Source organism: Scyliorhinus canicula, chromosome 10 (genome assembly GCF_902713615.1).
Source record: "Scyliorhinus canicula chromosome 10, sScyCan1.1, whole genome shotgun sequence".
Taxonomy (NCBI): domain Eukaryota; kingdom Metazoa; phylum Chordata; class Chondrichthyes; order Carcharhiniformes; family Scyliorhinidae; genus Scyliorhinus; species Scyliorhinus canicula.
The window spans coordinates 27,264,796-27,408,974 of NC_052155.1; the positions used below are offsets into that span (position 1 = coordinate 27,264,796).

Sequence of the window (144,179 nt, forward strand, 5' to 3'; positions counted from 1 at the left end):
CCACAGCAATGTGGTTGGCTTCTAACTGCCCCTCTGAATTGCCCCTAACAAGCTGTCACTCCGTTCAAGAGCAATTAGAGATGGGCCGCAAATGCTGGCCTTGCCAACGATGTCCACATCCCATGAAAGAATAAAGAGAAAAAAAATCTGATCCTCTCAAGAAGGCAACTCGCCACCATCTTCTAATGGACAACTAAGGATGGGCAATAAATGCTGGCCTAACCAGCGATGTCCACATCCGGTAAAATGAATTTAAAAAAAAGATGCTGCCAGACTTGTTTGTCCAGCACTTTCACCTTTTATTTTAAACTGAAATGATCTATTGATAAGTTCAGCGTCTAACCCTTTTATTATTTTATATGTCTAATACTTGAGCGAGAAACAGGGAGATTCCGGAAAATGGAGGTTTGAATGTGCTAATGTCATCATCCCATCTACCCAAGGTTAACTCCGGTGGCCATTTTATATCTACATGAATTTGCAAAATCTTAGGCCCATGTTTGAAGTTAATAAATTAGAGAATGCTTCACAAAATATTTTCAACATTTTCCAGGCGAGTCATACACACATCACCTGAAGTTGAGTTGTAAGAATGGAAAGGTGGAGCATACAGCTCTATAAACACTGAAAACCACATTTCTGTTATTGCAAGGAGAACAAAGATTTTCCATTGCACTTGGTTGACGGCCAAGGGTTTCTGTCCCATTTATAAACCAATGAACCAAACATCACAACTTTGTTTCTCTTTTCTTCATCTGCCAGCACCATATTGTTTTACAACTAATGGAACATAACCCAAACAAAGAAAACCTGGTCTGCCACTCTTTCGCGTGAAGGAAACCTTGACTCAATTTCACCTTAACTCTACAAACTAATGTATGATGAACATCAAGGCACAAAATATAACACAAAGCAAAGTCACGACAAAATCTTGAGGCATGAAAGGCCCCCATCTTTGTGTTGAGTAGCATGATCCGTTCATTGTTCACTGTCCGGTGAAGGGCCATTCATCACCATGTTTGAAACTACAGTCTTTTCTGTGGACACTTTGGAGCTCTTCTGTACGCTGATTACATCGCCACTGTTTTGTTCATGCTCAGCCTTGATAAAGATGTTCCTCACAGTGGACTGGAAGTTGTTAGTGACAAAGCAGTAGACAATAGGGTCCAAGCAGCTGTTGAGGCTACTCAGGGTGACTGTGACGTGGTACACGATGAGGCTGATGTGATGGGGCAGAGTAGGGTTTGCGTAGACCACAACCTGACGGACGTGAAAGGGGGTGAAGCAGATCATGAAGATAATCAGTACAGTGACCAGAAGCTGGACAGCTCTCATGCGCCTCTCCCTGCTCTGCTGCATAAGGTTGGGCTTGGCCAGGGCACACATGATCCGAATTGTGAAGACTGTGATGATCACTAAAGGCAGAAAGTATTCAAACACTGTCAGAGCAAAGAGCTTGGACAGGCAGCAAGAGGCGTACTTTATTGCTGTGGTGAGAATAGAGTAGGTGACAATAATGGCAAAGAGCCAAATGAACACGCAAATCCCTTTGGCGTAATGGGGGTTCCTCCACTTGCGTGAAGCTTCCACTTGGACGATAGCCAGGTACCTGTCCACACAGATGCAGGTTAGGAACAGAATGCTGCAGTACATGTTCACAAAATAGCTGAAAATGTGCACAAAGGAGCACGTCAGGCATTCACCACCACTGTAATACATTATTATCCTGGTTGGCAAGGAGAAGCCCACCATCAAATCGGTGATCACGAGGTTTATGGTATAGATGACAGGTGTTGTTTTAGTCTTGGTACGAAAACAGAAGACATACAATGCGACACCATTGAGTGCAATACCAACTACACATATGATAACATTAATGATCATTAAGGCGAGCCACAGACTGTAGTAATCATTGTAGAGAGCTTCATCGAGATGCGCTAGTTTGTGTAAGTAGGGTTCCTTGTGGTTGTGAGTTCCGTTGCTAAGGTTAGTCGTGGTCACATTCGCAAGATTGGGTTCAACCGTTGTGTTCTGCATGGCTGCTCTTTGGGATGACCTGCAACAAGACAAGAACCATTTGAGTAAGTATGGAATGTACTGCTGAGAGCAGGATGGCAGTGCCAGCTACCAGTTACCAGCACAAAATGAAGGTCATTTTGACCATCGCCACCCGGGCAGATTGCCCACCCACTGTAGAACAGCCCAGTTTTTATTCCAGTGAGTGAACTGGATTGGTTCTCCAATGGGAAGATGATCTGATCCACCCACGTTACCATCCAGGTGGCAAAGTTCAAAATTGTTCCCATTGTCTTCTCAATGCATTACCATTTGTAGGTATTAACTATCTAGTATCAAACCATACCGTAAACCTAACAACATTTGCATCTACGGATGGGAAAAAAAACCCCTACAAGAACCCTTTGATGGCATGGTGCTCTATTTATCCATCCTCTGTTAACTGAATGCTTGCCAACTGGTATCAGATTACCTGCTCATGGCTCATTGGAAATACCCTTGAAACTGACCAAATGTATTTAACATATTGCAGCAGGCAGAGAATGCTTTAATTCCATAAATCAGTGGCGGATTCAAATCAGAATCCCAGAGGTGATGGGCAAGTGTACTTGCTTCCCTGTAACAACATAAGAGTAGGATCAACTTTCACATATTCTTAACTCTTGCCATCACCCTGATTTCCACTGTTGTTATTTGTTCATAGCAAATGGCTGTTGCAGGCAAGGCCGGCATTTACTGCTCATCCCTAATTTCCTATTGAGAAGGTGAGCTGTCTTCTTGAACTTCTGCAGTCAGTGTTGCGCAGATATGCCCGTGGTGCTGCTAGGGAGGCTATTCCAGGATTTTGAACCAGCACTGGTGAAGCAACAGTGATATATTTCCATGCCAGGGTGGTGTGTGACTTCGAGGGGCAATTTGAAGGTGGTGTTCTCATAAATCTGCTGCCCTTGTTCTCCTAGGTTGCAAAGGTCATAAATCGGAGCAGTGCCTTTGATGAGTTACTGCAGAGCATCCTGCAGATGGTACACACTGTAGCCATGGTCTGGTCAATGACAACCCCTGGGACGATGAGACGACTTGGTGATGGTAACTCCTTTGAATGGGGAATGGTTAGGTTCTCCCTTGTTGGAGATGGTCATTTCCCTGCACTTGTGTGGTGCGAATGTCACTTCCAGCTTTCCAGTCCAAGTCTGAACCATGTCCCAAGCTTGAATGATGTCCAGATTTTGCTACATGTGGGTGTGGGCTGCTTCATTATCTCGAAAGTTCTGGATAGAACTGAACTCTGTGCAATCATCAGTGAACAGGGGCCTCACGGTAGCATGGTGGTTAGCATCAATGCTTCACAGCTCCAGGGTCCCAGGTTCGATTCCCGGCTGGGTCACTGTCTGTGTGGAGTCTGCACGTCCTCCCTGTGTGTGCGTGGGTTTCCTCCGGGTGCTCCGGTTTCCTCCCACAGTCCAAAGATGTGCGGGTTAGGTGGATTGGCCATGCTAAATTGCCCGTAGTGTAAGGTTAATGGGGGGATTGTTGGGTTACGGGTATGTGGGTTTAAGTAGGGTGATCATTGCTCGGCACAACATCGAGGGCCGAAGGGCCTGTTCTGTGCTGTACTGTTCTATGTTCTAACATCTCCACTTCTGGCCTTATCATGCATCGAAGGCCATTGATGAAGCAGTTGAAGATGGTTGTGCCTAGACACTGTGCTGAGGAACCCCTGCAGTTATATCCAGGGACTGAGATGATTGGTCTCCTATAACCACAACCATATTCCTTTATGCTGGGATGAGTCCTCCTAGACTCCCATTTACATCAAATTTTCTAGGGCTGCTTATCAAATGCTCCCTTGATATCAAACTCAGCTACTTTCACCTCATCTCTAGAATTCAGCTCTTTAGCCAATGTTGGGGGTTTGTAATGAGCTATGGAGTTGAATGGGCCTGGCAAAATCCAAACTGAGCAAGTTATTGGTGACTAAGTATTGCTCGACATTTTGTTGATGATTGGAGTAGGCGGTAATTGTCTGGATTGGATTTGTCCCATTTTTTATGGACAGGAGATACCTGGGCCATTTTTACCTTGTTGGCTTGATGTCAGTGTTGTCTTACCAAGGGATGTGGCCATTTATGAGGACAAGTCTTAAGCACTAGAGCTGGAAAGTTATTGAGTTCAATAGCCTTTGTTGTCTCAGGTGTCCTCAGCCATTTCTTGATTTTGTGTGAAATGAGTTGAATTGGTTGAAGACTGGCTTCTGTGCAGGTGGCAAGATGGATCAGCCACTTGACACACCTGGTTCAAGATAGTTGCAAAAGCTTCAGCTTTTACACTGACACACTGGGCAGCCCCCTCATTGAGGGTGGGAATGTTCGTTGAGCTTTCTCCTCCCATTTGTCGTTCAATCGCCCACCATCATTCTCGAGTGGATGTGTCAGGACTGCAGAGCTTTCATCGCATCTGTTGTAAAACTGCACGGATGGAATTCCCTCGAGGGCCCCGAACATCCCCCTACCAACCTTGCAGATCTCCCCTACCCTTCCGCCCTAAGGATCTCTGATGCTTACCTGAAGTGCAGTCCCGGGACTTAGGCTCAAGCACAGCTTAACTCCATAACATTCTTATTATTGTTTTGCGGAGCAGATTAATAGAGCTGAGTGGCATGCTGGGCCATTTCGGCGGGCAGTTAAAAGCCAAACACATTGCTATGAGTCTCAAGTCACGCCGGATCATGTATGAATAGAAGATTTCCCCTAAATTACATTAGTGGATCTGATTTTTAATGACATCCAATAATTTTGTGTCCAACAGGTCTGTTTCAAATCACTAGCTTTCGGAGCACTGCTCCTTCATCAGGTGACTCGTCTGAGGAAGGAGCAATGCTCTGAAAGCTAGTGATTCGAAACAAACCTGTTGGATTTTAACCTGGTGTTGTAAGACTTCTTACTGCGCCCCCCCCCCCCCAGTCTCCACATCAATAATTTTATGACCACCATTATTGAAACAGGCATTTTATTCCATGTTTATTTAATTAATTGAATTTCAATTCTCTGGCTGCCGTCACGGGATTTCAACTCTATCCCCTGCCCATTAATGTGGGCTTCCTGCTCCAGAATTCCTTCCTCTGTTCCATTAAGTCCCGCTACTTTGTGACATCTTTCTCCAACTTCAAGAACCTCCGTAAATTACCCCTCTGACTGTGTCTTTTAATTGTTCATCTCTCTTAATTTCTTTCCTACTCCTTTCACAGGTCTGGTTCATGGCGACGTACCGTCTTCATACTTTTGTTATGATAAAGGTTTCTGATGAATGCATGTTTCTGTTTGTGTGACCCACTCTTGCAGTCACCTCAGTCTAAAGTCACGATGTTTGCATTTCCTATTGATTGAAGCTTGTGACAATTTTTTTAAAAGTCCGAGCTTTGCAGAAGTTCGTCCACGTGAATGGTGTCAGAGAACTGGAGAAATGCAAGAGAAATGTAAGAGAAATGTAAGAAATGTAAGAAATGTAAGTGACCTTAAAGGAAGCGGTTGCAGAGACAGTAGATGCATTGATTATAATCTTGCAAAATTCCTTAGATTCTGGAAGGATCCCAGTGGAATGGAAACTAGCTCATGTGACACCTTCATTCAAGAAAGAAGAGAGACTAAAGCAGGAAACTGCAGGTCAGTTAGCCTCATTTCTGTCACTGGGAAATGTAGATTTTGATTTATTGTCACATATACTGAGGTACAGTGGAAAGAATTGTTCTGCATACAGTTGCTCCATACAAGAAAAGCATAGGATATATGATAAATACCAGTACATAATACTAATAACAATACTATGATAAATACGATAAATTTCTAGATTAATCATTACGAAGGTTATAGCAGGACACTTAGAAAATCATTATTTGATCAGGCAGAGTCAACATGGGTTTGTGAAAGGGAAATTGCATTTAATTAATTTATTAGACTTTCTTGAAGAAGTAACATGCAAGGTGGGGAACATGAATATGTGATGTACTTGGATTTCTAAACAGCATTTGATAAGGTGCCACATCAAAGGTTACTACAAGAGATAAGATTACATTGGCCTAAATTTTCAGGATGGCAAAATCTCGGCGCCCACTATCCTGAGGGTTGGCACGGAACCCACCCCCGCAGTCCTCGACATGCCTTCTGCCATTCCACGCTTAATTGAGCGTTTCTTGGCAGCAGGCGGGACTTCCAACCTCCCTTGGAAGGAGGTCTTGCCTGAAAGAACTGTCACAAATCAGATTGGCCGACAGCTCTCCAGCTCCTCTAGACACAGCGCTGCAGTGGCAGGAAGAGGTACTGCAGCTCTGTGCCTGGGCCTAAGTCCCAGCACCTCAATTCAGGTAAGCATAAGGGGCCCGATTCTCCGCTCCCCACGCCAGGTGGGAGAATCGCGGGAGGGCCGGGTGACTCACGACACGCTCCCCCCCCCCCCCCCCCCCCCTGCGATTCTCCCACCCCCTGCTCGGAAGAATCACCGGTTGCCATTTTGCATGGCGACCGGCGATTCTCCGGCCCGGATGGGCCGAGCGGCCTGCTGTTCCTGACTGGTTCACGACGGCGGCAACCACACCTGGTCACTGCCATCGTGAACATGGGCGCCAAATGCTCGTTTGAAGCTTGTGGGGGACAGAGAGGGGAGTGAGCACCACGGGCGTGCTCGGGAGGGGACTGGCCCGCGATCGGTGCCCACCGATCGTCGGGCCGGCGTCTCAAAGTGACGCACTCTTTCCCCTCTGCCACCCTGCAAGATCAAGCCGCCACATCTTGCGGGGCAGCGGAGGGGAAGACGGCAACCGCGCCTGCGCGGGTTGGAGCCATCAGCCGTCGTGACCTCAGCCGCGCATGCGCGGGTTGGAGCCGGCCAACCTGCGCGTGCGCGGCTGATGTCACTTAGGCGCCGCCGTTGCGTCATTCTCGGCGCGCTGCCTTGACGCAAATGTCAAGGCCCGTGGCCGAGAGTTACGGAGCGCCGCTCCTAGCCCCCCAGGTGGGGGTGAATAAGGTGCGAGGAGTGGCCTCCAAGGCCGTCGTGAAACTTGGCCGAGTTCACGACGGCCTTCCCGCTTTATCGCAGGAGCGGAGAACTCCGCCCAAGGACTCCTGTGGACGGGAAGGTAGGGGAATACCTAGGTGGTTTGTAGGGGGATGATCGAGGTCCCGGAGGGAATCCTATCCATGAAATTTCATGCCGCCTGCCTCAAAACCTGACTGGGGGAAGTGAAGAATTCTGGTCATGGTGTAGAGGATAACATATTAACATGGATAAAGGATTGGTTAGCTAACAGGAATCAGCGATGCAGGAATAAATGGGTATTTTTTGGGTTGGCAAACTGTAACTAGTGGAGTGCCACAGGGATCAGAACTGGGGTATCAACTATTTACCATCTATATCAATGATTTGGATGTAGAGTGCGAATGTCAAATATGCCAATGACACCAAGGTATGGAGGAAAGCAAGATGTCAAGATGAGATAGTGAATGTTTTTCTATTCATTTACAGATTGTGAGCGTCACTGTGAAGGTGGTGGTGCGCTGCCTTCTTAAACCACTGTAGTCCCTGTGGTGTAGGGAGAGAGGGAGTTCCAGGATTTTGACTCAGTGACAGTGAAGGAACAGCAATATAATTCCAAGTCAGGATAGTGAATGGCTTGGAGGGGAACTTCCAGCTGATGGAGTTCCCATGTGTCTGTTTTCTTCACAAAGGAACGTAGCCAGGTCAATCAAGTGGACAAAAAATTGGCAGATGGAGTATAGAATCATAGAATAGAATCCCTTCAGTACAGAAGAAGACCATTCGGCCCATCGAGTCTGCACCGAGCCTTTGAAAGACCACCCTATCTAGGCCCAATCACCTGCCCTGTAACCTCATCTTAAGGGGCAATTTAGCATGTCCAAACCACCTAACCAGCACATCTTTGGACTGTGTAAGGAAACCGGGGCACCCGGAGGAAACCCACGCAGGCACGGGGAGAAGGTACATACTCCACACAGACAGTCACCCAAGGTGGGAATCGAACTTGAGGCCCTGGCGCCGTGAGGCATCAGTGCTAACCACTGCACCACCGTGCTGCCCCTAAGTGCCGCCACTATAATGTGGGAAAACGTGAACATGCCCGCTTTGGCAGGGAAAATAGAAAAGCAGCATATTTAAATGACAAGCATCCGGGTGTCCTGGGACCATGAGTCACGCAATGTTAGAATGCAGGTACAGCAAATGATCAGGAAGGCAAATGGAATATAGAAACATAGAAAATGGGAGCAGGAGGCGGCCATTTGGAAATTTGAGCCTGCTCCGTCATTCATTATGATCACAGCTGATCATTCAACTCAGTAACCTGCTTCCGCCTTGCCCCCACGTCCTTTAATCCCTTTAGCTCCAAGTGCTATATCTAGTTGCTTCTTGAAAACGTACAATGTTTTCGCCTCAACTGCTGTCTACGGTAGTGAATCCCACAGGCCCAGCACTTTCTGGGCGAAGATATTTCTCCTCATCTCAGTCTTAAATAAATAGTTTACTCTGAATGCTCTGACTGTGATCACTGGTTCTGGACTTCCCCACTTTCCTGGATTGACCCTGTCTAGTCCTATTAGAATTTTATAGGTTTCTATGAGATCACACCTCATCCTTCAGAACTCCACCAAATATAATCCTAACCTAGTCAATCTCTCTTCATATGTCAGCCCTGCCATCCCAGGAATCAGTCTGATAAACCTTTGCTGCACTCCCTCCATAGCAAGAACATCCATCCTCAGATAGGAGACTAAAACTACACACAATATTCTAGGTGTGGCCTCACCAAGGCTCTGTCTATTTTCAGCAAGACATCCCTGCTTCTGTTCTTGAATCCTGTCGCTATGAAGGCCATCAAACTATTTGCCTTCTTTACCGCCTGCTGCACCTGGAAGCTTACCTTCAGTGACAGGTGTACAAGGACACCCTGGTCTCGTTGCACAATCCCCTCTCCTAATGTATGGCCATTCAGATCATAATTTGTCTTCCAAAATGTTGATGTCATTTGCCAGGGGAATGGAATATAAAGGTAGAAAAGTCTTACTGCAGCGGTAAAGGGCCTTGGTGAGAATACATCTGGAGTACTCTGTACAGTTTTGATCTCCTTATTTGGAAAGAATGGTATAATCGCATTAGAAGCAGCTCAGAGAAGGTGTAAATAAATACTGTGAAATTGACAGTAGAGATCAGAGAACCTGAGCTGACAATCAAGCAGTGCTTGGTTGCAATCAGTGGACTTGGCTGGGAGCCCGTCATCCATTATGTTTGTTGAAACAGCTGCCCCCCAGAGAAAACATTTCTGATTTAGGTCTCTGATTCCTGTTGTCAATTTCACAATGTTTATTCACACAATGTTAAATTGTTTCAAGTGTTTGTGGATATGGTATTGCTACTTTAACGGGTCTGGATGATTGACACTTTTATTGCCTTCTAAGTGAAATTACTTTTTTTCAATATAGTAGAAGTTTATGGATGAATTAAAAAAAAAAGCTTTTGCTAGGAACCAGCCTGCAGCCTCAGGGAACTGGGAATGGGGGCCAAAGTCCTGAAATTGGGATTCACATGCCAATGTCTCCTAACTTGGTGAAAATCGAGGCAGCAGTGTCAGATGCAAATCTCTGGCTGATTTGTGGCATTAAACTGTTTGTTTTGTGCAGATTACAGGTTGCCCTAAATTACCTCACATTCATTTGAAATGCATTTTCCCTTAATTATCCTTTCTGTCTATTTTTATCTCTTTCTTAATCCAATCGTTCTTTCCCTCCCTTTGTCTATTTTGCCTTCCGCACTTGATTTGACTCTAATCCAATTTCCTTCTCTGTCCTGTTTCTTTCACAATCCTTAAATCTCATTGTTCAAGGAGATGGACTGCTTGTTCCATCATTTCACTAAGGCATTGCTTCTCAAACTGGGGTTCACAGAGTTTGTTCAGGCCATCCAGGAAACATTGTGACAGTGTAGGGATGGTCCTTCTGGGTAGGCAATGTGGTTGACTTCCCAGTGTGCCATGGTCAGGGAGGGGGAGTGGGTTGCCATGGGTGGTGGCTGGAGGCGGGCTTGATGCAAACTTGGACACAATAGCAGTGTGCAGTTGCCACATATGCAACATGGAATGGGGCAGCTGCCCGGCCTAGCAGGAGGGCATGAAGGGAAGAGCTCTGATCGTGGGGCAATGATCATCTGGTAGATAACACAATTCCCAAGGTGATGATAGGGTATGGCAGGTGAATTCAGACTTGCGCAAAGAGTGCAGGTTTAAAAAAAAAATTTAAATAATAAAATCGTAAACTCAAAGAATGGGTACCAAATTATAGGTTCGCCCAGAGCAACATCTTTCCTCAGGCTGGCTCTGTTAATGGGTCATAGAATCATACAGTAGAGAAGAGGCCCTTCTATGTCTATATCTATAGTCCAAGCCTATCCAACCTTTCTTCATAGCTGAAATGCTCCAGCCCAGATAACATCCTGGTGAATCTCCTCTGCACCCTCTCCAGTGCAATCACATCCTTCCTATAGTGCGGTGACCAGAACTGAACATGGTACTCCAGCTGTGGTCTCTCCAAGGTTTTGAGCAGCTCCAATATAACCTCCTTGCTCTTATAATCTATGCCATCACTGATAAAGATAAGTATTCCGTATGCTTTCTTAACTACCCTATTAACTTGCACTGCCCTCCTCAGGGATCTGTGAGCAAGCCCCCCCAAGATCCCTCTGTTCCTCTGAGCTTCCTAGGTTCTGCCATCTATTGAGTACTCCCTTGTCTTGTTGCTCCTTCCAAAGTGCATCACTTCACTTTTCAGGGTTAAATTTCATCTGTCACTGATCTGTCCATCTGACCTGTATCTATATCGTCCTGCGGCCTAATATCTTCTTCCTCACTATTAACCACCCTGCTAATCTTCGTGTCAGCCGCACAATTACTTAGCAACTCCCCCACATTTCCACAGTTTTATATGCATCACGAACATTAAGGGACCTAGCACTGATCCCTGTGGGACGCCACTGGACACTGGCCTCAGTCACACAACATCCTTTGACCACCATCCTCTGTCTCCTGCCACTAAGCCAGTCTTGGATCCAATTTGTCAAGTTACCCTGGTTCCCATGTGCTTTAACTTTCTTTATCAGTCGCCCATGTGGGATCTTGTGAAAGGCTTTGCTGAAATCCACATACATTACATTAACTGCACTACCCTCATCTACACACCTGATCACCTTATCGAAAAATTCAATCAAATTTCATAGAATCATAGAATCTCTACAGTGCAAAAGGAGGCCATTCAGCCCATCAAGTCTGCACCGACCTTCTGAAAGAGCACTCCAATCTATCTCGTAACCTAACCTATACAGGCCTGGACATTAAGGGGCAATTGATCATGTCCAATCCACCTAACCAGCACATCTCTGGACTGTGTGAGGAAACCGGAGCACCCGGAGGAAACCCACGCTGACCCGGGGAGAACGTGCAAACGCCACACAGACAGTCCCCGAAGCCGGAATTGAACCCGGGCTCCTGGCGCTGTGAGGCAACAGTGCTAACCACTGTGCCACCATGGCTTCCCTCTGACAAAACCATGCTGAATGTCCCTGATCGTCCTTTATCTCTCCAAGTGGAGATTGATTCTCTCCTTCAGAACTTTCTCCAATATTTTCCCAACCACTGATGCCAGACTCACTGCTCTATAATTGCCTGGTTTATCTCTACCACCCTTCTTGAAAAGTGAACCACATTAGTTGTCCTCCAATCCTCTGGCACCTCTCCTGTGGCCAGATATGAATTAAAAATTTGGGTCAGAGTTCCTATAATTTCCTCCCTTTCCTCCCAGAACACCAAGGGATACAATATGTCCAGACGTGGGTATGAGTCCACTTTTAAGCCTGCCAAAACCTCCAATATCTCCTCACTCCCAGTGCCAAGAACCTCACAGTCCCTCTCCCCGAATTCTCTACCTACATCCTCCACCTCCTGAGTGAATACAGATGTGAAGTACCTGTTTAACACCCTATTCATGTCCTCCAGCTCCACACACAGATTCCCCCTTGGTCCTTAATTGGCCCTGCTCTCTCCCTGGCATCCTTTTACCTTTAATATATTTGTAGAATATCTTCGGATTTTCCCACTCTTATCCACCAGCACTTTTTCATGTCGCCGCTTTGCTCTCCGAATTACTTTAAGTACCCCTGTGCTTTCTATACTCCACTGAGACCTCTGCTGATTTGTTCCCTTTGTAGCTGCCAAAAACCTTCCTTTTCTTTCTCATCCAGTCCTGAAGATTCCGAGACACCCAAGGTTCGCTGAGTTTGTTGCTCCTACATTTCACCCTAAAGGGAAAATGTTGGGCCTGTACTCTCCACATTTCCTTTTGGAAAGCCCCCCATTGCTCTGCTGGACATTTTCCTACAAGAAGGTGTTCCTAGTCTACTTTGGCCAGATTCTGCCTTATTTTAATAAAATCTGCCTCTCCCCAATCGAAAACAGTTTTTTGCAGACCATCTTTTTCCTTTTCCATAACAAACTTAAATCATGCTGTGTTGTGGTCGCTATCACTAAAATGCTCCCCCACTGCCACCTCGAACATCTGCCTGGCTTCGTTCCCCAGAATTAGATCCAGCACTGCTCTATCCCTTGTTGGACCTTCCACATATTGACATAAAAAGCTCTCCTGAATACATTTTTTAAAAAACCATTCCCTCTAAACCCTTTACACTCTGACTATCCCGATTAATGTTGGGGAAGTTGAAATCCCCTAATATAATTACCCAATTATTATTTTTACTCACCTCAGTGATTTGTCTCCATAGCTGTTCCTCAATTGCCCGCTGACTATTTGGGGTCTATAATACACTCCCAGCAATCTGACTTCCCCCTTGTTATTCCTTAGTTCTACCCACAAAGCCTCATTATCCTTACTGCAGCAACTGACTCCTTAATTAATAATGCAACATCACATCCTATTTTATCTCTTCCCCTTCTTGCCCGAAGATCCTATACCCTGGAATGTTAAGTTACCAGTTATGCCCCTCCCTCAAACACGTCTCTGAGATGGCAAAATTGTTGCAATTCCTAGTGTCAATCCACACCCTTAACTCATCAGTCTTACCTGTAATACTCCTGGCATTAAAGTAGAAGCCATCCGGCCTCGCCTTAATGCTTTGGCACTCAATATGGCTGAACTCCCTCTGCCTTGGTTCATTTACTATAGTATGCTGCGTCTCTATTGACTAATGCTCTGCGTCCCTCCCCCCTTCCAAACTAATTTAAACTCCTCCCAACAGCACAAGCAAAGCCACCCGCAAGGATGTTGGTCCCTTTCTGGTTCAGGTGCAGACTGTCCTGTTTGTACATGTCCCACCTTCCCCTGAAATGGTCCCAGTCATCCAGAAATCTAAACCCCTCCCTCCTTCACCAACTGCCTCCCTCTTGCACCAACTCTGTATAACTGTGATGGGACCATCAATTCACAAGACATGTGGTTGGAAGTGAACAGTGGTTTTAATAGTCTTACAACAGAGCCTGCCTGCGACGAGATGAACTGGCAGGCAGGCTCACGACTGCAAAGCTTTATACTTCCGGTTAGTGGGAGGAGCCATGGGCGGAACCATGGGTGGAGCCCAGTACAAACTCCTCATCACCCCTATGGGCAGAGCCGCGCATCTGCTCGTATACCGAGCTTACAAGAACACAACACATACAATATAACACAGTGTGAATTACTAGATTGTGATTCACCACAAACTGTGAATACAAATTCTTGTTTACAGTGCCTGAAAACCCTGCAGTAGCGAACTACAAAAGCTCACAGTATCAGGTGGAACGAACTGCAATACAAGTATATCCCTTTTTAATGCTTTTTTTTGACATTCTATATGCTTCTCAAGGACACGCTTAAAAAACTAAAATGCAGTCACACTAAGCACATTAATAAAATGATGGAAGTAAATACCTGCTTTATTAAAAGCATTATGGAGCACTTTCATATTCTGAATATTATATATCATATAATTTAAATGGCGGAGTCCATGATTATTAATCCATTTAAAAAGGGATCCATAAACCAAAACACTTGGACAACTACAGCACTAAAGAGCCAGAATCCTTGTTGACGATCTGCGCTCTATTATCAGACCGCAGAAAATTACACTGCAAATTATATTCAAACAGAAAGGCACAAATACAAATCGAGCAAATGGACTTCAGGTGGCGGCTATGAAGGAGTAAGTCGCACATTTGGTGGTTCCCGCTCTGGTCGGACCTTTGGCCCTATTCCCCCGATCTTTTAACACACTTGAATTGTAGAACGGATGTCAGTGGCAATTCTCTACTGAATTCCCACTTCAGTGCATGGAGAAAAGGACTAGAAGTGTTTGTAAGGGCAGAAATAAGAAGACAGAGAAGACTTGGTTTGTAGTTGCAGCAGGGGACAGCATGGCCGGAGGGGCGAACCCAGCAGTCTATGGAACAGCTGATACAAGTCATCCAGGAGGGCTTTGCTGCACAGAAACGGGACTGCTGGGACCCGATAGAAGCATCGATGGAGCGGCTGGAGCTCAGGTTGGATGCCCAGGATTGGGCGATCCAGAAGGTGGAGAAGACGCTGGCTGAGCAGGAGCAGCATCAGACTGCGGTGGAGTTGGAGGTGTGGATGCTGAGGGAGAAGCAAAAGAAGCTCCTGGAGAAGGTGGAGGACCTAGAGAATAGGTCCCGCCAGCAGAATCTAAGAATTGCCAGGCTCCCGGAAGGGTCCGAAGGAACGGCGCTGGGTCATACGTCGCAGGCATGTTTGAGTAGCTGCTGGGGGATGGGGCATTGGAGCTCACAGAGCCCTCGCGAGGAAGCCGCGAATGGGAGACCCCCCGAGGGCTATGGTGGTGAGATTCCACAGGTTCTTGGATGAGGAGCGTATTCTGCAGTGGGCCAAGCAGACACGGAGCTGTAAGTGGGACAATAGCATCCTGCGGGTTTACCGAGGCGGCCAGGAGGAGAGCAGGCTTCAATCAGATCATGGCGTTCCTTTTCAAGAAAAAGGTGAGGTTTGGACTGTTATACCCAGCCCGTCTCTGGGTCACGCACGAGGATCAGCACTTTTACTTTGAGTCGCCTGAGGACGCGTTGGACTTTGCAAGAAAGAAAGGGCTGACGATGGACTGAGAACATTTGAACTTGGCTGCAACGTTCATGTTTCTGTTTTCTCTGTTTTGTTTCTCTGTTTTTGTAAAAAGTTTCTTGTTTAGCTTGGAACCAGCAGTAGAGCTGAGTGAGTTTAGGTTTCATTTGCACTGTTGGGGGATGGAGGTGTGCTAGTTTTGATCTTGATGTTTTTCAGTTGGGCAATTATGTGGGAATTGTTTGGGTGAGGGTGGGGAGGGAACAATAGGTGGGAGACTATCTGGCGCTGAGGATGGGGGCCACCAAGCTAGCTGGGTGAGCTAGCTCTCGGAAGCGCAGTGTGGGGTGTGCATATGTTTGGTTTAGGAAAGGGATTGCGTTGCAGGGTGTTGTTGCTAGTGGGGGGAGGGGGGTAAATGTTCTGCTGACGAGGGAGGGACTTGGGCTGAGGGACAGAGATGTCGGGGGCGGGGGCTGCCTGGGGATGGACGGGTGGAGGCGCGGATCACGGGCTGGTGGCGGGCCTAAAAAAGGGGATGACTGATCGGCAGAGGGGGGGGGGGGGGCAATGAGCCCCCCAACTAGACTGATCACCTGGAATGTTCGAGGGTGAAATGGGCCGGTCAAAAGGGCACGTGTGTTCGTGCATCTCAGGGGATTGAAGGCGGACGTGGTGATGTTGCAGGAGATGCACCTTAAGGTAACGGACCAGGTTAGACTGAGGAAAGACTGGGTCAGCCAGGTGTTTCACTCGGGATGAGATTCAAAGACTACAGGCATTGTGATCCTGATCAACAAGCAGGTGGTGTTTGAGGCGGGTAGAATAGTCTCGGACGTGGGAGGTCGGTATATTATGGTCAGTGGGAAACTGGAGGGGGTGCAGGTGGTATTAGTAAATGTGTATGTGCCAAATTGGGATGATGGAGATTTGGGCAGCCGGGGGCGAAGGAATTCTCCTTCTACTCACATGTGCATAAAGTGTACTCTTGGATTGATTTCTTTACTTTGAGCAGGGTCTTTCTGGCTGGAGTAGTGGACACGGGGTATTCGGCGATTATAATCTCAGACCATGCACCACACTGGGTTGACCTGCAGGTTAGTAAAGACGTTAACCAGCGCCCGCATTGGAGGTTGGATGTGGGACTTTTGGCTGATGAAGGAGTGTGCGAGTGGCTGAGGAAATGCATTCAGAGCTACTTGAAGGTTAATGACACGGGGGAAACTTCGGCAGCGGTGGTTTGGGAAGCACTAAAGGTGGTGGTAAGGGGGGAGCTGATCTTGATCCAGGCTCAAAGGGAGAAGGTTGGCAGGGCAGAGACGGACAGACTGGTAAAGGAGATATTACAGATAGATAGGAGGTATGCGGAGACACCAGAGGCAGGGCTATTAAGGGAACGGCGGAGGCTGCAGGTGGACTTTAGCTTGCTGACCACAGGTAGGGCGGTGGAGCAGCTGAGAAAGGCGAGGGGAGCGATTTATGAACATGGGGAGAAGGCCAGCAGAATGCTTGCACAGCAGCTTAGGAAGAGGGAGGCAGCTAGGGAGATAGGGAAAGTAAAGGACGGTGAGGGGAACCTGGTTGGTGATTAGGTGGGGGTGAATAAGGCGTTTAGAGATTTTTACAGCAGGCTGTACAGGTCGGAACCCCCTACGGGGCCGGAGGGGATGAGGCGCTTCTTGGAGGGGCTGAATTTCCCAACGGTGGACGTAGAGCGGGTAGAAGGGCTGGGGGCCCCAATTGGGCGGGAAGAGATAGTGGAGGGCTTGAAAGCCATGCAGGCGGGTAAGGCACCGGGTCCGGACGGGTAACCAGTGGAGTTTTATAAAAAGTTCTCGGGGATACTGGGGCCAGTGTTGTTGAGGATGTTCAATGAGGCAAGGGAAAGAGGGGTGCTGCCCCCGACGATGTCACAGGCAATGGTTTCGCTGATTCTGAAACGGGACAAGAACTCGGAGCTGTGTGGGTCCTACAGGCCAATCTCCCTGCTGAATGTGGATGCCAAGTTACTGGCCAAAATCTTGTCATCCAGGATTGAGGACTGTGTTCCGGACGTTATTTGGGAGGACCAGACGGGGTTTGTTAAGGGTAGGCAGTTGGTGGCCAATGTAAGACGGCTGTTAAATGTGATCATGATGCCCCCAGAAGGTAGGGAGGTTGAGGTCATGATCGCAATGGACACAGAAAAGGCTTTTGATCGGGTAGAATGGGATTATCTGTGGGAGGTACTGGAATGGTACGGATTTGGGCGGGGCTTTATTGACTGGGTTATGTTATGGTATGCGGCTCCTGTGGCAAGTGTGCGGATGAACAGGACAACTTCGGACTATTTTAGACTGCACCGGGGACGAGACAGGGATGCCCCCTCTCCCCACTGTTGTTTGCGCTGGCTATAGAGCCATTGGCAATTGCTCTTAGAGCTTCAAGGGGCTGGATGTGATTGGTTTGGGGGGGTGGGGGGGGGGGGGGGGGGGTGGGGGGGGGGGGGGGGTGGAGCACAGGGTTTCGCTCTATGCGGATGATCTGCTTATGTACTTTTCTGACCCAATAGAGGGGATGGAGGAAATCATGAAGACTTTAGGGGAATTTGGCCGGTTTTCAGGATAAAAGCTAAACATGGATAAGAGTGAGATGTTTGTGGTTCAGGCGAGGGGACAGGAAGGGTGACTGGGGGTGGTGCCGTTTAGGTCAGTAGGGAGTAGTTTTAGGTACTTGGGCACCCAAGTGCCCCAGGAAAGGAACCGGCTGCATAAATTGAATCTGGCCCGGCTCGTGGGCCAAATGAAGGACGATTTTCGGAGATGGGACGCGCTCCTGTTGTCGTTGGCCGGGAGGGTACTAACGGTGAAAATGACGGTCCTCCTGAAGTTCCTATTTGTATTTAAATGTCTCCTCATTTTTATTTAAGCGGGCTAACAGGGTGATCACGGGCTCCGTCTGGGCAGGCAAGACCCAGCGGGTAAGGAAGGTAATGCTCGGGCGGAGCCAGGCGAGGGCGGGCTGGCGCTGCCAAATTTTAGCAACTATTACTGGACGGCTAACATAGCCAGGAAGTGGGTGGTGGAGGAGGGGTTGGCCTGGGTGCGTATGGAGGCGACTTCTTGTAACGGCACCAGTCTGGGGGCGTTGGTAACTGCGTCTTTGCCGCTCCCGCCGGCGCGGCCCTGAGAGTTTGGGGCCAGTGGCGGCATGTGGGAGCAGTGGTAGCATCGGTCTGGGCCCCAATTTGTGATAATCACAGGTTTGCCCCGGGGAGTATGGATGGGGGGTTCCGGGTATGGCGGAGAGCCGGGATTGAGAAGATGGGGGATGTGTTTACAGAGTGGAGCTTTCCCAAGTATGAGGGTGTTGGAGGAAAAGTTTGGGCTGGCGAGGAGGAGACAAATTCAGATATCTGCAGGTGCGGGACTTCCTTTGTAAACAGGTGGTAAACTTCCCGCTCCTACCGCTGAGGGGGATTCAGGACAGGATAATTTCCAGAGGGTGCATAGGGGAGGGGAGCATTTTGGACATCTTGAAGGAGCTTACGGGGTCGGAGGAGAAGCAGACCGAGGAGCTGAAGCATAAGTGGGAGGAGGAGCTGGGAAGTGAGATGGAGGATGGTTTATGGGCAGACGCGTTGAGTCGAGTCAATGCGTCCGCAACAGGTGCCAGGCTCAGCCTGATACAATTTGAGGTTGTGCACCGGGCTCACATGACAGTGGCCCGGATGAGCAGATTCTTGGGGTGGAAGACAGGTGTGCAAAATGCGCGGGAGGACCAGCGAACCATGTACACATGTTTTGGACATATCCAAAGCTTCGGGGATTTTGGCAGGGGTTTGCGGACGTCACGTGCAAGGTTTTAAAAACAAGAGTGGCGCTGGGTCCAGAGGTGGCGATTTTTGGGGTGTCAGAAGATCCGGGAATCCAGGAGAAAGAGGCGGAGGTTCTGGCCTTTGCTTCCCTGGTAGCCCGGAGACGGATACTATTGGCATGGAAGGACACAAATCCCCGGAAGTCGGAGACCTGGCTATCGGACATGGCTAACTTTCTCTGGATGGAGAAAATTAAGTTCGCCTTGAAAGGTTCACTGTTAGGGTTCAGCCGGAGGTGGCAACCGTTCGTCGACTTCCTTGCGAAAAATTAATCGTCAGCAGACGGGAGGGGGGAGGGGGAGTAGTTTAGGTTAGAGTAGGGGGTCAATAAGGGTGGGACCTGTACGAAAGGTAAACGTTTTTGCACTATGTTTATGGTTTCATGTATCTTGTCTATTGTGTTGTTTCTAAATCAAAAATACCTCAATAAAATGTTTATTTAAAAAAAATAGAGCAAATGGTGCATGCCATGAGATGTAGCACTCCTGCAAAACTTAGGCACATTGTGTTCTCATCCCTTGCATTATCCGCACATAGTGGCTCTGTGGTTGGCCACTCCCTATGTGGAGGGATGCGCACAGGGGTTGCTGGCTGGCAAATCAGTGGCCAGCAGTGCCAGACAATCTGCCCTTGCAAGTCGACAGATGGAACATCAAGCTCTGCAGGCGACAATGATTTCTCCACCAGCACACCCTGTCTGCACTGCTCCATATCCTGGATTCCTTGACCGCAGAATTGGCCCTAATGTAATGCTCCAGGCCACGTAGCTCGTAGTTACGGTCAATGTGCTCTCCTGAGCAAGGAGCAGCAAACAATTCATACTTTTCATCATACTGGGCTGAGGCCCGTGCTCTTCAGTCTCTAATGCCTTGTGTTAAACAAGGTGCCAAGTCCACATGTCCTGGATCACTTTTACATTCAGACACTTTTGTCCATTAGTCAAATTTTGCTCGCCATACCCAAAGTTTATTTTGCTTTATTTGGATTAAAGAGTTTTGGATGTTTAAGTGTTCATCTGCAAGCCCACATACCAGACTTTCCTAAAAAGGATATTTTAATTTCTCTGCTTAATTTATAGTACTGGTAATTTAAACAGCACAATTTTCTTGATCTGTCTGAATCCATTGCCTCTGTTTACAAAGAGACTGTCTGCAATTAAATTCCCCAGGATAATTGCACAATGTGGCAGGTAAGCAGTTCCCAAACTGCAGTGAAATTGAAGAGTTAAGGTCCTGCAATGTAGAGCCCCCCTGATCAAGTAGGTAAACGTATCAATTCTTTGTGATAACAAGTCCTATACACGAGAACCATGACTATGTTAAGATAGCAGCCAAGGACGAAGCCGGAGGCTACAATTGAATCTCTGCCGTGAGGGCAAACGCCTAAAGAATCCTCCTCAGTATCATCCATGAAGAACTGTCACTGCGCGATGTACGAAGGGGATGGGGGGGGGGGGGGGGGGGGAGGGCGGCAGAGGGGAATGGCTGGTGCCTTGTGCATCAATACTCAAGAAGAAGTCAGCACTTTCCAGAGCAGATGGAGTAGAAATTCATTGGCATTTGGTTTCAGGACACAATGCTTCCCAAGCCAGAAGGCGCTGAAGCCAACCAGAAATTATGCTTCATTTAAATAATCTTGAAAAGCTGCATGCTGAGATGGAACGAGGTGAATTTTGGGCTTCCTGCCTCGATGTGCAGTGGATCTAGGCCAAATCCCGTGATGGGTTGGAAATGGGAATGGTGACTGCTGTGGAATTAAGGGGAGCATCTTTGCTTCTCTAGACTCCACAGACTCCACTAGGTTCATGGTAGCACAGTGGTTAGCACGGCTGTTTCACAGCTCCAGGGTCCCAGGTTTGATTCCCACTTGGGTCACTGTCTGTGTGGAGTCTGCACTTTCTCCCCGTGTCTGAGCGGGTTTCCTCCGGATGCTCCGCTTTCCTCCCACAAGTGGCGAAAGACGTACTTGTTAGGTAATTTGGGCATTCCGAAATCTCCCTCAGTGTACCTGAACAGGCACCGTAGTGTGGTGACGAGGGTCTTTTGACAGTAACTTTGTTGCAGTGTTAATTTAAGCCTATTTGTGCCAATAAAGATTAATATTTAGAAAGGGATTTTGGTGGCGGCTGCTGCTTGGGCCACAGCAAACCGTTGAAGAATCTTGAAGTGGGTAGGCCTCCAATTTCACAGGGATGATGGAAAACAGTTGTAAGTTCCCTCACTTACACACATAGAGGACTGAACACTTGTTTTAGACAGCGTATCAGGCGATGAATTGACCTCTTGTCAGTCAATGGTCAAGGTGGTTCTAATGGCTGGTCTCACAGCATGCAGACCCTTTTACAGCAAACAGACTACATCAGAGCACACCACAACAAATATTCTACCCAATAGGAAGTACATTAGTAAGGATTATATCATAGATTAAAAAAGAGAAATTTATTGAGGAAGATTTAATTCTGAAAGTTATACATTTTTTGGCCAATATCTTAAATCTCTTTGGAGATCCCTTTGATGTGCATCAGTTGTGCTTCAGTTGGTTGCATTTGTTCCTCAGAGTCACAAAGTTCCAAGTTAAAGACCTCTGCTAGGGCTTGAGCACAAACATTTATCCTGTCACTCTGTGCAGTACTGAGGGAGTGCTGCACAGTTGGAGGTGATGCTTTTGGATGAAACAGTAAACCCAGGCACCGTCTGCCTGCTCAGGTGCGTGTAGAAGGAAAAGAGTTATTGCTGACCAATGGTTATCTTTCAATCAATTGGCACTATCGCACACTGGTTAGCACTGCTGCCTCACAGCGCCAGGGATCCGGGTTCAATTCTGGCCTCGGGTGACTGTGTGGAGTTTGCACTTTCTTCCGTATCTGCGTGGGTTTCCTCCGGGTGCTCCGGTTTCCTCCCACAGTCCAAAGATGTGTGGGTTAGGTGGATTGGTCATGCTAAATTGCCCTTAGTGTCCAAAAGGTTAGGTGGGGTCACTGGGTTACGGGGATAGGATGGAGGAGTGAGCTTAAGCAGGGTGCTCTTACCAAGAGCTGGTGCAGACTCGATGGGCCAAATGGCCTCCTTCCGCACTGTAAATTCTATAAAAAAATTGATTAATTTGTCACTGCTTTTGGGAGATTACTGAGTCCAAAATAGCTGCTGGGTCTTTGGCATTGCTTCAGTGACTTCACTTCAAGGTATTTCATTGGCACTTTGAGGTGTCCAGTGCTCATGAAAAGTGCTGTCTATGCACAAATCTTTATTTTTATTTTGAAGTAGAATTTTTTGTGCAGGTTTGATACTTGAAGATACTGCGAAGCTCAGATGGAATTAACTTGATTTGTAGCACCATTTGCAAAACCAGACGTTAAAAAATGCTATTTGATTTCCCAACAAAATAATTTTCAAATAAACACTTGAGATCATAACTCACTTTTGCCTGCCTTGAGCTTGCAGACATGTTACGTAAAGTGTGATGTTGCAGCGTGGCTCAGTTGGCACTTTTGAGTAAGAACGTTGTCAGTACAAGCCGACATATAATTTAGACTGATGTTTCAGTGCAACACTGAGCAAATGCCATGTTGTCAAAGATGCTTATCTTCAGATGAGCCGCGCTCAGGAGTGACTCCTTTCTTGGAGGTGAGTGTATATGGAAATGTTCGGTTTGGAGCCCTTAATGTTTTACTCAACAGTGATGCTAAATATTACTTCCTTAATGCCCATAGATTATTGAAGGCAGCAGGACAGGTAGATAAGGTAGTCAAGGCGGCACATGGGATAGTTGCCTTTTTAGCATAGAATATAAGAGCAAGAAGGTTATGATGGAGTGTGTTAGGCCACAGCTGGAGTATGGTGTGCAGTTCTGGTCGCCACTCTATAGGAAGGGTGTGATTGCACTAGAAATTATGCAGAGGAGATTCACCAGGATGTTGCCTGGGCTGGAGCATTTCAGCTGTGGAGAGAGGCTGGATAGGCTGGGGTTGTCCTCTGAGAGCAGATAAGGCTTGAGGGGGGACCTGATTGAGGAGTACAAAATTATGAGGGACATAGATAGGTTTGATAGGAAGGTACCTTAGTAGAGGAATCAACAGCCAGGGGCATGGATTTAAGGTAAAGGGCAAGAGATTTAGAAGGAAACCTTTTTTCACCCAGAGGGTGGTGGGAATCTGGAACTCACTGCCTGAAATGGTGGTAGAGGTGGGAACCCTCACAACATTTAAGAAGTATTTTCATGAGCACTTGAAATGCCATAGCATACAAGGCTTTGGACCAAGTGCTGGAAAATCGGATTAGAATAAATAGGAGCTTGGGCGGCACGTAGCGCAGTGGTTAGCATTGGGACTACGTCGCTGAGGCCCCGGATTCGAATCCCGCCTGGGTCACTGTCCGTGTGCAGTTTGCACATTCTCTTCGTGTCTACGTGGGTTTCACCCCCACACCTGGGTGTCCTCGGGCTGGCATGGACAAGATGGGCCAAATGGCCTCCTGCTGTGCTGTAACTTTTCTATGATTCTATGATTGTATGGCCGGCACAGACACAATGGGCTGAAGAGCCTCATTTTGTGCTGTAAAACTCTATGACTCCATTAATCTGGTGTAAAACCAGCACACATCAGATTGTGAAAAGGTAGGTATGCAATGGTTAATATAAATTTTGATGGCAAATTGGATTATGGTAACTCTAATCCCAGAACGGTTTAATGGTTCAGCTACAGTAATATCATGCCTATAAACTCTTGCAGCCAATTTCTCCCTTGTCCTTTTCCACTAGTGCTGCCTCCAATGGGGAATTCAGGAATAAATTCTTCAGAATCAGATGGGAATATGGAAGTTGCTACCGCAAGGAGTAGCTGAGGCAAATACTATAGGTGCAGTTAAAGGAAGGTAGATAAGCAGATGAAGGAGAACGTTTAGATGAAGATGGGTGTGAGGAGGCTGGTGGAGCATAAACACTGACATGGATGTCTCTGGCTAAATGGCTTGTTTCTCTGTTGCATGTCATTCGGTACTGGGCTGTTTACTCGGCCACAGTCGGAATATACAACTTGTGCATTGCTTTAACTCAACGGGTAGAGTTTTTGGGCGCGATTCTCCGCACTCACGACGGGGAGGAGAATAGCGGGCGGCGCAAATTTTTACGGCGACGCTGGTCCGACGCCCTCCCGCTGGGCGAGCAGCAATTCTCCCCTGGCCGATGGGCCGATTTCCAAGGCCTTTACGGCCGTTTTCACGAATTTAAACACACCTGCTATACAAGTTTGTGAAAACGGCGCCAAAGTGCCGTTCTGCACAACCATGCCACCGATTGGCACGGCCGCACCACGGCCGTGCCAAGGGTGGCATGGGCCCGCGATCAGTGGGCACCGATTGCGGGCAGCGGGTACTTACCCCGCGCACTCGTTGTTACTCCGCCGCCCCACTGGATCAGTCCGCGGGGCGGCTGAGGGGCATTACCGACCGCGCATGCGGGGGTCTAATGCATATGCGCGGATGACGTCATCCGCGCATGCACGGGTTGGAGTCGTCCAATCCGCGCATGCGCGGCTGACGTCATCAATGCGTCAGCCGTCGCTAACTTTGGCGCGCGGGCTTAACGAAATTTGTTAAGCCCGCGATGCCGTAGTTCACGGGGCCGCGATGCTAGCCCCGACCGGGGAGCAGAATCGGGTCCCGGGCGGGGGCTCAGAGGCTGCCGTGAAACACGGCCGTTTTCGTGGTAGCCTTCATGACCCGCCGCCTTTGGGGAGAATCGCGCCCTTTATTTATCTTGTGCTGTGCACTCACAGATGTGCATCTGACTGATAATGTCACCAATGTTCAAGTGACTCACCTCTCACAGGGACACTGTCCCAACATAACATATATCATATATGTATTTGGTAAGACTATGTTGAAACTCAATGGGCATGATTTAACGGAAATTAATTAGAGTCCCCTGTCGACCCCATTAGCTGGCTGCTTCCCGGCGCTGGCCTTGCCGAGAACAGCCCCGCTATTAAACAGGACTCTGCTTCATTTCTGCGCGTCAGTGAGGAACGTCCCGTCGAGCTGGCACAGGCTGACTTCCTGCAATAATGGGCTCTGCTCGCCAGTGCTGGAAGTGATCAATGGCACCCCGATCTCTAGAGCCCCCACCGTACACTCTGGATCCTGCCAATGCTCCTAGCTCATAACGGCAGGGCACCACCAGGCCAGGTCCCCGGCATGGGCAAGATGCCACTGAGCACCTCGGCACTGCCAGCCTCACGCCCTGGCAGTGTTTCTGCCAGTCTGGCAGTGCCAGCTGTGGTCCCTGGCATTGCCAGGGTGGCAACTGGGTGGTGCTGCCACTGTGCCTTGATGCCACTGCCAGGTGTGAGGCTGGCAGTACCAAAGTGCCCGGGTGGTTTTGGGGATGCCAGGATACCCTGCCCAGAGCTCGACCACCCAGGGCCCATGATCGCTTGGGAGACACCCCCAAGTGCCAGTGCGCCTGGTCCACCTTTGTGGAAACCAATGCGCTTAACGGCGCCCGCTTGGGGTCTCCGAGGTGAATCCGTTCGATCCCGGGCGCCGGGTAGATATGGGTCAGAGACTAACTACTCACTTGAATATGCAAATCTGGATCCCGACCTCAATGAGCAGGATCCAGATCGCGGCTCCTAACATGATCTTGTTAGATCTCGGGAAGCATGATGAGGCCATATCGACCAGCTTGCCGCGTCCTGATTCGGGCGCAATGAGGCCGATAGGTCGGGCACATTATAACTAAACAACCACACTGGTTAGTGCAGTGCTGGTGTTAAAACCAGGTGGTTGGGTTGATTGAACTAAGAAAATAATCCAACTGATTGATCCAATGGATGCTGAGGGGCAAAAACAAAAATCAGCAGCCTTTTCGTGAACTTTATCTGTCTGTAATCATACTGAGAGATCCAGTATTGTGCTGGCATAGCAGCCATTACGTTGAATAAAACACTTGAGCAGCTTTGTGCTTTAATTAGCTTTTTTTACCATTTCCCCAGTAAAACACAGTGGAAAGCCCTTTACTAATAAATCACAGGTTTTGTGGGAAAGTAAGAGGAGTGTTACAACTTTAGTTGAATGGATGCTCCAGATTAGCTGGGACTGATATGCTGACCTCTCAATGTTGTTTATAAATGCACGGTGAGATTGTCTTGTACACCAATATACTCCAGGCCGTCTCTTGAGGCTGCTTACATTGCAGGGAGCTGTGACAATATAAATGTAAAGAGGAACAAACCATCTTTTGCTTAGACTTGGCTAATCTCTTTGATTGATGAGGTTAAAGTTTCCCATCTTTTCCATGTTTCCTCCTGCAATGTGTCCAATTCCCAACTGAGCAGACACTTGATCAGCCACAATTAGTGCTGTCCTTGAACTGGCTGTGACAGAGTGTTCAAAGGTTGTCTCACAATGAATTATGAATGTTTCCCTCTCTCTGTGTGGAACTAATTGATCAATTCACAGAAATAAACAAAGCAAGATTATTCCATGTTATTCTCTTGGACAAATGATATAAACCATCTGGAGAGAAATATCACTTACATCTATTGATATTTAAATATTACAGTTTTCCTCTCTCCGTAGATCTGTTACGTCCTCTTAATATATTCATTGTTCAAACAATTATTAAATGCCCATTATTTTAAATCTCACATGCCGCAAACTACTGAAAGTCACCATAGTCCCTGCAGACCATAGGCTGCTCTCCCCTTTTGAAAGCTGACTCGAGATTTAACTCGAGGGTCACCACACCTAAGGCGATGGGCAAGGTTGAGAAGGTGAGGCCTTCATGAATAACTTCAGCCGGTTCGGGAATTAAACTACACTGTTGGCGTCATTTGCATCACAAACCAGCCATTCAGCCAACTGAGCTAACATACGCTTGATACAATCACACACTTGAGTGATTGGAATGCACTTAGTGCTTGGGATGCAATTACCTTTCTTTGATGTGGTCAATGTTTACAAACATTGGAGCTCCACCATTTAAGGCACTGAACCGTGAGGGGAGAGGAATGAATCAAAGCTACAGATGGTTTGTAGAAGCTGTCAATCACAGACCACTACTAGAAAGCTGTGAAATGCTTGCAGCTAATGGATCTGTGGAATCAGACACAGGCCAGATCTGTTCTCCTTGAGGAATAGACACATGGAACTTCAAGGTAAGTGCTACAGTTGTAATTCCTCTTCCTGTCCTTGTCTGGACCATTCTCTAGCTTTCGCACAGGGGCCTCTATCCTGCGGGGGGGGGGGGGGGGGTTCTGTGTGTGGGGGGGAGATCCCCAATTACAAAGGTCCTTGAGGGGCCTCCCTATTATAGAGGTCCCTCTTGGGGGGGGGGGGGGGCTATTACAGATGGCATGTGGAGTGCCCCCCCTATTATGTAGGTCCATGTGGGGGTTCATCTAATTACAGGGGTCCCAACGGGGAGTCTCCATATTACATATTACAAGGGGCCCCCTGAGGGTTTCCCATTGCAGGGGGTCCTCTGGGGATCCCCCTACTACAAGGGTCCCTGGAAGGGGGGGGATAGGAGGGGATCTGGTCAAGGAGGCATGGGCAGATAGTGCATTGTTGGGGGTGGGGTGGCCCTCAGAAGGCTCAGATGGTCTCTACCAGTGTGGCCTTGGTGTAGTGAAAGTCACCGTGGCCAGGGGGCACAAGTGATCTGTGCCCATGTAATTCCCAGCCTCAGGGACAGGAGAATCATGGAAAGCTGGAGCATAGGGATGCACAGACCACTAAATAGATGGAGACGGATTATTAAGACCCATTTTCATTTATTTATAGTCCCCCACCGACTTGCATCATGGACCTCATTCATGCCATAGGCTCGGGTTCAGAGCATCGCGTTTAGGCAGCAGTGCTAACCACTGTGCCTCCGTGCTGCCCCTGAATCACAATTCAGTTAGTTCTAACAGAATTATGAAAGACAAAGATGAAACTGGAGTTAAAGTTCTAAATTGAGGCAAAGCCAATTTTACTCAGTTTATGAGTGATTTAGCGAAAGTGGACTGGGAAGATCTACATGAAGGTAAATCAGTGTCAGAGCAGTGGGAGGCATTCAAAGGAGAGATTCCAGGAGTTCCAAGTAAACATTAAGAAAAAGGGTGGGGCGGCCAAAACTAAGGCCCCTGGATGTCAAAGTGCTTGCAGGGTAAAGATAAAGCAGAAGAGGAAAGCTTAATGCAAGGCAGCAAGAACTCAATACTACCGGAACCAAGAGGAGTATACCAACAAAAAGGAAGGACGGAAGAAAGAGGGAAAATCGACCGTGGATATCTAAGGAAATAAGGGAGAGTATCAAATTGAAGGAAAAAGCATATAAAGTGGCAGATTGCTGGGAGATTAGAGGACTGGGAAATCTTTAGGGGGCAACAGAAAGCTACTAAAAAAGCTATAAAGAAGAGTAAGATAGAGTATGAGAGTAAACTTGTCAGAATATAAAAACAGACAGTAAAAGTTTTTACAAATATATAAGACAAAAAAGAGTGGCTAAGGTAAATATTGGTCCTTTAGAGGATGAGAAGGGAGTTTTAATAATGGGAGATGAGGAAATGGCTGAGGAACTGAACAGGTTTTTTGTGTCTGTCTTCACAGTGGAAGACACAAATAACATGCCAGCGACTGATAGAAATGAGGCTATGACAGGTGAGGACCTTGAGAAGATTGTTATCACTAAAGAGGGAGTGATGGGCAAGCTAATGGGGCTAAAGGTAGACAAGTCTCCTGGCCCTGATGGAATGCATCCCAGAGTGCTAAAAGAGATGGCTAGGGAAATTGCAGATGCACTAGTGATAATTTACCGAAATTCACTAGACTCTGGGGTGGTCGCGGTGGATTGGAAATTAGCAAACGTGACGCCACTGTTTAAAAAAGGAGGTAGGCAGAAAGCAGGAAATTATAGGCCAGTGAGCTTAACTTCGGTAGTAGGGAAGATGCTGGAATCTATCATCAAGGAAGAAATTGCGAGGCATCTGGATAGAAATTGTCCCATTGGGCAGACGCAGCATGGGTTCGTAAAAGGCAGGTCATGCCTAACTAATTTAGTGGAATTTTTTGAGGACATTACCAGTGCAGTAGATAACGGGGAGTCGATGGATGTGGTATATCTGGATTTCCAGAAAGCCTTTGACAAGGTGCCACACAAAAGGTTGCTGCACGAGATAAAGATGCATGGCATTAAGGGTAAAGTAGTAGCATGGATAGAGGATTGGTTAATTAATAGAAAGCAAAGAGTTGGGATAAATGGGTGTTTCTCTGGTTGGCAATCAGTAGCTAGTGGTGTCCCTCAGGGATCCGTGTTGGGCCCACAATTGTTCACAATTTACATAGATGATTTGGAGTTGGGGACCAAGGGCAATGTGTCCAAGTTTGCAGATGACACTAAGATGAGTGGTAAAGCGAAAAGTGCAGAGGATACTGGAAGTCTGCAGAGGGATTTGGATAGGTTAAGTGAATGGGCTCGGGTCTGGCAGATGGAATACAATGTTGACAAATGTGAGGTTATCCATTTTGGTAGGAATAACAGCAAACGGGATTATTATTTAAACGATAAAATATTAAAGCATGCCGCTGTTCAGAGAGACTTGGGTGTGCTAGTGCATGAGTCACAGAAGGTTGGTTTACAAGTGCAACAGGTGATTAAGAAGGCAAATGGAATTTTGTCCTTCATTGCTAGAGGGATGGAGTTTAAGACTAGGGAGGTTATGTTGCAATTGTATAAGGTGTTAGTGCGGCCACACCTGGAGTATTGTGTTCAGTTTTGGTCTCCTTACTTGAGAAAGGACGTACTGGCGCTGGAGGGTGTGCAGAGGAGATTCACTAGGTTAATCCCAGAGCTGAAGGGGTTGGATTATGAGGAGAGGTTGAGTAGACTGGGACTGTACTCGTTGGAATTTAGAAGGATGAGGGGGGATCTTATAGAAACATTTAAAATTATGAAGGGAATAGATAGGATAGATGCGGGCAGGTTGTTTCCACTGGCGGGTGAAAGCAGAACTAGGGGACATAGCCTCAAAATAAGGGGAAGTAGATTTAGGACTGAGTTTAGGAGGAACTTCTTCACCCAAAGGGTTGTGAATCTATGGAATTCCTTGCCCAGTGAAGCAGTTGAGGCTCCTTCATTACATGTTTTTAAGGTAAAGATAGATAGTTTTTTGAAGAAAAAAGGGATTAAGGGTTATGGTGTTCAGGCCGGAAAGTGGAGCTGAGTCCACAAAAGATCAGCCATGATCTAATTGAATGGCGGAGCAGGCTCGAGGGGCCAGATGGCCTACTCCTGCTCCTAGTTCTTATGTTCTTATGTTCTTATGTTGGGGGTGGGGTGGCCCTCAGAAGGGCTCAGATGGTCTCTACCAGTGTGGCCTTTGTGTAGTGAAAGTCACTGTGGCCAGGGGGCACAAGTGATCCGTGCCCATGTAATTCCCAGCCTCAGGGACAGGAGAATCATGGAAAGCTGGAGCATAGGGATGCACAGACCACTAAATAGATGGAGACGGATTATTAAGACCCATTTTCATTTATTTATATTCCCCCACCGACTTGCATCATGGACCTCATTCATGCCATAGGCTCGGGTTCAGAGCATCGCATTTAGGCAGCAGTGCTAACCACTGTGCCTCCGTGCTGCCCCTGAATCACAATTCAGTTAGTTCTAACAGAATTATGAAAGACAAAGATGAAACTGGAGTTAAAGTTCTAAATTGAGGCAAAGCCAATTTTACTCAGCTTATGAATGAATTAGCGAAAGTGGACTGGGAAGATCTACATGAAGGTAAATCAGTGTCAGAGCAGTGGGAGGCATTCAAAGGAGAGATTCCAGGAGTTCCAAGTAAACATTAAGAAAAAGGGTGGGGCGGCCAAAACTAAGGCCCCTGGATGTCAAGGTGCTTGCAGGGTAAAGATAAAGCAGAAGAGGAAAGCTTAATGCAAGGCAGCAAGAACTCAATACTACCGGAACTAAGAGGAGTATAGAAAGAGGGGTGAAATTGAAAAAGAAATTAGGAGACCAAAGAGAGGGCATGAAAGAATATTGGCAAGCAAATTCAAAGAGAACCCAATGAAGTGTTATCAATTCATTAAGTGCAAAGGGCCGACAAAGGCAAGAGTAGGGCCCAAAGCTGACCTCGGGTGGGGGTGGAGGATGTGGGTATGGCTCTTCATGAATCCTTTGGGTCTGTCTTCACAAAAGAGAGGGACACGAGAAGGTTTCATTTACTTTAGCAGAGAGGCCGGGGGGAGGGGGGGGGGGTTAGATTTAAAGTGATTGGTAGAAAGATTAGAGGGGAGATGAGGAAACATTTTGTCACCCAAAGGTTGCCGGGGTCTGGAACTCACAGCCTGAAGGGTAACAGAGGCAGAAACCCTCAACTCATTTAACAGGTGTCTGGGTCAATGGTGCGATCTGCAGGGTTATGGATCACATGCTGGAAAGTGGGATTGGGCAGGGCAGCTTGATTTCCGGTCGGTGCAGGCACGATCGACCAAGTGGCTTCTTTCTGTGCCATAAACTTTCTCTGATTTTATGATTGATCTCATTAAGAAAGAAAGACCCTCGGAGAAGGATGCATCGTCCATGGCTAAATAAGCAAGTTCAGAATAGTATCAAATTGAAATAATATACAAATCCGCAAAGATTAGCAGTGGGTTAGAAGATTGAAGTGACAAAGAATGACAAAAAGATAAATATGGGGAAATTTAGAGTATGAGGGAAAGCTAGCTAGAAATATAAAAATGGATAGTGAGAATTTCTGCAAGTATTTAACCAGGAAAAGAGAAACGGAAGTGAGTTGCTCCTCTAGTGAGCAAGTCTGGGAAATTATTAATGGAAAGTGAAAATGGAAAGCATTGAAGAGCTATTTTGGATCTGTCATCACTGCAGAAGACTTAGAAAACTCCTCAAAGATGTTCGAAAACCAAAAGGTGAACGAAGGGAGTAACTTAAAACAATCACCATCACCAGGGAAAAGATGCTGGGAAAATTGTTAGCTCTAAATGCTGACAGGTCTCCAGGCCTTGATGGCCTGCTGCATTCTAGGCCCTTAAAAGAAGTGGCTGTGGAGATAATAGAGGCATTGCTTCTAGGCTTCCAAAATTCCTTCGGTTCTGGAAACATCTTCGCAGATTGGAAAGTAGCATCTGTAACATCTGTAACTGTAACATCTTTATTCAAGATAGGGGGCGGGGTGCAGAAAGCAGGAAACTACAGGCCAGCTAGCTAACATCTGTCAGAGGAAGATTGCGAGAATTCAAGTCACCGGTGCCAATTCAGCGGGCTAAAGTTCAAGTCTGGTTTTGGGGCACGTTTGGTGGGGAGTTTTGTGGCGGCCATTTTGGCGAGATCATGGCTGTGTTTAATGGCAATTACTGTCAAAGATGAGCCCCCCACGAGATTCTCAACATTACTGGCTCCCTCGCTCTCTGATTCGCCCGGCTTGCCTCTCAGCTGCTCACCGCTAACAAGGCGTGCTGCTTTTAAATGCTTCCTCACCACTCACTCCCCGTCCAATGTTGGAAGAAGATAAATGACCTCTAACGAGCAGCAAGGGTAAGTTAACACCTCTCTCCTGGTATCCGTTCTGCCTGCCACCCCTCAAATTCCCAAAACCCCCACCCAGTCCAATCTACTGGCTGACACCTCGCACCCTCCCCACATTGGAACTTCAAGTTTGTTCCTCAGAACTCCCTGTCACCCACCAGCACAACCCCTTAATGTCCAGGTGCAGTGTCCAGGCATACCACCTGCTCTAGACCCTTCAGACTGATTAAGCGTGTGTCTCACAATGCCCTCTCTTTCCCCCTGCAGGAGAAGATAACCCGTAACAAATGGGAAAGGGCCAGGGGGGGGGGGGAGGAGGAATCTTATAAACTTAATTCCTTACCTCCAATGAGGAACTGGCCCTGGAAATTACAGGATTGAATGAGGGGAGAACAATAATAGACAGCTAAGTTGGCCTACGCCAGAGAGGTGAGGATCTACTGCATCTTCATCCAGATGACCTGTTAATTGTTCATGTCAGACAAAATGATCCTTCCCTCTCACTGACCACACGTCCATTGTGTCGCAGGATCCCTATCTGATGAGATACATGCAATTTAGGGTTAATGATATTCTTGCCATTTTTGGGTGTGATTCGGACTTTGCTGATTTTGCCCTCTCCCGCTATTCACCCAGCACGCCTGGATTGGCACCAGGCGCAAGACAGTCGCTGCATTGTGCCTATGGTGTCAACAAGGTGTGCAGCACAGAAAAGGCCCTTTGACCCATCGTATCGGTACCGGTAAAAATCAACAACCTAACCATTCTCACCCCATTTTCCAGCACTTGGCCCATAGCCTTGATTGCCCTGGCATTGCAAGTGCACATCTAAATACTTTGTAAGTTTTATGAGGGTCTCTGCCTCCATCACCCTTTCAGGCAGCGAGTTCCGTTAATTCCATTGAAACAAAGGTGGGAAAAATTAATAACCAGAGTGAACTTAATCTTGACTCTTTTTAAATTCATTCAGAATAAGCTGCACCATCAGTAACCTCTTTTAAAAATTATACTTTAAGGTTACATTTAACATACTTATGCTTGTTTTGTTTATGTGTGCCTCAGTTAATAGCACTCTCATCTCAGTTGCAAGATTCTAGGTTCAATTTCTACTGCAGGATTTATGCACAGAAATTGTGCTGATGCTCCAACGAAGTTTTGAAGGAATGCTGCACTGCCAGTTACGCTGGGTGGGATTCTCCGGCCTCCCAGTGAGGGGTTTCTCAGTGGCAGGAGGTGGTGTGACATCTGTGGCAGCGAGATTCTCTACTCCTGCCGCTGTCATTTTGAATTCACAATGCATCCATCCCACACCTCCGGAAAACCCACGGGAGGGGGTGCGCTGGTGGGATCAGAAAGTCCCACTAACGGAGCAATCCGGCAACTCTCTTTTGGATGAGCTGTTGAAACGAGGTTCTGTCTTCCCTCTCAAGGGGATGTAAATGGTGCCACGACACTTTGTTGAAGAAGACCAGGTCCCTGGTGCACGGGCCAATGTTTACCCCTAAATCAACCGCACAAAACAGATGATCTGCTTTTTGTCACATTGCTGTTGGGAACTTGTGTGTGCAAATCAGTCCTGACACTTTCTACATTACGGCAGCGACTACATTGACTAAAAGCACTTTGAGACATCCGAGGAGCAGGGAAAGCACTTCTGGAGGCAAACATTGTTTTCCCCTGTGTCTTATCCAGGCATGTGCTGGTGGATATTTTCTGAGATAATGTAAGGGGGCTGAAAATCATACATAGCTGTGGGGTGACGGTCATCTGGAAATGATTGGAGTTCTCTGAAATCATGGCGAGCAGAAAGGAAATTTCCATCCAAGTAGCCAGAGATCAATTCAAACCCGAAGGCAAAACAACGGGGGTAGTGGGGAGGGGGGTAGTAACTCATTGTACCTCCCAGTCCTTTGACATAATGGGGTTGAATTGTGCATGTGATTTTATTGAACTACCTCACTGGGTGCCATAGATCCGGGAAATCTGGCCGAATTCTTTCACCCCCTCAGCTCATGCTTATGGGGCACTGAGATGTATGGAGATCCCAGATGGAACCATAAACAAGGATTGAATCTGGGACCGTACAGATCTATGCATTATACTTCTATATCAGATGATATAGAAACATAGAAAACAGGAGCAGAAGGAGGCCATTCGGCCTTTTGAGCCTGCTCCACCATTTATTATGCTCATGGCTGATTATCCAATGTACAATGATCGGCGCTGTGACGCCAGTTATTAACAATATATATTAATGATTTAGATGAGGGAACGAAATGTAATATCTCCAAATTTGCAGATGTTCCCACCTTCCCCCCCCCCCCCCCCCCCCCCCCCCCCCCATAACCTTTGATCCCTTTTACCACAAGGGCTACACATAACTCCTTTTTGAAAACATACATAGCGGGGATCTCCGTCCCACCAGCTCCATTTTCTGGTGCAGCGTGCTCCCGCCGGCAGCGGGATTCTCCGTTCCCGAAACCGGCCGATGGGGTTTCCCATTGTGGCCACCTCACGCCGTGGGAAACCCACAGGCGTGGGTGCACTGCCGGGGAAGTGGAGGATCCCGCCAATGGAGAATCCTGCTGACAATGATTTGGCCTCAACTACTTTCTGTGTTAGCGAATTCCACAGGCTTGCCAATCTCTGGGTGAAGAAATTGCTCCTCATCTCAGATCTAAATGGTCTACTCCACATCCTCAGACTTTCACCCCTGGTCTGGACAGCCCCACATCAAGAACATCCTTCTTGCAAGTCCTGTTAGAATTTCAAGCACAGTGGCCCAGTTGTAAGCACGGTGGTGCAGTGGTTAGCACTGCTGCCACACGGCGCCGAAGACTCGGGTTTGATCCCAGCCCCGGGTCGCTGTCTGTGTGGAGTTTGCACACTCTTCCCGTGTTTGCGTGGGTTTCACCCCCACAACCCTAGGATATGCAGGGTAGGTGGATAGACATGCCTAATTGCCCCTTAATTGGAAAAAAAAATTGGCTACTCTAAATTTATTTATAGGTTTCCTCCTCATTCTTCTGAACTGCAGCGAATATAATCCTAACTGACTCAATATCTCCTCATACACCTGTCCTGCCATTTACCAGACTGGTAAACCTTCGCTGCACTGCTTTTAAAGCAAGAACATCCTTCCTTAGATAAGGAGATCAAAACTGCACACGATATTCCAGGTGTGGTCTCACCAAGGCCCTGTATAATTGCAGCAAGACATCCCTGCTCCTGCACTTGAATCCTCTCACTGTGAAGGTTCACATACCATTTGCTTTCTTTGCTGCCTGCTGAATCTGCATGGTTACCTTCAGCGACCGAGGTACGAGGGCACCAGGTCTCATTGCACATTCCTTCTCTCAATTTATAGCCATTCAGTAATAATCTGCCTTCCTGTTTTTGCTACCAAAGTGGATAACCTCACATTTATTCACATTATACTGCATATGCCATGCATTTGCCCACTCACACAGTCTGTCCGAATCACACTGAAACTCTCTGAATCCTCCACACAGCTCACCCTCCCACCCAGCTCTGTGTCATCTGCAAATTTGGAGATATTACATCTCGTTCCCTCATCTAAATCATTAATATATATTGTTAATAACTGGCGTCACAGCACCGATCCATGAGGTACCCCACTGCCTGTCATTCGGAAAAAAGACCCATTTATTCCTACTTTGCCAACCAGTTTTTTTTATCCATCTCAATACACTACTCCTCATCCCAAGCCCTTTAATTTTCACGCTAACCTCTTATGTGGGCCTTTGTCGAAAGCCTTCTGAAAGTCCATAAAAGCCACATCCACTGGTATCTCTTCATCAACTCTAATAGTTACGTCTTCAAAGAATTCCAGTAGATTTGTCTAGCATGGTTTCCCTTTCATAAATCCATGTTGACTCTGTCCAAATCAAATGCTGTTTTCCAAGCGCTCTGCTTTAAAATCTTTGATAATGGACTCTAGAATTTTCCCTACCGCCGACTTCAGGCTGACTAATCTATAATTCCCTGTTTTCTCTTTACCTTCCTTTTTAAGTAGTGGGGTTACATTAGCTACCCTCCAATCTGTAGGAACTGTTCTTGATTCAAAAGAATCTTGGAAGATGACCACCTATGCGTCCATTTTTTCTATGGGAGATAGATTATCAGGACCTGGGGATTTATCAGCCTTCAACCCCATCAATTTCCCCAACACCATTACTCTACTATCTGTGTCCTTCTTTGTGAAGACAGAATGAAAGCTTGTATTTAGGTGCTCAATCATTTCTTTGTTCCCCATTATAAATTTTGCTGTTTCTGACTGTAAATGACTTACATTTGTCTTCATCAATCTTTTTCTCTTCACATACCTAAAGAAATGTTAGTTTTTATGTTCCCACACACTTACTCATGTATTCTATTTTCCCTTTCTTAATTAATCCCTTGGTCCTCCTTTGCAGAATTCTAATCTGCTCCCAATCTTCAGGTCTATTATTTATGCTGACCAATTTATATACCTCTTCCTTGGATCCAATACCTTCTCTAATTTCCATTGTAAGCCATGGTTTGGCCACCTTTCCTGTTTTCCTTTTGCACCAGACAGGAATGAACAATTGTTGCAGTTCACCCATGCGCTCTTTGAATGTCTGCATTGTCTATCCCTTTAAGTAACATTTCCTAATCTATCATAGCCAACCTGTACCTCATTCCATCATCATTTCCTTTACTTAGATTTAGGACCCTAGTCTCAGAATCAACTATGTCACTCTCCACCTTGATGAAGAATTCTACTATGTTATGGTCGCTCATCCCCAAGGGATCTCGCACATCTAGATTGCCAATTATACCTTTCACATTACACAATACCCAATCTAGGGTTGCCTGTTCTCTAACTGGTTCCTGAACATGTTGGTCCAGAAAACGCTGCAGTATATAGTCCAGGAATTCCTCCTTTATGTTATTGTGGCTAATTTGATTGCCCAATCTATATGCAGATTAAAGTCACCCATACTTACCGATGTTCCTTTATCACACGAGTCTCTAATTTCCTGTTTAATGCCATTCCCAACATCACCATTACAGTTTGTGGGTCCATATACAACCCCCAGTAATGTTTTTTGCCCTTTGGTGTTTCTCAGCTCTACCCATACTGATTCCACTTCATCGGAGCTAATTCCTTCCTTATTATTGCAGAAACACAACCCCACCGATTTTTCCTATTTGTGTGTCCTTCCAAAATACTGAATAAAGCTGAATGTTCAGTTCCCATCCTCTGTCACCCTGCAGCCATATTTCTCTAATCCTGACTATATCATACCATTTACATTTATTTGTGTGGTTAATTCATCCACTTTATTGCTAATGCTCCACACGTTAAGGCACAAAGCTTTGTCTTTTTAATGTTACTTACCCTGTCCCACCAATTTTCACTGAGGCCCAGTTTGATAAATTGTCCCTTAATGTCCAAAGATATGCGGGTTGGGTGGGGTTGCAGGGATAGGCTGGGGGAGTGGGTGTGCTCTTTCAGTGGGTCCGTGCAGACTGACGCACCAAATAGCTGTCTTATGCATTCTATGGAAACCCTCCCCTTCACATGATCTCTTCAGCTATGTATTCATCTGATATATCCCACTATTTATACTCTGACTAGCACAGAATTTTCTGTAGTCGTTTTGAGACATCCTTTCATAGAATTTACAGTGCAGAAGGAGGCCATTCGGCCCATTGAGTCTGCAATGGCTCTTGGAAAGAGCACCCAACCCAAAGTCCACACCTCCACCCTATTCCCATAACCCAGTAACACCACCCAACACTAAGGGCAATTTTGGACACTAAGGGCAATTTAGCATGGCCAATCCACCTAACCTGCACATCTTTGGACTGTGGGAGGAAACCGGAGCACCCGGAGGAAACCCACGCACACACGGGGATAACGTGCAACTCCGCACAGACAGTGACCCAGCCGGGAATCGAACCTGGGACCCTGGAGCTGTGAAGCAATTGTGCTAACCACAATGCTACGTGACTGTAGAATCAGGCCATACCAGTCTGTTTGTGAATACAGAAATAACTATCCATTCCCGTGACAATTGAATCCCTGCTAACTATTGCATTCACACACTTTTTACTCCTTTCCTTTGCAGCAGAGCCAACTGTGGTGCAATGAATTTGGCTATTGCTACTTTCCCCGAGAGGCCATTGCCTTCAATAGTATCCAAAGTGGATAATCTGTTTTGCAGGAGAATAGCCATAGGATATTCCAGCACTGCCTGCCGAGCCTTCTTCATCTGCCTGGTAGTTGCCAGTTCCCTCATGCCTGATGATTCTTAGTCTGAACTATCTATATGTGCTATCCATAAAACTCTCCACCTCGTCGATGCTCCACAAGTCCCTGGTCGCCACTGCATCTCCAAAACATCATCTTTCAGGAGCTGTAGCTGGAGACACTTCTTGCACACATGCTGTCCCCAGCAGTGGAAATGTTCCCAGCATCCCACATAGAGCAGGATGAACACACCATGGCTTTCAGCTCTCCTGCCATGATAACTCTATCAAGGGAAACTGGATGAACCAACATTACAAAAGTGATCTTACTGAAAATGTAAATTAACTTCAGGGAACTTAGATGGAAACCCCTGAGAGGAATGTTACAAAATAGAGCACTGAGCACATCTGCGGAGAGTTTTGACCATAGAAATTACATCTTGAAGAAAGCCTGTCAGCCCATTATACTTGTTCCTTAACCAAAAATAACTTTTCTCTTCCTGTTTACCACAGTCATTTTAGAATCTGACATTTCCAGTTCTGTTCTTGTTGAATGATAGGAATCAGAGCAAAAGTACTGACAAGCAGGTACCAAGGAGATATTACTCTTTAGAATGACAGGATAAAATATAAAATATAAAATATATAATTCATTTCAATGAAAGATATCTTGATATTTGGATGTGGCAGTTCATAATAAAGGGAAAATAACGATATTTCATTTTCAGTCAGCATCCAGAAGGTTAAGATATCTTTGTCTTTGAAAAACAAGTTTTATTAATCATGTTAAACTGTACAGAACTTTAAAAAGTATAAAAACACTTTTTGAAATTGTTAAAAGAAGTTCTGCCAAGTGTAAAGTTTGGGAATGTTTTCACATCAATTTGTCAGGCTTAAACTTAAAAGGGTCATCAACTTTTATGCAGTGAGTGTGTAAAATTATTGTTAACGAGTACTGCTCAGGTTAACTCTGTGTATGCTATTGAATGTGGGAATGTTTTGGGTTTCTATCATTTCCCAGTTCAGTTGTTTTCTCTCGTCCGTGCTCCAGTTAGATTCCGACAGTATGACATTCTATTCTGTCTGGTTTAGAGGAACGTGATCTCAAATGACACTTCACAATAAGTTGCCAGAGGACATGTTAAAGGAGCTGTGCTCTCAACCTTTGGATAGTTCCTTCTTATCGGTAGCTGAATGTCTCACCAGTATGGTGGCACAATGGTTAGCATTGCTGCCTCACAGCGGCATGGATCGGGTTGAATTCTGGCCTTGGGTGACTGTGTGGAGGTTTCAAATTCTCCCCGTGTCTGCGTGGGTTTCTGGTTTCCTCCCACTATCCAAAGATGTGAAGGTGAGGTGGGGTTACGGGGACAGGACAGGGGAATGGGCCTAGGTAGGGTGCTCTTTCAGAGAATCGGTGCAGACCCGATGGGCCAAATGGCCTCCTTCTGCACAATGGGGATTCTATTTTATGATTGCTCACTGTTTCCTTTGACTGGCCCTGTGCCAAGATCAGTTCTTCTTTATTTAAGGGTTATGAATAAAATGTCTCTTCTTCCAAAAATAATACAAGACTAGAAAAGAACATTGGCGGTAATAGTGGACAAACCCAATTTTTTCATTTGACATTCCAACATCTGCCAGTTCATCAAAGTCATGACTAAAATATTATAGTGTTCATTTTGTGATGAATGTAAGAAGTTGTTATGTATTTTATATTTGTTGCAGTAATGTTCTTAAAAGCCTGGGTTAAGGAATATATTTGTTGCGGTAATATTATTAAAGAACCTAGGTTAAGGTATACAGACTGTGTATCTGCTAAAGCTGCAATTAAGGTATCATTAGACTGAGGTAATCATTCATTTCAACCACTTATTTGGTTTCAGATAAAGGGCTAATGAAACTATTTTGGATGGTCCCCTGGGGTAGAGATAATTTGAGGGATTGTGTTTAGCCCTAGCTAAACAGAAAATGAGACATCTTAGTGGGATTCAGATGATGTAATTAATGAGGGGAGCCAGGTCTGTATGTAGTTTGCAGTTTTGCCAAATTCTGTTAGGTTCAGCAGAAGGGACTGACAAGATAAAAGTATACCGGATCTGCTCCTGAAAAGATTTCTCTTCTAAAGGCTCTACACGGAGGACTGCAAGTAAACCTGTTTTGTTAAATGTATTTATAAGTGCCATTTGAACTGTATTGGGGTTGATTGGTTGGAATATTTAAAGTGAAGGTGTAGGGCATAAGTAAAAGTTTTTCCTTCTATTTAAGAACTGTTTAACTGTTGATTGTAGAGCTATTTCTGTGATGTTAATGTTGTTAATAGTGTGGTAAAAATAAAGTGTATTTTAACCTAAAAGATCCCAATTTGTCAGTGGAATCACCCTCGAGGTGAGGTATGCCAGCAGTAGGGTGCTCTTTCTAAGGACCGGTGCAGACTTGATGGGCCGAATGGCCTCCTTCTGCACTGTAAATTCTATGATTCTATGATTTAAAAATTGTAAATTATTGGTGTTTCTCGTCCGGTATCCGAACATAAATTGAGATCTGGTTAAGTATCCTAACAATCTGTTTCTATTATCAAGTTATTGCTAGCTTCTTTTCAAAAAGCCTGGGGAGGGATTCTCCGTCCAGCCGCGCCAGATTTCTGGTTCAGCACGCCGTTGGGATTCTCCGTTTCGGCAGCTGGTCAATAGGGTTTCTCATTGTGGGGCATCCCCACCCCGTCGGGAAACCCCCGGGGCTGCCGGCAAAATGGAGCATCCCGACGGCGGATAATTCAGCCCCTGATATTCTAAAGTAGAATTAGATGAATATTCTTTGATATCTTCCATCAAAACTTTCAATATGATTGTCAAATAATCTACTTAGAGCTCAGAATAATTACCTTTTAGTCAGGAAGTTGTCACAGGTGATTGAACTAGTCATGTTCTGTATACTTAGCAACTTCACGACGACTGTGGGCAAACCACAGAAAAGGTGGGAGGGAGTCAGTGATACATAGCCCTTAAGCCCTGTAATCTAAATGATAATAGTGTGGTACTGGCAAATGCAGTCTATTTCCTTGCTAGGAGGGGGACAAAGACCCAGGTATGGCTAACAGGAGTTACAAAATAAAAAGCAAGGTTCCATTGAGTCTGGATCACCCCTCGCCCAACCATTGGAAATGCTAATCTCAAATTTGCTACAAAAGGTAAACCAACCCGGCGATGCTGACAAGCCTAGAATTTCCCCATTAAAATACTGCTGTACATTAATTAGCTGTTCATGTGCTCAGGATGTGGATTTGATACAATATTTAAGATATTGCAATCAAAAGGGAGGGCTAAGTCAATCATTGTCTCAGGTGTGATTTTTGTACTATAAGAAGAGTGCATTTTGAGACGGAAGGTGTGACCAAGGACAGAATTGATTACCTGCCCAGGTTGGAACTTACTTCCCTGAATGATTGTCAGGATGAGTGCTGTACGGGCAGCACGGTAGGACAAGTGGATATCACTGTGGCTTCACAGCGCCAGGGTCCCAGGTTCAGTTCCCTGCTGGGTCACTGTCTGTGCGGAGTCTGCACGTTCTCCCCGTGTCTGCGTGGGTTTCCTCCGGGTGCTCCGGTTTCCTCCCACAGTCCAAAAATGTGCAGGTTAGGTGGATTGGCCATGATAAATTGCCCTTAGTGACCAAAAATGTTAGGAGGGATTATTGGGTTGCGGGGATAGGGTTGAAGTGGAGGCTTGAGTGGCTCGGTGCATACCCGATGGGCCGAGTGGACTCCTTCTGCACTGTATATTCTATCTTCAAAGGGAACAGCACATGTGTATACTGATTGAAACTGTACGGAAGTTTCTACGTCATCTGTGGTACAATAAACAGTTAAAAGAATGCCAAGTTGTAAGCATTAACCATTTTACCCCACCTTTTTCATAATTCATCCATAGGGTGTGGGTATCCTGGCTGGGCGAGCATTTGTTTCCCAACCATGAGGGCATTTAAGAGTGGTGTAGTGGTACGTTCGCTGGACTAGTCTGGACCCTGAGTCATGATCTGGGAACCCGGGATCAAATCCCACCATGGTAGATGGTGAAATTTAAATTCAGTAAAAATCTGGAATTAGAAGTCTAAAGGTAGGCATGACACTGTTGTTGATTGTCGTACAAACCCATCTGGTTCACTAATGTCCTTTAGGGAAGGAAATCTGTTGTCCTTACCTGGTCTGGCCTACATGTGACTCCAGACCCACAGCAATGCGGTTGACGCTTAAGTGCTCTCAGGGATGGGCAACAAATGAACAACTAAAAACAAACATTGGTCTGGATCTGGAGTCAACATATACAAGCCAGGTAAGGATGGCAGAGCTCCTTTCCTAAAGGACATTAGTGAACCAGATGGGTTTTTACAACAATCCACAATTACTTCGTCATTAGACTTTTTTTAAATTCTAGATTTTTATTGAATTCGAACCCAGGTCCCCAGACCATTACTCTGGGTCTCTGGATTATTAGTCCAGTGACAATACCACTACACCTCCCTTTGGGTTCAGGTTGAACTCTGGAATTGAAGTATGAGAGGCAAGGTGCGGGATCACCTAGTTACAGTGGGTAGCACTCTAACGTCTGCAAGTTCATCTCCAAGCCAAGACCATCCTGGCATGGAGCTGTATCGCTATTTCTCTCTAATTGATGGGTCAAAATCCTGAAACTCTCGCTCATGGTACTGTGAGTCTGCATAGATCAGCTGAACTGCAGCAGTTCAAGAAGGCAGCTCACTACCACCTTCTCAAGGGCATTTAGGGATTGGCAATAAATGCTGCCCTTACTAGTTATATTCTTACAATTGTGGGAGTTTCAAGTACGAGGTGTTGATTTTGCAACAGATCTTGGCCAACATACCCATGTTGCTCAATCACAGCATCTTTGAAATTAAAAAGGAACCAAAGGCAATTTGACTCATTGCTGGAGAGAGAGAGAGAGAGAGAGAGAGAAAAGCTTTTGCAGGAAGAGCTTTAGGAAGTATTCATATCAAGAAGACAGGGCAATCCAGAGTAAATGCTCTTGCTCATGTATTTTCTTTGTTTGGCCCCTTGTTCTGCACTGTAACCAATTACTGTTAGTCGATGTACCATTCGTTGACTATTCTATTTTTTTTTCATAAATTTAGAGTACCCAATTTTTCTAATTAAGGGGCAATTTAGCATGGCCAATCCACCTATCCTGCACATCTTTGAGTTGTGGGAGTGAAACCCACGCAAACACGGGGAGAATGTGCAAACTCCACACGGACAGTGACCCAGAGCCAGGATCGAACATGGGACCTCAGTGCCGTGAGGTAGCAATGCTAACCACTGCGCCACCGTGCTGCCCTAGTTGAATATTCTTTTGTCAACTATGTACGTACTGTGTACATTCCTCGGCCGCCGAAAAATACATTTCACTGTACTTTGGTACATGTGACAATAAATCAATTCAAATCAAATCAAAATCAAAATGATGTTGTCAGAGGTAATTGAAGTTTATCCTCTTGTGGCAAAATAAACTGGATTGTCAAATAAATGTCAATGGCATCAACACATTTGATAAGGCTTGAGTTGGCAGTGGCAGAGGAGATGGATACAGCTGAACACGACTTAGTGATCAGGACGGGCATAATCTTTGGTAGCGCAGGTGGGGAGCGCAGTCTACTTTCTTGCCTCCCAAATGCTATTTTAAGGGACATATTGCATAGCCCAGAAAGCATATTCCATACCAAGGAAAGGGAGAGCACCAGTCATTGTGATAAGTAAAATGTCAAAAAAGGAACAGTGAAATATTTTTACGTGTACGGGATATGAACTAGAAGAGAATAATGAAGGGCAAGATATGGGATCCTTGAGAGAGGAGGTTTTATATTTTGTAGATGATCAAGATATAGTGCAGGTATTTAATAAATACTTTGCATTTTTATTATTGAACAGAGGTTATCAGAGAGGCAATGAATCCCGAAATGATTGACAGCAGCTGGAATATAGGGGGTGGGATTCTCCGACCCTCCGCCGGGTGGGAGAATCGCCGGGGGTCGGCGTGAATCCCGGCCCCGCCGTCCTCCTATTTCTCCCACCCCCCCTCAAAAACTGGCATGGCGTGAGTCGCGCCGCCCGCCTCGGAGAATGGCGGGGTCCGGCGCAACTCAATGGGCCCCGTGGCTGTCCGGATACTCTGGCTCACGATGGGCCGAAGTCCTACCCGTTCTATGCCGGTCCCGCCGGCGTAAATTGGAGTTGGTCCCTTACCGGGTGGGACCTGGCCGGGGCATTGAGTATAAAAATTGACACTTGATGTTGCAGCTTTATTGAACCTTAGTTAGGTCACACTTGGAGTATAGTGTTCAATTCTGGTCGCCAAACTACCAGAAGGATGTGGAGGCTTTAGAGAGGGTGCAGAAGAGATTTACCACGATGTTGCCTGGTATGGAGGGCATTGCTATGAAGAGAGGTTGAATGAACTTGGTTTGTTCTCACCGGAATGAAGGAGGCTGAGAGGCGACCTGATAAAGGTCGACAAAATTATGAAGGGCACAGACAGAGTGGATAGTCAGAGACTTTTTCCCAGGGTAGAGGGGTCAATTACTAGGGGGCATAGGTTTAAGGTGCGAGGGGCAAGGTTTGGAGGAGATGTACGAGGGTAGTGGGTGCCTGGAACTTGCTGCCGGAGGAGGAGGTGGAAGCGGGTATGATAGTGACATTTAAGGGGCATCTTGACAAATACATGAATACGATGGGAATAGAGGGATACGGAAGTGTACAAGATTTTAGTTTAGATGGGCAGCATGGTCGGCACAGGGTGGGCCGAAGGGCCTGTTCCTGTGCTGTACTTTTCTTTGTTCTTTGTTAATTTCCATACCTCTGGAAATAAACCTTTTCTTTCCCAACCCTTCCCGTGTGGCTGTTACTGTGAACTCAACAGATATTGAGGGATGTTGCTGTCTCATTGGGGTGCGATCTGATGTGAGGGGAATACAAATGCAAAGACTTGAAAAATTGTTGTTTGATTCAGTCGGATATAAGTGATGGAAATTTGAAGATTGTGCAATGGTAGAACAGAATAGGTATAAATAGACTGTTACCCGCAGTGAAGATTTAGTGTGAGAGATTCAGAACAAAAAACAAGAAAGGCATCTTTACTCAGAGCTGTGAAGCTGTGGGATTTATTTCCACGGGTAGCGGTTGAGGCAGTAACTATGTTAATATTTATGATTTGGTAGGATAGATAGATAAAGGTGGGAAAAAAGATAGAGCGCACAGGGCTGGTAAATGTAACTGGGACAACTTTCATACACGATAAGTAATTTCCACACAGAACAGCTGGAAAACAATACTGCCAAGAAATGCCATCATTAGTAAGCAATTCAAACTCAACCCGCAATCGGTAATAAATTCCAAATAGTACTTTTCGTTATCTTATTTTTTAAAAAGTAGAATAAATGTTGGTAGCTTTACAACCGGGGGCGGTAATTTCTGACCCTGCCGCGGGGTGTTTTCTGTCAGTGGAAGCGGCTTGCCACTGGCTACCAGCGGCATCCTCCAGCCCTGCCAATGCCTACAGGGCTTTTGCGTGGCTCGTTCGTCCAGCCACGGGGGAGCCTGCCGCAGGGCGTCACCTTCAGCGGGACCGAAAATCCCCGCCCATAATGTTTGACTATTCTCACACAATTCATCATTTGATGATGCTGAAGTGTTTCTTTAGGGCACTGTGGAATGGAGGCTTTGGGTTTTGCCTCACTTTATCATAGAAGGAGGCCATTCAGCCCATCGATCCCCGAAAGATCACCCAACCTAGACCCACTCCCCCGCCCTATCCCCATAACCTAACATTTGGACACAAAAGGGAAATTTATCGTGGCCAATCCACCAAACATGCACATCTTTGAACTGTGGAAGGAAACCGGAGCACCCGGAGGACACCCACGCAGACATGGGGAGAAAGTGCAAACTCCACACAGACAGTCACCCGAGGTTGGAGTTGAACCCGGGTCCCTGGAGCTGTGAGGCCGCAGTGCTGACCACTGTGCCACCCACATGATAAGGATCCATTCTCAAATAGCTTTTAGAAGCCAATGATTGAGCAACCGATTGATGTTGTGATATTGCCTGCACGCCATTGTAATGTAAAGATGCTCAGTAGAGTGAGAGACCAGCAATAAATGATTCATGATTCAATATGCAAATCTCAAGACCTCAGCATCGAGACATCGCCATGCACCATATTACAGTATGGTTGGAAGCTCCTAAAACATAGCACATGTGATACAGTGCCATAATCCCACATGATGATCTAAGGCTATAAGAAATATGTTAGTTAAATGCATGAACCCAGAACAGTATCCCTAGATATGGAAAACTGAAGAGAGACATGAGCTAAGAAGCAAAATTACAAGACTGTAAGTGACAGAATTCACAGGATGGTTGAGGAAAACTATAGGAAATTGCAAGATCCTTGAGTGGGAGGCGACAAAATTGGTTAGCAAAAATGCAACCAAAAGCTTTTTTACATTTTGGAATAGGTGGCAGTCCCCAAGACTTAGCAGCTAAGATAGCAGCAGTTTAAAAACGTTTTAAAAAAAGGTTGGCAGAGTTAAATACAGAAACCTACAGAGCACAGTTAAAAAGAGCGACTGTTTCTGACAGTTACCACATCACCCTGAATACATCCCTTCCAAGCATTTGGAAATGGTGAAATCTTGGCCAATAACTTCCTGGTTCCCCAGCGTTGCGTTTCGGGGGGTACCCAATGCTGTGCTGGGAAATCCCCCAAGGAAGTGCCCATGTGAGGGTTTACCCGTCAATTGCCTGGAAGTGCTAACTTCCTCTGGACAACAGCGCTGGGCTGGGAACAATTGACAGAAGCGATTTAGATCGTTAGATTCGATGGTGTGGTGAATTAGATTCACACGGTATTATAAATTACCAATGTCACTCTGTTCCCATTGTACATATGTACCAATATTGTAAGTGCAGGTGCACTACCTGACCACTAGGGGGAGTAGCTCTGGGAGTACTTGAGATATTGTACTGGGCTCCCCCCTTGGCTCCGCCCAGACTCCTGCCCCTGGAGCTGCTGTATAAAGATCCGTGCCACAGAGCCAGCCAGCCAGTTCATCGAAAGTTCAACGGCTAACAGGCTGGCTGTGTTGTGAGTATATTAAAACCGCTATTCTAATCCTACAAGCACGTGTCCATAGAATTGGTGGTTCCATCAAATGGCTGTGCCGCTTTTACCCTGATAGTTACTCTGAAAGAGTGACGATTAAAAAAAGCTGGACCTAGCCTCACACCAGGCACAATCACACACTCAACCCCACAGGGGACCCTTCCCCCCCCCCGGGGACCCTCCCCCCCCTCACTCCGCCCCCTCGCGACCCGGCCCTCTGCTCCAAACTCCCCCACTCTGGTTCGACCCCCTGCTCTGGACCAGCATGCCCACCTCTCCCTCCGGTCCGACACCACCTTCCCAGTCTGAACTCCCACCCTTACCCCGCTCCCCGCCAGCTCCTGTCCGAACCTCCCGGACCCCCACTCCAAATTCTAACTAGTTTTACCTCTCTGCCGCCCAGTTACTCCAGGCTGATACAGCGCTTCACTGCTCCTGTGTCACCCAGTCTGAGTGAGGATGGTTGGGCGAGACGGAGAATGGCAGAGAGAGGGTAAGTACATCCAGCGTGGCAATCCGACAGAGATTGCCACTATAAGGAAGTTACGGTGTTTATTTTTGAAAAGCTCTCTAAACTGGAGTGAACTGGCTTCAAAAACTCACATTAAAAAACAAGGAAAGCACATTTTGTCCCAAATTACAATCTTTACAGTACAGCAGGAGGCCATTCGGCCCATCAAGTCTGCACCGGCCCTCTGAAAGAGCATCCTACCCAGGTCCACACCGCTGCCCTATCCCTGTAAGCCAACCTAACGTGCAAGTCTCTGGATACTAAGGGTCAATTTAGCGTGGCCAATCCACCTAACCTGCACATCTTTGGACTGTGGGAGGAAATTGGAGCACCCGGAGGAAGCCCATGCGAACACGGGGTGAACGTGCAAACTCCACACAGACTCACCTGTCACCCCACTGAAGCAGAAGCTTAACCAAGTTCCAAGGCAGTGCCGTATAAAGAGTTGGAACACCCTGTACAGTTGCTGCAAAATACACCTCCAAAGCTTGTTTAAAGATCTGCCCAGCAACAAGTCCTCAAAAAAGACTGTATTCTAGCAACTACAGCCTCTGTGAAGATATTGTTACCACACTCAGTCATAAAGAGGCAACACAATTTCAAGCAATAACTACAAGAGAGAAAATGGCTATGGACAGAAAGTTAAAAGAGACTCCAGCCAGAGCGATGCTCTCAGTAAAGGTCCTTGGGCAACAAACGACCCCAGAGAGAACCCAACTCTCAGCAGGAGAATGGCCAATGAGAAGAATAAACAGTTGAAAGAACAGTTGATTGTTCTTCAAGATTGAATGCAAAAGGAATGCATGGCCATTCAGCAACATGACGAAATGAAGACTACCTTAAGCAGCAGAATGGAAGTGCAACAGAAGACACACGAGAGGACTCCCAAATTACAGGAAAACTCAAGATGTGGCAAGAGAGCTTTGCAAAGAAAAGAAAAAGTTTATACTTCTAGAAAATTACAATGAGAAACAAAATGAGTTTCACATCACGCTGAACAAGCTGATGAACCAGTTGGCAGCGCAGACTCAGTAATGTTCCATACTCCAGCTGGAAGACGAAAGTAACAAGGAGCTGAAGAAGCAGTTGAATGAAAGAGAGGATGCACAGAAAGGAAGAGCCATCAAACCTTCCAAGCTGCGAGCGGATAATGAAGCCACGCAGAGCACAACGACAGAACTGGAAACAAGTTCAGACTTTGCCTTTGACAACAGTGAATCCAAAATGAAGGACAAGGTCAACGTTCAATTGTAAATAAAGGAAGAACAGACAGAAATGAGGGGCGGAATTCTCCGACCCCCGCAGGGTCGGGGAATCGCTCGGGGCCAGCGTAAATCCCGCCCCCGCCGTGGCTGGAATTCTCCGCCACCTGGGAATTGCGGGAGCGGGAATCACGCCCCGCCGATCGGCATGCCCCCCCGCGGCGATTCTCCGGCCTGCGATGGGCCGAATCTCCCGCTGCTGACAGGCCAATCCCGCCGACGTGGTTTAAACCACCTCTGGTGCCGGCGGGATTGGCGGCGTGAGCGGGCCCCCGGGTCCTGGGTGGGGGCGCGTGGCGATCGGACCCCGGCGGGTGCCCCCACGGTGGTCTGGCCCGCGTCCGGGGCCCACCGATCGGCAGGCGGGCCTGTGCCGTGGGGGCACTCTTTTTCGTCCGCCGCCACCACGGCCTGCACCATGGCGGAGGTGAAAGAGACCCCCCAGTGGCCGCTGACGCACCGGCACAAGCGCGGACCGGCGAAGGCCGTTCGGCCAGCCCCGATGCCGGGCGGCATAGCGCCAGAAGCCATTGGTGCCGGTTTTGGTGCCATCGGTGGAGCGGAAACCACTCCGGCACGGGCCTAGCCCCTAAAGGTGCAGAGAATTCCGCACCTTTGGGGAGGCCCAATGCCGGAGTGATTGGCGCCACTCCGCTACGCAGGGCCCCCCCGCCCCACCGGGTAGGGGAGAATCCCGGCCGAAATCGGGAAATGTAAATCTGACACTGAAACACAGGGCATTAGTGGAAGGAAAACCATTGGATGCAGAAACCCTTGAGCTGAGTGACAAGATTCCTCAGCTTGCAAAATATATTTGCAAACGCAATAGCAAAGAAATATCTGGCTGAAATTATGGAACAAGAGGAAATGAAAGTTCCATTTGTGAAACATAAATGCCCAACAAGAACATGGCGGACACCACGGAAAGAGAAAATTTGAACCCAGTCTAGCAATGAATAGAGTGCACAATTGACAAACCTCAAGACTCTGAATTTATAAAGTCAGAGACTTGAGATGAGGGACCAAAGATAGCAAGTAAAAATACTCCGTAGGAGGGAGGAAATCTTTCTTTAGAGAAGAAACGGGGGCTTTGTAACATTGCTTGCGCGCCATTGGAATGATTTTTGAAATAAATTTAGAGTACCCAATTCATTTTTTCTAATTAAGGTGTAATTTAGCGTGGCCAATCCACTACCCTGCACATCTTTTGGGTTGTGGGGGTGAAACCCACACAAACACGGGGAGAATGTGCAAACTCCACACGGACAGTGACCCAGAGCCGGGATCGAACCTGGGACCTCGGCACCGTGAGGCAGCAGTGCTAACCACTGCACCGCCATGCTGCCATGCCATTGTAATGATGGTGCTCGACAGAGGAAGAGTTAATGTGGGACTGGAGTATAGCATCGCCCATGATATGATGCACAAAATCACATGGCGGTAGACTCTCAGAAAACAGTCTCGAATCAGAACCTGTAAATATTCAGTCCACCTGTATGGTGCAGCTGCAGTACCATGTATGACTATAACTTGGATCTGTGAATAGTTAATGACAAGCGATAAACAGTTCACGTTTAAACATACAAGTTTCAAGATCTTCTCATTGAGACATCTAAATAACCCATAAATACACGATGACTGGCAGTGGTGGGGACTTCTAAAAGATATTATGACAACTGACCAATCAAGACAGTTCTCTGGACTGCCTTCTTGGTTGGGAAGTTTTGTGAATCTTGGGCGGGGAAGATGTGGCACCATTGGATATTTCTGTATAGTGTAGGTACTATATAAATGTAAATTTCTATTCTAGTTGCTCCCTGCTTACGTGTTTTATGGAACCTTTTGATTCAACTATTGCCATGTATCTTGCTATTGGTGTGAATTTACCTCTACATATTGTTACTGAGTAAATGTCTAACGGCAGAATGATCCTGTCTTGGGGATTTACCAGTGCCGGCCACAGAAGGCAATGGACCTTTGACTGGCATGGGGCCACAATACATTGGCCAAAGTTTCTGAACAATTAAGGTATTAAAAGATTGTTAATTTGTGGTTTTAGCTACATTACCACAGGGCATCAGATCATGGCCGTCACTGCAGCGAATCAATTGAGCATTGAAATTGTTTTGGTTCTGTGATGGATAGTTCTTTTGCAGTTCCATTTCTTAAGTGTAATTCTCCAGTGTCTGTACTGGTCTTGCAAAGTTTGTGAGAAGATATCACTTGGCTTGGACTGGAATGAAAATCCCCAAAATAACAAGTCAATTTTTCCAGCTGTAAGCTGACCTGAAAAGAAATTAAACACAAAGTATTTGATCCACTATTGAGGTTAGTGTAAAATGTTTTTTGTTGTTTTCTTTTCATTGCACAGGAAGCATCATAAAATGGGTTGTAAAGGGGTCAAAAGGATGTAGGATTATATTCATTGGAGTTTAGAAGCGTGAGAGGGGATCTCATAGAAACGTATAAAATTCTTACAGGATTAGACACAGTGGGCGCAATTCTCCGCCCCCCCATGCCGGGTGGGAGAATAGCGGGAGGGCCTCCTGACATTTTTCACGCCCTCCCGCTATTCTCCCCCCCCACGTCCGACCCACGCCACAAATCGGCCGCCGTTTTTTACGGCGAGCGCCGATTCTCCGAGGCCGATGGGCCGAGCGGCCGGCCCTTCACGCCCGTTTCACCACGGCAGCAAACACACCTGCTCGCTGCCTTTGTGAAACGGGCGCCAGATGCCCGTTTGGGGCATCTAGAGGCCCGATTGGCACGGGAGCACCACGACTGTGCTCGGGAGGGGACAGGCCCGTGATCGGTGCCCACCGATCGTCGGGCCAGCGTCCAAAACAGACGCACTCTTTCCCCTCCGCCGCCTGGCAAGATCAAGCCGCCACGTCTTGCCGGGCGGCTGAGGAGAAAGACGCCAACTGCGCATGCGCGGCTGACGTCATCGGCCGCGTCAGCCGCATTTGCGGAGAATCTCGCCCAGAAGATTCAGAAAGATTTTACCCGATGGTGGGGGAGTCCAGAGCTAGGGGCATACTTTGAGGATAAAGGGTTTTAGGACTGAGATGAGGAGGACTTTCTTCACCCAGACAGTGGTGAATCTTTGGAATTCATGACCACAGAAAGTAGCTGAGTCCAAAACGTTGTGCGATTTCAAGACGGAATTAGGGATCTTGGGACAAATGATCAAGGGATATGGGGAGAAGGTGGGATCAGGGTATTGAACTTGATAATCAGCCATGATCATAATGAATGCAGGCTCAAAGGGCTGAATGGCCTCTTGCTTCTATATATGTTTCTATGTATGTTCCTGGGCTACCCTGAGAATTTCTTCCTCCATGGGCAGCACAGTAGCACAGTGGTTAGCACAGTTGCTTCACAGCTCCAGGGTCCCAGGTTCGATTCCCCGCTGGGTCACTGTGTGGAGTCTGCACGTTCTCCCCGTGTCTGCGTGGGTTTCCTCCGGGTGCTCCGGTTTCCTCCCACAGTCCAAAGATGTGCAGGTTAGGTGGATTGGCCATGCTAAATTACCCTGAGTGTCCAAAAAAAAGGTTAATTGGGGTTACGGGGATAGGTTGAGGGTGTGGGCTTAAGTGGGGTGCTCTTTCCAAAGACCGGTGTCGACTCGACGGGCCAAATGGCCTCCTTCTGCACTGTACATTCTATGATTCTATGAGCTGTTATAGGAACATACAAGAACACAACACAAGAATTAGGAACAGGTGTAGACCGTATGTCCTTCCGAGCCTGCTCTGTCGTTCAGTAAGATCATGGCTGATCTTGGGCTTGAACTCCATTCCTCCCCCTTATCCCTCGACAGGTTGAGAGACCAACAACCTGTCTTTACCAGCCTTAAATGTATTCAACAGTGGAACATCCACAACCCTCCAGAGAATTCCAAAGATTCACAAGGCTTTGAGTGAAGCAATTTCTCCTCATCTCAGTTAACCGGGTGTTGTAATACTTCTTACTTTGCTCACCCCAGTCCAACGTCAGCATCTCCACATCAGTCCTAATGATCAGCCTCTTATCCTAAGACTGTTTTATATTTCATGATCAGCAGAAATAATCCCTCAGCATCCAAGCCCCTTTAGAGTGGTGTACGTTTCAATGGGATTGCCTCTCATTCTTTTACACTCCAGAGAATATAAGCCCAATTTACTCTCGCCTTCTTATCAGTAGGTGACCCCTTCATTCCAGGGACCTATTTAGGGAATCTTGGCTGTGCCGCATCCAATGTAAGTATATCCTTCCTTAAGTATGGACATCAAAACTGCACAAAGTATTCTAGATACAACCTCACCAAGGTAAGAACAGAGCTTATCCTGGCTGAGAACTGACATGAGCCCCAGTGAGGCTAATTATATTGGAAATGAAGTTGATTTGGTCAGGCACTGATTATTTCCCTATACTTGCTCCATTGAGATTTTCTTTCAGGGTCTCCTTTCTGTCACCCACATGTTACAACACCGCTTTGAAGTTCTATTGGGTACATCCTATGCAGGTGAAATACTCCCACCCTGGCCACGCAGACATCTTCAACTCTGGGATTTGATTCATGGTCACTGGCCTAACGATAAGATGACAGACTTTCTCTCCACTCTCCTCACAGCAGCGAGGGACTTTCAGATATGCTGTAGTTTGCGAGACAGTTTGTCTTGCATGCAACACATTATGTAGGCTGCCTTAAATAGAAGATGAGTGAATTTTATCATGTGAATTCCTTTAGAACGTGATTTACAGTTACATTTATTTCCTTCTCACATCTTCCCCTTTCCAGCTGCCACTTCGCCCCCGAGATACATCTGCTTTATTTCTGCAGCATCACTTTCTCTCAGCCTGTGAGTTTTGTGTGATTATTCCGAAGATAACTGACCACGAGCAGGAAATGATCTGTCAGATGCTATGACTAGAAAGGGAAATGGAACCCGTGTGAAACAAATGAATTGCAGAATAACATTAAAAATAGAAGAAAAAATGCCTTCAACTCAATTAATTAGCTCAGTTTAACCCAGCTCTATAGAGTGTGACCAAGTAGCTGTCTGATACAAGCATTGTTCCAATCTCACATGCAATATCATATGCAATCTCACATGCAATATCACATGCAATATCACATGCAATATCACATGCAATATCACATGCAATCTCACCTGGCTCTAGCTACCGATACGTCCTGGAGAATTGCCATGCCTGTGGCCGTGCAAGCGTACTTCGGCGACCTGCAGCGGCCACGCCATGCTTCATAGAGGGCGCAGCCCGCAGACCCGACCCGCAAAATATTCCCCCCGTTCAGCCGGCTCGTGTGCCTGGACCGCCCCACCACATTGCCCCCAACCCCGAATAATGTCCCCCCTACCTGCGGATCGGCCCTCCCCCGACTGTGGTGGCGCTGGATTGAGTCCGCAGCCGATACGCTGAGTTCCTGACGGGTGAGGCCACATGACCCACGCTGTCGGGAACTCGGCCAGTCGGGGACAGAGAATCGCGGGGCGGGCCTCAGCCAACGTACGGATGCCGTGGATCCTAGAGTACGCCACGTTTCGGGGCGGGGCATTGCGAAAGTGGGGATTCTCCGCCCCGTCGCTGAACGCGATTTCGGCGTTGGGGATCAGAGAACCAGCCAGATGCTATTTCAAAGCACATGACAAAGCTTTGCCACGAAAGGTTGTGCCACGCCCCTCCCCCCCCCCCCCCCCCCCCCCATCAGCACTTCTTTTCCGTGTCTATGAAAGACAGAGGGCGCAATTCTCCGCTCCCGCGTGGCATCGGGAAGGCCGTCGTGAACTCGGCCGAGTTTCATGACGGTGTCGATGGCCGCTTCTCGCACCCTATTCACCCCCCCTCCCCCAGGGGGCTAGCAGCGGCGTTGTGAGAAACTCAGCCGCCAGGACTTGATTCTTGCGTCAAGGCGGCGCGCCGAGAATGACGCGACGGCGGCGCCTAAGTGACGTCAGCCGCGCATGCACAGGTTGGCCGGCTCCAACCCGCGCATGCACGGTTGCCGTCTTCCCCTCCGCTGCCCCGCAAGACGTGGCGGCTTGATCTTGCGGAGCGGCGGAGGGGAAAGAGTGTGTCGCTTTGAGACGCCGGACCGACGGTCGGTGGGCACCGATCACAGGCCAGTCCCCTCCCAAGCACGGCCGTGATGCTCACTCCCCTCTCCACCCCCCACAAGCCACAAATGAACCTTTGGCGCCATATTCATGACGGCAGCGACCAGGTGTGGTTGCCACCAGCGTGAACAGGTCGGGAACGTCAGGCCGCTCGGCCCATTCGGGCCGGAGTATCGCCGGTCGCCGTGAAAAATGGCAAGTGGCGATTCTCCGAGCGGGGGGTGGGAGAATCGCGGGGGGCGCCAGGGCGGCGTGTCGTGAGTCGCCCGGCCCTCCCGCGATTCTCCCACCCGGCATGTGGAGCGGAGAATCGCGCCCACAGTTCCGATGTTGCTGGATCATAGTTGCTGGATAACCAATGGCATGTTCAAAGCGCTCACAGAATTAGTTAGCAAATGCCAATTTGTGAAGAAGATGATATGTGATGAAGAAGATGATATGCCATGAGTTCCGATTATCCACAAATTGCTGAGCTCTGTTAGCCTCACCAAACCCAAAATGATTGCAATCTCATGCATCTCCCCATTGAAATGAATTGCATATTAATGCTATTGCTGGATTTATTGCAGTTATTGTGAATCAATCACCCCATAGTCATTCAGGGCTAGTAACTGATGTCATAAGGACCCTGATAATGATTAAATTTAAGACCCCAACAGGCATTCAACCTTGGAGGCCAGGGAAGAGAATAATTAATCTGTGGTCTCTCAAAAATAGGCCATTCGGCCCATTGAGCCCTGCTCTGTCATTCAGTGAGATCATGCTGATCTTGGGCTGATATCCACAGAATCACTACAACGCAGAAGGTGATCATTCGGCCCATCGGGTCCGCACGGACTCTGTGAAAGAACACCTTACCGAGGCCCACTCCCCCACCCTATCCCACCTAACCTGCACATCTTTGGGCACTAAGGGGCAAATTTAGCATGGTCAATCCACCTAATCTGCACATCTTGGGCTGTGGGAGGAAACTGGAGCACCCAGAGAAAACCCACGAAGACACAGGGAGAACATACAAATTCCACACAGACAGTCACCCAAGGCCGGAATCGAACCCGGGTCTTTAGTGCCGTGAGGCAGCAGTGCTGACCACTGTGTCACTGTGACACCCTCGTATAAAAGCAAAATACTGTTGATGCTGGACATTTGGAATCAAAGCTCTATCCCCCTTGCAATAGAGGTCAGTATTCCATTTACTTTCCTAATTCCTTGCTGTAATTGGATATTAACTTATTGTGATTCATGTACAAGGACACCCAGATCCCTCTGCACTACAGCATTGTGAACTCTCATTTAAATTGTATTTTCTGTTCTTCTTGCCGAAGTGGACACCCTCACATCTTCCAAATTTTTGCTTACTAACTTAACCTCTTTATATCACTTAGCAGATTCTATAGGCAAAATTTTCTGGCCCTTCCTGCGGGATCTTCTAGTCCCCCTGAAGTTAACCCTCCGCAGTGGGTTCCCCGGCAGGGGGGCAGACAAACCAAGCAAAAGCCCATAGACTTTGGTGGGACCAGTACATCCTGCCGGTGGCCAATGACCCGCTGGGTCTGCCATGGGAAAACCCACCATGGGGTGGGAGTAGGGGGTGGAAATTCCCATCCTTTGTATCCTCCTCACAACTTGCTTTCCTCCCTGTCTTTGTATCATCAGAAAATTTGGCTGCAATACAATCAGTGCCTTCATCCAGGATATTAATGTAGATCATGAATTCTTGAGACCGCAGCACTGATCCCTCCATTGGTTACAGTTTGTCAGTCTGAAAATTATCCACTTATCTTGATTCTTTCACAGAATCCCAGAAAAATACAGCGCAGAAGAGACCCTTCAGCCCATTGAGTCTGCACCGACACAAGAAAAACACCTCACCTGTCTACCTAATCCCATTTGCCAGCACTTGGCCCATAGCCTTGAGTGTTATGACATGCCAAGGTCATCCGGATACTTTTTAAAGGAGGTGAGGCAACCTGTCTCGACCACCCTCCCAGACAACACATTCCAGGCCATCATCACCCACTGGTCAAAATGTTTTTCCTCAAATATCCCCTAAACCTCCTATCTCTCACCTTGAACGTATGTCCCTTCGTGACTGACTCTTCAGTTAAGGAGAACAGCTGCCCCCAATGCACGCTGTCCATGTCCCTCATAATCTTGTTCACCTCAATCAGGTCACCCCTCGGCCTTCTCTGCTCCAGCGAAAACAACCCCAGCCCATCCAACCTCCCTTCATAACTTAAATGCTCCATCCCAGGCAACGTCCTGGTGAATCACCTCTGCACCCCCTCCAGCGCAATCACATCCTTCCTATAATGTGGGGACCAGAATTGTACACAGTACTCCAGCTGTGGCCTCACCAAAGTTCTATACAACTCCAACATGATCTCTCTGCTTTTGTAATCTACGTTTCGATTGAAAAAAGCAAGTATCCCATGTGCCTTTTTCACCATCCTATTAACCTGCGCTCCCGCCTTCAGAGATCTATGGAGAAATATGCCAATGTCCCTTTGTTTCTTGGAACTTTGCAGTGTCATGCCATTGATTGAATACTTCCTTGTCAAATTACTCCTTTCAATGTGTATCACCTCACACTTTTCAGGGTTAAATTCCATCTGCCACTTATCTGCCCAATTGACCATCCCACCTATATCTTCCTGTAACGCAATCCATACAACCTCACTGTTAACCACCCGGCCAATCTTTATGTCATTTGCAAACGTACTGATCCTACCCCCCATATAGTTATCTATGTCATTTATATAAATGACGAATAATAGGGGTCCCAGCATAGATCCCTTGGTGCACCATTGGACACTGGCTTCCAGTCACTAAAGCAGCCGTCTGTCATCACCGCCTGTCTCCTACAACTAAGCCAATTTTGAATCCACCTAATCAAATTACCCTGTATCCCTTGTGGGACCTAGTCAAAGATTTTGCTGAAATCCATCTAAACTGGTCACCTCCTCAAAAAATTTCATCAAATTTGTTAAGCGTGACCTCCCTCTGACAAAGCCATGCTGACTATTCCTGATCAAACCTTACCTCTCCAAGTGGAGATAGATTCTCTCCTTCAGAACTTTCTACAATTGTTTCCCCCACCACTGATGTGAGACTCACTGGTCTGTAGTTCCCTGGCTTATCTCTACAATCTTTCTTAAATAGCGGGACCACATTAGCTGTTCTCCAGTTCTCTGGTACCTCCCCGTGGCCAGAGTAAAACATTTGGCTCCTCTTTTATCCCCTACTCTGTCCCGCCTGAAGATTCTATATTCGGGGATGTCGAGCTGCCAATCCTGTCCCTCCCTCATCCATATCTTTGTTTCCTGTTAGTTGCCCTTTATCCAAGCTAATAATTTACCACGAACGCTTATCTTGTTCAGTACCTGCAAAATATCCAGGTTTGGGCTGATAAATGGCAAGAAACATTGGCGCCTCACAAGTGCCATGTAATGACCATCTCCAACAAGAGAGAATTTGACCATTGCCCCTTGACTTCAAAGGTATTACCATCACTGAATCCCCCACTAACAACTTCCTGAGGGTTACCATTGAACAGAAACTGAAGTGGACTAGCAATATACAAACAGTGACTACAAGAGCAGATTAGAGGCTATGAACCTTGCGGTGAATAATTAACGCCTTGATTCCCCAAAGTTTGTCCATCATCTACAAGGCACAAGTCAGAGGAGTATGATGGATTACTCTCCACTTGCCTGGATGAGTTCAGCTCCAACAACACACAAGAGATTCAATACCATCCAGTACAAAACAATCCTGCTTGATTGGTACTCCTTCCAGAAACATTCACTCCCTCCACCACTGACACACAGAAGCAGCAGTGTACACCATCTACACGATGCACTGTAGCAATTCAGCAAGACTTCTTAGACAGCAGCTCCAATCTACTACCATCTAGAAGGACAATGGCAGCAGATACCTGGGAAAATCAACACTTGGAGGTTCACCTCCGAGTCACTCACCATCCTGACCTGGAAATATATCACAGTTCCTTCACTGTCGCTGTGTAAAATTTCTGAAACTCCCTCTCTAATAGCACTGTGGGTGTACCTACACCTCAGAGACTGCAATGGTTCAAAATGACAGCTCACCACCATCTTGTCAAGGGCAACTAGGGATGGACAATAAACGTTGGTCTAGCCAGCGACACCAACACCTTGTAAATGAATTTTTAAAACCCTGGGCACAATTCACCGATCGCAGGACTAAGTGTCCGCACCGTTGTGACATGGCACGGGGGTTCTGGGGCCTGAAGCGCAACAACGTAGGCCCAGGGAGGGAGATGACGGCCCGCCGATCGGTGAGCCCCAATCATGGGCCAGACCCCATCGGAGGCTTCCCCTGGAGAAGGAGCGCTTTTCCCCGCCCCACAGGCTGCCCCTGACCCTTCGCGCAGAGTTCCCGCCGGTAGCTATCAGGTGTGAACGGTGCCGGAGGGACTCTGCCATTTCCACGCGGCCGCTCGGCCCATACGGGTCGGAGAATCGGAGGCCTGGCCGCGGATAGCGGCCCGCGACCCGCGCCACACCAAACGCGCCGGCGCAAATGCCACCGATTCTCTGCACCTCGGAGAATCGCACGCCGGCATCGGGGCGGCGTGGCGTGGTTGCGGCGATTATCTGGCCTGGCGCGGGGCTGGGAGAATCGTGCCCAGGATATGGCACCCTATCGAATGCCTTTTAAATGTCCATGATGTGGAGATGCCGGCGTTGGACTGGGGTGAGCACAGTAAGAAGTCTTACAACACCAGGTTAAAGTCCAACAGGTTTGTTTCAAACACGAGCTTTCGGAGCACGGCTCCTTAAGAAGGAGCCGTGCTCCGAAAGCTCGTGTTTGAAACAAACCTGTTGGACTTTAACCTGGTGTTGTAAGACTTTTTAAATGTCCAAATAGGCTACATTTACTGTTACACCTTTATCCACCCTGTCAGTTACATCCTCAAATATCTCGAGTAAATTTACTATTTCCCTTTCTGCTTGATTGCATTGAGGTTGTCCAGAGATAACCTCTTTAATAATGGATTTTAACATTTTCCCAATGACATATGCTAGACTAACTGACCCATAGTTTCCTGTTTTCTATCCAGTAGGCCACATAATCCAATGGATTAAAGTCCCATTTTCCTAGTATTTCCTTTGCTAAGAATTTTGTTATTTTAAGTTTCTCTCTCCCTTCAGTCCCACTGTTCGTAGTCATGATGATAAAGCTGGGTCAATACTTTGGGGCTCAAGAACATTTGAAAATTTAGCACATCTACACTGCCTTCACTGAGAACATCTGACAAAGCCAACAATTTCCAAACACCATAAATAAAAGCAAATTACTCCGGATGCTGGAATCTGAAACAAAATCAGAAAATGTTGGACGACCTTAGCAGGTCTGACAGCATTAATGGAGAGAGGACCGAGCTAACGTTTTGAGTCTGCATGACTCTTTCCAAACCCAACTTGGTTACAATCAACTCTTCATCCGGTTCCTCTTCATATATTTTTCTTATTTTTCCCTTCTGTTTTCCCTTTCTCTCTTAATCAACTCTCTATCTTGCCCTCTTTTTATTTCTCTTTCTGGATCTAATTTCACTCTAATTCACCCTATTTCCTTTTCCGGCGCACACACTGTTTCTTTCTCTATTTTCTGTTTCATTAACTGTCAGGAATTCCAACATGCAACATTGACATGGCCACACTGTTATCAATTCACATTTCCAGCATTCAGCAGCGTACCACCTGGAGCCTGGAGACCATGTCGCACATCACCAGAGCGGCAATTTCTGAGCCATTAATATGTTAATGACTGATGCATTCTCTGCACTTACTTTCCCCATTCTGTGAGCGATCGCATTAACCTGTCTTTAGGTTTAAGGCCTTGAAATACTCTGTTGCAACTTCAATTGAGAGATTGGTAGCATCCACAGAGAAACCACGTGCGTGGCTGAAAATAGCCATTTGCTCCAACATCGAGGAGGCTGTATCATTCTCTGATCTCAACTCTAGTGGTTGGAGCCTGAGTCGAATTTTTTGAGGCCAGACGTCGTTTGTGATCCATTTGCAAAATGATATTTCAGAGCAGTTCATTTTTGGAATCCACTGCTAATCATTAGAGGTGAGGAAGAGCTGAACTGATGAGAAAGAGGAGAAAGGGAAAAGAAGTATACGAGATAAGAATAAAACAAGAGAGAGATTGAGCATGTGTAAGAAGCGGAGTGTGCAGTTGAGTGAATAAGGAGAATAGTGGCAATCTGAGAGAAGAAGCCGAGTCTGTGTATAAGAGAGTAAAAAATATGATTAAGTGAGAGAAAAGAGAGAGGCTCTGTGAGAGGTGGAGTGATTTGCGAAAGGGATAGCGAAAGGGAGTAAAGAAATGTAATCTGTGAATCTTTGTGTGTTTGTGTGTGTATGTGAAAGAGAAATAGCAAAGTAAAATGAGAAATTAACTTTCTTAATAAGGACTTTTAAACGACTTATGATCCAGACATTTTCATGTGTATATTCACTTATCTTTATTTTGAAATATGCATGCTATTCCAAAGACTGCATTTTAAAGAGAAAGCTACCAACTGTGTCTTTCATAAGAGGCACCATAAAACAAACACTTTAAATGTGAGAGACAAGCATACTTGTAATAATGGGCTGAAAGTAAATCATGTATTGCAATGAAATATCTGTTTTATAGTCTTGTGTATACAGTGTGTGTGACATTCTGCATGAGTACATCCTGGGTTATTATCTTTTTTCTTTTGAAATTTTCATTTTCAATTGTTCCCAGTCTTCAATGTTGTCTGGAACTTTCTGCCGATCTCGCCAGCGGGATCTTCTGTTCCCACTGATGGCAAACCACCACCGTGGGTTTCCCGGTGACCGTGAGGGGGGTGGGGGGTACATATAACGGGAAACCCTCTTGACAACGGCAGGAACGGAAGATGCCACTGAAACAGCTTTTTATCTGCTTTATACATCCATCACTACTACTTCATCCCTATGAATGTTATTCTAGGACAGGCATCGGCAACCTAGGGCTCTCTCAGATCTCATTTGCATTATCGTGAGAAAAGCCTAAAAAAAGTAACTCAAGAAAAGTCAACGTTTTTATCTCGGCTAATCTAAGCATCTAAGTTTGCATTTCTTGGAGATAGGAAGAAAAAATAAAAAAGAGATGCAAAAAATGCCAAAGAAAACATGAGTTCGGTCTATTTTTAATTACAATTGTTTTTCTATTGTTACATAAATTCAATACATGAATTTTAAAATTAAATACATGTATTTTATTTATTATATATGCAATTTATACTCTTGTCAATTTACAATATATTTGGTTTGGAAATATTGCATTTCTGTCCTGCGGCTACTGATAGTTTTATTCAGGGAAATGTTTTAAAACCAGATTCTCCACACAAAGCAGGTTGTTGCTCCTCTCTCCTAGGATGTCCCATTACTCTAGAATCATCTTAAAGAGTAAGAACAACTGTAACTTCTTTCACAGCTGTTATTGCCTCCTCTGCCATTTGTCTCCTAGAATCTCTCTTACCACATCTGACACCAAACTTGTGCTTCTCCTCTTCAGCACCATACACTACTCTAAACTCAGACTCCATACACAACTCTAACCTCAGACTCCATACACAACTCTAACCTCAGCCTCCATACACTACTCTAACCTCAGACTCCATACAATACTCTAACCTCAGACTCCATACACAACTCTAACCTCAGCCTCCATACACTACTCTAACCTCAGACTCCATACAATACTCTAACCTCAGACTCCATACAATACTCTAACCTCAGCCTCCATACACTACTCTAAACTCAGACTCCATACACGACTCTAACCTCAGACTCCATACACGACTCTAACCTCAGCCTCCATACACTACTCTAACCTCAGACTCCATACACAACTCTAACCTCAGACTCCATACACTACTCTAACCTCAGACTCCATACACGACTCTAACCTCAGCCTCCATACACTACTCTAAACTCAGTCTCCATACAATACTCTAACCTCAGACTCCACACACTACTCTAAACTCAGACTCCATACACTACTCTAACCTCAGGCTCCATACACTACTCTAACCTCAGCCTCCATACACTACGCTAGCCTCAGTCTCCATACACTACTCTAACCTCAGACTCCATACACAACTCTAACCTCAGTCTCCATACACTACTCTAACCTCAGACTCCATACACTACTCTAACCTCAGACTCCATACACTACTCTAACCTCAGACTCCATACACAACTCTAACCTCAGCCTCCATACACTACTCTAACCTCAGACTCCATACAATACTCTAACCTCAGACTCCATACACTACTCTAACCTCAGACTCCATACACTACTCTAAACTCAGACTCCATACACTACTCTAACCTCAGGCTCCATACACTACTCTAACCTCAGCCTCCATACACTACTCTAACCTCAGACTCCATACACTACTCTAACCTCACACTCCATACAATACTCTAACCTCAGTCTCCATACACAACTCTAACCTCAGTCTCCATACACTGCTCTAAACTCAGACTCCATACACTACTCTAACCTCAGACTCCATACAATACTCTAACCTCAGACTCCATACACTACTCTAACCTCAGACTCCACACACTACTCTAACCTCAGACTCCATACAATACTCTAACCTCACACTCCATACAATACTCTAACCTCAGTCTCCATACACAACTCTAACCTCAGACTCCATACACTACTCTAACCTCAGACTCCATACACTACTCTAACCTCAGACTCCATACACTACTCTAACCTCAGATTCCATACAATACTCTAACCTCACACTCCATACACTACTCTAACCTCAGGCTCCATACAATACTCTAACCTCAGACTCCATACACTACTCTAACCTCAGACTCCATACACTACTCTAACCTCAGACTCCATACACTAATCTAACCTCAGACTCCATACACTACTCTAACCTCAGACTCCATACACTACTCTAACCTCAGACTCCATACACTACTCTAACCTCAGACTCCATACAATACTCTAACCTCAGACTCCATACACTACTCTAACCTCAGACTCCATACAATACTCTAACCTCAGACTCCATACACTACTCTAACCTCAGACTCCATACAATACTCTAACCTCAGACTCTATACAATACTCTAACCTCACACTCCATACAATACTCTAACCTCACACTCCATACAATACTCTAACCTCACACTCCATACAATACTCTAACCTCAGACTCCATACACAACTCTAACCTCAGACTCCATGCACTACTTTAACCTCAGTCTCCATATACTACTCTAACCTCAGACTCCATACACTACTCTAACCTCAGACTCCATAAAATACTCTAATCTCAGACTCCATACACAACTCTAACCACAGACTCCATACACTACTTTAACCTCAGACTCCATACACTACTCTAACCTCAGACTCCATACACGACTCTAACCTCAGACTCCATACACTACTCTAACCTCAGACTCCATACACTACTCTAACCTCAGACGCCATACACTACTCTAACCTCAGTCTCCATACACTACTCTAACCTCAGACTCCATACACTACTCTAACCTCAGTCTCCATACACTACTCTAACCTCAGACTCCATACAATACTCTAACCTCAGACTCCATACACTACTTTAAACTCAGTCTCCATACACTACTCTAACCTCAGACTCCATACACTACTCTAACCTCAGACGCCATACACTACTCTAACCTCAGTCTCCATACACCACTCTAACATCAGACTCCATACACTACTCTAACCTCAGTCTCCATACACTACTCTAACCTCAGACTCCATACAATACTCTAACCTCAGACTCCATACACTACTCTAAACTCAGTCTGCATACAATACTCTAACCTCAGACTCCATACACTACTCTAACCTCAGTCTCCATACAATACTCTAACCTCAGACTCCATACACTACTCTAACCTCAGACTCCATACAGTACTCTAACCTCAGACTCCATACACTACTCTAAACTCAGTCTGCATACAATACTCTAACCTCAGACTCCATACACTACTCTAACCTCAGTCTCCATACAATACTCTAACCTCAGACTCCATACACTACTCTAACCTCAGACTCCATACAGTACTCTAGCCTCAGACTCCATACACTACTCTAAACTCAGTCTGCATACAATACTCTAACCTCAGATTCCATATACTACTCTAACCTCAGACTTCATACACTACTCTAACCTCGGACTCCATACAATACTCTAACCTCAGCCTCCATACAATACTCTAACCTCAGACTCCATACAATACTCTAACCTCAGACTCCATACACTACTCTAACCTCAGTCTCCATACAATACTCTAACCTCAGACTCCATACAATACTCTAACCTCAGACTCCATACACTACTCTAACCTCAGACGCCTTACACTACTCTAACCTCAGACTCCATACAATACTCTAACCTCAGACTCCATACAATACTCTAACCTCAGTCTCCATATACTACTCTAACCTCAGTCTCCATACACTGCTCTAACCTCAGACTCCATGCAATACTCTAACCTCAGTCTCCATACACTACTCTAACCTCAGACTCCATACACTACTCTAAACTCAGTCTGCATACACTACTCTAACCTCAGTCTGCATACACTATTCTAACCTCAGACTCCATACACTAAGAACATAAGAACATAAGAACATAAGAACTAGGAGCAGGAGTAGGCCATCTGGCCCCTCGAGCCTGCTCCGCCATTCAATTAGATCATGGCTGATCTTTTGTGGACTCAGCTCCACTTTCCGGCCCGAACACCATAACCCTTAATCCCTTTATTCTTCAAAAAACAGTACTCTAACCTCAGACTCCATACATTACTCTAACCTCAGTCTCCATACAATACTCTAACCTCAGACTCCATACACTACTCTAACCTCATTCTCCATATACTACTCTAACCTCAGACTCCATACACTACTCTAACCTCAGACTCCATACACTACTCTAACCTCAGTCTCCATACATCACTCTATCCTCAGACTCCATACAATACTCTAACCTCAGACTCCATACACTACTATAACCTCAGACTCCATATTCTACTCTAACCTCAGACTCCATACACTACACTAACCTCAGACTCCATACAATACTCTAACCTCAGACTCCATACAATACTCTAACCTCAGACTCCATACACTACTCTAACCTCAGACTCCATACACTACTCTAACCTCAGACTCCATACACTACTCTAACCTCAGTCTCCATACAATACTCTAACCTCAGACTCCATACACTACTCTAACCTCACACTCCATACAATACTCTAACCTCAGACTCCATACACTACTCTAACCTTAGACTCCATACACTACTCTAACCTCAGACTCCATACACTACTCTAACCTCAGACTCCACACAATACTCTAACCTCAGACTCCATATACTACTCTAACCTCAGTCTCCATACAATACTCTAACCTCAGACTCCATACACTACTCTAACCTCAGTCTCCATACACTACTCTAACCTCAGTCTCCATACACTACTCTAGCCTCAGACTCCATACACTACGCTAGCCTCAGTCTCCATACAATACTCTAACCTCAGTTTCCATACAGTACTCTAACCTCAGACTCCATACACTACTCTAACCTCAGACTCCATACAATACTCTAACCTCAGTTTCCATACACTACTCTAACCTCAGACTCCATACAATACTCTAACCTCAGTCTCCAAACACTACGTTAGCCTCAGTCTCCAAGCAATACTCTAACCTCAGTTTCCATAAACTACTCTAACCTCAGTCTCCACTCCTGTATCTTGTCTTCCCCGTCTACACTTCAGACCTTATCAAACCCATTCTCTTCAGCAATCTGGCCTTCTTCCCACAAGCCTATTTTCTGACATCAAATGGCCTCATGATCATTCTTGTTACACCCAGTTCTACCTCATTCAAGCACCATCATCAAACCCAAAGCTCTTGCTGCATCTTGCGTCTTCAACAAGCTGTTCGGCTGCCTCTCAGGCTGAACCGAGAAGTGTACAACCTTGATTGATTACGAGCTGACTTTTGTCTGTCACTGAGGTTTTATCTTTCTACTCTGGAAACCATTTGCTCCTGATACTGTCTCTTCCTTGATATTACTTTCACGCATTCAAAGACTCCAGGATTTCTCAAACCTTGTCCACACTTACCTCTCATCCACAAGCTCCACTTCATTCTAACATTAATGCTAAATTTCTGACATCAGTACTCGCACGTTTAACATACGAACATACAAATTAGGAGCAAGAGTAAACCACTTGGCTCCTCGAGCCTGCTATGTAATTCAATAAGACCATGACTGCTCTGAACGCTGCCCCGACTCCCCCATTCCCTCCTACCCCGATAACCTTTGACTTCCTTGTTAGTCAAGAATCTATCTACCGCTGCCTCAAAAATATGCAATGTCACTGCCTACACCGCTCTCTGGGGAAGGGAAAAAAGTCACCCCATCTCTTTTTTAAATGGGAGGCCCCTTATTTTTAAACTGTGTCCCTCGTGCTAGTCTCTCTCACAAGGGGAAACACCCTCTCAGCATCTCAGCATCCGCCCTGTTAAGTCCCCTCAGGCTCTTATATGTTTCAATAAGATCACCTCTCATGCTTTCAGTGGCGATAATCCGAGAACTCTCCAAACTCCTGGAACTCTCCCCCGAGCTCTTTGCACACCCATTGCATCAATCTCAACATCTTCATCTTTGTTTCGTACTTATTTATGATGTTATCCCATTTTGACTTCTATCACCATATGAACTGTCACCATGCTTTCCACTCCCTCTTCTCTACTTCAATGTGTGCACTCTGCTGTTTGCCGTCTTCTGAACTACTTTGCTGTGCTTCAGTTCCTTTTAAAAGAATACTAAAGGATATCTTGGATTGTGTTTTTGGTTTCCCCTTTATCCTTCCCATGCTGGGCTCGGGGTCCCCTTTCCCCCATTGGATAATAGAGTCCCTACAGTGTAGAAGGAGGCCATTCGGTCCATCGGGTTTCCACCGAGCTTCTGAAAGAGCACCCTAACCCCATCCCCCGTAACCCCACCTAACATTTGGACACTAAGGGACAATTGATCATGGTCAATCAACCTAACCTGCACGTCTTTGGAATGTGGGAGGAAACCGGAGCACCCGGAGGAAACCCACGCAGACACAGGGAGTTGCCCGAAGTCTGAATCGAACCCCGGTCCCTGGAGCTGTGAGGCAGCAGTGCTAACCACTGTGGTGCTGTGCTGCCCATGAAAAGCACAGAGATATTTCTTCTACATAAAGCTGCTATAAGAATGCAAGTTGCTGTGCTTAGAACTAGTGATCCTGGTCTATTGTATGCCACTTTCCCAAAAGATTCCACTATGGATGCTCACTGCCTGATTCAAATTTTCTACAGGGCAAAATAAATAACTAAAAATGCTTGGGCGGTTGGACCTGATTCCAAATAAAATTTAAGATTGACTCATATAAAGTAAGTTTTAAAAAATGACAAGAATTGAAATTGTTACCATACAGAATGGATTATTAAAAAAGTCCTGATATTATTAACAACAAATTAGTCCACATTGATAATATTCTTAAATGTAGCATTTAAAACAAGCATTTGCAATAAAAATGAACAGTGAAAAAAATAGTATTATTAATAATTCTTGGTCCCGATAATCTGGCAGGGCAGAAAAGTTAATAGGGTTGAGTGAGTACACAGATAATGAATTGGGTGCAAATGTTCATGATATAGTAATCTACCTCTGAATCCTTTGTGCTAATATATTCGTATCTCTAAAACACTCTAATTTTACAGCCAAAGAAATCGGAAAATAAAAGATCACCATCGGCACATTTAACATGAGGGTTCTACACCGAGTAAACTCCTGGCAGAATAAATCTATACACCATAAAACAGACATGCACCAACCACTTAGTTTGTCTGAAATAAAGTTTGACTTAAATCGTCAAGGAAGAAGGACTCAGTATAATTCGAGAATTTCAGTTTAGGAGCAGTGAAAAGAAAAGATTACATTTCTTGATTAACTACGAAAACTTTTCTTACAAAGTGAACAGAACTCACTTACAGTCGACCTCAGTAAAAGCAGTTGGTTCCTTCTGTATGTCAGATGCCTTTGTGATGTGACACACAGTGTATCGTTTTAGACTTGCCTTTGGCTGGCTGAGGGGAACTCAAGACATGATTTAGAGGCAGCTGACGTCAGATCTTTCCTCTCACTTAAAGTCTGCCTGGCTTAGGCAACATGCAATAAACTGCAGGCACCCACTAACCCACAGGAACAATGGGAGGGTTACAGAAAATGAAACATAAACTACAAAAGAAACCACAAGATGTGATTCCAAAGAAAATTTCAGAATGGTTCTAAAAAAATAAGTTTGAATAAGTGACAAGAATTTAAATTGTTACCATGCTGAATGGATTTTGTATTTTTAAAAAAGCATAAACTCCACATACTTTTTTTTGCAAGTGTAAGGATCTCGACAGAAATTGGATATGATTGTGCACAAATTGTAACCCTTAAAATAATGCAGTTGTCACTTTAAACTGGCCTGCATGAAAGTTTTGCCAAGTTTGTATATAGAAGCGAGCAATTAAATAAGTCAGGACATATTTGCACCAACGAGAACATCCAGTATTAAAAGTGTTTCACTTAGTGGAAAGCTTACTGAAAATTTAACAAGAGATGATCCCAGATTTACAGCATCTGCGACAATGTAATCTGCAGCACAATGCAAATTTTCAAATAAACTTTCCCTATTTAGCAGCCCACATAACTGTTGATGTAATGTCATCCAAGTCTCTTATCTTCCTCATCCTTTCCCAGGACCTCGACACTTTGAAGTGCTTTGCCTCCCTGCGCCTTCCTTTCTTTATATAATCTAGAGATTTTCAAAACAAGTTAAGGGGACACTTTACCCGAGCTGGCTTGTTGGGAAGCTGATGGGATTCGGTGGAATGCCGGTTTTACACTTCAACAGTGGATCATTTTCAGTGTTTTATCATTGATATATTTAGGATCAAGACTTAGATTAATGGCTTGAGCTATTTTAAAACTTAGAAGCGCATAGGTTGGCAAAAAGGGGAGAGGCTGAATGCAGGATGCAGCGGAGAGTGCTGCTTTAGTTGGGAACTAACAGTCGCGTTTTGCCCTCTTCAGTACAGTTTTCCTGAATATTAATTTCCACATGCAAGTTCTACAAACAGCATTGTAGAACACGCGCGCAGATATCTGGTTACTTTAGTACAGAGACAGAATTTGATTACACAGAGCATTGGTGGAATAAACCTGGAAGTCGCCTCATGATTAAACTGTGTGCCTGGTTAGAGGTGTTAGGGTGGGGGTGGGGATGGGGTAGGCTATTTTTTTTCATTCGACCCCATCAGTGGCTTTACTCTCTATCAAAGTTTTTTTTTTAAATGTTTTTTATTGAGTTTTCATATTTTATATTGAACAAATAACAAATTATTAGAGAGAAAAAAAAACACCCAAAAATTAACATGTATATTTACAGGTAAGCATCTTCGTAATAACAATTGTGGCCGCCCCCTTTAGCCGGCATACATATTTTACATTCCCCAATATGGCCGAGGCACATGTTTATAGGCATTTATTTACAGTTTGGTTTTGGGCCTTAGCTAGCCATCAAACCCCCATAACGAAACCATAGCCCCCCCCCCCCCCCCCCGGGCTACCTTCCCCCGATTCCCGTCCATTTTCCCCTGATTCTTGGCCACCCGACTATTCTTCCTCTTGTATGTTGGCCACAAACAGGTCCCGGAACAATTGCATGAATGGCTCCCACGTTCTGTGGAAGCCGTCGTCCGACCCTCGGATGGCGAATTTGATTTTCTCCATTTGGAGAGATTCCGAGAGGCCGGACAGCCAGTCTGCAGCTCTGGGCGGTGCTGCTGACCGCCAGCCAAACAGGATTCTACGGCGGGCGATCAGGGAGGCAAAGGCAAGGGCATACGCCCTCCTCCCCAGGAATAGATCTGGCTGGTCTGAAACCCTGAAGACCGCCACTACCGGGCATGGCTCCACCCTCACCCCCACCACTTTGGACATAGCCTTGAAGAAGGCTGTCCAGTACTCCACAAGTCTGGGGCAAGACCAGAACATGTGGGCGTGGTTGGCCGGGCCTCTTTGGCACCGTTCACATCTTTCCTCCACCTCCGGGAAGAACCTACTCATACGGTTTCTTGTTAAGTGGGCTCTATGTACCACTTTTAGTTGCGTCAGGCTGAGCATTGCGCATGTGGAGGTGGAGTTGACCCTATGCAGTGCTTCACTCCAGAGTCCCCACCCTATCTCAATCCCCAGGTCGTCCTCCCATTTCATTCTTGTTGCGTCCAGTACGGTGTCGTCCCTTTCTACCAGTCGGTCATACATGTCGCTACAGTTCCCTTTCTCTAGGATACTTGCGTCCAGTAGGTCTTCCAGTAGTGTCTGTCGTGGCGGTTGTGGGTACGTCCTTGTCTCCTTTCGTAGGAAGTTTTTGAGCTGCAGGTACCGTAGCTCGTTCCCCCCAGCTAGCTGAAATTTCTCTGTCAGTTCGTCCAGTGTTGTGATCCTGTCGTCTATGTATAGGTCCCTGACTGTCAGTGTCCCCCCGTCCTGCCTCCACCTTTTGAAGGTGGCGTCAGTCAGTGCTGGTGTGAACCTATGGTTGTTGCAGATGGGAGCCTTGTCCGACATTTTGGTCAGGCCAAATTGCTGCCGCAGTTGGTTCCAGGATTGGAGGGTGGCTGTCACCACTGGGCTGCTGGAGTGTTTTTTGGGTGGGGATGGGAGTGCTGCCGTGGCGAGGGCCCGGAGGGAGGTCCCCATGCAGGAGGCCTCCTCCACACGCACCCACTCGGCTTCTGGCTCCTGGATCCATCCCCTTACTCGCTCGGCTGTTGCCGCCCAGTGGTAGAATTGTAGATTTGGGAGGGCTAGCCCCCCCCCGGATTTTGTTTTTTGTAGGACCTTCTTTGGGGTCCTAGCATTTTTACCCCCCCATACGAACGCCATGGTTAGTTTGTCCAGCGCTTTGAAAAAGGCCTTGGGGATTTAGATCGGAATGGATCTAAACAGGAAGAGGAACCTGGGCAGTACGTTCATTTTGATCGTCTGGACTCTCCCCGCGAGGGAGAGTGGGAGTGTATTACTCTCTATCAAAGTTGACTGAGAGGTAATATTGAGTGGGGTGTAAGAACCACGTTTGACCAGATGTTGCCGGATCTTCTGGTCCCTTCGGCGGTGGACCCCCGTCGTGGGTTTCCTGGCAGATTAGCGTGGATTCAATGAGAAATGGCATCGACAGCGGCAGGACCAGAAGACCCCACAAAGGGCCAATGGCAGGCCACATCCTGTTGCCACAAAACAGGCCAGAGAATCTTGCCCATTAATTCTGCTTCATTCACCACAGATGCTCAGCTGCTAACACATTTGATTCTTCATTTAGGTTTCTCAATCAAAAGGTTTATGATCTCATTGAATGGCAGAGCAGCCTTGAGGAGCTGATTGGCTGAACTCCAGCTCCTAATTTATATGTTTGTTTGTCCAATTTGCTGGAGTCATATTAGTTTTAATAGTTATGTTATCTTAATAATAATAATCTTTTGTTGTCACAAGTATGAAGTTACTGTGAAAAGCCCATAGTTGCCACATTCCGGCGCCTGTTCGGGTAAGCCAGTACGAGAATTGAACTCGCGCTGCTGGCTTTGTTCTGCATCAGAAGCCAGCTATCGAGCCCACTGAGCTAAACCGGCCCATTGTCTTGGGTATCCCTGTTCTTCCTCTGTCAAGGGCCATACAATGGGAGTAGTGGAATGCTGCCCACGTATCATAGAATCATAGAAGAATCCCTACAGTGCAGAAGGAGGCCATTCGGTCCATCGAGTCTGCACCGACCTTTTGAAAGAGCACCCTACCTAGGCCCACGCCCTCGCCCTATCTGCGTGACCAATAGCCACACCAACCTTTTGGACACTAAGGGGCAATTTAGCATGGCCAATCCACCGAGCCTGCACATCTTTAGACAGTGGGAGGAATCCGGAGCACCCAGAGCTAACCCATGCAGACACCGGAAGAAAGTGCAAACTCCACACAGTACAGATAGGTCATGTCTCACCAACTTCTACATTGTAAATTCTATGAAAACTAGTCCATTTTCCTCCAAATGTGCATATATCCTGTCCCTCAGTATATTTTCCAAAAGCTTCCCCACCACTGATGTCAGGCTCACTGGCCTATAATTTGCTGGATTATCCCTGCTTCCTTTCTTACACAAGGGACCAATATTGGCTATTCTCCAGTCCCCTGGAACTTCGTCTGTGGTCAGAGAGGAATTGGATAGATGTTAAGGCCCCAGCCATTTCTCCCCTTGCCTCCCGTAGTAACCAGGGATAGATCCAAGATGCCAAAAGACAGTACCGGACCAAGCTCGAGTCCCAGGCTAGCCACATGGACCCCCGCCATCTATGGCAAGGTCTGCAAGATGAAGGCATGTAAAATCGCCGGCTCTAATGCACCCCTCCCTGATGAACTCAACGCATTCTATGCATGTTTGAGCAAGAGGGCAGCGAAAGCGAGCCTTCCATCCCAGAAGCCGCGGATGAACTTGTATCTGAGATCATTGCAGACGTCAGAGCAGCCTTCTCGAAGGTCAACCAATGGAAAGCCACTGGCCTGGATGGGGTACCCGGACTTGCGCGGATCAGCTGGTGGGGGTAGTCGCAGACATATTCAACCTCTCTTTATAACAATCTGAGGTCCCTATCTGCTTCAAGAAGACGGCCATCATCCCTGAACCAAAAAAAAGCCAAGCAGCATGCCTTAATGACTATCGTCCAGTGGCTCTGACATCCATCATCATGAAGTGCTCCGAAAGGTTAGTCACGGCACAAATTAACTCCAGCCTCCCGGATTGACTTGATCCATTACAGTTTGCCTACCGCTGCAACAGGTCCACAGCAGACGCCATCTCCATGGCCCTGCACTCTAACCTGGAACACCAGGCACAAAGGCACCTATGTGAGACTCCTATTTATCGACTACAGCTCAGCCTTCAACACCATTATTCCTACCAAACTCATCTCCAAACTCCATGGCCTTGGCCTCTGCTCCTCCCTCTGCGACTGGATCCTGAACTTTCTAACCCACAGGCCACAATTAGTAAAGATAGGCAACACCACCTTCTCCACGATCACCCTCAACACCGGTGCCCCACAAGGCTGTGTCCTCAGCCCCTACTATACTCCTTATACATCTATGACTATGTGGCCAAATTCCCCTCCAACTCGATTTTCAAATTTGCTGATGACACCACCGTAGTGGTCTGATTTCAAACAATGACGAGACAGAGTACAGGAATGAGATAGAGAATCTAGAGAACTGGTGCAACGACAATAATCTCTCCCTCAATGTCAACAAAACGAAGGAGATTGTCATCGACTTCAGGAAGCGTAGTGGAGAACATGCCCCTGTCCACATCAATGGGAACGAAGTAGAAAGGGTCAAGAGCTTCAAGTTTTTAGGTGTACAGATCATCAACAGCCTATCCTGGTTCCCCCCCATGCTGACACTATAGTTAAGAAAGCCCACCAACGACTCTACTTTCTCAGAAGACTAAGAAAATTTGGCATGTCTGCTACGACTCTCACCAACTTCCACAGATGCACCATAGAAAGCATTATTTCTGGTTGGTATGGAGACTGGTCTGCCCAAGACCGCAGGAAACTACAAAAGGTCGTGAATGCAGCCCAGTCCATCACGCAAACCAGCCTCCCATCCATTGACTCTATCTATAATTCCCGCTGCCTCAAAAAGGCAGCCAGTATTATTAAGGCCCCCACGCACCCCGGACACACTCTCTTCCATCAGGAAAAAGATACCAAAGTTTGAGGTCACGTACCAACTGACTCAAGAACAGCTTCTTCCTTGCTGCCATCAGACTTTTGAATGGACCTACCTCGTATTAAGATGATCTTTTCTCTACACGTTGCTATAACTGTAACATTATATTCTGCAGTCTCTCCTTCCTTCCCTATGTACGGGATGCATTGTTTGTACAGCATGCAAGAAGCAAGACTTTTCACTGCATACTAATACATGTGACAATAATAAGTCAAATCAAATCAAATCAAAAAACCCCATCTAACCTCGGGGACTTGTCTAACTTAATGTAATTTAGAATATTCAACACTTACTCCTTTGATATATTCTCAAAAGTGTTCACACACCTATCCCTGACCTCAACATTTGTCATGTCTTTCTCCCTGGTGAATACTGATACAAAGTACTCATTAAGGATTTCACCCACTACCTGTGGGTATAACTTCCCTCCATTGCCCTTGAGTGGGCCTACTCTTTCTCTTGCTATCCTCTTGCTTCTGATTAATGCATAAAAAGACTTTGGATTCTCCTTTACCGTGTTTGCTAAAGACGGCCTCTTTTAGCCCTCCTAATTCCACGTTTAAGTTCCTCCCGACTTTCACTGTACTCCTCAAGGGCTTTGTCCGTGGGATAGCTTGATCTTGGTTTCGGACAAGGCTCGGCACAACATCGAGGGCCGAAGGGCCTGTTCTGTGCTGTACTGTTCTATGTTCTATGTATGCTTTCTTTTGACTAAGCTTACAATTTTTCTTGTCATCCATGGTTCCCGAATCCTGTCATTTCTATCCTTCATTTTTTGCGGGGATATGCCTGTCCTGCACTTCAATTAACTGACCTGTAAAAGCCTCCCACATGTCAACAAAATAAACTAATGTGACTGTCAAGTCAGGGCAACTCTGCAATGTTCCCACAGGCAAAGCTCTCTCCAGTTTTCCAGAAGCACGGATTACACCCAGGCGGCTATCTTCTTGGGTCAGAAACACCCAAACCTGTCCGTCAATGCACTTTTTCAGTTAATTTTCCAAATATGCACTCCCAGTGAGAGATTACTGGAACTGCATATCAGTGTGAGGACTTTGCTCTCTGGGACTTTCCAGCCATTTTGATTAAACACTGGAAATATGTGTAGCGAATAAATTTCCAATGTACGCTTCCGATAGATAAGGCCGGGAAATTACCCCCAATATGCCCACAGGTGCCGTGTAATAAATAAGTCTCCCTCTCCCCCGCCAACCCGTCTGTGTAGGCACACAATTGAAGCATATGGCTGGGGGGCTTTTCCCAAATTTACCTCCAAACACCCAAGTATGCGCAGTCACCCTGATGGAAATTGGACATGAGGGTTGTATTCCCTCCCTTTGTGTATTCTGTTTCTACAGAGCACAGAGGTCTGTCTAATATGAGCCCACCATGGATCTGGAAACAAAAATTGATTTGTAGAATTTTTAGTTTTTATTTTCCAATAAGATTGCCTCCCTCCACAATCCCACCCATTCAGCCTATTCTCGTTTTCCTAATTCATGAGGATCGAAGTTTAAAAATACTGTCAGCATTAATTAAAGTCCTAATCCTAAATATATCCATGACTAAACAGGTACAGGAACCAAATAAATACTTCATAAAATGTCTGCAATTTTTTAAACATATACAATATAAATATGTGTGTCTCTAACGATATACATGGTGTGCGAAGGAGTCAGGCGGAGCACTCCAGGAGCTCCTGGCTCCTCATTAAGGTAAATATTTTAAAATAGAACTTCACATAGTGGCAGGCCTCCAGTGGTCCCTTTCAGGGTTGTTCATCAGACCGCACATGGATCATTTATCCTGAGTGAACAGATCCCGTCCTGCAATAAGATAAAACAAATTTCTGGAATGGGTCCTAAAAAAGGTGGAAGGCCCTTTATTAACAGCTTCAAGAGGTCTTGAGGCCTGTTTTAGGTGGTCTCCAATTCCCCAAGCCAAAATGGCATTGGATGCATTTCTGACCCTTTTTGGGCATGTTTAGTTGGGATGTTGGTGCCGCCATTTTTCTCCTTCAATTTTTCCCCATGATACCATAAAATCATTGAATGATCCAGCAGGAAAAGTTACAATGCATCCATCGTGCTGTGCTTATCTCAGCTCTTTGGATGTGGATCAAGGACATATGCGGGAGAAGAGTTTTCTGGGGTGTGGGGCACTGTCACCAGTACTGGGAAAAGTAGGTCTTGTACATAGAACATAGAGTGCAGAAGGAGGCCATTCGGCCCATTAAGCCTTCACTCACCCTATCCCCGTAACCCAATAACCCCTAACCTTTTTGGCCACTAAGGGCAATTTATCATGGCCAATCAATCCAGCTAACCTGCACGTCTGTCGACTGGGAGGAAACTGGAGCACCCGGAGGAAACCCACGTAGACACGGGGAGAACGTGCAGACTCCGCACAGATGGTGACCCAGCGGGGAATCGAACCTGGGACCCTGGCGCTGCGAAGCCACAGTGCTATCCACTTGTGCTACTGTGCTGCCCACTGTACTGTACTGTTGAGATGTTCTTCAGCTGAACCATGCTGGGACTAGTGTTCATGTGGAGGTAGAGAGCTTATTAAAGTCAATAGTGAAGGAAATAGACCAAATGTGGGCAGGTGTGGTGTATCAAAGAGTAGAGACAAGTCAAGAGAAGAAGGAATAAATATGAGAAATAATAAGCTGAACATGACAAGAGGGGACAGCGAGTACAAGTCTAAGAGTAAATCAACAGATAAGGCTAGAAGTTACAAAAATAAGAAAGGAAAAAATTTAAGGATCTGTATCTAAATGCACATAGCATTCAAAACAAAACAGATGTACTGATTGTACAAACAGAGGTTGATAAGTATAATCTAATAGCCATCACAGAGACGTGGTTGCAGGATGGCGTGGGTTGGGACCTGACTTTTGAAGGATATGTGTCTTTTTGGAAGGATAAGAAATTAGGTAAAGGTTAGAGGGGTGGTGGTGTTAATTAAAGGTGATATTAACACAAGAGAGAGGGGTGATCTAATTTTGAGAAGCCAGGATTCAGAAGCGGCTTGGATATCAATGAGGAATGATAAGGCTAAGAAGGAGTGGTGTATAGGCTCCTGAATATTGATCACCCAGGAGGGTGGGGTATCAAAGAAGAAATAGTAAGATATGGTTAGAAATTAATTGTCAGAGGGGATTTTAATCCATGGGTGAGCTTCTCCATTTTGGAGACTATGGGTGGGATACTCCATTGCCCGACACTGATATTGTAATCGGTGATTGGGCGGAGACTCCGAGACCCAATTCGGGACTGGCGCCGATTTGGCCGAGTTCCTGACCGCGTGGGATACATGTGGCCTCAGCGGTTGGGAACCCGGCATGGCGGCTGTGGGCTTTGTACAGCGTCGCCACACTCAGCCAGGATCCGTGCCGAGGGGGCTTCCGCGAGGGCTGAGGGGCTGGTGGGGGGAGGGGGGGGGGGTGGCCAAGGGGTGGCCAGGCAGTAGCCTCTGGGGTGGTAGATGGTGGGTTGGATCCACGCATGGCTGGCGCCATGTTGCACGGTGTAACTATTGCAGGTTGTGCGCATGTGCGGTCTGGGTCCCGGCCATTCTCCAGCCGGAAATTTCACCCAGAGCCACTGCTAGTCCCTCCCCGGAACCGGAGAGAGGTCGGCGCCGATTTTTTCATTGTAAACCTCCCTTGGATTCTCTGTTTGAGCCGGCACTCAGCCGCTGAAACGGATAAATCCAGTGCTATGTTCTCCCGCCATAGGGGAATTGTCACCGATTTGCATTCTCCCTGGGAGCGCAAATTGGGAAGCAATTATGTATCCCTCGCCATGTAAATTTATGTTGCGTGGCGAAGAATACGACGAATTCCCGAGGGAATCCCGCTATCGGACTGCCATTTTGATCTGGTGGCCTGATAGCGAAGTCCTGCGGCCAGTCCTTCCCCCTCCCCTCACCACAAATCAGCCCCCTTCCCCTCACACTGCAAAGCAGCTCCCCACTCCCAGATTGCCTGGGTGCTCACCTCTTTCCCCAAGTATGGGGTAACTCGACTCTCCCCCCACAGGGACTGCCTAACTAGAGAGCCCCCCCCCCCACCCAGGGACCCCCTTAATAGGAAGACCCCTTCCCTGTGTGGGATCCCTCTAGTCAGGGGGTTCCTGGGGGAGGGGAATGGGTCCCTTTAGTCAGGAGGTCCCTGTGGGGGTCCATTTAGTTAGGTACCTCTGCGGAGGTTTCCTTTAGGTAGGGGATCCCTGTGGGGGAGGGGTCCCTTTAGTTAGGGGGGTTCTGCGGGGGATTACTTTAGTTCAGGCATTTCTTCAGTTAGAGGGTTTGAGAGGGTCTCCCTATTCTTGGGGTGCCTGGGAGTTTCTCCTATTAAGGAGATCTGTTGGGGAGGGTTGGGGGTCTGGTAGAGGAAGGTGGACAGTGAATGCATTGTGGGGGGGGGGGGGGGTATGGTGACCCTCAGATGGTCTTTGGGGGCAACTCCCTTAAGGAATTACCCCTTGGCCACCGCAAGGTCCATCACCATATTTGGTGAGACCTGTAATAATCTCTGCCGGGTGATGCCTGTACCTGAGGACCAGAGAATCATGGAGGGCTGGAGGTTAGGGTGCTGGGCCAGCTAAATGGATGCAAATGTGTCATTAAGGCCCATTGCATTCATTTACATCCTCCCACTGGCTCGAGGGCATGAAACCTGATTCGCCAATGGGGGATCAGAGAATCACGTTCGATCGGCGCCCGCCGCGCCTTCCACCGATCCCAATTTTGCAATTCTCCGCACCGCCGGGAAAATTCTGACATTCCGGAATGGCAAATTCACCCTGAAGTATAAACTGGAATAATCAGATAGGGAAAGGTAGCATGGATGACGAATTCATGGAATGTTTTCGGGGTAATTTCTTGGATTAAAACTTTCTGGAGCAAACCAGAGAGCAGGCAATACCAGACTTGGTATTGTGCAATGAGATAGGATTAATAAATTACCTCACAGTGAAGGTGCTCCTAGGTAACAGTGATCATAATATGATTCGGTTTTACATTCCGTTTGAGGGAGAGAAGGATGGGTCAACAACTAGTATTTTAAACTTAAACAAGGACTATTATGAAGGCATGAAAGCCGAGCTAGTGAAAGTGAAATGGCAGTTAGGGTTAAGGGATATGTCAATAGAGGTTTAGTTGCAGACATTTTAAGAAGATATTTCAGAATTCACAGGAGGACCCACTGTACGTGGTTAATTTAAAAAAGTTGAAGATAGCATCAAATTTAAAGAAGAAGCAGAAAGATGGGTGGAAGGTCAGAAGATTAACAGAACATTAAAAACCCGCAAAGAATGATCAAAAGATTAAGAAGGACGGGAAAATATGAGTACAGGAGAAAGGCAGCTAGAAATATAAAGACAGATAATAAGAGTTTTTATGGACATTTTAGAAAGAAAAGAGTTAACAAAGTGAGAGTTGGTCACTCAAAGTGAGTCTAAGGTATTAACAATGAGAAATTAGGAGATGACAGATGAATTGAGGTATTTTGCAGCAATTTTCACGAGAGATACAAGTAACATCCCAGAAATGGCTAGGAATCAGGAATTAGGAGGGGGGGGGGAGTTACTCAAGAAATGACAATCACCAGGGAAGTGGTACTTAGCAAATTATTGGAACTGAGGGTTGACAAGTTGACAAGTTTCTGGGTCCTGATGGATTTCACCCTAAAGTTTTAAAGTAAGTGCCTAGTTGATTAAGATTGCTGATGCGGGTTACAATTTTCCAAAATTCACTAGATTCACTTTATTCAAAAATATTGGGAGACAGAAAGCGGGTATACTACAGGTCAGTTAGTTTAATATCTGTCATAAGGAAAATATTAGAAGAGATTATTAAAGATTTTATAACGGGGCACTTAGGTAAATTCAAGGTGATGATGAATAGTTAACATGGTTTTGAGGAAGATAAATAATTTTAACCAATTTATTGCAGTCTTTTGAAGAAGTAACAGGTCCTGTGGATAAAGGGGATCCAGTGGATGTACTATACTTAGATTACAAGAAGGCATTGCAAAAGGAGGCTCATCAAAGGTTATTATGGGCTTCCGGTGGCGGCAATGCGAAGCTAAGCCGCACGTTCGGCAGCTCCCGCTTTTTTCGGACTTTCGAGCTCTTTTAAGAGCCCACAACGGCGCTGTTTCGACTTTTCCCCCGGGGGGAAACACAGCCAGTGTGCCCAGCAGCCAATGGACTGGACTCGCAGTGGAGCGGTACAGAAGTCGTTATTACCACAGAGAAAGGCGAGAGGCAGAAAAAGCAAGATGGCGGCAGGCGGGGAAGCAGCAGCGGCGTGGCAGCTGTGGGCGCGGGAGCAGCAGGAGCTGCTTCAGCGCTCCTTCAAGGAGCTCAAAGCCGAGATTTTGGAGCCGTTTAAGGCCTCACTGGACAAGCTGGTGGCGACTCAGACGGCCCAGGCCATGGAGATTCGGAAGCTGCAGCAAAAGGCTTCGGACAACGAGGATGAGCTTTTGGGCCTGGCAGTGAAAGTGGAGTCGCACGAGGCACTGCACAAGAAATGGCTGGCGAGGATGGAGGAGATGGAGAACTGCCCCCGCCGGAAGAATCTGCGGATTTTGGACCTCTCGGAGGAGCTGGAAGGTTCGGATTTGGCGGCCTATGTGGTCCTAATGTTAAACTTGCTGATGGGCGCGGGGTCGTTTTGTGGTCCCCTGGAGCTGGAAGGCACCCATCGAGTGCTGCAGCGGAAGCCCAGGCTGAACGAACCGCCTAGGGTGGTGCTGGTCCGTTTTCACCGCTTGGTTGGCCGGGACTGCGTGCTGAGGTGGGCGAAGAAGGAGAGGAGCAGCAGGCGGGAGAACACGGACGTTCGGATTTTTCAGGACTGGAGCGTGGAGGTGGCGAGGAGAAGGGCTGGCTTCAATCGAGCGAAGGGAGTGCTCCACAGGAAGGGGGTGAAGTTTGGCCTTCTACAGCCGGCTCGCCTCTGGGTCACGTATAAGGACCGCCAGCTCTATTTTGACTCTCCGGTGGAGGCCTGGGCTTTTGTCCAGGCTGAGAACTTGGATTCTGACTGAGGACTGGGGGGCTGGGGGGAAATGTACTTTGCTTGGAGACTTTGCCCTCTTAGGTATCCTTTCGCCCATGGTGGTTGTGTTTGCTGATGGTTGTTTCCTGTTTTTACGCCGTTTTTGCTATTTTAGTTATGGTTATTTGGGTTCTTTCGGGGTTTCTTTGGGGCTGTTGGTTATTTATTGTGGTGGGTTTTTTCTTTGTTTTTTCCACTGGCGGGTTGGGGAGTAGTTTGGGGTCCCGATGGGTCATGTGTCCGTCTTTTTCCCGCGTGCTGGGTCGAGGGGCGGGGCTCGGGTTGGAAGCGTGGGCTTTCTTCCTGCGCCGGAGGAATTGGGGGCGGGGCCGGTGCTGGGAGGGAGGGATTAGCGGCTGTGTTGCATCCGGGGGGGGGGGGGGGGGGGGGGGTCCGTGGTTATGGCGGGAGTAGCCGGGGTCAGCAGAAGTCAGCTAACTCATGGAAGCATAATGTTGGGGGTAACGCAGCTAGGGGGGGCCCTAACTTGGGGGGGGGGGGGGGGGGGGGTGGGGGGGGGGGGGGGTTTAGGTGGGGGGAGGAGGGGGGGTGCTGGGTTGTTGCTGCAGGGACTGTGAGGGAATGGATGGTGAAGGGGGGGGGGTTGGGAGGGGGGTTTGCCACCGTGGGGAGCGGGCTTGGGGGGCTCCCTGGGCACGCGGTGGTTGAGGAAGAGCTATGGCTGATCGGCGTAGAGGGAAGGGGCCGGCCCCTCGGGTTCGGTTGGTCACATGGAACGTGAGGGGGCTGAATGGTCCGGTGAAGCGATCCCGGGTCTTGGCTCACTTGAGGGGGTTGGGAGCGGATGTGGCTATGCTCCAGGAGACGCACCTCAGGGTTATGGATCAGGTGAGGCTAAGAAAGAGTTGGGTGGGACAGGTGTTTCACTCGGGGCTTGATGCAAAGAACCGTGGGGTGGCAATTGTGGTCTGTAAGAACCTGTCTTTCGTTGCGTCCAAAGTGGTGGGGGATAGTGCAGGTAGATATGTGATGGTGAGTGGGAGACTTCAGGGGGAGTGGGTGGTCTTGGTTAATGTCTATTCCCCCAACTGGGACGATACAGGTTTCATGCGGCGAATGCTGGGCCTGATCCCGGACCTGGAGACAGGGAGATTGATTCTGGGTGGGGGCTTTAACACGGTGCTGGATCCGTCTCTGGACCGCTCGAAGTCTAGGATGGGCAGGAGGCCGGCAGCGGCCTCGGTGCTGAGGGGGTTCATGGATCAGATGGGAAGGGTGGACCCTTGGAGGTTTTTGGAGCCGGGGGGTAGGGAGTTCTCCTTTCTCTCCCATGTTCATAAGGCGTACTCCCGGATTGACTTTTTCGTGCTTAGCAGGGTGCTAATCCTGAGAGTGGTGGGGGCGGAGTATTCGGCGATAGCCATTTCTGATCATGCCCCACATTTAGTGGATCTGGAGCTGGGGGAGGGGAAGGATCAGCGCCCGCTGTGGAGGCTGGATGTGGGGCTTTTGGCAGAGGAGGAAGTGTGCGGGCGGATCCGTAGGTGCATAGAGGGGTATCTGGAAACCAATGACAACGGGGAGGTGCAAGTTGGGGTGGTTTGGGAAGCGCTAAAGGCAGTAGTCAGAGGGGAACTGATATCTATTTGGGCGCACAGGGAGAGGGGGGGAGAGGGTCGAGAGGGAGAGGCTGGTGGAGGAAATGGTAAGGGCGGATAGGAGATATGCAGACACCCCGGAGGAGGGGCTTCTGAGAGAGCGGCGCAGTCTCCAGGCGGAGTTTGACATTTTAACCACCCGGAAGGCGGAGGCGCAGTGGAGTAGGGCGCAGGGGGCGGTATATGAGTACGGGGAGAAGGTAAGTCGGATGTTGGCTCACCAGCTCCGGAAGCGGGAGGCAGCTAGAGAAATTGGGGGAGCCACGGATGCAGGAGGGAACTTGGTGCGGGGTGGAAAGGACATCAATGGGGTGTTTAGATCCTTTTACGAGGGTCTGTACCGGGCAGTGCCCCCCAGGGAAGCAGGTGGGATGGACCGCTTTTTGGATAAGCTGGAGTTCCCAAGAGTAGGGGACGAGCAGGTGGAGGGTTTGGGGGCCCCAATCGAGTTGGAGGAGCTGGTGGAGGCGTTGGGAAGTATGCAGACAGGGAAAGCGCCGGGGCCTGACGGGTTCCCGGTGGAATTTCATAAGAAATTTTCAGATTTGCTGGGCCCACTGCTTGTGAGGACCCTGAATGAGGCGAGGGGGGGGGGGGGGGGAGGGGGGGCTCTGCCCCCGACCATGTCCAGGGCAATTATCTCTTTGCTCCTGAAGCGGGACAAGGACCCCCTTCAGTGCGGGTCTTATAGGCCGATCTCGCTCCTTAACGTAGATGCCAAGTTGTTGGCAAAGGTGCTGCCCAGGAGGGTGGAGGATGTGGTCCCGATGGTGATTCATGAGGACCAAACGGGGTTTGTAAAGGGGAAACAATTGAATGCCAACATGCGGAAGCGCCTGAATGTCATGATGATGGCGCCGGTGGCTGGGGAGTCAGAAATAGTGACGTCCATGGATGCGGAGAAAGCTTTTGATAGGGTGGAGTGGAGTTACCTGTGGGAGGTGTTGCGGAGGTTCGGGTTTGGTGAGGGGTTCATTAGCTGGGTGAGGTTGCTGTACAGCTCCCCGGTGGCGAGTGTGGTGACGAATGGGAGGAAGTCAGAGGACTTTTGGCTTTCCAGAGGGACAAGGCAGGGGTGCCCCTTGTCTCCCCTGCTCTTCGCGTTAGCGATTGAGCCCCTGGCCATGGCGCTGAGGGACTCGAAGGGTTGGAGGGGGATTGTGCAGGGGGTGGGGGGGGGGGGGGGGGAACACCCGTTGTCGCTGTATGCAGATGATCTGCTGTTGTATGTCACGGACCCGGCTGAGGGGATGCCAGAGGTGCTGAGGATACTTGAGGAGTTTGGGGACTTTTCGGGATATAAGCTAAATGTGGGGAAAAGCGAGCTGTTTTTCCTGCACCCGGGGGGTCAGGAGAGGGAGATAGGTGAACTCCCGTTGAGAAGGGCTGAGGGGAGCTTTAGGTATCTTGGGGTCCACATGGCTAGGACCTGGGGCATAGGCTTAACTTTTTGAGGCTGGTGGGGCAGATGGAGGAGGAGTTTAGGAGGTGGGATGCGCTGCCGCTCTCGTTGGCGGGCAGGGTCCAGTCGGTTAAAATGACGGTGCTCCCGAGGTTTTTGTTTCTTTTCCAGTGCCTCCCCATGTTGATCCCGAAGGCTTTTTTCAGAAGGGTGAATAAGTCGATTCTGGGGTTTGTGTGGGCTAGGAAGGCCCCGAGAGTAAGGAGGGTATTTTTGGAGCGAAGAAGGGAGGTAGGGGGCCTGGCGCTGCCCAACCTGTGTGGATATTATTGGGCGAACGTGGCGATGATTCGCAGGTGGGTGACGGAAGGGGAGGGTGACGCATGGAAGAGAGTGGAGGTAGAGTCCTGTGCGGGTACGAGTCTGGAGGCCTTGGTGACGGCCCCACTTCCACTCCCCCCGACAAAGTACTCCACGAGTCCGGTGGTGGTTGCGTCTCTCAAAATCTGGGGACAGTGGAGGCGGCATAGGGGGGAAGTGAAGGCCTCAGTTTGGGCCCCGATACGGGGTAATCACCGTTTTGCGCCGGGGAGAACGGTTGGGGGATTTGGGAGTTGCCAAAAGGGCAGGCATCAGACAGTTTGGGGACCTCTTCGTGGATGGGAAGTTTGCGACTCTGGAGGAGCTGGTGGGGAAGTGGAACTTCCCCCCTGGGAACGCTTTTAGGTATATGCAGGTCAGGGACTTTGTTAAGACGCAGGTGGAGGAGTTTCCACGGCTGCCGCCAAGGGGGGTGCAGGACAGGGTACTTTCGGGGACGTGGGTCGGGGAAGGGAAGATCTCGGCTATTTACCAACAGGAGGAGGATGCAGGAGGAGGAGGAGGCTCAAAGCGAAATGGGAAGAAGAGCTAGGGGAGGAGATTGAGGATGGGACGTGACCGGACGCCCTGGAGAGGGTGAATTCTTCCTCCTCTTGCTCAAGGCTCAGCCTAATTCAGCTGAAGGTGCTGCATAGGGCTCACATGACAGGGGCAAGGATGAGCCGGTTCTTCGGAGGGGAAGACAGGTGTGGGAGGTGTTTGGGAGGCCCGGTGAACCACACCCATATGTTCTGGGCTTGTCCGGCCTTGGAGAGGTTTTGGAAGGGGGTGGCAGGGATTTTGTCGGAAGTGGTCGGGTCTAGGGTCAAGCCGGGCTGGGGGCTCACGATCCTTGGGGTAGCTTCGGAGCCGGGAGTGCAGGAGGCGAGAGAGGCCGGCATTCTGGCCTTTGCGTCTCTAGTAGCCCGGTGCAGGATTCTGTTACAGTGGAGGGATACGCGGCCCCCGAGTTCAGAGACCTGGGTCAACGACATGGCTGGGTTCATCAAGTTGGAGAGGATGAAGTTTGCCCTAAGGGGGTCGGTACAGGGGTTCTTTCGGCGGTGGCAGCCCTTTCCCGACTTCCTGGCGAAGGGGTAGAGAATGGTCGGTCTCTGCAGCAACTGGGGGGGGGGGGTGGGGGGGTGGGGGGAGGGGGAAGGGGGTGGGGGGGGGGTTTAGTGATGGTTGGGGGGGAATTTTGTGGCGGTGGGTTTGTTATGTTATTTTCTTCTTTCTTGTGTTGCTATTTGTTATTATTTATTTTGGGGGGGAGAGTTCTTTTCTTGTTTTGGTGTGGAAACACGCCTTGTTTGTTTTAAATTGCGGGGAGAAAATTTGTTATTATTGTTATTAAAAAACTTGAATAAAAATTATTTTTTTTAAAAATCAAAGGTTATTATGGAAAATATAACTCATGGGGCTGGATTCTACGATCACCGACGCTGAAATCGCGTTCGGCCGGCGAATCCATTTTTACGCTGGAATCGGGGGTGGCGATGTTTTTCCGATGCTCCGTACCCTGAAAAATGGCGCACGCCGTCGGGACACCTCAGGGCCTTATGAGACCCTCCCCCATCGCTCCCCCCCCCCCCCCCCCCCCCGATGGACCGACTTCTCGATGGTTTGGACATGTGTCCTCGCACTTTTCATAAACCTGGCATGGCGGCTGCGGACTGTGTCAAGCGCCGCCACAGTCGGGGGGGGTGGGGGGTGGGAGCCATTCCGCTGGCAGGGGGGGCTTTCGCGGGGACTGGGGGGACTGGTGGGGGGGTGGTCCGGGGGTGGCGATAGAGGGAGCAGTTTTTGGCAGGATGGGTCCGCACGCGAATGGCGCCATGATATACAGCGTGGTCTCCGCTGGCCACCGCCGTGCGCGGCCATGGACCCGGCCGTTCTGCGTCCGTATCAGCAGGTTACGTGGCACAGCTGCTAGCCGCTCACTGGTCCCGGAATCGGTGAGGGTTTGGCGCCGATTATGGCGTCGTAAAACGCCCGCAAATTCTCCATTTGTGCCAACACTTAGCCGCTGAAACGGAAACTCCAGCTCATGGTGTTGTGGCTAACACATTGGCATGGATATAGGGTGCTGGATTCCCAGGCTCCCCAACGCTGTGTTTCTCGGTGACGTGCCATTCGCTGGCAGCGGGATTTTGTTTTCCTGCCGCTTGTCAATGTGATTTCCTTTTTAAGCCACCCTACGCCATCGATAAACCAGCGGGTAGGGATACGCTGCCAGCGGGAAAACAGAATCGCAACGGTCATAGAATTTCGGCCAACATTGGCCAGCTAACAGCAAATAGAGAGTCGGCCTAAATGGGTAATTTTCCAGTTTGCATGACAAGTGGTGTGCCACAGGGGGCAGTGATACGGCCTGAACACTTTACAATTTATATAAATGAATCGGGTGAAGGGATTGAAAGGATTGTGTTAAATCTGCTGATGACACAAAGAAAGGTAGGAGAATAAATTGTGAAGAAGCTACAAAAGGATATCGATAGGTTAAGTGAGTGGGCAGGGATCTGGCAAATAGAATGTAATGTGCAAAAGCATGAGAACGTCTGTTTTGGCAGGACCAATTAAAACGAAGTATATTATCGAAATACATGAATCACAAAAGATGCAGCAAGCAATTAGCAAAGCTAACAGAATGTTTTTTTAAAAATTCATGATGGGATGTGGATGTCATTGGCGAGACTGCATTTTTGCCCTTCCCTAATTGCAAGAGGCTTGCTAGGCCATCTCAGCGGGCATTTAAGAGCCACATGTAGGCCAGACCAGGTCAGGATGGGAGATTTCTTTCCCTAAAGGACATTAGTGAACCAGATGGGTGTTTCTAACAATGGTTTCATGATCATCAGAAGACATTTAATTCCAGGGGCACAATCCACAAGTTGCATTTTGCCTGAAAGACAGCGCGGCTGGTAGATGCTGGGAGATCTACCCGGCTTGCCACTTCTCCCGAGATCTAATGTGATCTCTCATGATGTTGTGATGTAAAACCCGCCTATTGTGGGAGGGAACACTATTTTGAAAATCTGCATATCAGAGTGGGGGCAGATGGAACGGCACTCATGGGGGGTCTCCCAGGGGGTTGGAGGCCCCCAAGTGCTTGCCCTCTGACCAGGATAGCACCCTGGCGCTGCTAGTGCCATCAGTGCCAGGGTGCCACCTGGGTACCCTGGCACCATCAGCCTGGCACTGCCAATGTGCCCAGGTGGCAATTCCAGCTAGCAGGTGCATTTCCAGAGTCCACTGCCAAGGTGCCAGTCTGACATTTTTACCATCTCCGGGATTTGGCTCAGGGTTTCCCTGCGTGGGAGCGGTGAGGTTTGGGGGGCCCGGCAATCCCCTTGTAGGTGAGTTGGGGTTTTGGGGAGGTTTGGGGGTCGATAGATCGGGCCGCCAATTAAAAATGACAGCCTGATCTTCTCCTGCGCTGAGAGGTTCAGGTGAGCAATGCTCCTCAGTGCAGGAAATGGGACTAAGTGCGGCCCCATTGGGGAGTTCCCCGCTGAGGCACCAAATACAACCAGGGTCCCGGTAGATGGAGGGGTGTTTCTCACCGCTGTGAGTGCTGGGAAACACCCGGCTAATCACGCTCGTTACGGGACACTGTTACCATTCGGTTAGATCGCATCCCAGGTTTTTGTTGAATTCAAATTTCACCTTCTGCTGTGGTGGGATTTGAACCCGGGTCCCCAGAGAATCACCCTCGGCTGCGGGATCACTTGACCCAACCTCCCTTGATGGTTTTGTTGCAAGGGGAATTGACTACAACAGGAGGGAGGTTATGCTTCAGTTGTACAGGGCACTGGTGAAGCAACATCTGGAATATCATGCACAATATTTTACTGAAGGAACAGAGTTTAAGAGTATTTATTAAATGGTGAGAAATTAGAAAGTGTAGATGTACACATGGACCTGGGTGCCTTGTCCATATATCACTGAAAGCTAACATGCAGGTGCAGCAAGTTATTAGACAGGCTAATGGAATATTAGCTTTATCAATCGTGGATTTGAGCACAGGAGAGGTGAGGACGTGCTTCAATTGTATAGAACCTTGGTTAGACAGCACCTGGTGTAGTGTGTGCAGTTCTGGTCCCCAAATGTCGGAACGGCCGCCGACTGGCGCTGCGCCGAACCCACTGGCGCCAATGGCAGCGCTTCTCCGGTGACCGGAAAATCGGCGAACCGGCGTCGGGGCGGCATCGCACAAATCACAACCGGCCCCGCGATTCTCCGACCCGGCCCTGGGGTGAGAGAATCCCACCCAAGGTGTTTCCCTTGCTTGGGGAGTCTAGAGCCAGGGGACACAATTTCAAAATAAGTGTGTTGCCACTTAGGACCATGATGAGGAGAAATTTCTTTACACAGGGCTTGTAAATCTTTGGAATTCTCGACCCCAGAGAGCTGTGGGAGCTCAGTCATTGAGTATATTTAAAGCAGAGACTGATAGATTGTTGATCAACAATAATGGAAAGGGTTATGGGGATAATGGGTGTAAAAGGCATTGAAGTGACCGATTAGCCATGATCGTACTAAATGGTGGAGCAGGTTCGATGGGCTGAATGGCAGATTCCTGTTGCTATGTTTCTCTGTTCCTATGTATTGGTCTCCTTATTTAAGGAAAGATGTGAATGCATTGCAAGCAGTTCAGAGTAGGTTTACCAGATTAATACCTGGAATGGGAGGATTTTCTTATCAGGAAGGTTGGACAGGCTCGGCTTATATCCACTGGAGTTCTACAAGACTAAGAGGTAACTTGATTAAGATCCTGAGGGGAGATTACAGGGTGGATGTGGAATGGATGTTTTCTCTTGTGGGGGAATCTAGAAGTGTTTAAAATCTAGCTGTTTAAAATGTTTTGTTTTCTCTCAGAGGGTCTCTCTTCTTCAAAAGGTGGCTAAGGCAGAGTCTTTGAATATTTTAATGGCAGAAGTAGATAACTTCTTTAAAAGCAAAGGGGTGAAAGGTTATTGGGGCTCGGCAGCAATGTGAAGCTGAGTGTGTGGGGAGTTGAGTGCTTGTAAGTAGCTCCAGCTTGTCAAGCACTCCAGCGCCAATTCTGGCCCCAGCGAATCCGGCGGCTGTGGCAATGAGAATTGCTCTAGATTCACGTGGGATGAGTGCTGGCGCATTAGCATGTCCTGAAATGCTCCAGAAATAGCACCCCCAACGGGAGCCCGAACCGCACACAATTCAGCCCCGGCCTCTCCCAAATGGAGAATTTCACCCCTTGTTTGTTTGTGGGCTGGAAGAGACTACAGCCACAGGGAGGAGCAAGGCCCAAGATAGACCTGAACCAATTTTGAAATTGAGGCTTTGCTGGGCTGGGAGGTCACATGGGTCAGTGATCTCAGCAGCGACGGGTAAATGGAACTTACTACATGTTATGATACGTTCAGCAGAGTTTTGGATGAATTCAAAATTATGGAGGGTGGATTCCGTTGATCAACAGCCCCTCCTGTTTGCTTTCCCTTTAAACCTTTATCTCTTTTTCATTTGAATGTTATCATTGAATCTGCTTCCACCAACCTTTCAGGCAGTGCATTCCAGATCACAACTCATATGTAAATATATCCTCATGTTTCCTCTTGTTCTGTGGGCAATCACTTTAAATCTGTGTCCCCCAGTTACCGACCCTTCTGTACTCTATCAAAAATGCTCACAATTTTGAACACCTCTATCAAATCTTCTCAACCTCCTCACCTTCATTCTTTGTCATTATTACAGAATCTGAGAAACAGTGGCCCTTGTTTTCTGGTCAGCGTCGATGCCATGCACATTTCAGCTGCCCATGAAGGTTTCTGTGCCCTGACCACATTGAATTATCTCATCCGGGACTTCTCATTCTGGAGGCAGCAGCGATGGGTCAGCACAGCCATCTCCCTGGACGACCAACGGGTGCAGGAGAAGACAGGTGAAGATAGGGCATGCCCTCATTTTATGACATTAGCTGTCAGCGTCAGGTAAGTTTTAAAGATCTTAGGCCTTTCAGTAAATGAATGGGTGGCTGATTGTGTGGGCGAGCGGTTGAGTGAGTGAGTAGGTGAGTGAGTGAGTGGATGAGTGACTGAGTAGTGAGTGAGTGGGCATGTGAGTGAGTGACTAATTTGTTTCCGTGTGATTCTAGAACAAAATGATCACAAATAAAAAGGAAAGAAATCACTATTTTCATGAAAAGTTTGCCGCTTTAATTCCAGTGGGGTAACAGATGTCTGTTTGGCTCAAACGCTTTAGGTGGGATTTTCCAGCCCCACCGTGATGTATTTTCCAGTGGCGGATGGGGGTTCGCCATTCACCATGATGGGATCTTCCGGTCCCACCGATGTCTATGGTGTTTTGCACAGCTTACCCGTCCCACCACGGGCGAAACCCGCTGCGGGGGGTTATCTTCAGTGAGACTGGAAGATCCCACCGGTGGGAAGGGATGGAAAACCTTACCTGTGATATTTTCATGCATTTTTTGGCAAGGATAGGAGGAGGAGGTTGAAGATGCTTCACTCATTGAAATTTAATTAACATCATTGGCCAGTACTCATTCTGAGATAATGATTGTTACAGTAACTGAGAGCAATTTGAACCTTTTCATCTTGGATTATTCGCTGCTCCCATCTTGATTTTATGGTTTATGTCTGTTTACTTGTTCCTGTGACACTTAATCTAGTTGCTTCCTTTTTATGTTGAATGCCAAAGCCAAAAGGAACAGCTATAGGCTCAGTCATTCACAATGTACTTTCAAGATATATCATTCTGTTGGGGAGTGCAGTGTGGAGGAGGAACAGTTCAATTCTTTGATGATGAATAGTCAAAACCAGGAGGTCCAGTGGGATCTAATTTCAGGTTCTTATTCACTTGAATTTTATGACCTCCAAAACGAGTCCTGACGATCTTACTATCTATTGCTCGTTTTGGCATTAATCTGCCAGTCAATTACTTAGACACTTATACACTTAACAAAGCATTGCAAAATGACTTGACTGGTTAATGTGCCCGGTGACAGCTCACAGGGTTAAGTTAGAACTTAATCAGGGGAGAGCATTGGTAAAAATGGATACATTTCTGAAATTACTATCACTTAATTGGCTGATTCAGATACCTTAAGCTGCACCATCAGGACAGATTGAATCCACTTTGCAGACTGCAATCAAGGTACCCTTTAGTCCTTTGAAAGAAGGGAGCAAAGCCAAATGAGACCTTTATAACTGCACTGCTGCCTCACAGTGCCAGGGACCCGGGTTTAATTCTGGCCTTGGGTGACTGTGTAGAGTTTGCACTTTCTCCTCATGTCTGCATGGGTTTCCACTGGGTGCTCGAGTTTTCTCCCACAGTCCAAAGATGTGCAGGTTAGGTGGATTGGCCATGATAAAATTGCCCGGAAGGCCCAGAGATGTGAAGGTTAGATGGGGTTACAGGGATAGGACGGGGGAGTGGGCTGAGGTGGGGGGGAGTGGGCTGAGGTGGGGGGGAGTGGGCTGAGGTGGGGGGGTTCTGTCCGAGGGTTGGTGCAGGCTTGATCGGCCGAGTGGTCTCCTTCTGCACTGCAGGGATTCTATGGTTCTTAAATGTTGCAGATTCCACTGTGGGATTAGGTTGCTTTTTAGGAGTGTACTGCACATGACTGACTGCATTACTTTGCCAGGTTTACTCCTGATCCCTCCCCTGAGAGGCAAATCCACTCTGAGCTGAGTGTCAGCTGGCTCAATGGAGATTTAAATACAAATCTTTCCTCTTTATATTGTGCTGGAACTGAGCCATACTTATTCAGCTTCTTCTTAGCCTTCTATGTTGCCAGAGAATTTTCCTAACAACGGAAACAGGATGAACTTAATGGGGAACATAAGACAGATAACTCCGTTTAAAGTGACCCAATCCTTTATTGACAACCCACAGCAAACTCTAGGTAAGAAAATAAGAAGGTTAGTTTAATTTACATACATATTAAATGCAGAAAGGGGTTTTGCAACATCCTTTCCTTTTGCACTCACACCGTAAAAGAAGGAACAGGGCAAATGCACTATAAAAACAAGAGTTATTATGGTTTCATGTCTGTCCAGAATCCAGAATCAATTTCAATGGTATATTCCTTCAAAGGGTAGCAGGCTGAAACTGTCGCAGGGTGATCCTTCTTTCCAAAAGCAAGGACTTCCAGAACGGCAGGAGCCACGCAGAGATGAATTAGTTTATCGGCACTGATACAGGAGTTCTGATGTTTTATTAGTATATTGTTTAGAGAAGGGTCAGGACCTGGGCATTGGTCTTTCTGCAGCTACCAGTTGGGTGGCAAAATGTCAGACTGCTTGTGTTTAGTTCCAAGTGGCAATATCTAGCAGCTTGGGGGCGGTCATGTAACATACCTCTTCTCCTGGGTTTGGACAAAGGATGTATTTTCCCAGGTCTAGAATCTTGAAAGGTATAATAGAGGAATCGTTGTTCCGGTCATCCTTGCAGACATACCTATCGCAGTGACCAGAGCGCTGCCATTGAAATTGGCCGGTACGATGTTGTGGACATCACAGAGACATGGCTGTAAGGGGATCAGGGCTGGGATCTAAATATCCAAGGATATGTGTCCTATCGAAAGGACAGGCAGATGGGCAAAGGAGGGCGGGGTTGCATTGTTAGTAAGGAATGAAGTCAAATCGATAGCAAGGAGCGATATAGGATCAGAAGGCATAGAATCTCAGTGGGTAGCGTTGAGGAATCGCAAAGGTAAAAGGACCCTGAGGGGAGTTATGTAGCAGTGGTCAGGATGTGGGGCAGAAAATAAATCAGGAGATAGAAAAGACATGTAAAAAAAGGTTTAATGGGAGACCAGAGGATTGGGAAGCCTTTAAAACTGAGCAGAGGACAACTAAAAAAGCAATAAGGGGGAAGAAGATGAAGTACAAGTGCAAGCTAGCTAGCAATATAAAGGAAGATAGGAAGAGATTTTTTCAATATATAAAAGGTAAGATAGTGGCAAAAGTAGACATTGGACCACTAGAATATGTGGCTGGAGAAGGAATAATAGGAAACAAAGAAATGGCAGACAAACTGAATAGTTACTTTGCATCAGTCTTCACGGTGGAAGACACCAGTGGGATGCCAGAGCTCCAGGAGAACCAAAGAGCAGAGGAGAGTGCAGTCACCATTACTAAGGAGAAGGTTCTGGGGAAACTGAAAGGTCTGAAGGTGGATAAGTCACCTGGACCGGATGGACTACACGCCAGGGTCGTAAAGAGATAGCTCAGGAGATTGTGGAGACATTGGTGATGGTCTTTCAGGAATCACTGGAGTCACCAAGAGTCCCAGAGGACTGGAAGGTGGCTAATGTAACACCACTGTTTAAGAAGGGAGGGAGGCAGATGATGGGAAATTATAGGCTGGTTAGCCTGACTTTGGTCACTGGTAAGGTTTTAGAGTCTGTTATTAAAGATGAGATTGCGAAGCACTTGGAACTGCATGGTAAAATAGGACTGAGTCAGCACGGCTTTGTCAGAGGGAGGTTGTGTCTGACAAATCTGTTAGAGTTCTTTGAGGAGGTAACAAGCAAGTTAGACAAAGGAGAACTAGTGGACATGATTTATTTAGATTTCCAGAAGGCCTTTGACAAGGTGCTGCATAGGAGACTGTTAAATAAGTTAAGAGCTCATGGTGTTCAAGATAAGATCCTGGCATGGATAGAGGATTGGCTGACTGGCAGAGGGCAAAGAGTGGGGATAAAGGGGTCTTTTTCAGGATGGCAGTGGCCTCAGGGGTCTGTGCTGGGACCACAACGTTTTACAATATATACTAATGATCTAGAAGAAGGCACTGTTGCTAAGTTTGCAGATGATACAAAGATCTGTAAAGGGACAGGTAGTATTGAGGAAGCAAGGGGGCTGCAGAAGGACTTTAACCAGCTAGGAGAGTGTGCAATGAAGTGGCAAATTAAATACAATGTGGAAAAGTGTGAGGTTATGCACTTTGGAAGGAGGAATCTAGGCATAGACTATTTTCTAAATGGGGAAATGCTTCGGAAAGCAGAAGCACAAAGGGACTTGGGAATCCTTGTTCATGATTCTCTTAAGGTTAATGTGCAGGTTCAGTCGGCAGTTAAGAAGGCAAATGCAATGTTAGCATTCATGACAAGAGGGCTAGAATACAAAACCAGGGATGTACTTCTGAGGCTGTATAAGGCTCTGGTCAGTCCCCATTTGGAGTATTGTGAGCAGTTTTGGACCCCATATTGAAGGAAAGATGGGCTAGCCTTGGAAAGGGTCCAGAGGAGGTTCACAAGAATGATCCCTGGAATGAAGAACTTTTCGTATGAGGAACGTTTGAGGACTCTGGGTCTGTACTCATTGGAGTTTAGAAGGATGAGAGGGGATCTTATTGAAACGTACAAGATACTGCGAGGCCTGGATAGAGTGGACGTGGAGAGGATGCTTCCACTTGTAGGAAAAACTAGAACCAGAGGACACCATCTCAGATTAAAGGGACGATCCTTTAAAACAGAGATGAGGAGGAATTTCTTCAGCCAGAGGGTGGTGAATCTGTGGAACTCTTTGCCGCAGAAGGCGGTGGAGGCCAATTCACTGAGTGTCTTTGAGACAGAGATAGATAGGTTCTTGATTAATAAGGGATCAGGGGTTATGGGAAGAAGGTAGGAGAATGGGGCTGAGAAAATATCAGCCATGATTGAATGGCGGAGCAGACTCGATGGGCCGAATGGCCTAATTCTGCTCCTATGTCTTCTGGTCTTATAAAAATGTAACGGGTATTGGTGCATTTCTTTGGAATTTGATTTTCTGCAGTCACAGTGGCATTAGCACCTCTTTAAATATAACGAGCCCCCTCCAGGTCGTCCGAAGACTAGAAATTCATCTGGTATGAGTCATGGCGAGTCAGGCATGTCAGGGTAAAACTCTGTTCAATTTTAAAGTAAGAAGTCTTACAACACCAGGTTAAAGTCCAACAGGTTTGTTTCAAACACGAGCTTTCGGAGCACGGCTCCTTCTTCAGGTGAATGGAAAGGCTTGTTCCAGAAATGTTTATATAGACACAGTCAGAGATGCCCCGGAATGCGAGCACCTGCAGGCAATCAAATCATCAAAGATGCAGAGAGAGAGGTAACTCCAGGTTAAAGAGGTGTGAATTGTCCCAAGCCAGTTCAGTCGGTAGGCCTCTGCAAGTCCAGGCTTGTTGGTGGGGGCCGAATGTAATGCGACATGAATCCCAGATCCCGGTTGAGTCCGCATTCATGCGTGCGGAACTTAAGTTCAAGTTCCGCACGCATGAATGCGGACTCAACCGGGATCTGGGATTCATGTCGCATTACATTCGGCCCCCACCAACAAGCCTGGACTTGCAGAGGCCTACCGACTGAACTGGCTTGGGACAATTCACACCTCTTTAACCTGGAGTTACCTCTCTCTCTGCATCTTTGATGATTTGATTGCCTGCAGGTGCTCGCATTCCGGGGCATCTCTGACTGTGTCTATATAAACATTTCTGGAACAAGCCTTTCCATTCACCTGAAGAAGGAGCCGTGCTCCGAAAGCTCGTGTTTGAAACAAACCTGATGGACTTTAACCTGGTGTTGTAAGACTTCTTACTGTGCTCACCCCAGTCCAACGCCGGCATCTCCACATCATGGCTTCAATTTTAAAATGGAAGAATAATTTAATAACGTAGCCAGGTTGATGTAGATACGTATGTTACTTCCTGTGTTCTGGACAGGGCACATTGCTGGTCTTGCAACAACGTGAGTACTGCCAGCAATGTTGAGGACCTTGAAAGGAAAGAAGTTCTTATTTATTTCTACTGGTAGGATTTTCTTTACCTTTGAATGAACAAGCATTTCTCAACATTTCTCTTGATGGGAAAAACTTATAGCCCCTGGTTCAATATTAGGAGAGAAATTGTGTTGGAGAAATTGATGGGATTGAAGGCCGCTAAATCTCCAGGGCTTGGTTATCTACAGCCCACAGTACTTAAGGAAGTGGCCTGTGAAATAATGGATGCATCGGTGGTCATCTTTCAAGATTCTATAGACTTTGGAACAGTTTCTACAGATTGGAGAGTAGCTAATTAAAAAATTATTTTAAAAATGAGGTAGAGAGAAAACAGGGAATTATAGAGCAGTCAGCCTGACGTCAGTAGTTGGGAAAAAGGTAGCGTCCACTATAATTGGCAGAGTATTTGGTAAACAGTGGCAGGATCGGACAGAGTCAGCATGGATTTACAAAAGGGTTAACATGCTTGACAAATCTACTGGAATTGTTTGAGGATGTAACTAGTACAGTTGACAAGCGGGAGCCAGCGGATGTAGTTTATTTTGACTTTCAAAAGACTTTCGACAAAGGCCCACATAAGAGATTAGCGTGTAAAATTAAAGCACATGGAATTGGGGATAGTGAATTGAGATGGATAAAAAACTGGTTGACAGAAAGGAAACAAAAAGTAGGAATAAACAAGTCTTTTTTTAAGTGGCAGACAACAACTAGTGGGATACCACAGGGACCAGTGCTAGGTGCACTGGCTATTCACAACATATATTAATGATTTAGATTAGGGAATGAATTGTACTATCTCCAAATTTGGAGATGACGTAAAGCTGGATGGGGGTGAGCTTTGAGCAACATTCAGAAATGCTTCAGTGTGATTTGATAAGTTGAGTTTGTGGGCAAGTGCATGGCAGATGCAGCATAATGTGGATAAATGTAAGGTTATCTACTTTGGTAGCAAAAACATGAAGGCAGATTATTATCTGAATGGTTGTAGATTGAGAGAGGGAAATGTACAATGAGACCTGGATGTCCTTGTGCACCAGTCGCTGAAAGTAAGCATGCGGGTGCAGGAGTCGGTAAAGAAGGCGAGAGGATTTGAGTACAGGAGCAGGGATGTCTTGCTGCAATTATACAGGGCCTTGGTGAGACCACACCTGGAATATTGTAAACAGTTTTGGTCTCCTTATCTCAGGAAGGATGTTCCTGCTATAGAAGGAGTGCAGTGAAAGTTTACCAGACTGATTCCTGGGATAGTGGGTTAGACATATGAGAAGAGATTGAGTTAGTTAGGATTATATTCACTGGAATTCAGAAGAATGAGGGGGGAATCTCACAGAAATGTATACAATTCTAACAGGACGAGACAGGGAAGATGCAGGAAGGATGTTCCTGAAGATGGGGGTGTCCTGACCCAGGGTTCACATTCTAAGGATACGGGGTAAACCATTTAAGATTGGGATGAGGAGAAATGTCTTCACCCAGAGAGTGTGAGTCTCGGGAATTCACTATCACAGAAAGCAGTTGAGGCTGTAAACATTGTGGGTTGCATTCTCCACTGCCCACCACTAGTGGGCGTTCCCAATGTGGCAGAGAATCCAGCGTTGGTCAAAAAACGGGATCGGCGCCCTCCGAGGCTCTGCTTGCCTGTTGGCGTGGGATTGAGGTTTGCACAGCAGGAGGATGCTAATGGGTCATTAAGACCCATTTGCATCCTATTGATGGGACGGCACTATGGGCGGGATTCTCTCAGCACGGGGCCGGGCCGGAGAATTTCCGCGTCCGGCACGAATCGCGCCGCACCACTCTGACACCAGGATATGATTCTCTGCAGAGCGGAGAATCGGCGCCATTGGCGCCAGCGTGGTCGGCGCGGCGCCAGTCGGGGGCCACTCTTCGCGATCCCCCTCTGATTCTCGGCCCGAGATAGGCTGAGCGGCCGTACCAAAAAACCCGAGTCCCGCCGGCGCCGTCCACGTGTGGTCTTACCCGGTGGTCCTCGGTGTGGAAGGGGCATGCGTGGACCCCGTGGCGCTCAGTTGACGCTGGAATCAGCAGCTGGAACTGCATGGGTCGCTCCAGTGCCGTGCTGGCCCCCTGTAGGGGCCAGAATTGCTGATCCTGAGGCCATGTTGACGCCGTCGAGGAAAGCGACAAAGTTTACGATGGCATCAACACTTAGCCTCAGGATCAGAGAATCCCGCCCTATATTCTCCGGTGATTCTCTGGTCGTCTAATCGAGAATTGGTGCAGGCCTTGACAAACGAGGCCCTGACACGATGGACCACCAAGGAGGTAACTCTTTCAGGGAGTTTCCCCCAAACTCCATTGGAGGGGCAGCCTCCTCTCCCACAAAGCAAGAACTGCCCTCCCGCCCCCACCAGGTATCCCCCCATGAGTGAGACCTCCACCAGAGACCCTCTAATTAGAGAGACTCCCATCAGAGATTCTCCAATTAGAGAGACCCCCACCAGAGACCCCCCAAAAGAGAGATCCTTGCTTGGAAGCCCCCCATATGGACCCCTTCCTGGGCGAGGAAATGGGGAGTCTCTGGTGGGGTCTATCTTATTAGGGGGTTGCTGAAGGGAGCCTCTCTAATCAGGGGGTCTCTCGAGGGAGTCTCTCTAATTAAGGGTTACTGGTAGGAGGTCATGGGGGCTGGGGCAGTCAGGTCCCCCCATACTGTGGGGGGGGGGGGGGGGGTGAATGATCCAGAAATGTCTAGGGGGTGGGCTGAATTGCACTGTGAACGGCTTGGCCCACTCATTGGATCTCACCATTCCCGAGGGAATCCCTTGTAATCCTCGCCATGCACAAATTTTTATGGCAAAGGATAGGGACTCATTTACTGATTTGTGCTCCCGCGGGTGTCATAATATCCACTCATGTATATAATGAGATGCAGACAGGCAGTGATTGACACACGGGATGACCAATGAACACACAACACAGAACAACCAATCACCAGACAGGACACCACCACTATAAAGCCCACAGGGCATTAAGACTCTCCCTCTCTCAGGACCCAGCTACTGAGACAGTCAGAGTGCACAAGCTAGTGAGCACTATTACCATGCGGTAGCTAGTAAGTCTGGTCAAGCCAGTAAACGGTCATCAGTTGGATTAGTAGAGTGTCAACCCACAGCTGAGCATGTACAGCAGTTCATAGTTAAATAAAACAGTGTTGGATCATCTCCTGTGTCAGACGTTTGTTCCTAGCTTCCCTGCATCCAGTTGCAGTCAACGTTGAACCAACCTGCCTAACACATCATGATGCCAGAGTGCTATTAATCCTGCCGAACCTACCTCGAGTGAATCTGCAACGAACAGCAAGCGGCCATCCAGCGAGATGGAAAACATTCAGCCTCCTCCGTAGCTCCGCATCTCCGGCAACCTCGCCGCCAATTGGAAAATCTTCAAGCAAAAGTTCCTCCTGTATATCGAGGCCTCCGACCTGGAGGCAGCATCGGATGCCAGGAAGATTGCGCTATTTCTCTCGACCGCGGGGGACCACGCCATCCATATCTACAACTCGCTTACATTTGCCGATGGCGAAGACAAGACAAAGTTCAAAACGGTTCTGCTAAAATTCGACAGCCACTGCGACATTGAAGTGAATGAGAGTTTTGAACGGTAGATCTTCCAACAGAGGCTTCAGGGTAAGGATGAACCTTTTCAGTCCTTCCTGACCCATCTCCGCTTCCTGGCGCAGTCATGTAATTATGGCTCGACGGCTGATTCCATGATCCGGGATCAGATAGTTTTCAGGGTCCACTCCGATTCCCTGTGGCAGCAGCTTCTCAAAATCAAACAGCTGGCCCTCTCCGCCGCTATCGAGACGTGCATAGTCCATGAGCGTGCCAAGAATTACTCCCACATCAGGGCAGCAGAAACTGCAAAACTGGCCTCCCATGAGGCAGAAAGGGTGCAGGCCATTGCAAAAATCCATATCGCTACAAAATTTGCTCAAGCCGAACGCCACCCCAGTGATCCATGCACCATGCCGGGTGCCGGCTCCTCTCAAGGATCATCTGAAAAAGCAGCTGCAAGACCTCCAAGACCAGGGCATCATCTCAAGGGTCACGGAACCAACAGACTGGGTTAGCTCCATGGTCTGCGTAAAAAAATCCTCTGGTGAACTCCGCATTTGCGTTGATCCCAAAGACCTGAACCGCAATATCATGCGAGAGCACTACCCAATCCCGAGCGTGAAGAGTTAACCAGTGAAATTCTTCACCAAGCTGGACGCCTCCCGTGGTTTCTGGCAAATACAGCTGGACGTGTCCAGTCGGAAGCTGTGCACGTTTAACACTCTGTTCGGCCGCTATTGCTACAACCGCATGCCTTTCGGTATCATATCAGCTTCTGAAGTATTTCATCGCATCATGGAGCAAATGATGGAGGGCATTGAGGAGGTGAGAGTCTATGTGGACGACGTCATTGTCTGGTTCACAACGGCCGAGGATCACATTCCCCCCCTTCCGACAGGTCTTTTAGCGGATTCACGAAAATGGCCTCCAGCTCAACAGGGCCAAATGCTCGTTTGGTCAATCCGCTATCAAGTTCCTGGGTGACCACATTTCACGGCACAGTGTGCAACCTGACGCCAACAAGGTGCTGGCGATCAACGCCATGAAGACCCTGGAGGACAAGAAGGTGGTCCTCCGCTTCCTCGGGATGGTAAATTTTCTCGAGAAATTCATTCCCAATTTAGCAGCCCACACCACGGCCCTCCGGCATCTCGTAAAGAAGTCAACAGTGTTCTAGTGGCTGCCCGCACATGAAAAGGAGTGGCTCGAGCTAAAGGCGAAGCTCACCACAGCCCCAGTACTGCCGTTTGACCCAACCAGGGGTACCAAGATATCTACTGACGTTAGCCAGGACGGCATTGGGGAGGGGCTCCTCCAGCGAGACGACTCCTCGTCCTGGTCTCCAGTGGCATATGCCTCCAGGATCATGATGCCGACAGAGCAACGGTATGCCCAGATCGAAAAGGAGTGCTTGGGTCTCCTGACAGGAATAGTCAAGTTTCATGACTACGTATACGGCCTGCCGAAGTTCACGGTGGAAACAGACCATAGGCCTTTAGTCCACATACTCCAGAAGGATTTAAATGACATGACACCTCGGCTACAGCGAATTCTTCTTCGTCTCCGCCGATATGACTTCAAACTCGTCTACACACCGGGTAACGAGCTGATCATCACGGATGTCCTATCCCGATCCATCACGACGCCGTGTGAACAGGGCAACTTCATCTGTCACATAGAGGCACAGGTGCAGTTGTGTGCCAGCAACCTACCAGCCACTGATGAACGAGTGGTCCAAATACGTGAAGAAACTGCCAAAGATCCTCTACTGCAGCACGTGATGCAACACCTCGCCCATGGCTGACAAAAGGGGCAATGTCCCCAGTTCTTTAACGTTAAGGATGAGTTAACGGTTGTTGAGAGAATCCTTCTTAAACTGGACAGGATCGTCATTCCTCAAAGCATGCGAGCTATGGTGCTCAGACAGATCCATGAGGGTCACCTTGGGGTCGAAAAATGTCGACGCAGAGCTCGGGAGGCGGTTTATTAGCTGGGTATCAACCAGGACATTGCTAACGCGGTCCTCAACTGCCCGACCTGCCTGATGTTTCAACCGGCTCAGCCCAAAGAAACACTGCAACAACACGAGCTTGTGACCTCTCTGTGGTCTAAAGTGGGGGTAGAACTCTTTCACGCCAATGGGTGTGATTACGTGCTCCTGGTTGACTACTTCTCCAGCTACCCAGAGGTGGTGAAATTGTCGGACCTCACGTCGAGGTCCGTCATTAAAGCCTGCAAAGAGACATTTGCCAGACACGCGATACCACTCACAGTAATGAGTGACAACGTTCCATGTTTCTACAGCCAGGAGTGGTCTGATTTTGCACGATCCTACAACTTCAAAAACATCACTTCCAGTCCCAATTACCCGCAATCAAACGGGAAGGCCGGGAAAGGGGTCCATGTCGTCAAGCGGTTGTTGTGCAAGGCTGCAGACTCAGCATCTGATTTCAACTTGGCGCTGCTGGCCTACAGGGCGGCCCCTCTGTCGACTGGTTTGTCTCCGGCACAGATGCTCATGAACCGCAACTTGAGGGCGACTGTTCCAGCCATTCACATTCACGGTGCTGCAAAAAGTGCATCGGTCCAGGGACCAGCAGAAGATCGCATATGATGCTCATGCCACTGATCTGCCTGCGCTGGCTCCCGCAGATGTTGTTCGTGTCCAGTTGCCTGAGGGAGTTTGGTCGGCCCCAGCTGTTGTTATCAGGAAGGCCGCCCCAAGGTCTTTCATTGTCCAATTGGCTGATGGCTCCATTCTACTGCGTAACAGGAGGGTGCTGCGGAGAGTTCCCCGCCCACCGCCTAACCGCATTGCTCCGCCGGTTATCATGCCTCCTCCGGACGTCGCCTGCCATGAGGCCACCGATCTGCCAGCGATCCCACCTGCCCATGACACCGCTGCAATGCCAGCAATCTTGCCTGTCCAAGTGCCGGCGTCTCCTGCTCCACCTCTGCAGTGATCGACAAGAATTCATCGCCCGCCTCAAAGACTGAATCTATAGACTTTACTCATGTAAATTTTGTTCAGTTTGCTCTGTATCTGCACGATAGACACCTTCCCATGTACATGTGTTCATTAACTCACCACTTGTACATCGTCAGGCATTTATATACCTTCACGTTCCAAAACTTATTTAAAAAAGGGGAGATGTCATAATATCCACTCATGTATATAATGAGATGCAGACAGGCAGTGATTGACACACTGGAAGACCAATGAACACACAGCACAGAACAACCAATCACCAGACAGGACACCACCACTATAAAGCCCACAGGGCATTAAGACTCTCCTGCTCTCAGGACCCAGCTACTGAGACAGCCAGAGTGCACAAGTTAGTGAGCACTATTACCATACGGTAGCTAGTAAGTCTGGTCAAGCCAGTAAGAGGTCATCAGTTGGATTAGTAGAGTGTCAACCCACAGCTGAACATGTACAGCAGTCCATAGTTAAATAAAACAGTGTTGGATCATCTCCTGTGTCAGACGTTTGTTTCTAACTTCCCTGTATCCAGTTGCAGTCAACGTCGAACCAACCTGCCTAACACATCAGCGGGGAGCATAATCCCGTGGGGAGTTAAGGGGATGGCGTGGAGGAGGCGTGTGCTTGAGTGGGGTACACTTTCCAAGGGCCGGTGCTGACTCGATGGGCCGAATGGCCTCCTTCTGCACTGTAAATTCTAGAATTCTCCCAAATGGATAATCCTGCCCGATGATTCCTCTTGTGGGAGAATCTAGAGCCAGTGGTCACTGTTTAAAAATAAGGGATCATTCATTTAAGACAGAGATAAGAAGAAATGATTTTCTCTCTGAGGATTATGAGTCTCTGGAACTCTTCCTCAAAAGGTAGTGGAAGCAGAGACTTTGAATATTTTTAAGACAGAGCTAGATAGATTCTAGATAAAGCAGGGAGGGGGGGTGAAATATTATCGGGGGTAGACAGGAATGTGGAGTTGAAGTTACCATCAGATGAGCCATGATCTTACTGTTCATATATTCATTAAATGCCACGCATTATATCAGCATAAATAGTTGTTAGTACGATAAAATCTGTGATAATGAATTCAATATCATAAAGTGCTGGCTGTAAAGACAAAATGGAGTCCTACAGAAAAATTAAAGCAGTCACAATCCTTCCAGCCCAAGCTATTTACACTTATCAAAGAGCTTGCCAAATATTAAAAACATTCTTTGGAACAGTCAAGTTATTACCAACACCGAAGGAAGCTGTACACAACTACATTATTGGATTCTCTTGTGGTCCTGAAAAACAGCTTTGTTGATCATATCAGGATTGTTGGCAAGGAATTGATATCATAAAAATTGAATTGCTCAGAAGGTCGAAAAGACTTTGTTGAAATAAAAAGCATTGTAGATAATTCTAACTTGGCCAGAGGATAAATTTGGAAAGATAGTTAAGATTATTCGGGGCAATATGTCGGTCCCAGAGTACCAGACGTCTGGCAAATTTACTTTGCGATCTTTTCTGCTGCGTCGCCTGTCAGTACAGTAAAATGAGTTGATGAAGCAGTACCAGAACCGGGCCCGTTTAGCTCAGTTGGCTAGACAGCTGGTTCGCGATGTAGAGCGACACCAATAGCGAGGGTTCAATTCCCGTACTGGCTGAGGTTATGCATGAAGTCCCTGCCTCCTCAACCTGTGCCTGAGGTGTGGCGAACCTCAGGTTAAATCGCCGTCAGTCAGCTCTCCTCTCAATGGGGAAAGTAGCCTATGGTCGTCTGGTGACTTACTAGAATTGATGCTGAACAGGATTTAGGGTTTTTGATGGGTTTGAAAAGAATTTTTCAATCGCCATTAACATTGACACATCAGCTGACTTTGTACGCTGCTTCTGGAATGGCAACCACAGTTAGCTTTCTGTGGTGAATGTATAATATAAATTCACACTGTATATCACTGTGTCCCTGTGGGCTCCATCTGTGAGCCGTTGCGCGGCTCTGCCCACAGGGGGAGATGATGAGCATGTACAGGGCTCCGCCCATGGCTCCGCCCATGGCTCCACCCACAACCAGAAGTATAAAGTGCTGCGGTCTTGCGAGCCTGCCTTCAATTCAGCTAGTCGCAGGCAGGCTCAGTTGTAAGTCGATTAAAGCCACAGTTTACTTCTACTCGTGTCCTTGAGTGAATTGATGGTCGCATCACTGTCTTTAGTTGCTGATCAATGTGTGTATTTGACAAACAAACACTTTTAACTCCTGGCTCCACAATGACAAATTGAAGGAGAATTCTTTGAGGGGTATCCCGAAGATGCCCGTCAAGGTCATTATCGGCAACAGGGTGTGACAGTGAGCAGGCTGCCTCCACCGCTGCAGCGGATGTCAGACTTGGTGGCAAGGTAAGAAAAATTAAGAAATATTAAGATCACAAAAGTGGCATGGGTGTTCACAATGATATATTTTATTTCTGTCAATGCCTCATCTGTTGAATGGTTCCCCTTCCTGATACAGGGCCATACAGGTGTAGCAGAGGCCACCCTTCCTCACATATCTCCCCATTGTGTGCTTCAGGTCATGGTGCCTCGCACCATCACATTACAGGTTTTCGCCTTTTGGTGCACATTAAGGAGATGAGCAAAGCTTCTGGCTCCAACAAAATGGTGGCTGCGCAATGCATATCTGAGACTCAAGTCAGAGGATCCTATCATGCGGCCTCATGAGTGTAGGAGTTGCAGCCTGGCTTACTCACCTGATGGTTCTGCACTGAGGAATGGTCCATGTAGGTGTTAATGTCGCGCTCCATTGGAATCAATCTCAATTGATGAATTTTTCAATGGCGTCCATGTGATGGCTGTCAGGTGAGAGTGGGCTTCATATTGTTAGGATCCCGGGACAGACCCCAACATTTGTTAGGATACTGTGCAGTTTATTAAAGAATTAATTAATGCCAAAATGTAATGTCTGCAGATGCAAAGGCCCAAGTGCAATGGGAAGTTGTGATATTCCAGATAAACAAGGGTAATGAGCGATTGTCAGACGATGCTGCTGCTGAAGCTCTCTCGGTGAGGGGAAGAGATAGAGTGGACAGGATAAAATTGTTTTACTTGGTGGAGAATTCTAGAACCAGGTGATTTGTTTCAAGATAATTGGCAGAAGATGTATGGGGGACATGAGGAGGAACTTTTTTACACAGAGGGCATTGAGTGTCTGAAATTCGCTGCCCGGGTTGGTGGTGGAGGCAGAGACCCTAAACTCTTTTAAAATGTACCTGGATCTGCTCCTTAAGTGCTCTAAGCTACCGGGCTATGGACCGGGTGTAGGAAGGTGGGATCACCTTCTGTCCATCTATAGCAGGATTCCGTTGATCAGCATTAGGTTGTCTTTGACGTTGTAGAATTGAGGACATTGCCCTTTCGGCCACCCATTGTTGAGGTTGTGGATGACTCGCTGCAACAGGGGGTCTTTGGCCGTCTCTTCTCTGATGAGAATGAGTTTTTCGTCTGTTGCGGGGAGGTTGCTTGCGCACATTTGTACCTGCGATTCAATGTGCTGGATAATCTCCAGTGGCTCACTCGGTGAGGTGACGGAGCAGGACAATGCATCTGCAATGATGAGCTCTTTGCCAGGATTGTACACCAGATTGAAATCGTACCTCTGGAGTTTGAGCAGACTTCTCTGCAAACGGTGCGTCATGTCATTCAGGTTCCTTTGGATGATGTGAACCAGAGGCCTGTGATCTGTTTCAACGTTAAATGTTGGCAGGCCGTAGACGTAGTCATGGAATTTGAGGATGCCGGTGAGAAGACCTAAACACTCCTTTTCAATCTGCTCGTACCTGGTCTCCGCCAGTGTCATTGCCCATGACGCGTATGCTACTGGGACCCATGATGATGTGTCGTTTTTCTGTAGCAGTACCGCTCCAATGCCATCCTGAGTCGCATCAGTCGAGATCTTAGTTTCTCGATCTGGGTCAAAGAATGCGAGGGCGGGTGCAGTGGTGAGTTTGGCGTTCAGCTCCAACCACTCTGTCTGGTGTTCCGTCTTCCACTCGAAGGCGGTTGATTTCTTGATCAGTTTTCTCAGGGACGTTTTGTGTGTGGCCAAATTCGGGATGAATTTGCCTCGGACGTTTACCACTCCAAGGAAGCGCGGTACTGCTTTCTTGTCCTCGGGGACTTTCATTGCCTCAATGGTTTTTAATTTGTCCTTGTCTGGGCGTACACCATGTTTCGATATCTGATCACCCAGGAACTTCAGCGTGGATGACCCAAAGCAGCACTTGGATTTGTTTAGCTTGAGGCCATGCTCATGGATGTGTCGGAATACTCTCTTTAGGCGCGATACATGTTCCTCCGGAGATTATGACATCGTCAACGTAGACACGAACCCCGTCTATTCCTTCCATCATCTGTTCCATGATGCGATGGAATATTTCTGATGCCGAGATGATGCCAAATGGCATTCGGTTGTAGCAGAAACTGCCAATAGGCGTGCTGGATTCTTCGAGTTGAATTTGCCAGAATCCTTGGGATGCGTCCAGTTTTGTGAAGAAGCGCGCGTGTGCCGTTTCGCTTGTGATTTCTTCCCTTTTTGGGTTTGGGTAATGTTCCCGCATAATGTTTTTGTTTAGATCCTTGGGGTCAATGCAGATTCGTAGGTCCCCCGAAGGCTTCTTAACGTACACCATCGAGTGATCCAGTCGATTGGTTCAGTGAACTTAGAGATGATGCCTTTCTTTCGTAGGCTTGTGAATTCTGCTTTCATTCGATCCCTCAGTGGAGCAGGAACTCTCCTTGGTGGGTAGATCACTGGTTTTGCGTCAGGCCGCAGTAGAATTTTTTACTCGTATGGAAGTGTGCCTATTCCGCTGAAGACATCTGGGTATTGGGCCAGTACGTCATCGATGTTGGCCTGAAGATCCTGATGAGACGGCATCATGGTGTAGACCCTTTGGATGAGGTTCAGTTGCTTGCAGGCTTGCGGACCTAGCAGGGACACCCTGAATGGTTGGACAATCTCAAATCTCAGGCTTGTCTCTATGCGTTGGTTGGATACCGTCAGATGGCAGGACCCCAGTGCCGTAATTGCATTGCCATTGTAGTCCTGGACTTGGCAAGCAGCTGGAAGGATTTTGGGAGCCTTCTTGATATTCGTGAAGTCCAACTTCGAGATCAGGCTGGTGGAGGCACCTGTGTCCAGTTTGAACTGGATGGGGCATCAGTTGACATCCATCCTCGGAATCAACGGCAAGGATTGATTGGACTTGCGATGTGTCCGGTGTGACGTATTGGCACTTCGTGATGATGCCTACTCGGTATGTTTTATCCAGGTAGTCATTGTCTGGATCTGTTGCACTACCTTGATCAGAGTCATGCGTTTGGTTTTGCACACTTCTTATGCGGTTCTGTTTGAACTGTGGTCGCTGACTCCTGAATTGTGGTGCAGATCTGCACAGGGCTGCATAGTGGTTGTGTTTCCCACACTGGAGACATTGTTTGCCTTTTGCAGGGCATTTTTTTCTGAAGTGGGTTTGCACACGTCATGACATCGTGTTCCGTGCGTCGTCACGCGTGTGCGGTGCGGTTCTCGGCCAATTCGTATTCCCGGTCATACTGTGCATGTGCCGGGCCCTGGGAGGAGTGCGCAAAATGGCTGCCATCGGAGATGTGGAGGTGCTGCATCCGGGAGATGGCCTGAACACTCTCCACCTCGTGGGAGGTTTGTTTTTCATTCTCAGCATTTTTGTATCGTGAGTAGCGATTTTTAGAATGTTCATTTACAGTGCTCGTTTCAATCGCAATCTTTAAGGTCATGTGTTTGATTTTTAGCAATTGCTCTCGCAGAGGATCAGAGTGGATTCCAAAAATGATTTGGTCTCTGATCATGGAGTCAGTTATGTCACCGAAGTTGCAGGATTGCGCTAGCTGTCTAAGGTTAGTGAGATATCTATCGAAGGATTCATCTTTACCTTGCATCCTTTGTTTAAAGATGTAGCGCTCAAATATTTAGTTCATGTCAACCTCGCAGTGGCTGTTGAATTTTTTCAGGATAGTTTGGTATTTTGTTTTGTCCTGCCCTTCTGTGTATTGAAACGAGTTGAAGATCCCTATCGCGTGGTCACCCGCAGTGGTCAGTAGGAGAGCTATCTTCCGAGCATCGGTCACGCCGGTCAAGTCGGATGCTTCTACATATAGTTGGAATTTTTGTTTAAACGAACGCCAGTTAGCATGAAGATTACCGGTGGTCCTGAGTTGATGAGGAGCCTGTATCTTGTCCATTGTGCATGGATTTGGTAGCTGTTTGTCTGAGTTTGTCTCTGACCTTGAGTTGAACTAGGTAGATTGAGTAGCCACTTCTGTACCATGTGTTGTTATGTTACTTTGAGTAACATAAGCCGCTACTTGGTGTAGGCATTGCTGAAGGATACTCCAGACCTTGAGGTAAGTTGAACGTATTTATTGAGCGTTTAACAAAGCTCGCAAATGAGTTCTGCGCTCTACTAATCTGACTCTAGTAACACAGTATACTCTACTAACTATATGAGCTTGCTCTAGACTACGTGCTATGGTGTGACAGTGCTGTTAACCACACATGTCTTGCTCTCTAGGTTTCTGCCGGTCGAAGAGGCAAGGCCTGTGTGCCTTGTCATTTTTATAGTGGTTGTGTGTTGCCCACTTGTGGCGATGCCACCTCTGGGTGTCCTGATTACCCATTGGTTGTGTCCTGTTCTGATGACCCATTGGTTACATGTCTGCATATCGTTGCAGCTTGGTTTTGAACTGCTTCATTGGATTGACTGGCAACATGGTGTTGGTCAGATTTTACTATGAGATCAGTTACAGCCCTCGCCCCCATTATCACCATTGAGGTCCTCCGATCATGTTCGAAGAACATAATGTGCAGGTTTCCTCCCTTCAATCACTTTCCTAACCCACCTATAATTCTGGATTTAATCGTGATTGTTGTTGTCCTCCCCCCTGAACTGTTTGATATTGATGGTCTGATGCCCCATGTAGACCTGACCTCTCCATCTTGACACACTGTGCACAGTGATGTGCCGAGAAACAGTGATGTGCCGTGAACACTCCCACCATAAGACCATTGAGCTCCCCACCCCCACCCCACTATTATGTTACCTGTTACTCATTTACAGGCTGCAGATGCCTGTCCTGCATGTGGCTATGGCATCTGCATCACAGTACCAGTCCAACAGCCCCCAGGGCTGATGTATATGACAGATTGACCGCACCCAGAATACAATGCTGGGCTTGACTAACACAGGACGGGCTGGCATTGCAACCCTTCCACTCCCTGTATAGCCCCAGGACAGGCTCACCAAGTACAGTCCTATAAATTGGTGCGCAATTGCCTGAAAGAATCTATGCTTTCTGGTCTTGACTAATATCCAGCCCCCTCCCCCACCAGTCGCGTGTCTCTGTTCACCTTCCCACCCCAGTCACATGACTTTGTATAACCTCTCCATCCAGTCCTGTGCCTTGGTGCATTCTCTCCTTGCGTCTTGCGTCTCTTTGTAACCTCTCCCCCACCCCAGTCTTGTGTCTCTGTGGACTTTCCCCTGACATGCGTCTCTGTTCATTAGATATTGTTTCAGCTTGGTAAGATGATGTAATTAATTGGAGGGGCTAAGGTACCAGGCATTCTGCAGAAAAGCTTTCGATTGGGATGTGAGCAGAAGCCAAGCATCATCTCTCACTGCAGTTCAGTCAAAGAAGTGTCTGCAGACAGATTAGCAGTGTGGCTGGAAGGTGAGCTGAGATTAGCTCCTGAAGAAATACAGCCAGAGTTTCTGCATGTTCTGACCAGCATTCAGGTCTTTTCTTTAAACCAGTCTCAAAGAACACGTCTGTAAAGCAAAGCTGAGGAAGGAGCAGTGCTCTGAAAGCTAGTATTTGAAACAAACATGTTGGACTTTAACCTGGTGTTGTAAGACTTCTTACTGTGCTCACCCCAGTCCAACGCCGGCATCTCCACATCGTGAAAGATATTGGCCGGTTTCTCTCAAATCCCGGCCAAGTGTTGACGGTGGCGTCAAAACGGGCGCGAGTGACGCCGGCATCAACGGACCTCCAGACCCAGACATTCTCCCCGTCCTTGGGGACTAGAACGGCGGCGGAGTGCTGTGTGCTGCTCCGGCGGCAAAGGCCAGCCCGCCACGGCCGGCACAGGTCCGCGCATGCACGCCATGGCCGTCTCCACGCCGGCCCACGGGCAACATGGCGGAACCCTACAGGGCCCCAGAGGAACATAGGGCCCTCCCCCGGAATTAGCACGCACGCCAATTGGTTGCCGTGGAGGCCCCCCCCCCCCCAGAGTCCGCTCACCCCGCCATCTCCTCACCAGGACGGCCCCGCAGCCAGAACGGTGAGTCCCCGCCGGGTATGACCAGGTGCAAACGACGCCGGCGGGACGCGGCGGCCCATCGAGCGTGTGGGGGCCGCTTTCAATGGCCCCTGACTGGCGCCGCGGTGAATGCGCCGGTGCGATTGGCGCCGATTCTCCGGTCGTCGGAGCAGCGAGGCGGGATTCGCGCCCCCCCCCCCCCCCCCCCCCCCCCCCCCCCCACCCCCGGTGATTTTCTGAACCTGGGCGGGCTCGGAGAATCCCGGCCATTATGGCACTATTTCAAAGATGGGAAAGGATAGCTCTCTTCTGGCTAATATTTGTCCCTCAAGCAACATAGCTAAAAAACACATTATTTAGAAATTACCACATCGTTGTTTGTGGGAGTTGACAGTGACGACACTTCTGAAGTACTTCATGATCCTAAGGTCATGAAAGGCACTGTAGAAATACAAGTCTAGCTTTTATTTTTTTTTCTCCACAGAGAAGCACCTCATCAGTCACATGTGGAAGCAACTAATAAATAAGCTAGAAAACGCGAGGAAGTAAAGCAAACAATAGTAACAGCACTGAAGAAAGGAATTAGAAAAGGGTTAGCTGAAGGTGAGACACTAGGCAGAATCTTATCACCTTCGGCCCTGCCGGAATAACAGAATGATTTTCGGGTCTGGAGCTCATTTCCTTATCCCCTCTAGGCCTGATTTTAACACATTGAAACATATCCAAGGAATCAACATTTAAATTGGGATAGATCTTTGCCAATGATTTTCCATGTATGCCATCTGGTTATTGACCCACTCACCAGAGAGAATAATATTTCCCTATCTGCTTTATTAAAATCTCTTATAATTTTGAAAACCTCATTAAGGTCACCCCAGAACTTTCTCTGTTCCAAGGAGAACAGTCCAAACATTACTAACTGTTGAACCATCAATCGAACGCGAGACGAGTTGCTGTACAAAAGTTAGGCTTTAATAAGCTAGAAGTAAGCCCTGCGGTCGACTACAGTAAATGGACGACCGCCGGGTGTTCTGGTTATTTATACCTCGCTCTGGAGGCGTGGTTAAATCAGCCTCTCGACCAATCGGAGAGCCGTCACATGACTGGTCTCAACCAATCGGTCGAGAGGCACATGACCGACCAGGGCCAATGGTAAGCCGGTGTTCTGCACCAATGGCAGACAGCTATGCAAATCATACCACCACACTAACCTCATTGAACTCCATCGGCCATGCTTTGCCTTCCTGTCACCATTATTCTAAAATGCACATCACTCTCTACTGCCAAGTTTAATCTACAGACCATTCTGGATATATAATACTGCATCCCACACCCAAGGCTATGCCATTTATATAATGGAAAAATGATCTTTTGAGAACACTATTACAACCCATTTCCCAGCCCGAGAAACACCCACACCTCACAACATTTTGCTTCCTGTCACTGAGTCAATTTTTCATTCATAATGCCACTTTCTTTTTATTTCCATCGGCTTCCATCCTCTTAATAAGCTTCCTGTATGGCACTTTGTCATTTGCCTTCCAAATGTCCATAGGTACAACTTATATACCACTACTTTGATCAAGTTTCCTCCTATGCCACAGAATCATTGAATTTACAATGCAGAAGGAGGCAATTCAGCCCATCGAGTCTGCACCGCCCCATGGAAAGAGCACCTTACTTAAACCCCACCCCTCCACCCTATCCCCCTTTATCCACATAACCCAGTAACCCCACTTAACCTTTTCTGGACACTCAGGGCAATTTAGAATGGCCAATCCACCTAACTTGCACATCTTTGGATTGTGGGAGGAAACTGGAGCACCCGGAGGAAACCCACGCACACACGGGGCGAGCGTGCAGACTCCGCACAGACAGTGACCCAAGCCGGGACTCGAACCTGGGACCCTGGAGCTGTGAAGCAACTGTGCTAATCACTGTGCTACCAAGCTGCCCAAATTCAATCAAGTTAGTCAGGCTCGCTTTGCTGTTAACATATCCACCCACCTTGCCTTAGCTAATCCATTTCCTTCCAAATGAAAAGATTATTTTGTTCCTGATAGTCATTTCCAACAACTTCCCCACAAGACAGGCTGACTGGCCTGTTTTATCCCCTTTCACCTTTCTGAATGGTGGTGTAAAATTAGCATTCGTCTGGCCCCTTGTCACTTATTTCTTTCTCCAAAGACTTTGGAAACATTGTGGCCAATGTCTCTGCTAATTTTACCTTTGGTTCTTTCAGCAAACTTGAATATATTCCATCCAGCCGAAGTAATCTGCCAAATTTCAGTAATGCCAAGCTTTTTGTCCGTCCACTCTATCTATTTCTATACTGTTCGTAGCATTCTCTCCTCTTTTGGAGTGTCCTTAACATTATCTGTTTTGTTTGTGAAGACAAATATAAAAAATTAATCTAATCCTTTAATCATGTCCTTTGTCTCTACACGGAGACTTACCTAGCGGCAGCACGGTAGCATGGTGGTTAGCATAAATGCTTCACAGCTCCAGGGTCCCAGGTTCGATTCCCGGCTGGGTCACTGTCTGTGTGGAGTCTGCACGTCCTCCCCGTGTGTGCGTGGGTTTCCTCCGGGTGCTCCGGTTTCCTCCCACAGTCCAAAGATGTGCGGGTTAGGTGGATTGGCCATGCTAAATTGCCCGTAGTGTCCTAAAAAGTAAGGTTAAGGGGTGGGGGTTGTTGGGTTACGGGTATAGGGTGGATACGTGGGTTTGAGTAGGGTGATCATTGCTCGGCACAACATTGAGGGCCGAAGGGCCTGTTCTGTGCTGTACTATTCCATGTTCTATGTTCTAGACCAAACCTTCCCCTAATTAACCGCTTTATAGAGGAAGAGCTATATAAAAGTTGTTTTTTTTTTCAAGTATTTTTATTCAGATTTTAACATTTTAACATTTACAACACGTAACATTACAATGTAGAACAAAAACAAAACCACAAACCCACCCTCCTAACTCCCCAATCAACTACCCCACCTTGCTCCCTCCATCTCCCCAAGCACTTGACGGCAACCAGTTCCTTGAAATGTAATGTAAAGAACCCCATCTCTCATGGAACCCCACATCCCCACCGCACCCCACTCCCCCAGAGCAAATTTCACCGTTTCTAAGTACAAGAACTCCGTTAGATCCCCCAGCCACACCGAGGCACAGGGTAGAGAAGCTGACCTCCACCCCAATAAAACCCGCCTACAAGCGATTAACGAGGCGAAGGCCAAAACATCTGCCCCTGTTCTTGTCTGCAACTACGGCAGCTCTGACACCCCGAATATGGCCCTCAGGGGACTGGGCTCTAAGTCCACATGCAAGTTCGCCTACATGGTACTGAAGAACGACTTCCAGAATTTCTCCGTCTTAGGCAGGACCTGAACATGTGGACATGATTGGCTGGGCTCCTCCCACACTGCTCACAAATATCCACCACCCCCTCAAACAACCAGCTCATCCTCGACCTTGTGGGCTCTGTGTACTATCTTTCGCTGTATCAACCCCAGCCTCACGCACATGGTTGAGGCATTCACCTTCCTCGCCTCCTCCCTCCACAACCCCTCCTTCAGTGCCGTCCCCAACTCCTCCTCCCACTTAGCCATCACCCCTCCACAGACACCTTGTCCTCCTCCAAAATCCTCCCATAAATTGTCGAGATGACCCCCCCCCCCCAACCACATCGCCAACAACACCCCCTCCAGCAACAAGGTTGGTGCCACCGAAAAAGTGGGAAAAACCTTTTATGTGAAATCCCGCACCTGCATGTACCTATAAACCTCCCCTCGCTGGACCGCAAGGAACTTCAGAGAGTCGTGAATACCGCCCAGTCCATCACATGAACCTGCCTCCCATCCATGGACTCCATCTACACCTCCCGCTGCCTGGGGAAAGCGGGCAGTATAATCAAAGATCCCTCCCACCCAGCTTACTCACTTTTCCAACTTCTTCCATCGGGCAGGAGATACAGACGTTTGAGAACACGCACGAACAGACTCAAAAACAGCTTCTTCCCCACTGTCACCAGACTCCTAAATGACCCTCTTATTGACTGATCTCATTAACACTACACCCTGTATGCTTCATCCGATGCCAATGCTTATGTAGTTACATTGTATATCTTGTGTTGCCCTATTATGTATTTTCTTGAATTTTGTTTAATTCCCTTTTCTTCCCATGTACTGAATGATCTGTTGAGCTGCTTGCAGAAAAATACTTTTCACTGTACCTCGGTACACGTGACAATAAACAAATCCAATCTAATCCAATAAAGAACGATTTTGGTAAAAAGACTGGTAGGCACTGAAATAAAAATAAAAACCACGTCAAAATATTCCTTTTGTATAAATGTTTATTTATACGTAATTATGTTACTTCTATCTTGCTCCTAACTATTTTTAATGTGTGCATTACCTGGACCAGGATGTTTAACCTTTGATTAATTTATCAATTATCACTCCCTTTTCTATCTCAAACACCTCTGTAAGAATTTTGATCTTATTTTCGAATGTCATTAATCTCACTGGTAAATACTGAAGCAAAATAATAAGTTCTTGCTGTGGACCCAGATTCTCCAGCATTCTTCAGCAGCGACCACCTCTCTCGGTGGGGATGTTTTGGCATGAGAGCTACTGGCCCTCTGGTTGGGCCAACAACACCAGGAGCCTGCCTGTCATCCAGGGGCTGGTTTAGCTCACTGAGTTAAATTGCTGGCTTTTAAAGCAGACCAAGCAGGCCAGCAGCACGGTTCGATTCCCGTACCAGCCTCCCTGGACAGGCGCCGGAATGTGGCGACTAGGGGCTTTTCACGGTAACTTCATTGAAGCCTACTTGTGACAATAACCGATTTTCATTTCATTAATTGGATTGCAGGTCAAATTGTAAAATTCAGCCCTTACCCAAAAAATGAGAAGAATGAAGAACGTGTTCTCACCAGGAATAGTTGAGGAAAATAGCCTCAATGCATTTAAAGAGGAAACTAGGTAAACACAAGGTGGAACAGAATAGAAAGATATGCTGACTGGATTAGATGAGCAGAATGGCCCATATTTGTGCTGGACATTTGATGTAGATGAATAATAAGAACATAAAAGCTCGGAGCAGGAGTAGGCCATCTGGCCCTGTGAGCTTGCTCCGCCATTCAATGAGATCATAGCTGATCTGGAATGAAATGATCTTTGCAGTTACGCTCGTGGTTTCAGAATAAGGAGATTGCCAGCGGCCCCGTTACTTGGAGGGCCGAAGGGCCTGTTCCTGTGCTGTATTGTACTCGGCCATTGACAAAGTAACTGAGGGCTGGATCTGTGTGGAAGAAACAATTTTTCATTCAAGTTACTTTTATAACTTGAATTTCGGCTGCATAACCAGCTGATCAATGACACAGCTTTAGAAAACTGGTTGCAATAATGGCTGCCTGTTTCCCACACAAAGGGCTTGCAACAGGAACATTGTGTCCTCATCGCTACCTCGGAGACAGAACACAGTGGCATCAGCTTCCAGATCCAAACCTTGATTAAACTGGGAACTTCAATAAGAATCTCAAAATCCAGCTGTTCATAAACTCAAAATGTTCCCAAATTTCTGAATATTCTTGTCATTTATTGATGACCATTGCTTCAGTTGCCTCATCGCTGAATTTCCATTATCATTTCAGCTACTTTAGGGTGGGTGCCGAAGTTACCAAGAAACTTTTATTTTGAAAGTAGCAGCATCAACGTTATGCCACCAATGCCAAACCTGTGTTGTTGGGCAATGCACGGAAGATATATCGAGGGACAACTTTCTTTTGACCAGTTTGCTTGCTGAAAGTCTGAATCGACCCAGGAAAACAACACCAGGCCATTTGGCTCCTGCAGCGACCATATTGGGGTTATAATAATACGGAAAGCAGTAATCAAAGCATTTATTATGCGTGTGTGGGGAGATGGGGAATGTGAGATTCAGGGGAAATTATCATAACAAATAGCGAGGAGAAACTGAAAACAAATGGAACTGCAACACATACTTGCCGTGGGATTTTCTCCCAAGGCAGGTTTTACGGGCTGGCATAGACATTTGAAATGTTTGGTACAGTTGAATTTCTTTAATTCCAGTATTTTCATGCCTATGAGGGAGATAACACTAAAACAGAAATAGGACAGAGAGGACTATCTTGAAGACAGGACCTCCTGGTATGACTGAAGTTTGATTCGAGAAGCAGAATCGCAGAATTGTTACACGGAGAAAGTGTACAGAAGGAGGCCATTTGGTCCACCGTGCCTGCACCGGCTTGTCAAATGAGCACCAAGACTGAGTGTCGTTCCCCTGCCTTTACCCTGTAGCCCTGCACATTGTTTCTATTCAAGTAATTATCTATTGCCCTCACACATGTGTCAATTGAACCTGCCTCCACCACACTTACAGACAGTGCATTCCAGACCCCGGGGCTAACTGAATAGGTCCTACCCTGATCTGATCTATCAAAATGCATCACCTCACATTTATCCAAATTAAACTCCATCTGCCATTCATCGGCCCACTGGCCCAATTGGTCAAGATCCTGTTACAATCTTATATAACCTTCTTCACTATCCACTATGCCACCAATCTTGGTGTCATCTGCAAACTTACTAATCATGCCTCCTACATTCTCATCCAAATCATTTATATATATAACAAATAACAGTGGACCCAGCACCAATCCCTGAGACACACCGCTGGTCAGAGGCCTCCAGTTTGAAAAACAGCCCTCCACAACCACCCTTTGACTTTGGTCACCAAGCCAATTTTATATCCAATTGGCTACCTCGCCCTGGATTCCGTGAGATTTAACCTTTTGCAACAACCTACCATGTCGGGGTACCTTGTCGGGGAAGCCAGATTCTCCAGTTCCCTCAGCCGGGGTTCCCCTCGCCGTGAATTGGTGCAGGCATTTTCAAGCGTGCCCCCAAAGTCCATCAGAAGGCCCCCTCCCCCCACACGCAAATCCGGCCCTCCCAGTCCCCCATCAGACCTCCACCACAGAGACCCCCCCATCATACCCCCTATCTGACTCCCGATCAGTGATCCCCCCAACAGAGACCCCCCAACAGTAACCCCCATCAGACCCTCACCAGCGACCCCCATCAGATACCCCTGCCTGCACGCTGACGTCCAGGCAACAGGGTGCAAAATCACTGCATTTTCACTTCCCTTTCCCCACATCTGCTGCTTCAGACCAAAGTGTTTAAAGCAGCAGCTGTTTGAAAGCCCAGTACACTTCATAGGGCTTGAAGTCCCTTGACAGCCTTTAAAATGCAAATCTTCCATTTCACTTCACACAGCAATACATTGCATTAGCCAGTGATTGGCAGTTTTAATACTCCAGAGGCAGCTGCTTAGTAGATTGTTGATCTATTTTCCCTTCACGCTTGATTGTATCTCGCTTACTCTGCTTTGATGCTAACCACAATATTTATAAACACTCTTTAAACACCGGGCGCGATTCCCATTGCAATTCTCCCATACGTATCATTCTTGTGGAGCCAGGGTGAAACCCACTGATACAGTGATGTGTGGGACCTGGAGATGCCAGCAAGCATGGCCTCACAGAGATTGGGGTTCCCTTTTTAAAGGACACCCCAATCTCAAAGTGAGAGTGCTGTCGCCCCCCCCCCCCCCCCCCCCACATGCCCACACTAAGGATCTCTGACATCGGGCCATTGGGGCCCTCCCAAAGGTTCTCATTTCGGGCCCACCCCCTCCTAGGGGCCCCCATCAGGCCCCCCAATGGCCCTCCCCGCAGGTGAATGACATAATTCCATGAGGTTGTCAAATGTCTCCCCTTCATGCTTCCCCCGCCCATTAATGGCCACCCTCACCTCAATCCCCTCCCCTTCTTACCCCCTTCATCCCCCGTCCCCTTCATGCTCGCCCCTTCATGGCCCCCCTCGCTCCTCACTTCATGCCCCCTTCATGGCCACATCTCCTTCTTGCACAAACCTCCTTCCAGGCCCCACCTCTTGGCAGTGCCAACATGGCACCCTGCAGTTCCAACCTCCAATGGACTCTGTGACCCCGCCCCCCAGCATGATCATTGCTTCTGGTCTCCCTTGGTGGAGACCAGTAATGAGTATCACCGGTCTCAGCTGTGCCGGCAGGCTCAGAGAATCCTGGCAGCTGGCAGAATCCCACATTAAACTCACCAAGGATATCTAAATACTTATTTAAATATGCTTAAATATTTAATACGTATGCTTATCTGGTTTACTCCCAGTGAGGTCATGAACCAGATTGCATCAGGTGTCATGGGCCGGGGGCATCAACCTCCCTTCGCGTTTGGTGTCCGACGTGACCTCATTTCGGTGCTCTCCCACTATTCTCCCAAAATAGCGGGATGTATGCGCAGTGCAACTTGACAGGAGAATCACTTCCTAAATCTAAAAGTGGCTTGAGCCTCTTGCCTGTGGCCTAGAATCGACATTAACAATGTAGTCATTTTTGGGCCTGAACCCAAACTGTCCCCTCACCATTTACAAGCGGTTGCCACCAAATTACATAAAATTCGATAACCGAAATTGTCAATACACAATTGACAATAAATAGGGCGACTGAGTAAGTGCAATGAATAATACTGTGATCCAAACACTTAGGTGAGTAAAGTGACTTTATTTGAAGGAGGTGGAATCTCACTGTCTGGACTTTGGCTTTGTGACTGTAAACTCACGGGGCAGTTTTCCTTGAATGAGTTGAAGATCTCAGATGTTGAAAATGTGGAGTTTTTGCTCCTGGGTCAGGCATTTCGCACATCATTGTCACAAAACCAAAATCCTAAATTTATTTTCCCCACTGACTTGGTGAAATTGCCCAGTAAAAGGAATCGAACTAGCAAGACCATGATGTATTGCTTGAGGCTGCAAGTAGTGGAGCATCATATTATCGGGATCCTGACCTCACAATACAGTTCTGTACAGTGACAGCTCTAATTCAGCTGGTTGGAGCAAAATGTTTGCAAATTCAAAATCCCTGATAAACAAAATGTTTTCTTCATAATCTCTTCCATCAGTTAATGGCTGAGATAACTCAAATTAATTTGAACCTTGCAATCATAGCATTCAAATCAAGTGTTTCCTGAATGAAGGGAAATGTACCTTTCCATAAGTACCGGCTTGTTTAATTTCAACATGCTGAAATATTTTAAAACTACTATTCAAAGTTATGTGTAGCTGTGTCTTGTTTATATTGTTTAATGAAATATGAACGCATGTCTCATGGGCCTTTATTTTACTTGATTTCATACTGATATGTTTGTAAGCCATGTGCTCATGGTTTATATGTCACGTCTGCAATTGTCATGTAATATGTGGAGAAACTAAGAGACAACGTCATCACTGATGTCTTCGAGACAAAGTGAGGCTGGAAGATCGCTGGTAGAGAGGTCAAGCAGCTGGAAGACATATTAGATGAGTCAGGTTCCACATGACATTACCCAACTCTCCCTCACTCTTATCTCTTTCTATCCCTCCACTATCGCTGATTTGTCATGCTACTCGCTTGGATGAACTTCCAGTTCTTCCATTGATCTGCAGGGAAGGCTGACGCCATTGGCTTTAGACCCTGACACAAACTCAGTCAAAATGAATTGCTGCTTGCTTACTATATTGAATTGGATTTGCCATTAACCCATCCATGCTACAAACCTGTGTATGTTTTCCTGTATTTTTGGTGCAATCTTCCACTTTATTAGCTGGAACCCCCATATTGTTGTCATCTTCAAATTTTGGCAATGTATCTCTAATTCAAATCCTGAATCCAAATCATTTATGTATATGGTTCGCAGTGTTGGTTTTCTGTGGGAGTGATGTGAGATAGAGAATGACGGACTGGAAACTATAATAGCAGATTGCAAAGGAGTGGAGAAGAATGGAATGCAAATTAGTTCAATGCAGTCAAAAGAAGAAATTGGAATAATAATAATCTTTATTAGTGTCACAAGTAGGCTTACATTAACACTGCAATGAAGTTACTGTGAAAATCTCCTGGTCACCACACTCCGGCACCTGTTCGCGTTCACTGAGGGAGAATTCAGAATGTCCAATTCACCTAACAAGCACGTCTTCCGGGACTTGTGTGAGGAAACCGGAGCTCCTGGAGGAAACCCACGCCGACACGAGGAGAACGTGCAGACTCCGCACAGACAGTGACCCAAGCTGGGAATCGAACCCAGCATGCAGACATTAGGTATCCAACACATTAATGGGATTTACTCTGACCCTATTAACCAGGGCTGTCAGGCATTGCCTCAGAACTCCAGAAATGAGTGCCCAATGAAGAAACTATAAAGAAGAACTAAAATGCTCCAGTTTCTCAAATAAAGGAGCCTTAACCAGGAACAAACAAACACAGTGGTACGACTGAAACAACATTGAAGTTTCAGTCTCACCAATCTTGGCTTGTGGTGTTTGACAAACATTCGGCATTCTGTGTCGCCTGGCCACATTTCCTCTATTTCCCTTCATGCAAATTACTTTTGGCCTGTTTTATTCTCCGGTTACAGATAAAGAGACAGCGGTTCAGTCTCCCATTACTGGCATTACTTCCAGTTTTGCTCACAGTCCAAAATAGTAAGAAAAAGCCCCTGTAAAGCTCAGTACTAACACAAAGAGCATGTTAAAGAAACATGAGGAGATTGTATCTATTATTGAAATATGTTTTAAAAAATCATTCTTTCAGTGGATTGGAAAGACCCAGATATACTTCCACCATTCACACTCAATTGCGACAGCAACATCCCAGAAACATCTGGATGACCAGTTAACCTTTTCCGGCAATCAATTAAGGGATGAATATTGGCCTAGACACCAGGAACATTCCCACTTACATTTCAGCACTGCCTCAGTACTGAAGCCTCAACCTGGCTTACGTGTACGTATCCCTGAAACAGGATTCAAACACGCAAACTGCTGATCCAGGAGTGGTACCAATTAAACCAAACAGAAAACATCCTGCCTTCCCATACCTCACAGCCTCGACCAAAACAAATATAACGGAGTGGGGGGGGGGGGGGGGGGGGGGGGGGACAGATAAGAATACTAAAGGGAATATAAGTAATTTAAAATGAGTCTCAACACAAGTAGATTATTGAAATAATCTGGCAGGGCAGCATAACCTTTCATGAAAAGGGACTGCAGATTAAATAAAATGACGGAGGCAAGTGCCCTGCAGTAAATTTAAACATCAGCAATCGTATAGCTTTTTCCCCTAATCCCATTGACCTGAGCAGTAAAAATGTCATAAGAAAGATAACATCAAATTAAATATGCAACTTTATGAGGGTACAATTCTCAGCAAAAACCGCATTGTCATTATCATTCTAATGAGATCTGCAGGGTTGCATAATTGTGTCCAAACTGTTCCTGGTCACGGTTCAGATCTCTAAGGCCCGCAACAGAAAGGATTCCTCAGATTACATGAGAATTCCGGAACCAATCTACCAGAGGGAATTTGGGAAAAAAGGGAAAGTGGCCATGGAGCGGAAGACCTCTGATTTGTTATTGTGCAGCCTGTAGGAAGTGGCAGCATTAGGGTCGGTGCCTCCTTAGGAACATACAACACAGGAACAGGAATAGGTCCTCAAGTCTAGTTGATCATTTATTTAGATCATGGATAGTTTGTAGATTGCCAGTAGGGGGTGGGCAGTTTGGACACATGTAACCCCCTCTGTGATACATACCTGCCGCACTAGAGGGTGTGGGCTCTGGGTTGGGAGTAACAGCGGATCTTTTCCATCTGATGGAGGATGATGCCAACCTTCTGGCCCATAGGGGGCAGCAGGGTAGCATGGTGGTTAGCATAAATGCTTCACAGCTCCAGGGTCCCAGGTTCGATTCCCGGCTGGGTCACTGTCTGTGTGGAGTCTGCACGTCCTCCCCCTGTGTGCGTGGGTTTCCTCCGCGTGCTCCGGTTTCCTCCCACAGTCCAAAGATGTGCGGGTTAGGTGGATTGGCCATGCTAAATTGCCCGTAGTGTCCTAATAAAAGTAAGGTTAAGGGGGGGGTTGTTGGGTTACGGGTATAGGGTGGATACGTGGGTTTGAGTAGGGTGATCATGGCTCGGCACAACATTGAGGGCCGAAGGGCCTGTTCTGTGCTGTACTGTTCTATGTTCTATGTTCTCTGTGATGAGCTCTGGTGCTCCGCATCATATGGCAATGTGTGAATCCTGCCATGGGTAGCACTTTCCACCATTCACCTGCATGCGAGCGGTTGCTATGAATCCCTGGGGTGGCGGAAATGGGGACGGTTGGGGGAGGGCGGAGGGCGGAGGGGGGGGGGGGGAACACAGAAAAATACAGTATTAGACAGTTACAGGGGATAGGTGGTTGGTAGCGTCAGTGGCCAGCATGTAGTGCAGGGTTCGGCCGCCCTCGGGGGGGTGTGTGGGATGGGGCTGCTACAGGGGCGCAGTGCTGCCTACGCACCCTGGTTGCCCTGAGGAGGTGGTGCAGTTTTTTCCAGCACTGTTGGCTGGTCTGGACGGTGTTGCCCACCGTGCTGATCACCTCTGCCACATGCATCCAGGCCCAGCGAATGGCGGCAGCTGACAACCTCCTTCCCACCCCGGGGTACAAGGTCACCCACCTCTCCTCCACGTCTCAGTTCCACGTCGGTGAACATCATGGCTGAGCGCCCTGCAGCCATCTTGTTGGATGTGATAGTATGTATGGGGAGTGAAGTGTGTGTATGGGGAGTGAAGTGTGTGTATGGGGAGTGAAGTGTGTGTATGGGGAGTGAAGTGTGTGTATGGGGAGTGAAGTGTGTGTATGGGGAGTGAAGTGTGTGTATGGGGAGTGAAGTGTGTGTATGGGGAGTGAAGTGTGTGTATGCGACTGCATCTAGTCAGCTTCCTGAGTGTCAATCACAGACCCGGCGAGTCCCGCACTGTTTCCCAATTGGAATCGATTGTGTTCCGCCTGGCACCAGTCCTAGCCCATCAAAGGTCGCTGAATCGGTCCAGGTGCGGCGCCAGTTTTACTGTTGTAGAATTACACAAATCTTGTCCCAGTGTCAACACTTAGTCTCAGGAACGGAGAATCCGTCCGCTAGTGTCTAAAGGTGTCCAGGGGGTGTGGGGAGAATGCTGAAGTGTGGTTTTGTGATTAAGAATCGGCCATGAACATATGGAATGTTGGAGCAGGCTCGAAGGACTGAATGGCCCACTCTTGCTCCTAGTTTCTATGTTTCAATTCCCAATTGCAGCATGGCCACAGCATACAGGGAATTGTTAATATCTTAGCTGTATACAAAATCTAATATTTGCTCTTGTAATTACACTGTGCTGGCACTTTAAGTATTCAAGGATTATGTGCATTCATGGGCTGAATTATATGCGGCACTGGATCCCCTCCCTTCCACATGAAGCAGTCATTAATTAAATTGATGGGGTGAGGGCTGTGGAGGGAAGATTTGAGAGGTCCTGGGGAGATACAAAGTGGGGTACCTTCTTTGTGGGTGCCCCCAAAGGCATGTCTCCAAAGAAGGCACCCCCTTCTTTCCCATCTTTTACCCTGACTTGGGAAAGTAGCGGGATGGCCACTTTCCTTCCGTCGTTCTCTGTCCACCACAGTGTAGTGGTGGTGGCCCTTAAATGGCCTTTAATTGCCAACTTTAGGGCCTCAATAGGCCGACGGTTGCATCATCAGGACAGATGCAGTAGAGAAGAGGAACTGGGAGAATGGAATACAGTCCTTACAGGGTGTACGGTGTGAGGAAGTGTAGTCGAGGTAACTGTGGGGGTCACTGGGCTTATAATGAATATTATAACCAATCGCTAGAATTGGGGACAGGTAAGGTGGACAATGTGAAACAGACTGAAGGATGGAAATTGGAAACAAAGTTAAGGAAGTTCAGGGTGAGAGCAGAACACCGCACCAATACAGTCATCAACGTCCCGGCAAAATAATTAAATAAGGGAACCTGAGTGGGAGAAATTCTACAAAACGCACGGACCCATGTGGGTACCCAAAGCAGAGCACCTTTAATTTGGAGGCAGTGGGAGGAGTTAAAGAAGAAATTGTTCAATGCGAGGCAGGTGGTGGAGGTTGGTGGCCAATGGAAACTGCTTGCACCTCCATTCAAGGTAGAGCCCTTGGACCAAGCTGGTGGGGATGGAGATGTAGCGAGACTTCATGTCCATGGTAAAGAGGAGAGTGTGAGGGCCACTGTGCATGGTGGCACAGTGATTAGCACTGCTTTCTCACAGAGGGAGGCACCCGGGTTTGATTCCAGCCTTGGGTGACTATCTGTGTGGAGCTTGCACTTTCTCCCTGTGTCTACGTGGGTTTCCTCTCGATCCTCCCGTTTCCTCCCACATGCCAAAGATGTGCAGGTTAGGTAGATCGGCCATGATTAAATGCACGGGGTTATGGGGATTGGGCGAATTAAGTGGGCCTAGGTAGGGTGCTCTTTCAGACGGTCGCTGCAGACTCGATGGGCCGAATAGCCTCCTTTTGCACTGTAGGGATTCTATGAATTAGAAACTTTAAAAATGTTTTTAAAAAATAACTTTAGAATACCCAATTCATCTTTTCCAATTAAGAGGCAATTTAGTGTGGCCAATCCACCTACCCTGTACATATTTTGGGTTGTGGGGGCGAAACCCACGCAATGTGCAAACTCTTTTTAAAAAAATAACTTTTATTGAAATTTTTTATAGAAAATATAACAACAAACAACAACAAGCAACAACATAATAAGCATAACACCCCCCAAGACCGTAGTAACGCATGTAACACATCCCCCACCCCCCCCCCCCAAACCCAGTAAACAACAAGAGAACTTAAAAATAAATTAAACTTGAATAAACATAGTCAACGCCCCCCCCACCTTTTTCCCCCCCTCCCCCCCAGGTTGCTGCTGCTGCTGACCCAGCACCCTATTGCTGAGCCAGAAAGTCGAGGAAAGGTTGCCACCGCCTAAAGAACCCTTGTACCGATCCTCTCAGGGCGAATTTGACCTTCTTCAGCTTAATAAAACCCGCCATGTCATTGATCCAGGTCTCTACGCTTGGGGGCCTCGCATCCTTCCACTGTAGCAAGATCCTCCGCCGGACTACTAGGGACGCAAAGGCCAAAACACCGGCCTCTCTCGCCTCCTGCACTCCCGGCTCCACCGCAACCCCAAAAACCGCGAGTCCCCAGCCTGGCTTGACCCTGGATCCAACCACCCTCGACACCATCCTCGCCACCCCCTTCCAGAACTCCTCCAGTGCCGGGCATGCCCAGAACATATGGGCATGGTTCGCTGGACTCCCCGAACACCTGACACACCTGTCTTCGCCCCCAAAGAACCTACTCATCCTAGACCCGGACATGTGGGCCCGGTGGAGCACCTCGAATTGGATGAGGCTAAGCCACGCACATGAGGAGGAAGAGTTAACCCTCTCCAGGGCATCAGCCCATGCCCCATCTTCGATCTGTTCCCCCAGCTCCCACTCCCACTTAGCCTTTAGCTCCTCTACTGATGCCTCCTCCACCTCCTGCATTACCTTAAAGCTCATGATGCTGCTAGTCACCCTCCTAAAAAAGGCCCTAGGGATAAAGATGGGCAAACACTGAAAAAGGAACAAGAACCTCGGGAGCACCATCATTTTGACGGACTACACTCTACCCGCCAGCGGCACCATGTCCCAATGTGGTGGTATGATTTGCATAGCTGTCTGCCATTGGTGCAGAACACCGGCTTACCATTGGCCCTGGTCGGTCATGTGCCTCTCGACTGATTGGTTGAGACCAGTCATGTGACGGCTCTCCGATTGGTCGAGAGGCTGAGTTAACCACGCCTCCATACCGAGGTATAAATAGTCGGAACACCCGGCGGTCGTCCATTTTATTGTAGTCGACCGCAGGGCTAAGTTCTAGCTTATTAAAGCCTAACTTTTGTATAGCAACTCGTCTCTCGTGCAATTGATGGCTCATCACCCACCTTTTAAATTCCTCCTCCATTTGCTCCACAAGCCTGGTAAAATTAAGCTTGTGGAATGTCCCCCAACTCCTGGCCACCTGCACCCCCAGGTACCTAAAACTCTTCACTGCCCTCTTAAACGGGAGCCTCCCAATTCCCTCCTCCTGATCACCCGGGTGCACTACAAATACCTCGCTCTTACCCAGATTCAGCTTATAGCCCGAGAAGCCCCCAAGCTCAGCCAACAGCTCCATCACCCCCGGCATTCCCCCCTCTGGGTCCGCCACATACAGCAGCAGGTCGTCCGCATACAGCGATACCCGATGTTCCTCCCCACCCCGCACCAGACCCCTCCACCTCCTCGACTCCCTCAACGCCAAAGCCAGAGGTTCAATCACCAGTGCAAAAAGCAAGGGGGACAGGGGGCACCCCTGCCTGGTCCCACGGTAGAGCCTGAAGTCTGATCTCCTTCCATTAGTAACTACACTCGCCATCGGGGCCTCATAAAGCAACCTCACCCATTTTATGAACCCCTACCCAAATCCAAACCACTCCAGCACCTCCCACAGGTACCCCCACTCAACTCTATCAAACGCCTTCTCTGCATCTAGCGCCACCACTATCTCCGCCTCCCCCTCCACTGCCGGCATCATAATAACATTTAACAATCTCCGCACATTTGTGTTAAGCTGTCTTCCCTTGACAAATCCTGTCTGATCCTCGTGTATCACCCCTGGCACACAGTCCTCTATCCTGGTGGCCAGGATCTTCGCCAGCAACTTAGCATCCACATTAGAACATAGAACATAGAACAGTACAGCACAGAACAGGCCCTTCGGCCCTCAATGTTGTGCCGAGCCATGATCACCCTACTCAAACCCACATATCCACCCTATACCCGTAACCCAACACCTCCCCCCCCCCCTTAACCTTACATTTATTAGGACACTACGGGCAATTTAGCATGGCCAATCCACCTAACCCGCACATCTTTGGACTGTGGGAGGAAACCGGAGCACCCGGAGGAAACCCACGCACACGGGGAGGACGTGCAGACTCCACACAGACAGTGACCCAGCCGGGAATCGAACCTGGGACCCTGGAGCTGTGAAGCATTTATGCTAACCACCATGCTACCCTGCTGCGAGATTGAGGAGCGAGATTGGCCTGTATGATCCATACTGCAAGGGGTCCTTATCCCGCTTCAGGATCAAAGAAATCAGCGCCCGTGACATCGTCGGGGGAAAAGCCCCCCCCCCTTCCATGTCTCATTGAAGGCTCGCACCAACAGGGGGCCCACCAGGTCTGCATACTTTTTCTAAAATTCCACCGGGAACCCATCCGGCCCCGGCACCTTTCCTGACTGCATTTGACCAATCCCCCTGACTAGCTCCTCCAACTCTATCGGTGCCCCCAGCCCCTCCACCAGCTCCTCCTGCACCTTTGGGAAACGTAGCCTGTTCATGAAGCTCTCCATCCCCCCCCCCCCCCCCCCCCCCCCCCACCCACCCACCAGTGGCTCCGACCGGCACAGTTCCTCGTAAAAGTCTCTATAGACCCCGTTCACCTCTGCCCCTTCCGCACCACATTCCCACCCTTATCCATCACTCCACCAATTTCCCTAGCCGGAACTCGCCTGCGGAGCTGATGTGCCAGCATCCTGCTCGCCTTCTCCCCATACTCATAAACCGTGCCTTGTGCCTTCCTCCACTGTGTCTCCGCCTTTCTGGTGGTCAGCAAGTTGAACTTGGTCTACAAGCTACGCCGTTCCCCCAACAATCCCTCCTCCGGGGCCTCCGCGTACCTCCTATCCACATCCAGGAGCTCCCCCACCAATCTCTCCCTCTCCCTCCTCTCCCTCCTTTCCCTATGCGCCCGGACGGAAATCAGCTCCCCCCGGATCACTGCCTTCAGAGTCTCCCAAACCATCCCCACCCGGACCTCCCCCGTGCCGTTGGTCTCAAGATACCCCTCAATACTTCCCCGGACCCTCCTACACACCTCCTCATCAGCCAACAACCCCACGTCCAAACGCCACAACGGGCGCTGGTCCCGCACCTCCCCCATCTCCAGATCCACCCAGTGCAGGGCATGGTCTGAAATTGCTATGGCCGAATACTCGGCATCCTGCACCCTCGGGATCAATCCCCTGCTCAGGACGAAAAAAATCTATTCGGGAGTAAACCCTATGCACATGGGAGAAAAAGGAATACTCCCGCGCTCTCGGTCTCCCAAACCTCCAGGGATCCACCCCTCCCATCTGGTCCATAAACCCCCTCAGCACCTTGGCTGCCACCAGCCTCCTACCCGTCCTTGAACTGGACCGGTCTAGTGGGGGATCCAGCACCGTGTTGAAGTCTCCCCCCATGATCAGGCCCCCTGCCTCCAGGTCCGGAATGCGACCCAACATACGCCTCATAAAGCCGGCATCATCCCAATTCGGGGCATATACATTAACCAGCACCACCTTCTCTCCCTGCAGCCTACCCTTCACCATAACAAATCTGCCCTCCTTGTCCGCCACCACCTCAGACGCCTCGAACGCCACCTTCTTCCCTACCAGAATCCCCCCCCCCCCCCCCGGTTCTTCGCGTCCAATCCTGAGTGGAAAACCTGCCCCACCCACCCCTTCCTCAGACGAACCTGGTCCGCCACCTTCAAGTGGGTCGCCTGGAGCATAGCCACGTCCGTCTTCAGCCCTTCAAATGAGAAAATACCCGAGCCCGCTTAACCGGCCCATTCAGCCCCCTCACGTTCCAGATGATCAGCCGGATCAGAGGGCACCCCGCCCCCCCCTCCCCCGCCGACTAGCCATAGCTCATCGACTGCTCGCCCCAGGCCAGCACATCCCGCCCGACCCGTTCCCCATGATGATACCGCCTTTCCTCTACCCCCTCGGCCCACAGCAGCTCCTTCCTGGCCATTCCAGCAGCAACCCGGTATTCCCCCCCCACCCCAGGCTAGGACCCCTCCTAGCCACGACGCACCCTCCATGATACTTCCGTGAGTCAGCTGACTTCTGCTGACCCCGGCAACTCCTGCCAAAACCCGGCCCCTCCCGACATGGGGGTCATCCCACACCTCCTTGGCCCCGCTTCAGTGCGGGAAAAAACCAGTAGAGGCCACGCCCCCACTGCCAGCTCCACCCCTCCTGCCCTGCAGCGCGGGAAACCAGAAGAAAGCCCGCGCTTTCACGCTGCCCCACCCCACCTTTCTGACGCAGCTCCCAAACTCCAGCTCCACCCCATCCCCCAGCCCCGTACAGAAGAAAAAACAAACCCCCAACATTCCCCACATAACACAAAACCATACCCAACATAACCACCCGGAAACAGAGCAAAAACCAGCATAAAAAACACATGTCAAAATTACAAAAACAGCAACAGCAAAAACAGCAACGACCGTAGTACACAGGACCCCGCATGTTGCCCCCAGACCCTAGTTCGAGTCCAGCTTCTCCGCCTGTACAAATGCCCACGCCTCCTCCGGGGACTCGAAGTAGTGATGCCGGTCCTTATATGTTACCCACAGACGTGCAGGCTGCAGCATTCCAAATTTGACCTGCTTGGCATGCAGCACCGCCTTCGTCCGGTTAAACCTGGCCCGCCGCTTAGCCACCTCCGCACTCCAGTCCTGGTAGATTCTCACTACCGAGTTCTCCCACTTGCTACTCCTCTCCTTCTTGGCCAAGCGCAGCACACACTCCCGGTCACTGAACCGATGGAACCGCACCAGCACCGCCCACAGGGGTTCATTCGTCTTGGTCAGCATGCCTCCTGGTCAGCACACTGTGGGCTCCCTCAAGCTCCAGGGGAAAATGGAAGGACCCCGCCCCCATCAATGAATCCAGCATCGTGGCCACATAGGACGGAAGAACCGGCCCCTCCGCCAGGCCCAGGATCCTCAAATTCTTTCGCCTCGTGCGAAAGTCCAGCTCCTCCAAGCGGTCTTGCCACTTTTTGTGAAGTGCCTCATGCATCTCCACCTTCCCCATGAGGACCACGGCCTCCTCCTCCCGATCAACGGCCTGCCGCTGCAACTCCTGAATGGCCGCCCCCTGGGCTGTCTGGGTCTCAAGCAGCTTGTTGGTAGTCACATTCAGGGAGTCCAGCAACTCAGCCTTCAGCTCCGCAAAACAGCGCAGAAGAGCAGCTTGCTGCTCCTGCGCCCACTTCCACCAATCCTCGGGCGCTCCGCCAGCCGCCATTTTGTCCTCCTTCCCCCACTTTTTCTGGGGAGCTGCTGCAGCCTTTTCCTTTGCCCCACTCCGGGTGCGCACCATAAATTTCGGGGAATGTTCCTCCAAACACCTTCCCCCACCGGGAATCGTCGAAACAGCACCGTTTGGGGCCCCAAAACAGGCCCGAAAGTCCTTTAATAGCGGGAGCTGCCGAACGTGTGGCTTAGCTCCGCATAGCCCCAACCGGAAATGCAATGTGCAAACTCAACATGGACAGTGACCGAGAGCCGGGATCGAACCTGGGACCTCGGCGCCGTGAGGCAGCAATGCTAAACACTGCGCCACTGTGCTGCCCTAGAAACTTTTAAAATGATGGAGGATATTACAAGAGGCATGGATTTAAGTAGGCGAAGGTGACTGCAGAAAAGCTTGAAGTTCATTAAGGTGATGCGGAGATGCCGGCGTTGGACTGGGGTGAGCACAGTAAGAAGTCTTACAACACCAGGTTAAAGTCCAACAGGTTGGCTTCAAACACGAGCTTTGGGAGCACTGCTCCTTCCTCAGGTGAATTAAGGTGGGGGATAAAACTGAATTCTTTGCTTCAGGGCAGATAGTTCAGCGTGAGAGAGGGGAGTGTCAGAGGGCATTGTGAAATCACAGAAAAGGGAGATTAGAAGAAGGGGTGCAAAGGGGCTTTTCACAGTAACTTCATTGAAGCCTACTTATGACAATAAGCGATTATTATTATTTTAACTGAGGGGAGTGAAGGGAAGGAGAGATCTGGAAGGGCATTGGTACCCTTGAGTTGTTGGAGCTTGTGATCCTTGACACCTGGAAGAAAGAGAGAAAGGAGTTTGTTAAATGATCAGATGAGTTGAAACTGTGGATCAGAACAGCATTGACCCTCAGCGATAAAGTGCTGCTGAAGAGCAAGGTCAAGATTGTACATGTGGAGGCTCAAGTCGCTGAGTTTGGATCTCAGAATGTGGTGATAGAAGGATCTGTGGAGAGAGAAGGGAGCTAATGTTTGGAGTCTGGATGACTCTTTGTCAAAGCTGTCAAGGTACTTTTTGCTGTTGTTTCAGATTCCAGCATCCGCTGTAATTTGCTTTTCTGAAAAGGTTTCTGTTAGGCATGGGTATTCAGCGGAATAGAGCTAAGGTGGGAAGATGGCGCTGAGGGACAGATCAGCCATGATTAATTTGAATGACGGAATGGGGCAGCATGTTGCCACAGTGGTTAGCACTGTTGCCTCACAGCGCCAGGGACTTTGGTTCAATCCCAGCCTTTCTTGACTGTGTGGAGTTTACACTTCCTCCCCGTGTCCGTGTGGATTCCCTCCGGGTGCCCCGGTTTCCTCCCGTGGTCCAAAGATGTGCAGGTTAGGTGGAATGGCCGATTTAAATTAGAGATACGTTGCCAAAATTTGAAGATGACACCAATATGGGGATTCCAGCTAATAAAGTGGAAGATTGCACGAAAAATACAGGAAAACTTATACAGGTTTGTAGCATGGACGGGTTAATGGCAAATCCAATTGAATATGGTAATGCCCGTGAGTGTGTAAGGGGACAGGACGGGGTGTGGGCCTGTGTCGTAGTTCTCTTTTGGTGGGCCAGTGCAGACTCGATGGGCCGAATGGCCTCCTTCTGCACTGTAGCGATTCTATGAATACACTTGTATGGCTGAATGGACTACTACTTTTTCCCATTCATCCGTTTTTGGGTGATATGCGCTGTTAGAAAAATTCCATACTGTACAGTAACATTCATCATGAAGATATTTATGAATATGAAATCTGAGCCAATTGCATGAAAGACATTTGCGTATATATATGTTAGACATCAAAACGTGACGTGAGAGACAAAAATGCGCACTGGATGTGCAGTACAGACAGTTAAAAGATGCATTTATTTTTGTTTCAAGTGCAACATCTTACTTCGCCAGCGAGTTAAAGAGAAACATTATTGCATGGCCCACTGGGTTCATACTCACCGATGCCAGCTTGAATTTCAGACTCTTGTTTATATTTTCCCATCATAACTGTTACGTGTTACTAAACCTTTGGAGGATAATGATTGACGTAGAGCACTCCAAAAAATTGTTTTCGAAAGGCTAAAAAAAAATATTAGATTGATGCCAAGAATTATTTTATTTTAGCAACTAACTGACCACTTTGTTTGGAAATGGTTATCTACCATCTCAGCTCACCCCCCAGCCTCCACCAGGCAACTAACCGACCACTTTGTTTGGAAATGGTTATCTACCATCTCAGCTCACCCCCCAGCCTCCACCAGGCCATGTTGAACATGGTAGAAGCCCTGTAACTTGAGGACCAAGGTAATAATCCCAGACCTCGAAGCATTTGCTACACACAGATTCAGATACTGCAAATTCCTTTCAGAAAATAAAACACTAGAAATTCATTCTCCCCAGTTTTTAGATGCAGGGCGGAGATATGCATGTTGGAAGTGAGGTGGGCAGTACAGATGGTCTCATTTCCCTGTAGGCAGAGCGGTTCCCACACTCCATGGTTCTGTAGAAGCCACATTCCTCAGGCAGCCTTCTCCTTTTAAAGGTGCAGTGCCTATAGAAGGGAACTTGCAGTTACACAGTCTGTTTGAAGCACACAGGTAGAAGGAGAATGGGACACATCATCAGAGAGAAGACTCCCTGCTTTAGTGACACCTCCCTGGAGGTACTGGCCAGACAAGTGGAAGCCAGGAAGGAGGCTATTTCAGATGGGGTGGGGGAGGGGGTGCAGGAACCCATGATAAATATACCTCAGAAGGCAATGGGAACAGATGGTAAGTTTAGTTAATGCCTGGAGTGTGGCAGAGCCAAAGGAAATTTAATGACCTCACTCAGTTGGCCAGGGTAAGTGAATTTGTGCAGACGTCACATCTCAGCACACCCCCACCCCTCCCCCAGCACTGCACTCCCCCACCTCCTAAACTTTTCAATGCTCACTGATCAGCACTGCCTGACATTCAGTACTCAGCCCTAACACCCTTACACTATACCTCACCCGCACCCACACCCACCCACACATACACCCTCACTCACACACATCCACCCCCCCCCCCCCCCCCCCCCGAAGTGTTGGCTAGTGTAGACCTCAGAGATGAACAGACACTTCCAACACTGATGAAGGTTCAACTCAATTTTATTAACTAACTTCTAACTAACTAACACACGATGACCGTGGGTCTAATTGATGCTAACTGAAACTAGAGACCTAAACCTTGTCCGAACCAGTTGATTCTCTCAGCATGTGGTGTGAGTCTGTGCTGGGCTGGATGAGTTCTTGTTACACTGAGAGGCAGCACCCAGAATGAGCGGGAACCGTGGTGTCCTCTACTTTTATAGTGTGTGTATTCTAATTGGTGATTGGCTGCGGTGTTTGTACATGTTGATTGGTCCCTATGTGTGTCCATCAGTGTGTGTCTGCACCATGATATACTGGTGTATATTATGACACCCCCCCCCCCCCCACACACACACACCCACACACCTTCCAATCATTTAATCCGCACACACCTCTCAGCTACAGCAAGCACGTCACCCGAGAATACAGACTCCCAATCACTGACATCCTGCCCTCTCTAGCAGGAGGTTATCCACAACAGAGCTCTGAGGAAGAAGCACTGTTACTTGAACGTACACTTATAGACAGCAGCTCAGAAACTGGCACCGCAGGTACCTTAGAGGCTGGATTAAAGTTGAGATCTGCAAATGATGAGTCAGCAAGTGTGAATGGGCTGATGCAAGGATAGAAGGGTGGGAAGTTTGTATGCAAGCTTGCCAGGAGATAGGATCACACATCAGTTCCTCTGCAGGGGACTCAGCTGAGGGCCTCGTTGGGGGTGATAACAGGAAAACACAAATGAGGATGCACACCAAAATGGTTTGCGCGTCGGTAGGTCATTGTGTCGTTACCAGTCATTAGCTAGGGGCATGGAGGACTCACTCCAGCCCCACCTTTGCATGGGAGCATCATGCAGAGTTTAAAGATCATCATGGAAGTGGCAGGCACCTCCCATGGCAATACTGCCAGACCAACCCATGATAGAGCGCCGAGCGGTTGCTGTCTCAGTTTCCACTGTAGCGCAGGCAGACATCTCCCGATGTGCCAGTGCTGCAGGGGATACTCAGCTGGAGATCAATAGATTCCCAGCTGATGCCATCCAGTCTGTGATTGCTGCCATCCAGGCAACAGCCTTCATGAGTGTGGATCTGTGCTCATTGGGAGACGGAGACTCTCACGGTAGTTCAACAATCTGTGCTTCAGCAGGTTATGAGGATTGTTGAGAACCTGCCCACTGAGAGTGGTAGTGGCACTGTGGAGAACAAGCCTGCTGTCTGTTTTCCCCCACCATTGCCAATGCCCTTGCTGTTTCTTGTCAGCCAGCCAGTCCAGACTGCTACCACCCATGCTGAGGTGGTGCTGTCTGAAGTAGGGTTCTCAAGGCACTGAACTGCTTGAGGTTGATCTGCAAGACCATCTGCAGTCTCTACCAGTGAATATCATGAGCCTTTTATCAGCTATAATGTAGTCTTTGGGTTAATACTGTGTCAGAGCATTAGGACAGTCAAGGGCACCCACAAGACAGGCAGGAAGGGAATTCAAAAGGGGAAATGGTTTGATTCATTTGTGTATTATTGATATTGTTATGGGCCAGGGTTTAGAGAACGCCAAAGTGTATCATGGAGTTCACCTGACCCACAATTTTTAATAGATTGTGGTATGGGGAGCGCACGGCCCACTCTACAGGTGTGGTACAGCAGAAATGGAAAAGTATTATTTAAAGCAAAACAATGTTTATTCTATGAACTTAAGTTAACCCTTTTAAAACATACAGCGAACATCTTAGCAACCATCAATACAAATACAAACCCCAAAGACTGCAACACTAAGTAAACCTTTAAGCTTTTCTTTTAACATCCATGAGACTTAAAAACAAAACCTTCAACAGAAGCACATCAGGTTAAAGTCACTACTGAGAGCAGTTATTAGTTTTAAATCACCAAAGGATCAATTTACAGTTTTTAGATTACAGAGAGAGAGAGACTAATACCCCTTCTGGCTGTGACTGCAGCTAATCAGCTCTGAAAATGAAACTAAAACACACCCTGCAGCAAACAGCCTAAAACGAAAGTAAAAAGCTGACGGACAGCCCAGCTCCACCCACTCTCTGGCATCACTGCAGTAATACACACCCATTTCTTAAAGGTACTCCCACTACATGGGCGAAATTCCCCGACCCCCCGCAGGGTCGGAGAATCACCTGGGGCTGCCGAAAATCCCGCCCCCACCGTGGCAGAAATTCTCCGCCACCCGGGAATTGGCGGGGGCGGTAAACACCACCCGCCGATCGGCGAGCCCTCTGCGGCGATTCTCCGGCCCGCGATGGGCCGAAGTCCCGCCGCTGGGAGGCCCCTCCCGCCGCCGTGGTTTGAACCACCTCTGGTGGCGGTGGGATCGGCGGCGCAAGCAGGACCCCGGGGTTCTGGGCGGGCGCGGGGCATTCGGACCCCAGGGGGTGCTCACACGGTGGCCAGGCCCGCGATCGGGGCCCACCAATCGGCGGGCGGGCCAGTGCTGTGGGGGCACTCTTTTTCTTCCGCCACAGCCTCCACCATGGCGGAGGCGGAAGAGAATCCCCCAGCGCGCATGCCCCAGTGGTTGGCACCACTCCGCTACGCCGGGACCCCCCGCCCCGCCGGGTAGGGGAGAATCCCACCCCAGATACTTATATATGCACACCCATTTATAAACACCCATTTCTTAAAGGTACTCTCACATGACAATATGTTGTTGGTTCAATTTTTTGAGTGGATGTTTTTGCTGTTGGCTTTCATGGACTGACATTGACCAATGGAACTTTGTGATGGGGAGTTTGAAATGGGTGTATGATGGTATTCAACAAAGCCTCACAGGATGGTCCCTTTCATTATATCTAATTTCATGGTTCGCCTGTGATTCCTCCCTCTCCATGTCATAGAATCATCTCTCCTGCATAAACTGCCCTCCATACCCATGGAAGTCATTGGTCCTCCCTTCCTTACCCACCATGTCCAATTTTCTCCAGCCACTGAAAGCAGTGCATCTGCTACTTTTGCCTTGGCGAACATTGTGCGGAAACATCTCTCTTGCAACTTCTTAATTGGTCTTTTAAGTAGGTTCAGAATAGGACCCATCTTGCTTCATTATACTTGGGATTTGAACATTGAACCATGAAGACTTTGCCTGCACATACATTGCTTGGTTTTGATGTCCTAGTGCTACATCAGGCCCAATCACAGCAATTATGTCATGATATCGCACCTTCAATGTCTGGGTAGAGGCAGGGAGTGCACCTTCCAGGGTCATTCCATTTCACTAACTCCACACAAACCGTGCAAGAAGCAGCCAGTGTGCACAAGAAAACCTCAGGACATTTACATAATGCTGCTAGGAACAGCACAATGCAACTGAATCTCATGCATGTTGACATAGTGAGGGTGCATCAACGATATCAGTTTAATTTTGGAACCCAAAATGTGTAAGCGGTTCTTATCGGCTTTAGATATCTATCTATATAAAATCAGAAGTTATCTGTAGCCATTGTCAGTTGGTTCCAGACATTGGCAATCGTTGCCTTGCTCTTGGACTCGACAACTGCCCATGTCTCATCTTCAGTTTTGGCCTTCGCCCAACTTCTTACCCAAGAGAACAACTAATATTATAAATAAACTTTTAAAATCTATCTATTTAATGATCTGTCAATGCAACTTTCCAAACATTTTAAGATATGAAAAGTAGGACAAGAACATACAGTCGGGCCCATTTGATGTATTCCATCCAGACAACCATCTTGTACACTGTTCCTCACCCTCTTAACACATTATTTCCTGCAATAGACTGAGAGAAACAATCAGTGGCAAATTCAGGAGAGGCTTTTAGAAAACTTTCCTCGCGCTCCCTAATAATGAAGCAATCAGTAGAGTGGTGGCTATAGCGCCAACTCCGAGATCAGAGGATTATTCTGAATGCAAAAGCCCATTTGGCCCATCTTAGTCCATCCATCCAGAGAGACACTAAGGGTGGTATTTTCCAGATCCCCAGCCACGTGTCTCTCAGCGGTGTGCTGCTCACTGGTGATGGGATTCTCTCTTCCTGCCGCTCGTCAATGGGATTTCCCATTGTAACCACCCGATGATGCCGGGAACCCTACGGGTAGAGTGCGCTGCCAGCAGAGAAAGTGAATCGCAACAACGGGTGAATTCCGGCCCAAATCCCCCATTGCAGATTTAAATTAGTTTTCAAGGAAGTCCAAGATTGTTCCACCACTCCTGGGAGTCCATTCCATGTGTCGATCAAATTTTGCATTTCAAAGTAATTCCTGATATCAATCCTGAAATGACCTTTTCTCTGTTTGAACCTGTGGCCACTGAAGTTCACAATTTAACTTTGCGGATGTCTATTTCCACACTTTTGTACTAACATTTTACAAAATCTCTAACTTTCAATACGGAAAAGCCTAGGATTTTCCAGCCCTTCTTCATAATGCAGCCCTTCGACAATAAAATCAGTCTCATGACTCTTGTCGACACTATCTCCAGAACTTGAATATCTTTCTTGCATTTCAATGCCGAGAATAGACACGATACCCAAGATGTGGTCTAAACAAAGCACTATCATCAATTTCTCTGACTTGTGCTGTACTACATGTTAGCAATTTTGTTCAATATTCATGTTAATCTAATGGATAAAAAAACCCAAAAACTGCAAATGCTGGAATTCTGAACCGGAATAGAAAATGTTGGAAATACTCAGGTGGTCAAGAAACATCTGTGATGGCATGAGAGGTCTTTTCAACATCCTGGGGGTTATCATTGACCAGAAATTGAACTGGACTAGCCATATAAATACAGTGGCTACAAGATCAAGTCAGGGGATAGGAATCCTGTGGCTAGTAACTCATCTCCTGACATCCCAAAGCTTGTCCACCATCTATGAGGCAAAAGTCAGGGGTGTGATGGCATAATCTGCCCTTGCCTAATGAATGTGGCTCCAACAACACTCAAGAAGCTTGACAACTTCCAGAACATAGTAGTCTACATTATTGGCAGCCCTTCCATAACCATTCACTTCCTCCACCACTGATGCACAGCGGCAGCCGTGTGTACCACGTAAATGATGCACTGCAGGAACTCGCCAAGGCTCCTTACTCAGCACCTTCCAAACCCATGACCACCACTACCATCTAGGAGGAAAAAGGCAGCAAATACATGGGAACAACCACCTCAAAGTTCCCCTCCAAGTCACTTATCATCCTGACTTTGAAGTATATTGCTGTTCCTTCACTAGCGCTGGGTCAAAATCCAGGTACACCATCCCTAACAGCACAGTGGATGTACCGACACCTGACGGACTGCAGTGGGTCAAGAACGCAGATAACCACTGCCTTCTCAAGGGTAATTAGGGATGGGCAATCAATTCTGACCTAGCCAGCGAAGCCCACATCCTGTGGATCAATAAAAAAATCGATACAAACATATGAATTAGGAACAGGAGTAGGCCATTTGGTCTCTCCAGCCTGTACCACCATTCAACAAGATCATGGCTGATTTGATTGTGCCCTCAATGCCACCATCCTGCCAACCCTGATACTTTTTTGACTCCCTTGAAAATTAACAATCCATGTACCTCTGCTTTAAAAATAATCAATACCCTGTCTCTCCTAGTCCCTGTGCCACAGAATCGTAATCCTGTGAGAGAAAAAAATGTTCTACTCACCTTTGTCTCAAATGAGAGACGCCTTATTTTAATCTGTGACCCATAGTTCTGGACTCCCCTACAAGGAAAACCTGAAATGCTTATTAATTTGATCTTTCCACAGAATCTGCATTTTCTGTCTTTCTTTCCTTTCGTTGGCCTTGAGAATTCCTGCTTAGCCTTGATTGTCGAGCCTACAGATTTTAACCAAACCGGCAGGAAAAGGAGTGAATGGATTAAATCACAAGCGTTGCCTGTTTCATGATGATTGCCATTTTAACAATGGACCTGACTCAGGTGGCAAATTAACCTGCCAGAAATGGGCACGTGTCTCATACCTAAATTCAAATTGCTGCCCTATAGTGTCATTCGGACCCTGATGCAAGTCTAACTGAACAGGCCCAGCAGCAACTCTGCTGACCACAATCTAGCTCCGTGTTCCAGCAATCTTTCCCAGTAACACGTCTTCCTCTCCAAATGAGAGCACAGGGCCCACGCCCAGAGCCAATGTCATAGCTGCTTGAGTTTCCATCAAAGTTGCAAGTGTTGTGAGCAATGATTTCTATGCTGAGGCCTGGTTATAGTGTTTCTGCTGGTGGTCACAATCTCTCAGGTAGGGTTCAAAGTTCTCAGGCCAAGGCTTATTCAGAACGACTCTCCACCTCCTCCTCTTTTTCCTTTCATTGGCCCATTTTAGTGAAATGAGCTTTGACATTCCTCAGTCTAAAGAAATATCATCAAACTTTTGATTTACCTCTGAAGTCTGCTTTCCCACTTTAATTCTGGTTACTTCACAGCGCCAGGGTCCCAGGTTCGATTCCCGGATTGGGTGACTGTATGTGCGGAGTCGGCACGTTCTCCCCGTGGGTCTGCATGGTTTCCTCCGGGTGCTCCAGTTTCCTCCCAGAAGTCCCGAAAGACGTGCTGGTTAGGTGCATTGGACATTCTGAATTCTCCCTCAGTGTACCCAAACAGGCGCCGGAGTGTGGCAACTAGGGGATAACAACAACACCTTCAATAACAACACTTTGCCTGCTTCTCCCTTTGAATTCTCCATTTAAAAATACCTTGGCCTCTAAACTCTTAACTTCAGTCTTCTAAAAGAATTCCTTCTGTCCCAATTCCCTAGTTATCCAGACTGTATCTGATTCTTTGGGAAGCCTGCCTATTTGCAGCTCCCTTGTCTTGTCCAGTTTCACCTGGCAAAGTTGCGAGATATACACTTCCCAATGTACTGTCTTCAATTGTAATATATCCATGTAAAACTAAACTCAAATAATCTTTCTACTTTAAAAAGCCTGCAGTTGCTAAGCAACCACTGCTACTTCTGCCAGCCTAATTTTTCTTCACTCCAACATCCTCTCTATGCACAACAGAAACACAGTTGGAATTGAAACCAACACCCACACATACAAACACCTTTGTCTAGCGTGAATCTAACTATAGGTTTTAGATTTCAGGCATGGAAACATTAAATTAAATCCACTTAAAATTAACCCTTATTTCTAATGTTTACTGGTGCAAATATAAATCCTTTAAAACTACTTTTGTTTTTCTAAATCCAGCATAATAATGCAACATGCGGGATGCCTCAGTGACTAGTCTGCATTTGGTGTGGTGTTAATAGATGATATGCAAGTAGTTTCAGAAGTCACAGTGACCTGAAAGCAAAACATGCTGTTACGAGCTCAATGAGTACATCACTTCTAGAGCTGAATCTAATGTGGCTGCCCCAAGTCAATGCCTCATGGTGGAGGTCACATGACCATAGAAAGCCAGGTGGGATCTTTAGTACATGATTACATTTCAATCCTATACATCCCTCTTTTCATAATAAACAAAATACAAATTTATATGCACTGTCTTATGTAACTATGAGTTACCCAAGTTACCCACTATGTAACAACAGTTCTCAGGCATTAGCAAACTGTCACTCTAGTTAGTTTCTGCACATGCATTGCAAAGATTAAAACATGCAGATCTCTTAATGGGACATGTGCACATTGTCATTGGCTGTTACAAAGAAACATACATAGAAAATAGAAGCGGGGAGGCCATTCGGCCCTTTGAGCCTGCTTCACCATTCATTATAATTATGGCTGATCATCAAGTTTAATATCCTGATCCCGCCTTCCCCCCATATCCCTTGATCCCTTTAGCCCCAAGAGCAATATCTAATTCCTTCTTGAAATTACACAGCGTTTTCACCTCAACTACCTTCTGTGGAAGTGAATTTCATAGATCCACCACACTCTGGATGAAGTAATTTCTCCTCACCTCAGTTTACCCCTTATTCTCAAAATATGACCCTTGGTTCTGGACTCCCCACTATTGGGAACATTCTTTCTGAATCTACCCTGTCTAAACCTGTTAGAATTTTATAAATTTCTATGAGATCACCTTGCACTCTT

General features: G+C 47.6%; 1 protein-coding gene across 1 annotated transcript; it reads right to left on the reverse strand.

Moving 5' to 3' along the window:
- Positions 1-759: 759 nt before the first annotated feature.
- gpr20 (G protein-coupled receptor 20) lies at positions 760-70,029 on the reverse strand. The gene is made up of 2 exons (XM_038808758.1): positions 69,957-70,029; positions 760-2,056 (listed from the first exon to the last, which is right to left on the reverse strand). The coding sequence occupies exon 2, from the start codon at positions 2,035-2,037 to the stop codon at positions 979-981; it is 1,059 nt and encodes a 352-aa protein (XP_038664686.1). The 5' UTR covers positions 2,038-2,056; positions 69,957-70,029; the 3' UTR covers positions 760-978.
- Between the last annotated feature and the right edge of the window lie 74,150 nt (positions 70,030-144,179).

Bases quoted from the DNA above. Each gene is read 5' to 3' on its own strand.
- gpr20 (XM_038808758.1), bottom strand. From the start codon at position 2,037: ATGCAGAACACAACGGTTGAACCCAATCTTGCGAATGTGACCACGACT.